Source organism: Leptodactylus fuscus, chromosome 5 (assembly GCF_031893055.1).
Source record: "Leptodactylus fuscus isolate aLepFus1 chromosome 5, aLepFus1.hap2, whole genome shotgun sequence".
Taxonomy (NCBI): Eukaryota; Metazoa; Chordata; class Amphibia; order Anura; family Leptodactylidae; genus Leptodactylus; species Leptodactylus fuscus.
Window position 1 is genome coordinate 175199100 of NC_134269.1, and position 144179 is coordinate 175343278.

General features: G+C 40.2%; 1 protein-coding gene across 1 annotated transcript; it reads right to left on the bottom strand.

The window, feature by feature from the left end:
• Positions 1 to 1896: 1896 nt before the first annotated feature.
• WWC1 (WW and C2 domain containing 1) lies at positions 1897 to 99740 on the bottom strand. Its single transcript, XM_075274740.1, has 23 exons — positions 98984 to 99740; positions 54757 to 54866; positions 50657 to 50860; positions 50273 to 50349; positions 49966 to 50045; positions 46576 to 46705; positions 41261 to 41407; positions 40427 to 40500; positions 38688 to 38930; positions 33400 to 33489; positions 32371 to 32888; positions 29020 to 29128; positions 27393 to 27470; positions 26262 to 26348; positions 24597 to 24789; positions 20566 to 20718; positions 17051 to 17148; positions 15840 to 15975; positions 13139 to 13303; positions 12771 to 12863; positions 5794 to 6024; positions 3556 to 3677; positions 1897 to 2683 (listed from the first exon to the last, which is right to left on the bottom strand). The coding sequence occupies exons 1-23, from the start codon at positions 99100 to 99102 to the stop codon at positions 2617 to 2619; spliced, it is 3324 nt and encodes a 1107-aa protein (XP_075130841.1). The 5' UTR covers positions 99103 to 99740; the 3' UTR covers positions 1897 to 2616.
• Between the last annotated feature and the right edge of the window lie 44439 nt (positions 99741 to 144179).

Genomic DNA, 144179 nt, shown 5'->3' on the forward strand with positions numbered 1-144179 from the left:
TTTTTTTTACCTTTTTCGTCAAAATAAAGTAGAATATTTGCCAAAATATCAAAACTCCAATAAAAAATAGCCTACAAATCAATATAATTGAACAAAATGCAGCCAATGTGATCAGTTCATACTAGGGTAAGGTTTTATGTGCTTGTTTTAGTCCTGGTTACAGACTTAGTATTGCTGGCTGTGCAGTGTTACTTTTCATACGAATAGTTTGGTCACATTGTGCCCGTGTTTGCACCTATAATAACCTCATCTTATTGATGATATGATTTGGACAATATAATTATCTTTAATATAGCTGCATGTTGTACTTTCACATATTTATCCCATGGTATCAGGCCATACGGGGATTCTTATGTACTGATGGTATGGTGTAAAATCCTACAGCGATGGGACAAATATGCTTCTTTTTTTTTTTAATTCTTCTTGCTATCGTATTTATATTATGAGATTTACATAGCGCTATTTGTAATCATGTTATAACTGATAATTCCTTATACCTATTGTATTTGGATACATGTACATATATTTATATAGTCATACATGTATTGCCTGTATGAATTGGATTTATCTGTATGCTATATTTATTGGTTAATCCTTCCCTGGTATTTTGTGTGACTTCCACACCATTTGTTGTTCCTACCGCTATTGTGTTTTTAGGTTGTTTTTGTCTTTTTGACCCAATAAATTATGAATTGATTACATTTGCTGTATTTTGATCAATTACATTGATTTGTAGGCTATTTTTGTGATTTGTGTTTTGATACTCTGGTAAATATCCTTCTTTATTTTGATGAAACAAGGTAAAAATAGGTTTACAGTTGCAGCATCTACGAAAAAAAGTCCTGCATACATGTTTTTTTTTTCTCCGCTGCTATCCGTTTACAGACAACGGACACCCAACAGTCCCCATTATAGTCAGTGGGGTCATCAGGCTGCTTATGTGTGCGCTACTTTAGTGGTCCGCTTGTCTGTTGTTCTGGTCCTCTGATAAACCAGGAAAACGGAGAGCCAACACTGGTGTGAGCCCAGCATAAGGTAGGTACTTATCCAAGATTAGCCTGTGTAACTTGTGCATTTTACTGAATATGGCGATGACTTATTGCCCTGCGTGATGTTGCATTGTCACTCTAATTGTATTCTGCTGCTGTCATTGGGTCTACCTTGGTTTGGCGTTTCTGCAAAGAGGGCAGCAAAATGACTCTTCAAATTGGCAGAATCCAGTTGCCCCACTGACTGTGCAATGAACTGTATCCCTTTAGAGATGATAGGCGTATAGTCTTTGTGTGCTACGACCACAGACCTCGTAATCATGTCTGGATGCATTACTCCCATATAAAATGGTGGTTTTCCTCTGCCTTTGGGTCTTTCATCTAGACATCCGTTGTTAATGGTCTGGCGTTCCTTTTGTGCGGTGCAATTCAAGAGCTGAGCTTGTTGTTGTTTCTGAAGATTAGTGTAGCAAATCTGTTCTGTACCTGTGACCTTATTACTCTCATTGTTGAGTGCAAACCCCTGGGCAGTCACTATGTGAGTCACAGGACCGTCATTCTCATGAGAAAAGTGTTTTCCGCTATTTTTGGACAAACCTATAGTCAGACATGCAGGACTTTGTGTCCATCCAAAAAAAGCAGATTCACAGTGCAGAGGCTGCAAAAGGACACCTACGGATTGCTTTAAAAACCCATTGAAGTGAATGGGTTTTTAAACAGACCGTTTGCAAACCATTCCCAATCTGTTTTTCTGCAATTTTGGCGGACTCTCGACAGAAGGACAGCAGGCACAAGTGTGAACGAGGCCTAACCCAGTAACATTTGGTGTAGTGCAAGAAGATTGCAGGCCGCTGATCTCTACAACACTTACTGTAACTTACTGACACAAGACAAACAATAAGAGAGATGAAGCTTCAGGAAGGATTTTATTATAAAACATAATTTTGACCTTGTGCATGAACTTTCAATGTGCATTTTGTTAGACTATAGTAAGAACAAAATAAGGTACAACCTGCTGTTTGAGCTGCATTTTATTTAACCATTGGCCCTCTCAATGTACTAGGGACGCCTAGAAATAAACTGATAAAACCTATGTATGTAAAGTTCTAAATAGTTCCTGAATCTGAGATATCTGGTACAAAATACTTTAATGGGATAAATCTGATTCCGGTATTCACATTATCTACTTACTAAAGGCTCATCTGTATACATATACATATATATATATAGCTTTAAACAAGGTTTTATTAATTTAATTTTATTGCAGTAAAACCTCTAGTATGCACCTGTACAAAAGTCACATATTCTGAACAGAACAAATGATATTCAAACATCTTCCTCCAAAATATCATTCTTATTTTACAAGCTATACAAATAGGGAACATTAATGCTGGTTTTATAGCAATGCTTTTAAAAAAATATGTATATACTGCCTAAACTTCTTACACCCGTCAGTGTACGGAGAATATTTCGGCTTCTCAACACTAAAGGTTAAACCGATAACAGTGACAAAGAATTCTGTACCTTCATAACACCACATAACATTCAATGTCATCCACACCAGACTGCTTTGTCTTCTATTGCAACGGCGCTCAGAACAGAATAGCAAATACTTTTATGGTGATTGTTAAACATCATCTGCAGCAAGAGTTGGGATGTTTATTCTTGGCCGGGTAAAAAAAGCCATTTTCTCTCTAGAAAGAAAAAATAAATCACAGAATATATTATACACAAAAGTCAATAACAATTACCATTTAACACAGGTCCAAGCTTTCCATTATAGACATGTTCTCATGATGGGCTATATCGTAAATGAACCTTCAAGGTTCTGTGATGAGGTTTATAACTAATATACTGCTGACAGACTCCCTTTCAGATCTCTAGTGAATTGACCCATTCCCTTCATTACATGGAAAGCTCTGGAGCGTTTCTATGCCGTCTGAAATGCAAAATTATGGAATTTGGTAACAGCTCAAGGTGGGATGAGCGTTAAAAAAAGGTTTAATGTCCTCCATATAAAATGCAATATACCGGGCTACTGGTATTCATGCAGAATATTGATATATTCAATGGCATTTTTTCCTGTTGACGGCGAATTGAGGCTCAGCCGACAATGCGAGTTTTGTTTTCTTTTGAATCTACTCTGGTATATACATAGAAAATGGTTGAAGTTGCTGGACTTATGTCTTTTGTCAACACACTACGGCTACAAGAACACGACCATGAGAATGTGGCCGGGCCATCAATGAATAGGACTTCTCCTGAGTTTTACCCTGGGCTTACGGCCCCATACATGGAGTAAGATCCCTTTTGCTATAATAAAACCCACTTGTGTCTCACCTCTTTGAAGCTGGCCATGCCACACGAGGCATAAAGAAAAAGAATATGCTTTATGGCATGCTTTACTATCTACTATGGAGGGCATACTAAACCTATATGGAGAAGTTTAATTTGCACAATTTTGTTCTCTTAGGACAATTTGCAGATTTATAAGACATTAGAATGTATGTAGTATAGTATGTATGTTCACACAAGCATGAAATATCCATATTTATATAACAGTCACCTGAAAGACTGGACTTCCAGTGGTTCTTTGCAGCTCTGCCCACGTAGCCGATGCACATCTTTTGCTGCCGCTTTCATCATCCTATCGGCCTGCATCTCATACTTATGTTCTATCTTTTTAACCTGTTAAGTTACAAAGTTTAAGAGAAATACAAATAAATATCAGAATAACATATACAGGAACATAACAGTGAATGTGTGCCTTGGTCGTGATTCAATGTAGAAGTAACAGATGATTCTGCTTTGGTTAATAAAAATGAGGGGCTTAGAAATCAAAAAAGAACTGATCAAGCAATATTACATTTTTTAACCATTTCGGTACCGGGAAAATTTTACATGTTCAGGACAAGACACATTTTCAGGTTTTTTTGTATGTGCGGTTTTGAGGGCTATAACATTTTTGTCATTTGAGTTATTTAATTAGTTTTAGCCTTTTTTTTGGTGACACATGGGGGTTTACTTTTATGTTATTTTTACTTTTGTATGTTTGATTATTTATTTTTATATCCAGACAAATATAAACAAACGTGTCTTTTCACTTTTTTTTTTTTTTTTTTTAATGGCACAAAGTGCTACTAAAAAATGTTCTCTGTTGCGGTAATTTTTATTTTGTATTGTGTTGGGGAGGGGGTGGAGCTAGAACCTGTGATATGGGCATTGTATTGGCATATTTATTATTATTTTTTAATAATTTTACTTTTACTTTTCTATTTATGTATGTATTTATTTTTCATTTCATAATAGGCCTTTGGGGCATCTGAAAACTTTTTTTGATGGTGGTGGGGCTGATTTCTCCTGTAACTGGGGCTGTTACCTTAGCCGCGGTTAAAGGAGGAATACAGCCTCCTGCACACAGCGATTGGGAAGGCAGGGATGGTAATATATCATCCCTGCCTTCTTTAGAGGAGCTCTGGCAGTAATAACAGCCGGCTTCCTGCAGCTGCTGAAAACTGCAAGGACACACAGGTACGTCCTTGCAGAACAAGAGAACCACCATCTACATGTATATACCCAATGAGTAGTCCAGAAGTGGTTAATATAGCTTTAGTTTAAGATCATTCTGAGATATCCTTAAATGACACTATATATAGTTATCCAGTTATTCATGAGATTACTCAATCTCTATATATAGGAGAGCCATAATCACTAGTGTTAGTGACTGGAGTCTCTTACAACTAGAACTGATTTTTTTTTTTTGCTTAGGGTCTTCTAGGTACTGGGTATATTGTAACAATACACCCATAGTGATATTGGCAAACCCTTTTGTTTAAATGTCCATCCCTCACTATCACAAAGCCTTACCCTAATGTGTGTTTGAGGCAAATCTCAAATTAAAACCTGATAAAGTTTGAAGATTCATTTTGAGAGAGCCTACATCCCACTAGCCTATATGGAAAGGTGGCCAATGGGAAGCCATTGCTAATGGGCGGCTACATCAAAGCACACCTGCAGCTTTTCAGAAAGACAACACAAAATTAGAGCTTGTTGGCAAAAATTTAAAGCACTTTGTTAACACCCTTCCAACAGTGTCGGTATGAGAGCTGGTAGCATGTTGTGGGCTGTTTATCATCACCAGAAACAGGGTGATAAATTGCAGGATGGATTTATAGATGGTGCAGATTACAAATGTTTTATACAATCGACCCGGAGTAACTCTGTATTTATACAGTGTAGACAGCTGGCAGAAACAGACCCAAAGTTCCTTATCTGATGGGGTTGCAAACAAAATGTTTTCAATTTTCCATTTTCTGAACATTTGCGTCTCAGGGTATGTATTGTAGGCAAATGCTTTTTAGTTGGTTAATACTTTTGCAAGGCACTGTACTGGGTATTGAAAGCCTTTTCTTGTATCGTAGGGTTATTTTAATCTGTTTTAAATATTTTCTAGATACAAGCATTTGCCTCAGGATTGTTTAATTTGCTCTACTATTGAATGGCGCTCCATGCCAGTCAATATACGATAACCCATATGAGCCGGTGTCTGTGGTTCTTTATACAGGATGACAACCACTGACATACTGAATATAGCAGCTATTACAGATAACAACTTCATGCCTTCTGAGGTTACACTGAAACACTGGACTCCCAGAAGTAAAATCGATGTAGTCAGACATTTACAGAGGCCTCAGTACAGATAAGTGAAACAAAGGAAAGTTCAGAGCAGTACCAACTGCTGCTGTAAGTGTCTGATTGTCAGAATCTCGGAGGGAAGGGAATCAGAAGAGCCTCTATTACTTACCTGTTTCTCCACTTGTCTGAGCAGGAGCTTAAACCTGTCATCATCCTTCACCCGCTGAGGCAGCTCATTTTCACCTTGACGTTTGGCTTGCTCTAGCTGTTCTTTCAGCTCTCTTAGTACAGCAATCTCTTGAGTTAGCTGATTATGCCACGTCCTTGAAGCCTGCAGATCTAATTCCAGGTCCAGAGATGTGCGAATTACACGCTCTCTGCCAGAGGACTTCATGGACGGCTGAAACAATAGAGTTTATTGTGAATCTCTGCTCAATGCTAACACCCAGAAGATTCTGATTTGCTAATGCTGTCACTGGAAAGCTCTAGGGAGCTGCATGGCCTTTGTCTACACTTTTTAAGTTGCAAATGTCAGATTAACAGGGTAAAGTGTAAAAATAGAAAGTGAGAGTGCAAAGAAAATGAAAAGTTAAACACATTAAACGGCATAGTATAAGGTTTATGTATGCGAAGAAAAAAATAGATACTCTGCAATCGAGCAGCCTGAATTTGCCATATTCTTTATGCAGGTAAGGTTCTGTTCACAATTGCGTTGGGAGACTCCATGAGGGGTTTCATCTGGGTATAGATGTTTTTTGATAGTGCATTTTGATTGTATGGCTGACAGAGCTCTGATGGAGACTCCCATACAAGTGTGGACAGAGCATTACTTCTGTACAGAGGATGACAGATATAGTTAGGTTAGTTGCAGCGAAGCTCTCTTTAATGCCAAAGCATTAGTGGACAGGTAAGAGTGCCCTCCATTTGAAAATGAGCTTTTGTGTGGAGTAATGTTATTGCATAACTTAGTGTCAGTATTTTTGTGAAGTTATGTACACCCCTCAGAAGCAACCACCTCCTGTCTGCTATTCCGATGTACACATTTTAAGTTATAAGCTTTTAAAACATAAGGGTTGGATCACATCTGCTTTTGTATTCTGTCTGGGGAGAGTCCGCATGGAGACCCCCAAACGAAATACAAATGCAATTGCCGTGCTGTAAAAGCACACGGACCCCATAGACTATAATGGGTTCCGTGTTCTTGCCGCACACTGCCCGCATGAATCATGTCTGCATGATGGTTTCCCTGGAATGAGAGCTCTACATATAATGCGTTCACAAGTAACTGATCTCCAGGTTAGTTAAGAATTCCAGTTAGTCTTGCATCCAATTCAGCACAATATCTCCACATGCAAACAAAAGTCTTGAAAAGCTGCAGTTCATCACTGTGTGCCACGGAGAAGCAGAGAGGAGGCCTGTGCTCTAGAATGGAGCACATAACTTCACAATAAGATACAATACACAGGACACTGGAGTGTTTCTTTTAAATCATTGTCTTATGATGGCATTACTTTATTAACTGGAAGCTACAAGGTTAATCACTGAATCTCCAAGCCAAATGGGCTTCGCCATTTACTAGAGTTCAATTAGTTATCTTGCAGGGTCACCCCAGACATATCCCCTGTCAAGGGAATGTCTTAAATAGATGCCCAATTTAAGCAATTAAAGGGGTATTCCCATGTACATAATCATATCTATATTTGTATATAATTAAAAGTTAAACATTTTTGCAAATATAAGTAATTAAAAATTCTGCAAAGTTTTAAAGATTTTCTCTGACTTTCTTAGTGGTGACAGTCTGTTGTCTTGATTGGTTGCCAATGGTTACGACCACTAATGCAGAAACTTTCTATGATCTGGGACTTGTCAGGAACCCAGCCATGATTTTCTTATTGTAGCCGGGATATCAGGCAGGGACACTACATGTATGAGAAGATATCCCGGCCACAATAAAGAAATCATGGCTGATTGTCTGACATTAGAAAGTTCCTGCATTCATGGTCGTATCCACTGGCAACCGATCAAGACCACAGACTGTGACCACAAGATATTTAGAGAAAATCTTTAAAACTCTGCAAAATGTTTAATTACTTATATGTGCAAAAATGTTTAACTTTTAATTATCTACAAAATTTAAAAAAAACTGTACATGGGAATACCCCTTTAAGTTCTAAAACCTAAAAGGGTTAGTTATCTTTCTGTGATATTAGGATTCATGCCAACAATCAGTGTAAGTTATAGCTCAGATCTAAGATACCAAGGATATGAGTTTCTGGCAAGTGGAAGGCAAAACATGCACCTAATTCATTTAAGGGATTTGCCCAAAATGTTATCTTCTATCCACAGGACAGGGAATAACATGCTGATCATTGGGGTTTGACCTCTGGAATTGGTGGTCCAATCCACTGAGTCTCACTTCATAAATTGTCTACGGAGTTGCTGTAGACACTTGAGTATAGCGCTCGGCTGTCTCCAGCGGCGGTGCTTCCAAGAATGAATCGAAAGTAGAATTGAAAATGGAATCCCTGTTCTCATGATCAATGGGGGTCCCAGCAGCCTGACTCTATCCACTGGATAGGGGATAACATTAAAACTTGAGCCAACCACTTGAATGAATTAGGTATATCCTGCCCTTCATGCATCAGAGACTTCAATCCTACATAGTGTAGATTTGAGCTATAAATGATGCCGACTGCTGGCATAAATGATAATAATAAGCTCATAGTGTTATATCAATTTATACATGATAGAGGATGTAAATCTTACTGATCTGACAGCTATACTGACAGCTGTCCATATCCAAAGGACCTTTTTTTAGAATTCTAACTGTGCAGTAACTACAGGCTAAGCTGTAATACAGATATACTAAAACCGGTTCTTTCCCCTTGGGTATTGTTGTTATTCTTTCTTATTGGACTGTAGATTCTCTCTAAATATTGAATTAAAAGCGACACTCTCTTGGAATGCAAAGTTATTATTTGAAGTAGAAAGTCCCAAGGCAGCAGAAAAAAACCTTTTTATTCTATTCCGCTTTTTAACTTTTGCTACAACATAAATTAATAATGGGTCCACCTGTAATTTACCAGGCCCTGCAAGCTTTATAGTCACTGATCAAAAAGGTGAACTGTCTCCGTCTGGAGTCTGATTCCTAGCAGATACTTTGTAAGATGAAAAGACGTACAAGTGACAAGATCTTAGCCCTTCTGAAATGTCACAAAAAGTTCATATAAGTAATATCCCGCTAGATGAGACATAACTTCTATTGACATAATGTAATGTAACGCTGGACGCTCTCTATGTAATGGGTTATAGGCATTAATTGTAAATCCGATCCTTAAATAACCTAATGCGTTTTAGGTTTCCGTACGGGGAGGTCCTCGAACGGAAACCGAACGCAGATGTGATCCGGGCCTGACATGTTGGAAGTCCAACACTTATTAAGTAGCCTGGATATTTTATAACCTTCTGATGCTTGAAATATTTTTAAACACAGTCAAGAAAAACTGTTTCACTTTAAATAAACACAAAAGGTGGCAACTACAGTAATATGGCTGCACTGGATATGTAAGAAAAAAAAAACTTTGTAAATTTTTTAGATTTTGATTTACTAATATGAGGACAATTTTGGACAATACTGTACAATAAGTTTTGATCGAATTCTTGGTAGATATGGCATATGTCCTGCCATAGTAAAATAATAAATCAGGTGCTGTTCAATGAATACACTATCAGTTATAGATTGTAATACCACAGTGATCACATATACTGTATGTACTGTACTGTCACATTGCGCTAAAAACAACATAACAAATGACACTCAAAACACCATCCACTGGTGCAATCCTTATGCCCTTTACTTAGACCAGACACGCTTCAGTGTTTCTGGATAAACATAAGAAAACAGTGACAGCAAATCTAATATGGGTAGATGACTATAGCACTGGGACCAATGCCAAGTGGATGCCCTTGTCCTAAACGCATCACAGTTTCTGTCTAGTATTTGTTTTTCTCCATTGTTCTAAAGAAAAAAAAAGTATTGTGTTAACCTCCTTGAACATTAATAAATATGCAGCTGTGAGCCTGCTCCCATTTTCTATTTTATCATAAAGTTTTAAGACAAGGCGTGATGAATTATTTATGACATACTCCTAGGGGGCTGATATGCTTGAGGAATCACTGTACTAATACAGAGCCAAAAGCCTTCCAAAATTCCCACTGCTGTCTGAGTCTAACAAAATAATATACCAAGAATTAACCTTTAAGAAGCTGGAGAGAAACTGTCTCCATTTTACCATTCTTGACAGTTTCCTACAACTATACTAAACATCTAAATACTCTACTAAAGAAAAAAGATGCCTAATGAAAAATGTTAGATATAATAGAAACGGTCAATAACAATAATCTATCAGGCTCTGTCAGTCCCTCTTGGCAGTTTGTAGACTCCTCTACTTGTAGTTCTTCTGGATGTTCTCCATATATAAAATACTGCTGAAGATTTCATTCCTGTCCATCTAAGAGACCAGGAGCACAACACTAAAGAGAAGGTGAGTCCCTACCTGACTCACAGTGGACATCTCTGCTATCTATGAGTTCTGTCATGTGCAGAATTTCATGTGTATCCTATAAAATGCTGAATTACACTGCTCTCGCTGCTGGATTAACATGGACTCTACATGCAATGCTAAGAAATAGCAGAGAAATGTATTATCCCTGTCAGCTCTTACAAGCAGGAGGCATGGAGGAGCAGAGTAAAGCTGCATAAAGAGATTCTGCAGTGCTAATAAAAAAGGAGAGAAGTTCTACGCCATGGATCTATTGCCTACTACCCTTAAAGGGGTTGTCCCATGAAAAGCATCTTATCTATACCGCTAGTTTATGTGGATTTAAGACCTTTCCTAAATACATTGTTTTATCAAAACTGCTTTGTTTGGCTGCTATCTTAATTTATTAATTTATATGTTTCTGTGGCCACTGGGCTTATCTGCTCATTTCCCAAGTGGCGTAGCTGCTTGCTCTGGGGGTGGGTTTTTTTTTGGGAGAGGATGGGGCTGACAAGCAATGGAGCTCCTCAGATAGGGGAGGGGGGAGGTGAGAACTCCAGGATTACTGTGCTGTCTATTTTCGGGTTTTTGCACTTATCAGCCGGTTTAATTGAATTTGGCTGATAAGGGCTGAGATAAGGAGTCCGTTACCGCTGTATGTAATGCAAGCTGACTCAAATCCAGCTCTGCTACATCAGTTTCCACATCAGATTTATACTGTGGTAATGCATTTACAACCAATCCCTCATTACTGACTGCAAACATAGCAGATAGCAGAGCAAGTGAAACCCCACCCACCAATGTGCCGAGAAATCCAGGAAGTGAAGAGAGCACAGAGCCTGAAGGCTGCAGAACAAGAGTTATGGGAATGCCTCTTTAAATAGGACTTAAGCAGAGCAAATGTAATATGTTCCTCTGTTTTGGAAAACACATACATATAAGAATGGGTAATGTAGGCTGCATATTATTTAAAGCGTAACTAAACAAATTTTGAATCCTTTTTCTGAAATCCTGCGTTTTTGGTTATTACACTATACTACCAGTACTCTGCTGCTATCTACATAGTATACATACTGTACTGCTAAATACCTGCAATACATTTACTGTTGTCTGCTGAAACTACATGTATTGCACCGATCTCTAGCTGTACTACATAAACGACTGCTATGGGTGCAACTTCCAGGGTAGTAGACATAGCAGCTGCTGTGAGCTCAAAACTAAGGGGGCCATTTTCCCTGAGACCAAGGGTGCTATTAGTGATAACTGTGAATGACAGAAGGGGATATGGAAAAGTGAGTGCACCTCCATTTCTTTCTTCATATTACTTTCTGACGCCACAGTATACACATGGATCTTTTTGGATGTGCATTATCTTTCTGTTATGATGTCATAGTGGGCATTTTTCCTGTACTGTAACATTACTGTGTATATTATCTCTATACTGTGATATCACTGAGTGTATTGTCCTAATACTGTGACATCACTGTGTGCTAGGGCTGGGAGAAAACGACCTAAATCAAAATCATGATTAATTATTTTACTTTACCTTATGATTAATGGATGATTATTTGAGGACACTTCCCTTTTTATATGTCATGCCCATTATTTATATACCACTAACTTTGGTTAGTCACATATCAGCAATCTTGACTGAATAGTGTACAGTTAGTGACATGATATAGTCAATGGCAGGTGAAGCAGGATAGCACAGATGCAAAATATGTGAAATAATTTATACCAGCAAGTTCACAACCATTATCTGAGCTGACTTTAAATTTTTGGATATATTATGCTTCATTGCTAAGCCCTACTGTGTGCATTATTTATGCACTGTGATATCACTATGCTTATTATCCCTGTACAGTGACATCACTGTGTGCATTATCCTGATACTGTGACATCACTGTGTGAATTATCTGTACTGTAAAATGACTCTGCTATTCTTATGAGTAAATGAGTCCAAAATAATCATGCACTATTCAAGTTCATAATGTGCTGCTTCAGGTCATGGTAGAGCAGGGTCCCATATAAGTTTTGCCATGGAGCCCCAGTTATATCCCTGCCCGTACTATCTGCAATGTGCTGATCTACCAATGCTATGTGTACTGACTACTGCAACTTACCTGTGCCATGAAAAGCTCTTTCCTCTTACCTTACATTAGGGTAAAGTATTCTGTCTTCCTGTTCAATGTACAGTATGTGATTTACTGGACTGTGTGGAAACTTAGAGATTTGCTTTAACTGTATTACGCTAGGGTCACATCTGCGTTCGGGTTTCTGTTCGGGGGATCTGTTTGGGGACTCCATAGACTGTAATGGGGTCCACCCATTTTCCGCCCTCTCTCCTTGCAGGAATATTCTCTTTGCATTTTTAAAGAGAAATGAGGAACAGAGTCCCCCAGCAGAGACCAGGCGCAGGTGTGAACCGAGCCTTAGCTGTTTGCTGGTTTATTCTTTACGTTTTACTATTTACAATACTTGGTAGCTTCATGAGTTTTCCGCAGAGTTATGGTCTCCAGTCCACTATATATATCAAATACAAAGGTCGCCCCCACTGCAAACTGAGGTAGTATTGTATTTTGTACATAAAAGATAATAAACCTACCCGTTTCACACGCATGCTGCGTCTCTCCATAGCATTTCTTACAAAAGGCGGCTTTTTGGAGAGTGTTGAGCTATCACTGTCGCTGCGGTTCAACTAAACAAGTCACAAAGAAGCAAATAAATATGGTTATTAACAAAACAGATTTGAGCCCCCTACAAGATATTCAGACAAATCCCTGTAGATAGGACCTCATCATCATGAATAATTTTGTGTAACATTAAATGGCCCCCTGAGATGCAAACCATGGGTGGAAAATATTGTGCCACAAATGCTAATGAACATATGTTACAGATTTCCACCAACTGTTTGTGCTTTAGAAATACAGCAGTCTGACATCAGTACAGCTCTTATATTCCTCTCTTCCTTACACGGCAAATGTATTGACTCTGGGGCCCGGGAGAGAAGGTCTTGGAGCGGATTATGGTGCTGCCTCTTAGGAATTGTGCTTGCATCTGATTGGCTGCTCTCTTGTCTTTTGGGCGGACGACAGTGGCGGACTGAGGAACCCCTTCTGTGTTCGTCTCTTTGTCAACCTGCAATAAAAAAAAAAAGGCTTACAAAATGGTGTAGTGGCAGAATTGTTCCATTACACCCCACAAATTGAAACCCATAACCAAAAAGCAAACAAAAAAATGTCACTGTAGTTACAAAAAAAAAGATAAAGAACACATTATACAGATCTCTGCTCCATATCACTGCTTGTCATAGGTGACCTGCATTTTTAGATTGACACTGACCTATATAGTGACCAAATGCTAAAGTTGGTTCCCTTATAGAGGCGGCCGTATACTTTCTCGCCATCAAGCTTATACTTAGAAAAAACTGTATGTTTATTATGCCAATAAGAGCCTCTTATACGTGGTGGTAGGGTGGTAGGGAAGCTGTCATCATGATTTAATCATCCCAAAGTAGTGACCCCATCCCCTGAAAATATTTTTTTTATTCCATATTCAGAATAGTTGCTTCAAGTGAAAGGGGACCAGAAGTAATGGAGCAAGCCAAGCTCTCTGCACCCCAATACAGCCCCCTATGCTGAGACGTGGAGCGCCTGTGTTGGGGTGGGAAGAGTTTATCTTGTTTGTTAGCTTTCTACCCCCATGACTTAAAACACCTAATTTACAAGTCAATGTTCAGCAGACGGAGCCAGAGCTGAGACATTTTATGGACAGCATTGTGAGGGACTAATATATATATATATACACTAGATGGTACCCGTGACTTCGTCTGCAGTGATTGTAGAAGTGGGTAAATACAGGCACGGGTAAGGCTTTCGTACTGTGTATAAGGTATGGGATATGAAATGTAACTTTGTATCTTGTTGTTGCTCTAATTCTGAGAATACGTGAGACTTTTGTGTTGAGGTTAATTTGTATTTCAGCTGCTATACGGTGTTGTGAGAAACTGTACATAGTGTCTTTGGGACAGAGGTATTACAAGTGAATATACTTGGATATACGACATTGTATGATGTGTTATTTTCCGCCAGTACATGTAAGTTTTGGGCACAGGATACTCTCGAGCAAGCAACATAAAGTCTGGCCCTGTGCATGACAGTTTGGTAACTCCATGCGCCTCTTATTAATAGCACTTAACCCCATCATGTCCCTCACATTAACCCCTGTGTAAGAGTGACTGATATGTGAGAGACTTGGAGGTAATAATTAAGTATCTTCATTATTGAGGTCTTTTATTAGTACCTCCATGTCTCACATATTAGTAACCTTTATATGAGGCACACAGGGGTTAATATGAGGGACATGATGGGGTTTATTCCTATTAATGTGAGGCACACGGGTTAATATGAGGGACATGATGGGGTTTATTCCTATTAATGTGAGGCACATGGAGTTACTAAGACTAAACTAATAACCCCAAATGCCTGACATTAATGAGAATAGTAATCCTATGTACCTGTGTGTTTTTCAGTTTCACTTTGCTAGCAGCTTCCTGTCCTCCTCGGGGAATCTTTGCAGGATTCAGACGGCAGGAGCAATCACTATAGCAGGCACAGACCTGAGCGATTAAGCTCCACCCCCTGGGTTTCCTGCGCCCCTCTCAAAGAGGAGTGTCCTTATGCCTCAGCTCTAGCAGAGCAATGAAGGGACGCTTGGACTTCATTTAACTCTTGCAGGTCCTGTGCTGCTGGTGTGCCAGTGAGTGCCACTCTTGGCACGTGTGGCAGGGGTTGCTGACCTCTGCTGTAGAGGGTAATATGAATTTTGTGGCTTGCTATGGTCCAAAGTGTGTGAGATTGCAGAGATAGTGATGTGAGATTGCAGAGATAGTGATGTGAGTTTGGGTTTTGTGGGGGTCCTGGGAAAAACGTATGTGCGCTATTGTGACGAAAAGTAGCCTATTGCGCAATCGAGTGTAGTGACTATGTTTGTGGAAAATTTCAACCAAATCTGTGGAGCGGGTTTTGTGTGATTGAGGAACAAACATCCAAACCCACAAACATCCAAACTCACAAACTTTCACCTTTATCATATTAATAGGATATATATATATATATATATATATATATATATATATATATATGTGTGTGTGTGTATATATAGATACATATACACACATATATATATATATATATATATATATATATATATATATATATAGATATATATAGATAGATAGATACATATACACATATATATATATATATATATATATATATATTATAATTATATTATATATGTGTATGTATAACATTTTGTCTATAGTAACCAGTCACAGCCTTCCTCAATTTTAAAAACTGTTTTAAGAAAACCGCGATTTTTATTTCATTTTTTGCTATGGGTGATAACTCTGGCCATGTATTCTCGTCGCTAGTCTCTTTGCATGAAAAATGTCGTCTGGATGTTATAATATACATTATCATTTTATATATTATTTTTGGATAGGATTATAATATACATTATGATCTTAATTGGTGATAACAGGAAATGACACTGCTAAAAAAAAAGCCATAATGGGCAGATTTAGTAACGGCAGTTAACATGACTGGAGTCCTACACAACTCGCACTATATCACGTGCATGCTAATGGCTTAGTTCACTATATTCTCCTCACCTTGATGGGGTCTGTCTCTGTTGCAGATTGTAAATCGGAGTCTTCATGTTCACTCTGTACATTGTCATCACAGTCATCATCATCCTCATTGTCTGTACCAGCTTCTTCATCCTGCATTGTGTCAGAACCTTCATGCCTTAAAATGATAGAATGAATAGTATTATGTCTGCTGCAACGCCACAAGTAGAAGGGATGAATATATGTAACACTATACTGTGTACTATAAAATATACAGTAAATACAATAGCATTAATGTATAACAAATATATATTAGCAAACTGTATTTTATTGCATTCACCAGCAGGTGGAGCAGTTTCTCAATCTTAGATTACCTGAAACATTTGGTCCAACAATAAAAAAATTTAAAAAAAAGCTCTTGTTGTGCATTGCTCTTCCTTTGGGTTTAACATGTTTTATATTTTCATTCCAAGTCAGTTCTAGGCACGTATTACACCAGAATACACATTAAATATAACAGAAACATGACAATGTATTGATCAGGGAAGATACGCAATTGTTTTGCTGTCTTTTACACACTTTTTTTTTTTAAACTTATCAAAAATTTAAGTTGTAAACCGGATCTAACAATGTTCTGGGTTTTGCCAGCTTAAGATGCAAAGCAAAACACAGGGAGACAGAGTATTACTTTAAAGTAAATAAAAAGCCATTAAAAATATTCCAGACTTGCATTTTTCATTTTTGTTAGTTCCTGCAACAAATTTAGAAGAACACGAGAAAAATGTCGAAAATAAAAGTTTTAAATAAAGTAAAATTAAAGAAGTTGTCCTAAGTTTAAAACTCACTCGGAGAGAGTCCGAATGCTGGTACTCCCAGTGACAAACACAAATGTTGTGAGTTTAATGCCTCCCCATTTAAATGAAATTGTATTTAAAGTCTATGGGACTGGCAGAGAGAACCAGAGCCCTGTGCTCAGCAATTCTTGGCAGTTCTATATAGCATTTCAATGGAGCACTCGTGGGCATGCTCGACTGCCACTCCATTCATTATCATGATCGCTGAGGATGTGCTTGTACTTTGGCTGTTGCGCCACCAGTCATGCCTATATTCGGCCTGACTGTGGTTAGATTGAATGTTCAGTTGAGGAAAAGGACTCTTTGTTTCTCAGGATTGGCGGGGATCTCGGTGGTTAGATCCCCATCCATCCATGGCATAACCCCTTTAAATAACTTGGCAAGAACAATCAGACTTACCAGATGATATCTTTATCCTCATATGGTCCAGTGTCTTCACATTTTTCCACATCCTCAAGTTCAGCAACTGTTTGTACCAAAAGAGCAGCCAATGAGTCCTGAAAAAACAAAGACAGTAATAATTATGTGGTTAATATGAAATATTGTGTATATAAATAAATAAGGGCATAATGAAGGACAACTATATTCTCATGCAGGTCTGAGGAGTCAGAGACAAGGAGTTACAGTTGGAGTCAGTTTGGGTGGAGTTAAAGTTGGAGCAAAAAGACTCCAACTCTGCCTTTAAAAATACAAGGATTATTAAAAGTTATATTACACAACTTTTAATCTTGAATAATAAATTAGATCCATAAGTTGTTGCTTATTTTATAGTAATTTAGAAATGTTAATGTTCTCTCAGACTAAGGCCCTATATACAATCGATAAAGATGACCATGTCTTCTTAAATTTTCTTCTATTCTTTACAAGATTCTGATAAGAATTTTCTACCTCTTCTGCACATCTGTGTTTCAATTTAGTCACCTTGTTTATTTCAGTGTCATTGGATCCTTTTTGTTTCCCATTCCTCTGTTATGGTATCATTAATATTGGGTTTTTAAAGAGGACCTCTGCCGAGTCTGTATGAGTCTGTTTTCCAAGCTTCCATACTGACGTGGAATAGGCTAAAATCTCTTTCTCAAGCCTGGTGTTTTCTTGCAATGGTTTCAGCACTGGACTCATCCTTACCGCAGTGCTGAAGAAGCGACAGATGTTCTTTTAGCCACGGTTCTGCTTCATTAGCATCAGTCCTGTGTAAAGTATGCTGCCAGCTCTAGCTGATATGTATTTCTTCTGACACTGTTTCTAGACATTGTCAATCATTTTCTGGGCAGTCTAAGTCTTGTCTGTCTAAAGGAATTGGCACAGTTAGGTCCTATTTGTCACTTTGGGCAGAGGAGATTGATGGGAAAGTATCTGCTTCTGAGGCTTCTTGCTTTGCTACACACAAGTTGCTTTGCCATAGATAAGAATTTATCAGAAACAGTCACAGTGTTGAAAAATAGAGAAGCTGGAAGTTTGGCTTGCCAACTCCACAGCCCTGCTTTTTCGGCTAATATGAACTCTTCCACGGGGCTATGTTGTTTTACCTAGTCTTCGCTATTACATTTAAGCTGCAAGACAGTGCTGCTTCAATGCTCTCCCCCACTCAAGCAAAGGCCGCTCCTATTTTGTAGACTCTGAGCTTTCTCCTGAAAGACTACACAGTATACTCCATGAAATTCTGTGCCCAATCATAGCAAGAACTATGTGATTCCTCAGTTACATATGCACAGTCCTCTCTGTTTCATCCTCCAGGATACACTGAAATGTGGAGAGTTGACTAACCCCCCTGGACACCAAATCTGAAACCATAACATAGCCACTAGACCACTAGGTATGTTGACAAAATACTTTCTCTAGACCACCATGGATACTGGAAGTAAATCTTACTCTAAATCTTACTCTGTACAGCTTCTATGCCATTGGGCTTTCAGATTTGGTGACAGGTCCTCTATAAGTAAAATACTAGTATCTACAAAACTTTTTCATGGTCCTATATAGAGTAATGTACTGAAATTTAGTGTAGAGCCAGCCTAATCTGGTATCTACAGGTTCAGCTCACCCTGGCAAAGTACCGCCTAGTACTGTAGAGAGGCTCTAATAGACAGGCAACCGGTACATATATTTTAGTGGTCACTGACTTTTCAGACAACTTAGTCTCATTTCATAGAACATTTGATTCTAGATCTAAATGTAATGCACTTTAAAAAAAAAATGTGGGTGCTTTCTGTCAGAGCAAGCTTTCTAACGTTCTTATCACTAGGTGTCTCCCTTCAAGCTAATTTGCAGTTCGTTCCCTGTTGCTTGCCAAGAGCCGCAAATGTAGGTCCATCCATATGTACATTAGATACACAAGACGGGATCATAATGAGTTAATGGGGAGGTTCTGTTCTGTCTTCACACAGTGAATGTAGATGGGAGGGGCTGATTCTCCTCACAAATTCCACACATTTCTGGAAACTGTTGCTCTGTGCAAAGACTGAACATTTTGCAAATCTCACATGTAAGTCTTTTATATACTTATAAAACATAATGCAATGCATTTGCAGTCACTTGAACTGTTTCAGCTATTTGCTGTTGCACAGTTACTCCTGGCAGAATGTTGGAACAGTATCAGTAATGGATAAAGAAGAGGGGCAGACTGTTTCTTATTGTACATGCCCACAGCCTCAGACAAGTGTAAAATGTGCTGAAGCCATAATGTGATTATTAGAAACAGAAAAACCAATAGGACATCATGTGTAAAGGCTTATACAGTCATAAAACAGACTTCCCAGCAAGCCCCTGCACATGTTTAACATTTCCTGAACACCCCTGTACCCTTTCAGTAATAAAGGTGGTAACAGAAGATAACAGAATAGCTGTTTGCTTTCTTCAGGGTAGTTAGTAGCCATATTGTGTTTTATTCAATAAGGGTTCATTCTAAATTTTTACTAGCAGAAAAATTCAGCATCAGGTGTTTGAAGCTGATTTTTCGACTTAACCACATTACACTACGGAATCTTCTGCAGAATCCACTTGGAATTTGTCAGTTCCGCACAGGCCAGGCAGCATTATTCCATCCCCCATTCATTTCAATGACAATTCTTCCTGCCATTAATGTTAATGTTGCAGACCATTAGTGTCTGTGACATTGTGTGTATAACCTGAGGGACTACCATGGGCGTAGCTATAGGGACTGCAGAGGTAGTGATTGCTACTGGGCCCAGAACACTGAGGCTGCCGAAATACCTCTCTACAACATAGGAATACACTAGTATTATGGATAGCACATGGACCCCATCACAGATTTTGGCCCGGGAGCTGCATGCTACACCTCTGGGGACTACTATATACTTAGCACACATGAAAAGTGAATTCATTTGTTGTGTACATTATTATTAGTGTCAGTATCAGGGCAGAATATTATCATGTACTTTTGGACACTTTCTTTTATGTTTTATATATTTTTGGTATCCATGACCATTACATATGTATGGGGCTTCTTGACTGTCACCGACCACAGTTGCTGGATGGATTGGGGCATAAGAGATTTCAATATCTCCAATCCCTTGTTCTAGTAGGAGACAAGATATGTCGGAGGTGTCACCATACTGACAATACAGTAAAAGAAGAGGAAGAGCCCCAATGTGTGAATAAGAGAAACTGGATTAACATCTAAGAAAAATCTATAGCAGCGTCCCCAAAGCCCAGGAGCTATTCAACAGCCCCAGTGTGAGGTGTATGAAATATAGTGATGAAAAGATAGGGAAGTTACATTTCTTTGAAGTATCCTACCAAGACATCTTATAATAAGGAGGAGCAGACTTGGCTCTTCTATTGTACAAGTACCATAACAGTACGTGCCTCAAAAGATCAAGTTCAACGCAATTGTAATATGGTTGTGAAAAGTAATAATAATATAATAAAATCTATACTATGCTAGTTTTTCTTACAGGGTTTTCTTCAGTCTTTTCTTCTGTGCAGCTCAAGCTTTGCTTTGTATTAGTTTTTTGCTTCTTTAAGTATCGATAGCTTAAGAGGTTGTACCATCGAACTTCTTTCTCTCCAGACCTACAGACATCAGCCAAACTGATCTGAGCTCCGGCCTGTAAAATAAAGGCAAAAACATCAGTAAGGTGAAGAAATATACTGTATGTCATAACCTAAGAAATGCCAATGAAAGTGGCACTGAGACTATGATATGTGGGTAAAGACTTCAGATGAATCTGGAAATCTTCTTCATTTTCTTTTTCATCAAGAAAATCCACGTGACCACACTTCCAGACTCTGCCCCAGCGTCATTGCAGGAGAAAGTCCTGCAAGTTAAGCCATGCATTCTGGCTGCTGTGTACAAAATGTGACAAAGCATGAAAAGACATCAAGCCGTAGCCATGGCAACCACAGAGCCAATCTGTGCTTTTCAACACCAAAGATAAAAGACACCCAATTAAAAGGACATGTATTATGCATCGCACTATAAATATCAAAGTCGTTGTTTGAACTTCCTATCTGAGGGCCGACACGGCCCCCACAGAATATGTCTGCTTATCACAATGGTCCTTAAGAACTCACTTTGCTATTTTATGTGACAAAGTGACAACGCTTTGAAATTAAGACAGTTTACAGATATTGTCTCATTGTATCACAATGCCATCGAAAATGTCTTTTTGTAAGAGTAATAAGTTAAGAAAGAAGTACAAAACCTACGTGTGTATGCTCAGGTGCATGAATGTACTGCATGTGTGTGTGTGTTTCTATGTGTATATAGAAGGAAAGTGTGTGTGTGTGTGTGTGTGTATAAATGTGTGTGTGTGTGTGTATACACACACAGACACACACAGACAAAATTGTTGGTCCCCCTCGTTTAATGAAAGAAAAACCTACAATGGTCACAGAAATAACTTGAATCTGACACAAATAATAATAAATAAAAATTCTATGAAAATGAACATATGAAAGTCAGACATTGCTTTTAATTTTTTTTTTAATTTTTTTTTTAAATTTTTAAAAATATTAAACTCATGACAAAGGCCTGGACAGAAATGATGGTTCAGTCACTCAATATTTTGTTGCACAACCTTTTGTTGCAATCGCTGCAATCACACAATTCCTGTAACTGTCAATGAGACTTCTGCCCCTCTCAGCAGGTATTTTGGCCCCTCCTCATGAGCAAACTGCTCCAGTTGTCTCGGGTATGAAGGCTGCCTTTTCCAGACATTTCAGCTCCTTCCAAAGATGCTCAATAGGACTTAGGTCAGGGCTCATAGAAGGCCACTTCAGAATAGTCCAATGTTTTCCTCTTAGCCATTCTTGGGTGTTTTTAGCTGCGTGTTTTGGGTCATTATCCTGTTGCAAGACCTGTGACTGAGACCAAGCTTTCTGACACTGGGCAGCACATTTCTCTCTAGACTCCCTTGATAGTCTTGAGATTTCATTGTACCCTGCACAGATTCAAGACACCCTGTGCCAGATGGAGCAAAGCAGCCCCAGAACATAACAGCGCCTCCTGCATGTTTCACAGTAGGGACAGTGTTCTTTTCAAGATATGCTTCATTTTTCCATCTGTGAACATAGAGCTGATGTGCCTTGCCAAAAAGTTCGATATATATATATATATATATATATATATATATATATATATATATATATATATATATATATATATATATTTTTTAAATCTCATCTGTCTATAGGACATTCTCCCAGAAACTTTATGGGTTGTCAAAATGTAGTTTGGTTATTATTACTTTTGTCAGATTCAAGCTATTTCTGTGACCATTGAGGGTTTTTCTTTAATTAAAGGAGGGGGACCAACAATTTAGTCCACGTGTGTGTGTATAATATATATATTTTACCTGTACGTAGAAATCTGTATAGTGTTATTTCGTAACTTACTTCTTGGTTGGTCATGTGTGTCAAGAAGACCAGATTTTCCAGACAATATTATATCATGGAGCAATATGAGTCGCCATCCAGTGGCTGTATTATGAGTTGGGGGCCTTTCAAAGTTTTTGTTAGCATGCCACAATATTGTATTGAGTGGGATTAATAAGAAATTAAAGAGAACCTGGCGCCAAGTATAAAAGACTAAATGCCATGCATTATCTGACTCCTGCTAGGTCCCTAAGTAATTTGGTGTGTGTTTTTTTAAATTTTGCTCATTCAAAAGATATAACCTCTAAAATGTTCTATGTAAGTTTGCTCTTGTTCTCCAAGGTAGCAGGAACTTTTTATTTTTTCTCAGAGAACAGGAGCTACTTTATATAAAACTTACTGGGTGTTATATCTTTTAACAGATTAAAAGACAAATGGCAAATATATTGTGGACATGGTAGTTATAATGTGAGTATGTCATTTAGCATTTTGTACTTGGTGACAGATCCTCTTTAAGTCCCTAACAAAATTTGGACTAGATTATAAGTGGATACACCGGTTTGTATATGTGTGTATACGCTTGTGTGACATTTAGTGACTGATACAGATGGAGCCCACCCGATCAGATCATGGATTTTTATTTTACACAGAAACAAGATATAAGAGACTAAATCTGACTGGTTGCCATGAGTAATTCCCCAATCTTCCTTTGCTCTAGCCTTGATAAATGCACTACCCATGTGAGCACCATGAAGAGTCCCAGCTGACCTTACTGACTCTGTGGTTTTATGTATTTTATGTATGTAAAATGAAATGAAAAAGATTGTATATTAGATCATTAACATTCATTTGATGATGAAGTCTGAGCAATATTCATAGCCTGAACTAACCCTTGGCAGTATTCATGTTCACAGCTGTTTGATCCAGTTACTTTGTATCTTAGTTATATGAATGTACAATGCCATATGTTGCCTTAAGGAACTCAGAATGTTTAAAAGGAGCAAAAAACACCACAAAAAAGCACAACCCTTCAAAATCTTCAGGAAAGAGCTCAAAGAGCTGGTTTTTGAGGAGGCAAAATATGACCTAAATACAAACTTATTTTAAGATAAACCATGTACTTGATCCCGTTCATATTCCCCACTAAAAATGGAGTGCATTCATCTTCAAAGAATATTATTTTTTTTATCATGCAGCTTGTATAAAAAAAAAAAAAATACTAGTCTGCCTTTTTCTTGATATTGTACTGGAGTATGGCAGCCATCAGCCACCCCAAGACATCATTAGCTTTTTGGTCATTCAGGAGAGCCTTATAGCAAAAAAGAACTGAATGACTACAAATTCTAGCATCCTACTTTCTTTCTTTCTCCAGCTCTGCTTTCTTCCTCTTCCGTCTCCTGAGCATGTGACTACTGCCACTATTATTCTAAGCCATTCATGTATAAGTAATCTGTCCCTGAAGGGCTGGGAATCTTACTGTGTTCACACGACACAATTGGTAGGAGGATGCCACACTCATATGGTGATGTGTTGATATGTTACAGCACTGGGAGGACCTTTTTGTGCCATATACAAAAAAGCGGAAGTGACACCGAGCATCATATTGTGTAGTAGGCTTAAACAAGTGGAAATATTTGGGTAAGAGTGCCTGACTGGCTCCTTACATTGTCACAACAGCCAAATAGACATGATTATAAAATCCGAAATTGAGGTAGCAGTGACTTTGTCCTTACGTCAACGATGTGTTACGAAAAATGTAAACAGGACCATCAGGGTTGGCGGTGCACGAAATGGGAGGGGTTAGAACAATGCGCACGCTTCAACATATAATGCGTCAGAATCCGTAGGTCGTGAAAACAGGACAAAATTTACTAAAACAACAAGCACTAAGCGTTTCAGGTATTACCCTTTTTCAAGTGAATAAAAGTAGCTGGCCGCTGTTTGCTAATAGCGTGAGCTATCTAACCCATAATTAGATTTATTCCTTTTCATTTTTAATGCTAAGACCATCTGTTGTGGCTTGTGACCTACTGCACTGAAACTGTAATGTGATTTTTTTTTTTTGCTTTACTGTAATATCTGATTTATGTTATAATAAGATAAAAATTACCAGACATTCTTCTCGACATTTGCTTTGTAATAGGCAGACATCGATTCTCAAAGTTTTTTGACGTAAAGTTGCATGGGATACTGGCACCAAAAACATTTCGTTGTACATCAGAATGTCTGATACATCCACAGTTCTTGTCCGAAATAAACAGCTTGTGCTTTCAGAGCAGGGAAGAACAGCAATGCGGATGTATCTGTGGATAACAAAATAAAATAGTTATTGAAGGAAGGTATAAAGACATGTAATACTCTAACTTTGTAACACGCCACATTAAAATCTAATTCTTTAGGACTTGTCTTAGAGTCTACAGGTCTGAAATGAGAATCTCCAGCAATCCCATAAAAGTGAATGCAGTACACGTGCTTCATTCACATTGGGCATTCGAAGACTTCTTAACAATCTGTACACACATATCTTTCCATTTTCCAAAAGCCCAACAAGACACATCTCTCAAGGGGTTCCAGCAATGCTGTTACTGTATTACACCTGGTGTATGTCTGAGGAGAGTGCATGACTAGGATTTTCTCTCTGCTATGAATCCTTGTATCCTGCACGTCCCTCTTAGATCCTGCACATAACACAGTAGATCAGTTTTCTCAGAGTTCACCTTTAAAAGCTATTCCTGTTTGATATTTGTATGGCATATCCGCAGGTTAAGCCATTTGATGGGCGAGAGTTTCATTTCTGTGATACATCTATGTATTGAGAGAATGGAGGTCCACTGACTGTCTGTTGGGCCAGATAATGTCTCCTTACATGCATGCAGAAGTCTACACTGTACTTATAGAAAGTGTTCACTCCCATAAACTAAAGAAAAATCAGGAAAATACCCTCATATATACAGTATTCCTCAATTAAAGCAGGTGGGAGACCCTATCAGACATCTGTGATATATATTCTGTCCATATGGATTTAAAGTCTTGAATAGGAATAGTCCTTTACTGTTTTGCAAAAGTGGTGAAAGTTGTAAGGAGAACGTTACGGCCTGTTTTATAATTATTAGGAAGTTAGATCGGGTAATAAAGTATATTACAGTCACCATACAACCCTCAACACAACAGGAAAAACTAAAGTTACAAGGTAATCCTTCTATAGTTTGTAGTTTCTGTACATCTCTGCTCTAAGAAGTTCATAGTGTTTCTGCTATTACAAAGGCAGGTGGAAGAAACGCAGCTTTATCCTACACATAACCTTGAAGAAAGTATATGCTTACATACAGTATATGCTGCATGCCCTTTAAAAATGTGATCTAGTATCTCTTTATTGTAAAGCAGAGTTGCATAAGGGGCCTTGCTGTATATTCAATAAACAGATCAAAGAGAATAATGAAAGATTTCATGAGATGTAGAAGTCTGATGTACCGCACAGTGTTATAGCCATCAAGGTGCTTGTTATCTCCATTCCACATCTACACTGTAAACATCTATGTCGGGGCACGTCCCTCTGTGTGATGTGTACAGCGACTTATAATTATTATATAACATTTCACTAGAAATAGAACAGGATTCTGATCAGCCCGGTGCTATGTGTGGCTCACAGAGTACTGGGAGACTACATCTAGGAGGGGCCTGGTCCATTATAGTACACACCTTCCTCATGTACCTGCCTGACAACTAGCAATGTTAGCCTAAAAATGTCTGAATTATAAGAATTTGTTGCACTTACACTTTCTGGTCCTGTTGAAGCAACAAAGCAGCTGAGTTATCAAGCTGCACAATAAATATGGCAAACTGCCTGTTCTTTTCATCGTACCTGGATGAGACAAAAAAAACATTAAATGAAAATTTATACAATCCAAAGATAAAACCTGGCACTCAAATATCCAACTATAATACTGTAATGGATGGATTAGAAAACCCATTTACTTTTACTATTAGGAAATTCCAATATAATAGAGGAGGGTCTCCTGTGTAGTATTATCACTTGTTATGGAGTACCTCTTGCATTTTCAAAAGGTGAAAGCCATGGGGGAAGCCCTGCAGCATAAACTAGCAGGTTAGTATACAGTGCAGGTTGTGGTAGCCGCACGTGGATAAGAATTGGCATATCACATCCACTGTCCTTATCCTGTACATTGCAACCAATTGGCCACTGGTGAGATCATGACTTACTAGGCTGACTTCAATGGGCACGTTCTTGTATTTTCTTATGGTGGTGACATGCCATACATCCATGAGTCTGCTAAAGTCATTGGTTTTGTGCCATATACGCTGGCATCATTGCTAAAGCCAATGACTGACCGCAGCATTCACATGGTTGTACTGAACACCACAACTGTAGGAAAATGAAGAGAGACTGGTGACTGCTGAAGCAGGCCTGGAGGAGTATTTATAGAGTAGCAAATAGTTTTGTTTTCTCCTTTATGTCAAGTGTATCATGAGAATAGTGGTTGGTAAAAGTCAATAATTATACCGCTTGAAAGTCAAGATCACTCTCAGCTCTCCATGTACAATGTGACTAACAGACCCAGAAAGTGGGGAAAATGAGGAAGGTCGGAAGTAGGAAAGTGACTGGAAGTACATAGGTTGGAAAATGAGTGAACAAGAATTCATAGTCTTCAATGTCTGACATTCTTCCTATGCCCAGTACCAGTAGGAAGAGCGATTCTGAAGCAACAATTGGCTTTGCAAGACAAGTACTGTATACATATAAGGCAGAAGAAAATATGAATATACAGAACCACAAGTAAGCTTTGGGAAGAGATAGGCTTTAAGGTTGTCATGGTCTTTTTCATGCTTTAGTATACCATTAGAAAAAAAAATATTCCAGACATCTCCGCTACGTGTTTATCCTTACTTCATCCCAATCTTGATCCTGGCTGTACCCAGGCTCTCTGGATCATCACCATCACAATCTGTATTTTCCAGTATCTGCCTAAAACAGCAAGAAAAATGCAAATAAGGTTAAAGGACATTTCCAGAAAATAACTCTAATAATCCCTCCTTAGAATAGCCCATAAATGTGCGACCCCCAGCGATCAGCAAGGCAAAGCAAATAATATCAGGGGCTGCATTAAGAGATATAGTATTGTCTCTATAAAAAAAATCTTTGGCCGGAACACATGTGGAAGACTAAGCACAATTTTGGGCACTTCTTTATAGGAAGAAAATAGTTGAATTGGTGATGAAGGTGAAAGTAATAAAGGGATGGGCGGATTATAAAGACAGTTATATCTCTCTATACCAAGGCCTGTAACTGTGACAAGGAGCATCCTCTGTGTCTGGAGTATTAAAGGTTTTACCATAGTCATAGATGGGACTTCAGTAAGAGGGGCCTGGATGTCTTTCTTCAAAGCACATATATCACAAGTTATGGGAACTACAAGTTTTTTTTGTGTTAGGATGTTGATCCAGGGATTATTCCAATTGCCATACATGGAAATGGGAAGGGATTGTACCTTTATCCAGTCTGTTTACTACATTTCTGTGTAACGTGTTTTATTTAGATGTTTTTTTTTTTTGTCTATTTTTTAACAAAAAAAAAGAAACTACTTCATTAGTTTTAATATGGTTGAACTGCATTAGCAGCTGCACATATATAGGCCATTCTGTGTACTGCAAATCTGCAATTCATTGCATTGAAAATCCCTTTAGGCTGAGACCACACTTTTAGCCAGAAATGAGAGAAAGTGAGAAAAGTCCTGCATCGAGGTTTCAGTATAAAACCAGCAGACACCCAGCAGACCCCATTACAGTCTATAGACTCCTCCAGTGTCCGCGGGTAACCGCTGTTATAGCAGTCGGGCTCTCCATTGTTTGGGTCCCGTGGTGGACCTAAATGACTGATATCCCAGTGCAGATGTGAACCTAGCCTTAGCAGAAGAGAGACATAGGAGCTTCCTATATATTCCCCCATTCTATTTGAAGCTTTGCTAAAAAACAAACCTACAGCAAAAACAGTATTTCTGCAACGTGTGGCCATATCCATATTTCTCGTCCATGCAAAGCAGATTGACATTTTATTTTTTTATTAATTATTATTATTCTTCAGTATAGATTTCTATGTCTCTGGGTCCATGAAAATGGACAGCACTTGCACCGCATCTATGTACTGTCTGTGATTTTCTTGGATCTAAAGACTTTAATGTTTGTGGAAAAAGAATGAATATGCATGAACCCATTAGAATTATTCCAGGAGGGACACCACACTTCGGAATAAAATGGTTGTGTGAATGAAGCCTTATCATTTTTTTTTTTTTTTAATGTTATAATATCTGGAGGTTGAGCAGTTTTTATTCATCTGACACAGTTCACATCAGAATCTTGTGCCCGTTGGATAAAACTTCTACAAGTTTTCAGCCTTTGAAAATATATATGCACAGCAAGCAGTGTTCTGAAAACTAAAGAAAGTCGCAGACCCTGATCCTGCAGATGTGAAGGATAACAAGTACTTTAGTTTTATGCCTCAGTACAGACTGCAGTACCTCTGTGTGGCTGCCTCATAGACTCCACTGTCTCCAGCGACCGACTCATCTGACACGGCTGCCGACACCCCGGAAACTTTCAAACCAGAAACTGGAATACAACTTAGACCTGTTCAAAGTCATTGACAAAGAAACATGAAATATGCAATATACTGGAGTGGTCATACAGTACTTCTACATGCTTCTGTGCTTTCCATCTATTCCGGTTTTCTGGCCCACTTTGTTCCTTCTGTGCACCACTCGCCTCTTTTTATGAAAGTGGGAGGAGATGAAGGCTAAGCGGATATGTCTCAGCCTGACAAATTTATTATACTCACTCCAAAATTCTTAGGGAAGCCATATCTGAATCTACACCGGTTCCTGGCTGGCGTATATATCTAAATTCTGGCACAGTGCACCGGAGTGTCAGGCTCTTAATTCATGCGCATTTCACACCAGCTAGGGAATTTATTAAGACTGGCATACAGAACCCAAGTCTTAATAAATTCCCTCCACTTTGTTCCAACTCACAATGTAGTATACTGTTTTAAATTTAAGGCTAAAGCCCCATATAGCATTCTGCAGCAAAAAAGCACTGCGAGAAACCCACGACGACAATGCATCACGGTTTTCCCGCATGGCTTTTCACAGAAAGTCTGCAATATGGAGCCCTGGCCTCAGGAACAGTTTTGCTTTTGTTTTTTTCATTGTTGCATATTACAACCTAGAACTTCCTTATTTTTCCATCAATGTAACTGTGTAAGGGCTTGATTATTGACTACATTTTATTAACTCTTTCTGGGGAGATAGAAAAAAAATCTGCACTAACTCTGGCATTGTGTGTTTAACCGTAAATTTTGCACCGTTCACCGTATGGCATAAATAACACTTAAATTCTGCGGGTCAGTATGATTACAGAGATAACTAATCTATTTATGTCTTTTACGTGTAGTTAATTTTATGCAATAAAAACACTTTTTGAGAAGAATCTTTTGCTTTTTTTGTCACCATCTTCTAAGTGCTAAAACTTTTTATTTTTTATTTTTCCATCAATGGATTTAGATAGCCCCTTCTGTCTGTGTCCGTTCCCATTGATTGTAATGTAAACAATATGGTAGAAGTTTTCCTCCATCGTGTTTTACTTTGGTTATGGAAGAAAATGTCCGGGGTGTATTTGCATTAATTTTTAAACATTTTATCTATTTATTTCTACGACTTTTTTTTTAACTCCCCCAGGAGACTAGATTGTACTATCTTCTGATCGTTCATGTAATACATTACAGTACTACGGACAATGTAAGGACCACCATCTTACCTAACTATGTAACTTTGTAATGATGCCAGCTCAGCTGCTGAACCAGCACCATCTTGCACTGTATGTGTATTGGAAAAGGACAGAACTGTTTCCCTGGGTGTGCATACGCGTTTGTCAGGATGGGGTTAAATGAAGATTTTATAGATCTGCATTGTTAACAAACTACACATTATGACAATATCAACATCACTGAAACACTCCCATGATATTATGAGTCTAAGGCAAATTTCTCATGCAAATCTTCTGGTCAGTATTTTGCATCAGTATTTGTAAATAAAACCCAGTGTGTAATTTACAAAGTAAAAACTATCATGGACATTTTTTTTATTTTTTTTTTACCTCTCTCTTGTTTAGGAACCAGTCTTGGTTTTGTTTCACAAATACTGATGTAAAAATACTGCCATGTGAAAGTGCCCTGACAGCCAATGCGCGCGGTGTCCGCCCTGTGCCATTCCGCTGGGTTTCTATCCTCAGCCTCAAGAAACTGGACAGGGGATAGAAACACAGCATTCAGCTTTAAATCCCATTCAAATGAGGACGGGAACCCGGCGGAATGGCACAGGGCGGACATCGGGGGCAAGTGTGAACGCCCCCTAAAAAGAAATCCTAACAAATTTTTCCTTTGCACCTTGAGTTTTATTATCTTTTATTAAACCACTGGCTAAATAGATCAGTTCTAATAATATTTTGATAAAATTATTTTCTTAAGTTTTCTAAAAGCTGTTTCAAGCTTCTTCAAAATTATATATTCTTCTAATCAATTAATTTACAGTATATAAAGAAAATGGAAAGGCTAAAAAGAGAACGGGCTAAAGAAAGTGAACACCAAATCCAATATTCTACTGTTGCAACATGTGCATTTGTACTTTAAAGCTGAAAGTACACAGCTTGGAGGCTTGGTTTCATGATAAGTCTAGCGCATCTTGGGTGAGCTTGTGTACCATAATAGATTTCAGCTGTAACTCGCACCTTTTTCCGCCCCCTCCTCGGCCTTTTTAAAAAGTGGCAAGTGGGGCATTTTCTGAGGTAGCTCCTTTAGTAAATTCACCCTATTGAGTTTTTATTGACTTTTTGGTTCAGATTTTGCTGAGATGGGAGTGGATTTAAGAGGAATGGGAAATATGAGGAAAAGACTTATATTTCTCCTAACCTGAGCTATAAGAGTGTGATGGAGCATGCCACATATAGAAGAAAAGTAAAGGGCTCATGTACCTTTTAGGAATCCCTGTTACAGCTTTGAATACAAAGAAGCTAAAAATAACAAATATAATGTGGCTGGAATTTGTTTGGAGAAATTCATATGGTGAAAATGGAAGAGGAATTTAAGGCCCGATTGACATCTGCATTCAGGCCATTCCGTTCCCATTTCCGCATTTTTCGTGTGGAAGCCACACGGACCCATTATAATCTATGAGGTCCATGGGTTTCCTAAAGTAATCACTTTATTATGCAGATTAGGTTTCTGTTTGGTGGGGGAAATCCCCAAGCGGACTTCCCGAACATAAACCCATGCGAAGATGTCAACTGGGCCTGAGACGGATTTCTGCCTAAAATTCCTCTTCCATTTCTGCCCCTCTTTTCACCTGCTCATGAGGCTCGTTCATCAAGTCTCAAGATGCAGGTTCAGCAGCTGATTTATCTGAGCAATCTACAGCAAGATAGAGCAAGATTTGAGTCGTGATGCGACATGTAAATGTACCCTTAAGGAGTTGAATTGCTTGTACATGGCATAGCTCTTATTGATGTTAGTAAATACATTACGCTCAAAACCTAGATCCTATTTTATAACACAAGTTTAAATAATGATGGAAAGTTGTACAAGGGCTTCATATATACGTTTATCTTCTAGACTCTCTACCTTTTACTGCAATAACACACACACAAAAAAATTGTCATTAATTTTACCATAACTGAGGTAAAACCTGATGTATTTGCCCTAGTTCAGCTGTATTTTCAGGCACTTTCACATAATACGGGCATTTTCACCACCTTAAAGAAAAGGTGCTAGTGTATCATGAGAATCTTTTCTATTCTTATTTTAGATATTCTTATTTTACCTTGTCCAACAGCTTTGACTTCTGGTTCATGTAGATAGTTATCTGCAGAAAGACTAAGTTCTGAAAAATGGTTGCTTAGATCAAAATCATCGAAGTCCATATTGTTTAAGAAAGTATCTCCGGTTAAAAGAGGGTCTGCTACGAGAGGTGAACAAGGTGGAGATGGCGAAGAAAGTGAGGACCTGGGTGATAATGAGGTCATAGATTTCGGTGTACCAGTCAAGGACCTTAGGGCCTGGACACGACCTGTTGGATCAGTCTTCTGAGATTTGACCACTTCATTTTCATGAATGGTCGTGATACAACCGGAAGGTCGAAACCCAGATGTTCCTTCCTGAAGCAGAAAGTCCATGCTGTTCTGGTATTCCACGTCTAATTGATCTAACTGTTCATAGTACAAATCTGTACAACTTGCAGATGTAGAAGAGTCCTGACTTGAGGTCACTAGAGATCCCATGCTAGATGCTAAGGATCCAGGGCTGCTGCCCGATGAAAGTGACTGAGTGCTAGTTGAGAGACTAAAAACAAATAATAATATAGTATAAGTTTATATAGACATACAAAATACAAGAGTATGTTTCAAATCCAAACAAAACTCCAGGAATTTACTTTAGAAAATCTGCTTTTGCTGGCTGTTATTTGTGGTAGTCGGCCAAACAAAAGGTTAGCATCAAAGAAGATAAAGAATAAGATCCTCTGTTGGCAAGGGGTAAGTGTATGGGACATTTGTGGCTAGAATTTATATGCACTCTGTGTTACACTTTTTGAGGATAGACTACAGCATGGAGCACACGTGTGACTGGAATTATTTGCCAGCACTCTGTAGTTAGGAATGCAGTGTCCATGGTATGAGGCCATTAATGATTATACATATACTGTATATTCCACGAGAACTGATCAATGTTAAACATTTTAGCCAAGAATATTGTAAGGAAGTGAATACAGTTGAGGCATACCAGCATTACACCCTATTAATAGTGATCATTACTATATACTATAATATTATCTTCCTTCTTATTTAATACATACCTTTTCAGTTGTGTGTGCAGAGATGCAATTAACCTTGTTGTCTCTTCTAACTCCCTGACCAACTGGTTTCTTCTGCTGTTCAGCTTCAATCTAAAAAAAAATATAAAAGAACACTAGTAAGCCACATGGTGCTCTCATTGTAATGAAATGGAATGGAGTCAGTCTACAAGTACAGAAGGTCAAGTTTCCATCGTTATTCAATTCTTACCATTTAGGTTTTTTTTTATGTTACAAGTTGTAAGCATACAGGTCTTAGAGTAGTAGCATACTTAAGGAAATTACAGCCTTGACCTTAATGCGTGTCTCCAATTATAAAATCATGTTTTATTAATGAATAGTACAGGTCAATATAAGAAACTATGTAATATGTTTCCTTCTCCACAGATTAGTCTCTTCCTCCTTATCTTCACTCCTTCTGTTTGTTTACATAGAGTCCATATCCCATATCCATAGCCAGCTTACAAACAGAACTATACTGGGAGATAAGGCTGTTACTTGATTTATTGCCTTATTCTGTGTAATGGTAGAGTCTTATCTTGAAGGTACGGCAGTGTCAGCAGTGTTTTTCTTTTTGTATTTTAATCATCGCCTTCCTAGAGCTAATCATAGCTGATTGAGGGCCTGGTTTTTTTTGTGGGATGAGTTGTATTTTATAGGTTACATTTTTATTAACTTTTTACGAAGATCGGGAAAAAAAATGCAATTCCACATTGACACATTCATATGATCAGCAGTCCAATAGGAGCAGTTGCCCTGGCACATCCTGTGTCCAAAACGTGGTGGAGATCTATTATTAATTTATGCCATATATCTGCAAACTTTGGATCTGCAACTTTTTAAATGTATATGCTACTTTTATGAAATCATGCGGGAAATGACTACTGCTGTCTAAAGATGTGGCCTGGAGGATGAGCCACTACATTTATGAAGAGGTGTGCCAGGGATATATATAAACGGTCATTCAGCACGCCAGTCTTGAGAAATGTGCTCCATTGAGTGCTATGTAGTGTGAAGAGTAGAAGACAGAAGCTTCTTCTCCAGGTCCCGTCTGTATTGGACCCCACCTTTGCCTTTTCCACCACCCCTTCCCTTTCCATAGATTATGTTATAAAAAGTAACTCCGCTTGAAGGAATATTTCTTTAATAAAATACACTACCATGTTTCTTATATTCTTTTATATTCCTGAAATTTTTATTTCCTAAGTTTTTCTATCTGATAGTTCTAGCGCTGATTAGTCGCTGTGAACTACTTCTCTTTTCTCCTCCTGACCAAAGAGCTGATCATTGTTTGTCCTACTCCTTGGTTTCCCTGTTTTCAGCAGTCATCTGCAAAAAGAGAACCCGCCAGCAATTGTCCCTGCTGCGCACTATAAGAAAAAAATAAGCATTATACAGCACCCATTAGTCAGTAGCCTGTCTGTGTAATCTGATAAGAATGTCTCAATATTTTATATTTCATAATCGTAATTAATACAAAATGGAACTAATTGTATTAAATCCATAAACTGCAGGTAAAATTACAAAGAAAGGAGGCTAAATAAGGTGCCCGATAAACAAGATGAGAACAACAAAGCTACCATATCTATTGTTCCCTATAAATACACACACATGAGCTGAAAAGATAATGTCTAACATGAAATGTTGCGGATTAAAAAACAAAGGGAATAATACCTAATTTGAAGGAAACAAACGTCTTAGAAACTAAATCATGGCATATAAATGTTGGTGAATGCATTCTCAATGTGTGTTCCCATAGATAAGTGTTATCTATTGTTCGCCTAAGTGCCCATTTTTCTCATAGTGCCATTGCTAAAAAGAATTAACATATCATAATTACAAAGCAAATGATAACACCCACACCAGAGGTAACTAATATAAAAGAGCATTAGGTTATTGCTGTGTTAAATGCTACATAATACCTAAGAGTGTCCTGCAATTAAGCTAAAAAAACCATGGTGACTTATGTTTTAGTTTACTTTTCTTTTTACAATTAGCATTCCAACCCATCCATTTTATAAAGACAGTCTGTGACAAAAGAGGTCATTAGGAGACTGTCCATAATGTTCATGTAAACTAATGAGGTCATTAGGGCCAGTCCGAGCCCTAATGGTTGGACTACAGTTTACAAGGACATGCCAGATACTTGAAGATTTTTTATTTTTTTTTTTAACAGAACAAGATTGTGTACCCGGTTTATTTTAGCGCTACACCCAGATTTATAAACTTTTGTATTTTACACATTTATTTGTTAAAGGGGACCTTTCACCATCTGGGGAACATGCGGTTTTATATACCACTAGAAAGCTATCGGCTTTATCGTTATGTGCCCCCGGTTAAGAGCTATCGGTGCCGATACCAAAGCTCTTCACTGTCAGAAGGGCGTTTCTGACAGTCAGTGAGGAACTGCCTTCTTCACAGCAGTGTCTATAGCGCTGTACTATGAGAGGGGTCTTTGCTTATCGCCCAGTGATGACGCTGAGTGGTGAAGAATGCCCCCCAGTACTTGTCTATGGACAAGTACTATAAAGAAGGAGGGGACGTTCCTCACCACTCTCACAGTACAGTGCTATAGACGCTGCTGTGAGGAAGGGCGTTCCTAACTGACTGTCAGAAAGGCCTTTCTGACGGTGAAGAGCTACGGTACCGGCACCGATAGCTCTTCACCGGGGGCACTGAACGGGAAAGCGCACTGTCGGCTTTCTAGCGGTGTATTAAACCACATGTGCCCCAGATGGTGAAAGGTCCTCTTTAAAGGGATTCTATCATTAAAAAAACACATTTTAAACTAAAAGCATACAGGAATGGCCTTTAGAAAGGCTATTCATCTCTTACATTTATCTTGCTTACCACCTCTTCCACTGTCACTTTTTCCTTTGGGAGTGTGATGCAAAGAACATGAAGTGATAATCATACAACGGACTGCATGCTTGATGAGGCGTATTGGTCACATGTTGTAGCTGCAGCTTAATCCCATTGAAGTGAATGAAGCTAAACTACAATATCAGGCACAGCCCTACATAATGTATGGCACTGTGCTTGGTATTCAACTAACTGATCAGTGTAGGTGCTGGGTGTCAGACCCCACTGATCACATATTGATGACTTATCCTGAGGACAGGACATCAGTTTGTATTTCCCAGAAAACCTTATGTACAAAATTGTAGCATTAAAAAGGAACCACAATTTTATCACCAAAAGAATGTATATAAAGCTTTGTTTGCGTCATGTTTTATGCTGAATCTTCAGTGTGTGTTTACTGGGAAAAAGCAAAAAAAGGCTTTTGTAAGTCTCCATATGCCTGTGAAGGTGATCTCTCCTTAAGGAGTGATAATATCCCCAGAACTTGGTCTAGAAGTCTCTCATCTCTGCCAAATCAGTTTTCCCTACGCTGTGCTGAAGAGATCCAAGCAGATCGAAACAGCGCTGTCCACATCTGGGATATTGACTAAATCCCTCATCATAACATTAAGGCTTGTTGAAAAAGTTGGGCATGATGTTTAAGGGAGCTGCCCCTAGAGGGCAGCAAACAAAGGCACTGTTCTCCTATTTACATCTTGGGAAACAGATTTGCATATTTTTCCCATAATTCCCCTAGTGGAGCGAAAAAAGGGTTTTGTAAGTCTCCATATGCCTGTGAAGGTGATCCACTGTGAAGGTGTGCCATTTGTAAATAATATGTAGAAATAAAAGCTAGTAAGTTATGTTGGCTCATTCATTTGAGCTGACAGTGGAGGGGAAAGCCGCGACCGCGATGGTCGCGGCAGGAGGGTTTTGACCAGAGAGAGATGCGGCACTCTTGGTGTCAAAACCCGCGCGGGAAGTTCACGTGTGAACTAGCCCTAATTCTTATTTCAAGAGAAAAGAAAGGACACGTTATATTTTACATAGGATTTGGGAAAATAAAGCCAACTAATGGGGAATTGACTGCAACTATGTGATGGTAACAATGCTCATTTGCACATAGAAATGTGTCAAAACAATTCTGGCAAATGGAGTATAGGACGACAGTAATAGTGGCTGTCAGGTCAGTCAGTGTAAGGCATGACGATTATATTTTCTGACTAGCTTTCCAGATATGTTTTAGCCATTCAGTATATAGTCATGCAAAGAAACAATGAGCCAAATGCAAATCCTACAATATTTTCATTGACATCTAAAGCAGAAATGAAAGGTCACAATCCTGGGTTTTGGGATTTACACCATGTGCTTGACCTAACCTGTCAGACACTTGCACAGACATTCAGATAGACTGGTACCACCGTGTGCGATGCCATTTCTAATCTATGTGTCTCTCCCACTAGGTCTGGTAGACTTCAAGACTAAATAGTTAGCCAGGTATTTACAGAACTGCTTCCTGACGTCTGGCAGGCGAAATGATAAAAAAAAATAATAACATATGAGCAATTTATGTACCTGACATGAATTCCATAGATTCTATAGTATAAGTACCTACTTCCTTTCATTGTGGACTCTATCGGGTACAAACAGATCTATATACATAGACATTCTTGTCATTTCCAGACCCATCTTTGTCATGTCTTTCAAACTACTAAGGGAAATAATGTGATACATTGTTCGAGAAGATGGAAAACAGAACAGAAGACGTCTTCAGATTGTCTCTTTTACCAGTCAGATTATTAATTGGTCAATGAGAAGGTTTTTTTAAGATTACGGAGTTTCTCAGAAGCGAGATGACAATCTTGGGAAATGTCTGGTGCTTGCAGTGAAGATGTATAGCATAAATGTATTAGGATTTGATGAACAATATCACAATTATACAATACATACTACACTTGGTGCTTAGATTTGGGGGACTGTGTACACGAGCCCACCAACACTATAGATTAGAGTGTTACTATGCCTACAGGCTTGAAGGAGACTGTTATCTGGATAAAATAAAGAAACAAATGTTTCATCCTGTATATGTTCTTGAATACAGTTGCATTTGACTACTATTTTCACATCTTTTGATATATGTTTGAAGGACTATATTTTCAACAAAGAACCACAGAATATCTTTATACTACATTAAATAGCAATAATACCCGAAGATTTCTAGGCCACCAAAAAAACCACAGACATGTAGTTAGTACAATGGAAATGCCAAAATTGCTGTAAATTTTACAGACTTCATGTATTAAAAATCATTTTTGTAAGCCACTCAAGTCCAATTACAATTTCTCCCTACATTTTATAACCTGAAAGCTGAACTGTAATTGCTTGCTATAGTCCGACAAGTACACATTTGTAGGAAGCTCGCAGGATACATGAAGGTGCTGGTCTCTTACCTCTCAGTAAGTGCTTTGCTTTGTGTGTCTCTTGCAGCCTGTAAATCTTCTTCAAGTCGCTTCTTCTCTGACTCTAGTCTTTCCACGTCTGTCTGGCTCCATTTTCTTGGACTAATAAATCGCATTTCCTTTAAAAGCTCCTCTTTCTCATTTATTAAGATAAGACGGTCACGTTCAGAGTCAAGGACTCCGGGCCAGGCTTCGCTGTCCAGTTTTGCCAACTGTATCTTAATGTTAGATATCCTATAATGAGACATATATTATTTTACTCCCAGTACATTAATAAAGGATATATGGCACCTATTTAAAAAAAAGTTTTAGGTAAACTAGCAGTGCTGCTCAACAGTAGCACGTGCCTTACTTTCTCCAGAGTTGTTAGTTCTAATGATTAATGATTCTAATGTAAAAATAAGGTACTATATCCCACAGCAGCGCAGTCCCATTCAACAGTCACTATGCTATATTTTTTTTTAAATATAATTGTGTTTCTTACATCCTGTGCAGCTTTAATATGCACATCCACAACCATATATACAAGTCTGTGCCTGGACAAACAATGAAGGGAGCACTACACTAGCTGGGACGCCTTGGCCCCTTTATGCAACTGTGCCTAGGGTTGGATCAACCCAGATCAAATAATGACGTCCCATTTTAAGACTAGGATATCAATCTTACAGTCTAATTCATTTTAAGCTATGTCAGCATGTTTATTATTCATATGCTGTAACATCATCAGGCAGATTCATGAAAACTAGTGTTTTTAATCCCAGTCATAACCCCCAAGCCAGCAGATGATGTGTATCATTTATGAGGGGACATACTCCATACTGCACCGTTCAGGGAAATATTATTATTGTTTATTTATATAGCACCATTAATTCCATGGTGCTTTACATTTGAGGGTTTACATACAATACACAAAATATACTGGTAGATGCGATACTAACAATGACCGACTGGCGCAGTGGGATAGAGGGCCCTGCCTGTGAGGACTTACAACATACTTGTACGTTTGCTACATCATTTTGACAGATTTCGGGTGTATGCGACAGTGAGTCTGGAAAGGCCAATAGCAAAAAAAACTAATTTGTTCAAAAAATTGCTATTCTTTTATACATTGTATGCCAGAAAACTAGTTTACAAGGCATAAATCTGGCCCACTGTATTTCTTTTCCTTGTTCTATGACATCAGTGAGTTCATTTCCTCTCTTCTATGACATGAATGTGGATGTTATAGCGCTGTCTCCTCACTTTGGTCAGTACTCATGTGTTATGACATACCTGTTTGTTTCTGAGCAGTTATGAATCAGTTATGAATCTGTTAAAGGGATTTCCCAGCATTAGAATTTCCTTTTACCCTCAATAATGATAAGAAAGAACAGGTCCCAGCACTAAGATCACCTGTAGGTTACCATAACTTCTTCGCTAAATTCAGTGCCAGATTCTGTTCATTTTTCACATCTCACTTATGTCTGGATGTCATAATATATGACGACTCTTTTGATGCACAAATGTGAATATTTAATTCAGAGATTTTTTTTAACCTCCAATAATGTTTTCTTGTACAGTCAGATTAAAATAAATAAGGAGCGCAATCTACCTGCGCTCATAACTGCGTGATTCAAGTCCAACAAATTCCAAAGCGATATTACAACGGCACTTTGGCAACCTGTGTATCTTTTAGCAGAAAACTATATGTAGCAACTAAAAACATAAACAGCTGGAAAAACAGCAATTACCTTCTCTTTGCTTCTTCGTATCGAAGCCGTAATCTGACCTTCTCCGCCAACTGGTTATTACTGATCACGGCGAGCTAGGGAACAATAATATCATACAAGTGTATCATGTTCTTTCTGTTGTGTCTATCACAAAATCTGTGTTCTCTCCTCCCATAATTTTATGTAAAAACTAGATAGACAATTTTATAACATGTTGCTCAGTAACACTGAAAATAATAATATCTGTAAAGTGCTGAGAAATATCTTGATGCGACATGAGTAATGGACCTAGTGCAAACCTTAGGGATATAATATAAAATATTACTGCTCATACACTGTACAGTAGGGCTAACCCACTGAATTTAGAAAGCCAGGTAAAGGCACCAGTAACGTTGGGAATACACAAGGGATATCTGTCAGATATATACCAGTTTGGTTTGGCTAGGCAGACATGTTTATTTTGATATGAATAAGGTGAATAGGCAACTGATAGTGAAGTATTATTTCTTACAGAAGCAAAAGATCAAGCATGTTGAAATCTGACATGTCTGATCCTGCTTTGACATGACAGCTGGCCTCAATACGCAGCTCATCAACAAAATCATCTTTCACGCTTATAGCAGCATAACCCAGGGTGACTGAGACATGTCATGGAGTTGTGTAAAGATGTCCACATAGCAGGATAGCAACAGCATACAAGCCTATCAGGAGATGAGAATATTGGTAAGATACTTTGCTCTAACATTGATTTCTATGAAACAAGGAAATTTGACATTTGGCCCCGTGCCTGGTGATGAAAAATGGCTTAGGTGTATTACTACAAAGTGATGAAAAAATGTGAAAAATTGTACTTACGTTTCCTGATAGGTCAGTCTGGGAACTCACATTCTGATACTGTCTAGACAGGGAAAGACTTGAGCTATTCAAAGATGTCTCACTTGACCAAAGGTCTGACTGAGAGCCTTTATCAATGAGGAAGCCATTTTTCAACCTGGCAAGGCTCTGGAAAAATAAAACACAATAGCTTTAAGTGAATATATAGTTTGCTAGAGTACAACATACAGTATATGATGCAGTGTAAACAAAATTATGTTAGATATTACCCGCCACAGTACTCAATACTACTCGCATAAGCAAGGGGACTATTAAAACAACCCAGTCTACACTATGGTAAGACCTTGAGTATATACCATTTTGGACACATGAGCTCACCAGTATATACTTCCTAGGATAGGAAAATTATAGATCAGTGCAGTGTGAAGAAATATCAGTGGATCCAGTGTAGGTTTCAAATAAATTTATCTGATGTCCATAGAGTCTAAATGATGTAGCACCATGAGGAAGAAACCAATACAATCTAGTAATGCACAGAGACCCCACCCTAGGCACACCGCCGAAAGCGGGCTGAGACCTACTTTGGATCCACTGGAATCTCTCTCTTTCTTAATTCTTGAAACTGTATGTGAATGGAAGCAGCAGCCAACTTCTTCTACATGCATAACAAGGTCCCTTGCATTGAGTATAACCTAACTACATGCCTACGGCACACCACAATGGATGTTCCCTTCCAACTGTTTGAGCATCCCTATAAAGGTGAACACCCAAAATTAATTTCTCAGCATATCACTCAAACAAAAAATTGCAGGTGTGAATCAAAGACATGACACTCTAAACAAAATACCTAGAAATATAAATTCTGCTCTGTTCACAATCTTACATTTCCAGTGAATTACATTTTTTAGAGGTTCTGGAGACCTGCAATGGTCATGGACCCCACTAATGTGAAGCCCCCACACCGATAGGTCAGGGGCCTCTCCCTATTCCTTAACCTCAGCTTTTCCCTGTCTATTAGAATAAAGGTAAATTCCCTTATTATAAGGTACATTATAAGGTTGATAAATGTCATGGCTTATTATTACAGATTGATTATTAGAGAGAAATAGGGTAGGAAAGTTCTCTGTGCTGAGATATTGGAAAACAAAGCCCCCATCTCCCCCCAGCTGTCTGCTCCTGACTACATGAATGGGGCAGATCAGAACAAGGACAAGCAGGGTGTGATAAATGAACAGATCTATAGAAAGCATCACACCCACAATATTTCTGTTTGCCCTGTTTACACCATACACATTAATACGGCTGCGCTTTATTATTATAAACATGATGAAATCTATTCTATTAATACGGTTTTGGAGGCAGAAATGATTCTCTTCAGGCTTAAAACTGATGAACAGATTGTTTGCAAACTAACATTTGGCATAAACATTGCACAATATGACTTCTTGGATAGATTTGTCATGTCCATCAAATATCTCTTTATTCCTCAGTTTGTGACCACTATTCAGCTCTTGGCTATAATGCAATGAAATGTACATGAAAGTATTGTCAGGCATTTATGAAATCTACTGTGAAGGAAATATGAGTAGGGTTGAGCCGATCTTGAAATTTCAGGATCATTTTTAAAATCCGATTTCTGATAATTTTCCATTCAAACCTGATCCCAATTCCAATGCCAATGCAAGTCAATGGGATTTTTTTAATAATCGAAGATCGGATTTTAAAAACGATCCTATTCACTACATGGCATGGAATCAAAACATTGTTTAAATTTTTGGACTCCACGCTGTGTAGTGATTAAAAAAAAAAAAATCCCCCGGCTACTTAGCCCCCCTCATGCCTGCTTATCTACACAGATCACCGCTGCCGCTCCCCATTCTTCTCGCTCCTCTTCTCTCGCATTGACATGCCTTCAGAGCGTCCTGTGCGCCCCCACCTCCCTAGGCTAGTGTTAGAGATTATGGGAGTAGGCGGGGCTTGTTGTGGCTTAGGAGAGTGTGGGCGGGGAGATGTGAGTGCATCATTCACGTCTCCCCTCCCAGTACCCGCCCACACTCTCCTAAGCCACAAGTCCCGCCTTCTCCCAGCATCTCTAACACTAGTCTAGGGAGGCGGGGTGCGCAGGGTGCTCTGAATGAGAGCATGAGTGCATGTTAATGAGAGAGAAGAGGAGCGAGAAGAATGGGCAGCGGCAGCACTTCTATGCAGGTAAGTTGAGCGAAGTTCGCAAGTAGATAGATACTATCTACTGTTCTGTTTCCTCCCTGCTGTGATATATATTGGACTCTGCTACATCTCAGACGTAGCAGAGCTGAGTATACGGTAAAACAGGGATGAAGAAGAAGAGTGGCAGGCTGCGGTAAATCCATAGGAATGAATGGACGCAGCCGTCCGCTTCCATTTAATCCTATGGATGCGTGCAATAGCTTTTCCCACAATGATTGGCCAGTAACCAAGCATTGTGGGAAATAACCTCCGACCTCGATCCCGCCGGAAAAGATTGGGATCGGAATTCCAATCGTGATCGTGAAATTTACTAGATCGCCGATCGGAATACGAACATTTCCGATCGCTCAACCCTAAATATGAGGCATTTCCTACAACAGCTGTCCAAGTCGATACTTTTATTTTTTAAAGGCTCTGAAAAATAAGAGCTTAATTCAATATTATTCAAAAATATTTATTCCGAATTTACTTTTATTCACGTATACTATTCATTTATGAAAAGTTGGTTTATGCCATGCTTTCATCTCTTCTGACAATGCCTCTCATATTTTATGCAGTATACTAGTATTTACCGGTACTAAGAAAAAAAAAAAGGCTTCTATATTACAGCATATCACAATCTGCTGTGCATGTTCTGGGCATGACTCTTGTGCCCACTGTATCCCCCTACCATACATTTATGGCACTTGGCGTTAACAGCTTCATCCTCATGCCATAAATGTATGGCCTTGGAATTAACTACATGTAAATGTACAGCAGATGGCGCTAAGCGGTTAAAGGGTTATTCCCATATTATCGCAATAATAAGTCATCACTTTATGAAAAGAATGACCCTTTATTTCCAAAGCTAGAAGGTTAAAAAGCAGGAATCCAACACCCTCCAATTAGATCTAATCCCCCAAGTTAATATCAGATCTGCGATTAGTCCAAACCTGTCCCCGCAGACTAATTATCGCCTCTCACTACCTGCCCGCTGACCTGAAATTCTCTGTGGGTGTGGAGAGGATGTCTAGGGTGTGGAGACAGCTACTATGGCATGGCCCTGAGTAAGTCAAGCGTGCTCTCTGAATTGGCCACTAGGACAAATCTCTATCTGCTGAATCTTACAAAACGGAAATGACACCGTGATCTAATATACAGTATAAGAACACTGCAGAACTACCAGGCAGCTGCCAGTGTAACCGATAACCACATAATTCGCAGTGTAACATCTAATGATTTTGCAAATTGATCATATTAGACTATGGGTTGGGGTGACACATGAAATGACTTGTCATCACAGACTCCCATGGTACGCAGCTAAGGGCGCCAATACATGGTTGGTAAAAGTGCAGATTATTGATAAACTCTAAATCCTCTGCTGTGTGAATCCAGACTGTGTGTTCTCTATTTCCCATAACACATTTGTGAAAAGCATTTATTGTTCACAACTAGGGAAGTAGGCTAGTTGTCATCACATGTACAATACTAAGTCAATATCACGTGCTGAAGACTAACAGCAAAATCTACCACCCCTTTAACATGTTCCTGTTTGTTAAACTACTTGTCTCTCATGAATCTTTCCATCCCATGACATTGTTTATATAGCTAACGGCTTGCCAACAGTATTAGAAGACCTCTTCAATATTACGTATAATATATAACCTGCATATAAACCACAAGCACACGGCAGCACCTTGTACAGGATGCCATAGAGCGTCACAAGTAACCTAGCTGCTCTACAGAGAGTGCAAGTGCTGCCATATGGTGCTAAATGCTGCACTGAATTACAAGGTAGAAACCCTGATAATACACCATGCCACCATGGAGAAGCTTCTGTACGAATTTATATAAAATCTGATTAAGGGGATATTGTCACTCCTTAGGAAGAGACCACCATATAGGTGTGTGGAGACTTATTAAGCCATTTGTCTCCACACACCTATATGGTGGTCTCTCCCAAAGGAGTGACAATATCCCCTTAAGCTGGTCTAGAAGACTCTCACCTCTGCCAAGACAGTCTTCTCTGCGCCCGGCTGAAGAGATCCAAACAGATCGAAACAGCTGTCCTCGGCTGAGACTGACTTGGTAAAATCCCACATCATTGCAGCAAAGGCCTCTGGGAAGGTCAGTCATGATGTTAAAGGGAGCTCCCCCTAGTGGGCTGCATGACTGAGGCACTGTCTCCCTATATTAACATCATGGGAGACAGATTTGCATATTCTTCCCATAGAATTTTCTAAAGAACCTTTGTATGTAAAATGAATCACGTGATGTTTTTTTTTTTTTTTTTGGGGGGGGGGGTTTATTAGTAGGTTCTCTTTACCAACAAAACAAGGAGACAAAGAATTGAAACGTAACTAAACTTTGGGAAAACATTTGATTTTCTGGCAAAATTTGTGTCATTAATACATTTTGTAACATACTTTATTAACAACTTTTGGCTCCTTTCTGTGAAATCCTGCATTTCTTTAGTCTTTCCCGTTTCTCTATTGAGTGCTGTATCCTGCTTCTCACTGTGTATGGGCTTGTGTGTGTAAAGTAGGGAAAATAAGGGTATAACTGTGGGTTTATAAAATGTAGATTTTGCTTCTGGTGTCACATGAAAGAGGAAATTCTCATTTTTCATATGACTTGAAGGTGAAGTTCTACCTGAAATTTTTCCAGAGAAAACACAGTCATCGTTGAAAGCTGCGACATATACAAATCCCATTTCTGACTGTGTTATCAACCTGTGACTTCTCTATAAATCATACAGGCAGAACTGCAGCCTTAGTTTCATTTTAAAAAGAAATCTCTTTCATAGGACACCAGAAGCAAGATTCTACATTGTATAATGCCCCAGATATAGCAGTTTCGACGTGATCTCCTATCCTTATGTTCTCCTCAATGCACACAAGCCTGTATACCGTGCACAGTGAGAAGCAAGGGAAAGAATAAAGAATACAGGATTTCACAGAAAAGAGCCAAAATACGTTAATAAAAGTATATTCCACAATTTACTAATGACACAAATACTACCATAAACTCAGTGTTGTTAGAACGTTTAGTTACACAGTAAAAAGCTGGCACACTAGCATGTGTGAAGATATTACAAAGTATATATAAGTAGTATATAAGTAGTGAGTTACCTGGATAAGATCCTGCTTCTCTCTTTCTCCAGAACTGATGGCTTTTTTGATCGCTTTCATTTCATTTACTATAGCTTGGGCTTCATCGAGTTTGTAGCCGACGTGGTTTCCAGACATTTTCATATCAATCCTAGTGAAGGCAGATTTAGTCATATGAGATGAATCGTATTACTATACAGAATCTGATACAGAAGCATTTTCTGTCAAGTTCAGACTATTTCTTATGTATATGAAATGAAATAATAATAAGTTAGGTCTCATGGATGTATAACAGTGGGGTGAATGGGACCTTACTGGACCTCATTATACCTATGAGTTTATATGGAGCCATATTTTTGGTCAGGTTTCATACAAAATCAGAGAAAAAAAAAATCTGTGAGATGTAATTGTACGAAGCCTACGGATGGAGCACCTACAGCAGCACATGGAGTCCTGCCTATAGTAGTAACCTGCTACACAGTCTTACAGAGGACATGTGAGTTCTCTGGACATGTCTGTTGTAGTAACTTCTTACATTCCCCATGGTATAACAATTGTGGCCTATTTCTGATAACTGTGTGTTGTATCATCCCTCTATTGTGGAATGCAGTGTGTACATTGACAACTAAGTGTTACCAGCTGGGGTTGTATCAGATTGTGTAAGGACACACCCCTTTGACAAGATGAATTGTAACACCTTGTTGTAAATCATACCAGAATTTCTCGGAGGAATAATAGAGAAATAGAGAAATGGCACAACAAAGGGTTATAAGAAATAATGCTCCAGAATTGTTGTTTTTATGGGGAATACATATATACACTAAGACATGTCCGAGCAGTGAGAGCTTCTCTTTAACCAGTCACGGTATAGGTCATTTTTCTATTCCTTGTCTGGGGGTCCTTTCATTTCTGGAACTGCCCTGAATTGGCTCAATTCCTTTCTGTAGTGCTAATTCCTCACACCCACTGCAACACAACACCAACTAAAATGTCTTGGACCCTATAACTAGCCTTATCATTAAAGAGTCTGTGCAGGACTCCAAAAACATGGCTGCTTTCTTCTTCTCAGGAACTGACCTGACATCTGTTTCCCTCATCTCCATCCCATTAATATGAATGAGACTGAGTTGCGGCATGGCCATGGGGCCAACAGACATGATATCACTTCTTGAGAAGAAGAAAGCACAGACACTTTAAAACACAAGTAAATTAAAATCTACAAAACAGTTCAAGCAAAGAATCTGAAAAATGTTGATCTGACCATTTGATTAAAATGTCGACAACCAATCTATATAGACAGCAAACATGGCTTTGGGAACTGTATACTACTTTTTTATAAACTGCAAACTAAAAAATGTTATAAAAAGTTGTTAACCATCATCTCGGACTGAATGGGGATCTGTGTTCTCAGGATTTTCATCCTGTTCACTTGCTGGCAGTTCAGATCATCCAAACATTGACAACCTTTGTTATATAAGCATATTGGTTTAAGATTAGGACTGGTGGTATTACTATTACACCATTTCATCATGGATTCTTAGAGCCAAGCTTCAGGCGGAGTTGCCGTGGGAGCCGAGTAGTGCGGTAAAACAGGTTTAGCAAGGGTACAAGAACAGTAGAGAACATTCTTCTTGTCTCCACTCTGAAATACTATATGACAAGGTATTCACAAAGTATTTATACAGGAACTACTCCAGAGTTTTTATGAGGCAGGGACGGAAGACTCGTTTGAGCAATAAAGACTTTCTGAGCCTAAAGCGTCAATCACGCCAAGATCAAAAAGCGCTTCCTTAATCCTTTTTTCAGTTTGATCTCTGCTGATATGTCAGATTCTAGCCTGAATATCCATGTCGTAGATTAATTTACTTTTATTTAAAAGGCTTGTGTCAGAAGGAAAAGATGTCGGGGCTCCCGGCACACAAGAGGCTCTACACCACGGAGGAGGTAAAATATATCCAAGTTATAGTGGTGTGCACGCCGTACTTCTCTGATCACACGTTACCCTAAGGCCTGTTCCTATATAACTATTATCATATTAATAGGCCAAGCTGATTAATGATAAAAATAATATGTATCATTGATGAAAAGTGGTTAAATTAAAATGACAAAGAAAGCTTGTGGATGAAAGAGGTGGCATAGGCAATGGCACAGTTGGCACAGAAATGCAAGACAAAGGTAGATACATTACACCTATATACACATTATATTTCTAGTGACATCCCCTCTGTACCATACCTCTGACTTAAATAATACACACAAACGCCGGGGTCTCACATAGCGAAAACTCAACGGCAAGAAATGCTATATTTGACAGTACCTGCAAAGTTAATCCCATCCACACGATGCAGAAAACAATCCGCAGCAGAAAATCATAAACGACTGTGTTTTTATAAATCACAGCATGTCAATTATACCTACGGAAACGATGCTGTCTCCATATAGGTATAATAGAGACAGAAAGTGTGCAAAGGAAAACTGCGCAATGCGTTTTCTCGGCGCAGTCTTTTTTCCCACAGTGTTTTTTTTTTACTGAGGCTTACTATGTGGGTCCTTAGCCAAATGGAGGAATTTATTAAGATTGGTCTTATGTATATTAAGTCTTACCAATGGCCATGACTGGATTGGCATTATCTGTGCCTGAATTATCAAGAGGTTCTGGCCCCTTAAATTCAGGGGCACAGTGCACCAAAATGGAAATCTACTGCAGTCAGGAGCTAGTGTAGATTCCATATATAACTTAAAGGGGCTCTATCAGCAAAATTATGCTGTATGAGCCCCACATATGTGTGAATAGCCTTTAAAAAGGCTGTCCAGGCACCGCTAATGTTATTTTAAACCCTCCCCCCGTTTTAAAATAAAACCATAAAAACATATATGCAAATTATATTTATCGTGCACGGAGGGCGGTCATGCACGGTCCGACGTCATCTTCTGGCACACCTTCTCCTTCTTTCTTCGACGACCTCCGGTCCTGGCTCTTCCCTGGCTTCATCGTTCTCTTCTTTCGGCGGTATTGGTTCAAATCCGGCTCGTGCGCAGTATCGTTTGCCTCAAGGACGCGAGCGTACTGCCATTGAGAAAAATGGCGCCGGAGCGTGCGCAGTAGCGCTCCGAGGGGAGCGCTACTGTGCACGCGCCAGATTTGAACCAATCCCGCTAGAAGAAGAGGACGATGAAAGACATACGGATAGGGAAAAATGTACATTGTGAGCTCTATGTGGGGCTCACAATCTACATAAAAAAAAAAAAAAAAAAAAGAATGGCCTGTGGGTTCACAGGGACCAGGAAGCAGAGACTAGCAGTGACAGGCAACAGCATCAAAATGGGTGAGGATTGGTGAGGTATGTTTTTATTCCTTAAAAAACCTTTTTACATAACAAGTTAAAAGGTAAACATTGAATAGAGACTTACTGCCGGAGAGTTTGGTAACCATTCTCCTTGTACTGTAGCTCCTGCTGCATGTACACCACCTCTCGCTTCAGTTTGTTAACCTGTAGGATCGATGTTTTAGACTGATTATATTCATATGTGTAAATAATACAAAACACTCAATAATAACAACAATAACACTATTATTATTATTCTATTACACAGGGTTCACATAATGTTAAGTTAAACATTTACCATTTGGCTCAGAAAAGCTTATTTCATCTAAAAAACACATCTAAAAAAATAACTATAGAATAAATGATCAGAAAGGTTATTAGGTACATCATACCCTGGACTTTGTTGTAGCAATTTCAGCTTTCAGAATCTCTGGATCATATTTGGAACTGGATGAGGAGCCAGAAACCACTGTAAGGAGAATCAAAAAGCCAAATGAGTAGACCAAGCTCATACACATATAAGTATGTAAGCCTATAAGAACTGGATAACGGATCATAGAAAAGCACAGAGGAAGGAAACTGCGCCCAGGACTATAGCTTTATACACATCTGATGATCCTGCTCTATCTATGTTATGGATGTCTGGCTCCTGTCTTGGATGAGTGGGTTAATATATAAAATAAAAAAGTGTTTTGAATAAAAAAAAATTAAAAAAATCCCCCGTACACTTCAGATCTGGCATCTGTCAGAGTCTTTGATGTTGGTCTAATACTTACAACTTGTCTGAGATCCAAGTTTATGCTTCCAGACATCATGTAGCTGCCTATATTCCTTCTGGGCTAATTCAAGTCTCTGCTGCTTGACTTGGTAAATCTCCTTCTGAGCCACCAGAGCTTCCTGAGCCAGGACTAGGTAGTCCTTTAACATGCGCTCCTGTTCTCTTCTCCATTGCACTCTGGGATCTTCTATTTGTGTGGTTTCTGAAAAATAACAATACATTTTCAGAAGACAGTAGATAAGGCAGGGTCAACCTTTTGGGCAATGGTATCTCCTTAAGGCGCACAATGGTGTTGAGCGAATGGTTCATTGTCTGAACATATATAGTGGGAATATCATGTTGGGTATACAAAGCCTTAAAAGTCAGCCCTGTGGATAAGGGTTGAAGTCCAATGTGTTTAATAGAGACAGATGAGAAATAAATTGTTCTAAAGGCTATGCCACAGTACATGTGATGATAGGTCAATATTTTGATGATGACCCCTGAGCAAAATTCTTGCAGGACCTTTTTTTCCTCTGCCAATTTTCGGCGGTCCCTTCTGAAGATGTGAACCCAGCCTTATACTATGTAAATCCAGAGCTCCACGTGGCGTAAACGCAGTGTTTTACAGTCAGGGCAAAGTGGTTGGGATTCTAGTAAATCCCATGTCCACTTTGCATTTTAATACTGCCCTGCAGACATGCCACGTTTTCCAAAACTGGTGTGGTTTTGGAAATCGCAGCATATCAAATATACCTACGGAAACACCAGTATAATTGAACCAGACAGTCCACAGAGAAAACCTCTGCGAACTTTCTGTCTAAAGTGCTGTGGGAAGAACCTCTTTGCGTTGTTTTTTTTTGCAGATTCTGCATTTTTTGAGCCTAAGCCAAGAATGGCTACTAAGGGAATGGCAAATATATAGGAAGTGTCTTATACTTCTCCCTTCTGCTCAATCTACCCCTCGCTTTGGCTCAAAAAAACGCAGTAAAATCTGCAACAAAAAAAGCTGCTTTTCTACAGCCTAAGGCCCGTTCACACAGAGTAAACGCGCATGTATTTTGGCAAAATACACGTGTAAAGAATACACGTGTAAAAATAAGACTCCCATTGACTTCAATGACATTTTACACAAGTATTTTGACGTGTTTTTTTTTTACATGTGTAAAAAAATGTCATTGAAGTCAATAGGAGTCTTATTTTTACACGTGTATTTTGCCAAATTACATGCGCACTTACTCCGTTTGACCGGGCCCAAACAGTTAGACAGTGCAAATTTATATTATTTTATTAAAATTATATTATTATTATTTGATAAATTTTCTGCATTATTAGACTGTGTAGTCTAACTTTACACCTCCATGACCACAAGTGGTAAAATGTTATAAATCACTTCATAAATGTGACAGTAGTATGTGAGGCTAAGGCCCTACTTAATGAGCTGCAGGAAAAACGTTGCTGAAAAGACAGTGGTAGGGCCCCTTCGCACGGTGTAAGCGCGCCGCTCATTTAGACACGTATACACATGTCCAAGCGTGGCGCTTCAAAACAGAGCTCATTGATTTCAATGGGAAGCGCGTGTATATCGGTGCGTATAGGGCCCTTAGAAACTAGTGTTGAGCGAATAGTAGATACGAATACCTCGCTCCCATAGGAATGCGTGTTAGCGGCCGGCAAATCTTCACAGAAAAGGGCTTTCCCATGTACATAATCATATCTCTATTTGTAGATAATTAAAAGTTAAACATTTTTGCAAATATAATGTTTTAAAGATTTTCTCTAACTTTCTTAGTGGTGACATCTGTTGTCTTGATCGGCTGCCAATGGTTACAACCACTAATGTAGAAACTTTCTGTGGTCTGGGACTTGTCAGGAACCCAGCTATGACATTCTTATTGTAGCCGGGATATCAGACAGGGACACTACATGTATCAGAAGATATCCCGGCCACAATAAGGACATGATGGCTGATTTTCTGACCTTAGAAAGTTCTTGCATTCATGGTCGTAAACACTGGCAACCGATCAAGACAACAGACTGTGACCACAAGATATTTAGAGAAAATCTTTAAAACTCTGCAAAATGTTTAATTACTTATATGTGCAAAAATGTTTAACTTTTAAATATCTACCAATTTTTTTTTTTTTTTAAAAACTATGTACATGGGAATACTCCTTTAACCCCTTGGTCCTCGGCCACTTCCAGGTATTCCTATGGGAGCGAGGTATTCGATGAATAGTTTCGAATACTAGTCACTCAACACTAGTAGAAACGCATCTCTCTTTTTTTTTTTTTTTTTTACAGTGTTTTTCACTGAAAGTCCACAGACTTTTCCTCTGCACTCTTGCTGCCTATATTATACATACCGTGTTTCCCCGAAAATCAGACAGTGTGTTATAATTAAATAGTCATCCTAAATGTAGGACCTGTCTTATTTTTGGGGGACATCTTATGACAACTGGCAGTCATGCCAGCACTTCCTTAGCAGAGCGCTGGCATGACTGCCGCTTGTAGGTAGTGGAGGGGAGGGGGGGGGAAAGGTATCCTACTTACCTTTCCCATCTTCGTAGCAGCGCTGGTGCTGCTGTTCGTCCCGGCAGCGGAAGTAGTGGGCGGGGCTTAGCTAGGTTTCCGGCGGTTGCGCTGGAGAGGCTCACTTCACTGGCATTGCAGCCGGCTGGATGGTGTGCACTGTGCTCCATGTGCACAGGAAAGCCGGCTGCTGCCTCTACTGTATGCTGGCTGCTGCCTCTGAGATGAGCTGGGAGAGCCGACTCCCCGCAACATATGCACAGCGGGCATCTCCCAGCTCATCCTACAGCAGCAGGGACAGTGGATACAACAGCAGAGGCAGCATGGTTTTTGATCATGCCTTAATTTTCGGGTGGGGGTGCCTTATATTAGGCAATTCTACAAAAAACAAAACAAAACATGCCTTACTTTTCGGGGCTGTCCTACTATCGGGGAAACACGGTATATGGAAAGTGCCAACGTTTCCGTAGGTATAATTGACATGCTGCAGTTTACAAGAACATGAGTGTTTCTGAAATTACAGCATTTCCGTAGATGGGATTATCTCACTGTAATATGCATCGTTTTTTGCTGCTGTGGAAACGCCAAAAAACCTTTGCAAAATGGGTCCCCGGCCTAAAGAAGGCTTCCCAGAGCAGAATCATCTTTTTGCATGTGGTAGCTCAGGGACAGGCATCCTTCGGCAGTCCAGCTGTTGTAAAACTACAACTCTCAGCATGCACACTTGCTCTGCTGTTCTTGGAACAGCCATGGAAGTCAATGGAGCATATTGGGAGTTGTAGTTTCACAGAAGCTGGAGAGCCAAAGATTGCTGATCCCTGGTGTAGGTGTTGGGCAGAGTCCAGAGCTGGATGTTTAGCAGTCAGCTATTGACTCTTTTAATATACTAGATCTGCTCCTGTATTGATTTTTATCACGGTTGCTATTATAATTTCTATGTATTGTAATTTTTTTATTTTTTTTATTTTGCATATGTAATATAAAATATAAAATTAGTCTAAGAACTATGCCTATATATTGTATAAACACACATACAGATATAGTAGACCTCGTCCTATTACAGCGCATTGTTTCTGTACATTTAGAGGCAAAACCACTGAAATACATTTGCAAAGAGAGTTTACAAAAGAAGCCGTTACATGACAAATTCCTCTCTGCTACGTCTTTATTATTATTCATTTATGTATTACCTTGCAAATCATCCTACTGACTATATAATACAGAGTTCAGACGCTCCACCTCATCACACTGACAGTCCACATACAATAAATATTTCATTATGACAACATAAACCAGTATGCTGATACCCAATCTGCATATCTTTTCACTTCCCATAAATATTTAGTAAAGACTGTCATGGATGAAATCAGACTCAGTGGTTGGTCGTTCTGCTTTACAACACTGGGGCCGTAGTAATACATTTATAGACTTTAAAGGGTTTGCATGGGTTTCCCCAGCATAAGGGACACTTTGGTTTTAAAGGGAGACTCCAAAATAAGTACAGGAACGTGTCAGTAACACCAGGACGTGTCCACTTTTGGATCTCCTTTTTTTTTTTAAAACTTCTCCACAGATCGCATTACTTACGAGAGTTATGGTCAATGTAGTAAACACCAACTTGAGCGTCGTAGGCCTCTTCCCATCCCAGTGGCAATTCATCACCAATACAGTCAGCAAATGTTAATGGTTTAGTATATCTGAAAAAAAAAAAAAAATTGCATAAGATCTAAATGGTCTTTCAGTTTTCGTGTTATCTTCTGACACATACACTGTAGCTCTCACTTCCAGAAAATAAGAATAATGGCTATAGTGCAAAGTGTCTATGTCCTGTTTTGTATCATTAGGCATAGACTCAGTAAAGTGAGAGACAAGGGCTTTGAAATGGTGGTGTGTTTCACTAGTGCACACATACGTCAACCAGTATGCTTTGTATATCTACAGGGTTCCTCTGGTGGACTCAACGCTCTCCATATTTACACAATTCGAGTAAGAAGTCGTAACCTAGTCTTGCTTCACATCTGTGTGTTAGGAGCCTCCGTCACTGATTCTATCAAAAATGTTGGATAATAGAGTCCAGCACTCCATTTAGCCGGTCTCTGAACTTTGTGTTAGAAACCCAGTGGATCCAGAAGTGAACGTAGCCTAAACTGTTACCTATTATTTCTAACGTAACATTTAGTGACCACCCGATGAGTGTTATTACTCATAAAAGTAACACATAGACAAACTATACAAGAGATTTCTAAACATTATGCATTCTCTATGCAGGTGTCCTAGAACAATTATCAAACGCATCGCACAAAATACGATTGTTTGTAACATTAGTAATATACAAAGAATGTGGACAGACAACTCTGCTCTGCCAGTTTACTTAGCCTAAACTCTGTGTAAACTTACAATTTGGCATTGTCTGTGTATTGATTTGTCACCTGGTGCAAGTACTCCTGCAATATACAATATATCCTGTAAGGTCCTCATCGCCTTGTGTAAAGAGGTAAGCGCTGCTGATACACAATTACACTGTATGGACAGCGAGTGATTAATTTATTATATCGGAAAAAAAAAAAAATCTAAAACAATATGACAACACACCAGCACCAAACTAGCAGAATTCTACTGGACACCTGTTTTACAATGCTCCAAACATAACACATAATGGTAAAATACCATACCAGTACTATACCTACTGAAAATAGATCAATAATTCAAGAATAATGCAGGAATAAATAGAACTATATATATATATATATATATATATATATATATATATATATATATATATATATATATATATATATATACCCACCACATAGTTTGTGGCCATCTAAATGGCTTGAATACATATGCCAAGCATGCCTGCTATTAAAACTACTTGCATACAGACCATAAGTAGTTATCAGCATGATGTCACAACCAAAAGACATCAGAAAACAAAGGAGACCAGGACAGAATTGCATAGGAGCTGTGTTTTTTGGCCACCCTCAGTCATGATGTCATACTCGTACATATCCGACAGCATAAACAAAACACTTGCTGGAAGGGTTTAATGAACTTTACCTAAGGGGAGTCTATCACCAGAGCCCAACATATCCACCCTACCCTGCAGATATGTTAGAGGCGCTGATTTACAAAGGTCAAGAAACACTGTTTGATTCAGGGACCCTAACCTATCTGGGTTCTGGTGACAGACTTTCTTTAATAGGGAAAGGAGCTATATATAAGCCAGGGAGATATTATATTGTGTTATATCATGAGAAGGCAGAAAAGTGAAAAATAAGATTCAGCCTGAGGCCCTATGTTGCAGGAAATCAGTTTTGTTGCAGATTTTGCTGCAGTATTTTGAGCCAAACACAAAAGGAATGGGAACTAGAAAAGAAGCCCTTGGGCTGAAGTGCCATGTTGTGAAAGTGCAGCATTTGACAGTTCTTGCAATGTGAATGAGATTTTGGTTAACTCTCTCCAGGGGCATGGCGGCACCTGCCGCTTCCCCGCAGCGGTTCTCCTCGGAGGCTTCAAGTTCCACCAACAGAGGGCATCTCCACTGTATCTCTAAGAGTTACAGCGTAGGTGCCGCTTGCCATGGCGACCGCTCTGGAGCAGAGTGGTGCCATTATAGCTACAGATCCGGCATACAGACACTGGGCCAGGTGCCGGGCCCGCAGCATCGCCATGTTCCTGACAGGAGCATGGTGATGATGTACATTTCAAACTGCAGAAGTACTTACGGTACTTCTGCTAGCAAGCCCGGAACGTAGACACGCGCCGGGTGTGGGCCTGAGGTTACGTGGCCACGTCACCCCGCGTGTGATAGAGCATTGTGGGGGGCGGAGTCTGCGTTCCGGGCCTGCTAGCAGAAGAACCGTAAGTACTTCTGCAGTTTGAAATGAACAGCATCGCCACGCTCCTGCAGGCCCGGCACCCGCCCCGGTGTCTGTATGCTGCATCCGGATGCCGGGTCTGTAACTATAATATTGCCGTAATGACTCAAGTATAAGCCGAGGTGGAGTTTTTCAGCGCAAAAACTGTGCTAAAAAACTCGGCTTATACTCAAGTATATACGGTACCCCTTAACTTTGGCTTGTGCTCAAGAAACCTCATCAAAATTTGCAAGCAAAAAAGCAGCTTTTCCACAATTTGAGGCCCCAAGCAGTGAGCTGTAGTCAAAAAATGTTGCAGAAAAACATTGCGCTTTTTCTACAGCATTTTTTTATGGAATGTCCACAGAGTTTTTTTGCAGTGTGTAGTTGGCATTAGCCAGTCTCATCGGCTCTGCAGGTAGTCTTGCAATGGTGTTTCCACTGTGTCTAAATTGCAGCGTTTTTGCCAAGAGGGGCCCTGGCTTTACGTAGCAAAATAATTCTTTTCTTTTGCCAAATGTGTTGGTTTAGACTTTGATGAAAAAGAATTAAACTTGCTGAGCTGAATTTTCTGTGGATTGAGACACAATAAATTGAATCTAATATGCGAAGCGTATGGCAGAGCGGCAGAGAATTTACTCATCACTCATACTTATGCAGGAATTGAACTCTGCAGGTGATCAATACACAATCGGCACAATGTTTTCTGGGCTAAATCTGAGCTTGTATTCTTGTATTCTACATTCTTGTAGTCTGCTGTCATTAGAAAAGACACACACACAGTATATATTCTCTTTCCTATCAGTCAGTATATAGAAGAAATCTCCACACCTGGCCACATGCCATCTGCATTTACGTTTTTTCAGTCTGTTCAGCTATAACTGATGTAAACTAGGGCCCCATGTTGCGGAAATGCAGAATTTTTTGTTTCAGATTTTGCTGCATTTTTTCGAGTTAAAGTCAGGAGTGGAATTAACAGAAGGGAAACGTCTAAGAGCCTCCTATATAGTTTCAGTACCTTTTGTAGCCACTTCTGACTTTGGCTAAAAAAAAAAAAAAAAAAAAAAAAAAGGAGCAAAATCTGCAATAAAAATGCTGCGTTTCCACAATGTGGGGCCTCAGCCTTGGGCTACTTACACCCAAATAACGTTTGGAGGGTTATAAAAAACAAAACAAAACAAAAAAACAGATAGTACATCCTACTGTATTTTATTTTTAATCTGTTTGCCATAGTAGAGTTAAAGGGCATAGTGAAACTGGAGAACACATTGCAGCACTGTCTCATGCTGGCACATGACAGCAGAGGTTGGGTCCTAATATTAATAGGTTAAGAGCAGATAATTAAAGGATTTGCCACTTTCAGACCGATATTGAGAAAGAAATGTTATTGTTTATATAATAAAAAGTTGAACAATTTTCCAATATATTTTCTGTATCATTTCCTCAGTTTTCAAGATCTCTGCTTGCTGTCATTCGTTTTCTTTCTATAAAAAACAGTCCGTGGTCATGTGATGGACCCACAGGTGCACAGCTCGTTACTAGGCAGGTGTCTGATTACGGAGCTGTGACTATAACGAGCTGTACACCTGTGTGTACATCACATGACCACAGACTGTATATCACATGACCATGGATCGTATATCACATGACCATGGACTGTATATTATCTACTGGAAGTAAGCAAAATGAATGACGACAAGCAGAGATCTAGAAAACTGTGAGGAATTGACACAAAGTATATTGGATAATTGTACAACTTTTTGTTCTACAAACAATAACATATATCTCTTAACCCCTTAAGGACCGGGCCATTTTTCAATTTTACATTTTTCTTTTTCCCTCCTCACATTACTAGAGCCATAACTTTTTCATTTTTCAGTTCACAGAGTCACATGATGGCTTATTTTTTGCGGGACAAATTGTACTTTGTAATGGCACCATTCAATATGCTGTGCCATGTACTGGGAAGCGGGAAAAAAATTCAGAATAAGGTGTAATTGGAGCAAAAATGCATTTGTGCCAATTTCATATGGGTTTAATTTTTACGGTGTTCACTGTGTGGTGAAAATGACGATACCTGTATTCTGCGGGTTAGTACAAAGACGGCGATACCAAATGTATATAGTATTTTAATGTTTTGATACCTTTTAAAAGAAATTAAAAACTTTTTGTGTCGCCATGTATGGAGCGTGGTAAGATGTGTTTTTATGCGGGACAAAATCACATTTTTATTGATACCATTTGGGGAAAGATCTGATGATGATTTCATCACTTTTTATTAAAAAATTTTTTTTATAGGAGGCAAGGTGTTGAAAATAACTTGAAAATATTTGACTATTTCGATTTTTTTCACTGCTTTGCTGTTCACCATATGGAATAAACAATAGGTTCCTGGCTGTCATGGCAAACAACTGCTGCCTTCTGTTGACGGCCTGGGGGGCGTCCATCGGTGAAAAATGGCGGCACCCGTGGCGCCTGTGCAATTTAGACGCTACAGTCCCATTTGACCGTGGTGTCTAAAGAGTTAACACGTGCAATTGGTGCACAGATGTGAACCCTAGCTTTAATTGAGCGGACTATTGATTATTTTACTATTAATTGCCCTAATTCATTATTTCATTTTTTTCTTTTTAACTATAGTTATTGTAGGTTTGATAATGGAGTATTGTAAATGGCAGATCAAAATGCGTAACCACAACGAAATGTAACCACCACATTTCATGGAGCACGACGACTCCCGTCCAGGTTGTTCTGTTCCACCATGTGATGAAAATGAAGTGGTTTGATGTATCCTCTATAGCAGATGGAGGAATGTTCAAGCAATGTAAATAGCAGAACATCTTTTGTGGAGAGGAGACCTAGACCCAGTATTGTAGATTTGAGGGATTTCAATAACATAGTGCTCCTTTGTTACCTCTCTTTCTTACTTCTGTATTATTGAAGAATACCGCAACTATGAGTCATTAGTTTAGTGACTTTGATCAAAAGATTATTTGCCACATAGCTAACATATTGAATCATTTAGTTTATTTTAATGCATACCAGACATACAGTCATAAATCTCCTGATATATATCTATTTCTACAAATTTATTTAAAATTCACTTTAATTTCAGAATATATATATATATATATATATATATATATATTTATTTTTAAATGGTGCTACCACTTTTTGAAATATTAGAATAATGTAAAAAAAAAAAAAAAAAAAAAAAAGTATCATGTCAAATCACATAGGTATTTATTGCTGAGTATGCAGAGAATGAAAACCTTGGTCTGGTTTTCATCATGGCTTAGGTGGAAAATTGGGGAAAACAATGTACATTAACAAAAGTGTTATTTCCAGCATAATGTTATCAATAAGAGTCCAATAACCCAAAAGATATACAATGAGATGATACAGCCACAAAACAGTTTGCATTCCTATAGTATATTTATTGCCACGGTATTGACTGACTAGTCAGAGATATCAGCGTTGTAGCTTCTTCAGCACAAGGCTGCAGAGCTCTGCTTGGGTACTTTGGATCTGATGAAGAGTACGCTCCAAGTGATGTGTTATAAAGCCCCAAAACGCGTTATCCATACCAATAAGTTCTACATTTTATCAAGTACCACGAGCGTATCATGTCTTGTAAGTGAGGGAGCGCATTCTAATATTTTGGGGCTTTTTTCCCCACTACTCACCCTTACTTTTACCATCCGGTTAGTTAATGACCATCTATCAGTCTTTGCCTTTTCATATACTCCATTTGTCATAAACAATTGGCAAATTTTAAGATTTTTTTTTTTTCATATCCTAAGACAATAATGATGCTGATCTTATGTAGATTACATTGGAGTTAGCCATACCCAATGATTTCATTGCTTCACACAGCAGTAGTACAAAGAACGAGGCTCTCATAACCCAAATAAGCCCAGGCTCCAATGTAGCACCTCTCCTATTGTAGCCACCAGCGTTAGGACCATGTATACAGTATATGGGTTTGTTTTAGGCCACTATATAGATGCCCATTGCATCCACATCAATACCAGGTCAGGTCGGAGTGGCCATCAGTTTACATGCAGATAGTTTTAGTGGTTGTGTTGAAGAACTGATACGATACAACACTGATGTTGATCTAGAAAAAAACAAGTGCATTTCATCAGTCATAAGCAGTTTCCTTCTGTCTCCTCCTGGGGCAAAGAGAAATTCCAAGAATTCAGCTTATTCACTTGTTTACATTTTCATCCTCTACGTTTCTAGGAAACCAGTGCAACCTGTTGGATTTCTCTGAGCCAATAAACCAATGCCATGTTATTATGTACACTGGCTGCCTAAGCTACAAGCACTTTCCCTATGTCAAGATAAGGGAAGCAATGATTGCCTAGTTAACACAGCACATTAAGCATTGGAAAAGAGCCCGAATATTGTGCCAGTCAATTGGAAAAGTCGATTTATTACATCCAAAGTACACTCTTCAACGTGTTTTCCTTTCTTTCAGAAATCTACTGTACCAGTATGTGATTATACTGCTCCGATATATTGTAGACGCTGTTTACTGAATGTCTACAGTATGTGGATTGTATTTAGATCTGCTGCTGATCGGCCCTAAAGCAATACACTGATACATAGTAACTTGGCATCAATGCAAGCAAACATGGACGTCAGCCCAAATTTAGGGCCAGACCAATTATTTTTTCTTGTTAATTTAGATTGTGAGCCCCATATAGGGATCACAATGTACTTTTTTTTTTCTGCTGTCAGTATGTCTTTGTAGAATGGGAGGAAACCCACGCAAACACAGGGAGAACATTGCTGATGTTGTTCCTGGCAAGATTTGAACCCGGTACTCCAACGCTGCAAGGCTACAGTGCTAACCACTGAGCCACCGTGTTGCCTCAGTTCTCTAATTTCTGATACCATCTTGACATACACAGAATACCGCTAAACCAATCCCTGGCCAAAAAGGATCATCGATGCAGTCACTTAATGGCATTTCCTGTGTGTCTATACCGGACCACAAAGTAGAGACCACTAAGGAGCTAATAAGCATCAGAAAAGTATTTACATTAGATTCCATTTTTATGTTTCTGAGACCATGAGCCTCTTTTAAAATCATAACCCCCTTTGGACAACCCCTTTAATTCTAACATAAATTCTGCTGTAATCTCTTATATTTGTCAACTATTGTAAGTCATTTCTAATTCTAAAAATTACATTTCAGACATACAGTAAATATCCATATCCCTCCCGTATCCCCCAATAAGTCAGTAGTTAGAACTAACTTTCTTTAGTGAATACTTGAAATATTCGACACGCAACAATGGTATCTGCAGTCTCAATGTATCAGAAGTCGGTAACTGAGTTCCCTATAAGGCTTTAAAAGTACAGCTAGCTCGAAGATACAGCGTAGGGGTAAACTGGTCTAACTTGTTCTCTATAATGACACGGACATTACAGAATTAATCATATATAACCACTAACCAATAATTAACTCACCAAACCTTTGCTCACCAGTCCTTACATTAGAAAACATTCCCTCATACTCCGCATTCCTCAGAGTTAGATAATAAGAGCTACGAATCTCTTCAACAGAATTCATAAATAATCATTTATAGCTTTAGAATAAAAGATGGCAGAGAGATGACCTCAGAAATACCAAAAGTCAATCTTGGGATCTTTCATAACCTATTTATAGAAGGGGTATCCTTTACAGCAAAAAGACATTTTCTTCATGAACAAGGAATGGATTCTTTACTGTAAGAGCAGTGAGACGATGGAACTCTTTTAATAAAGACTTATTTTTGTATTAAATAAATAAATAAAAACTTTTAGCACTGGCCACAGAATATTCAGGAGACTAGTTCACCTGTCAGGAGATATGTCACAAATTTATTTGGGGAAACCTTTCATGAGGTAGTGGCATAGATGGCACATGGATGGTATGTATATGCTGCCCATTCCTTTTATATATTTTAATAAATGAGACTGGACTATAAAACTAACAGGAATAAGACTACCTGTCCTACAGAAAACTAATGACTATGATCATGAAGTCTTCCTTCTTTCTTCTTCTGTTCCTTAGCTGCTATGGACTCCTAGTATATCTTCTCTTCTCAGCATATGTGTGCCTACATCTGTAATATATTACTGTGTATTATCCTGTATCTGTATTACTATGCTGCTGTAACATACTGAAATTTCCCCACTGTGGGACTATTAAAGGATTATCTTATCTTAAATTTTGCCCATAGGCTGATGGGCCCCTTACATGAACCCATGATAATACACAGTCATGTGTATGGGGCCCAGAGAATATAATGGGTCAGTGTGGTATCTGCTAAAAAATACAGATGGCACACTGACAAAGCACTTTGTCGTGTGTATGGAGCCTAAATGAAAGGCTTTATAACATATTCAGTTATGCTTTTAAGTATCCATAACTGGGATGTCTGGATATGAAAACAGACCTGTCAGTTTCATTCTAAGTCTCCATTCGTACCTTTTGTACTTTACTGTACTCTGTCACACATTGTGAGTAATACAAAGGTTTGGTGACACTCATCTCAGAATATCTTGAACTAAGTGAGTAAGGATTCATCTGTAAGTCAATGGGAGCCATTAGGTTCTGTTCTTATTATGGAATGGATGTGTCATACCCATAGTGAGTCTTTTTTTTTTTTTTTTTTTATACAAAAAAAAAAAAAGGTGAATAAAGACGAATTTGTCAACATGTATATTATCAGGAAAATAAATTCCTTGTACCTCTAAAAACATTACCAATGGGGAGGTGAAGTTCTTAGATCATACACCTTCACATATCACTGCTGTCTCCGCTATATTCCCTAAGGCCCGGTTCACATCTGCGTTCAGGTTTCCATTTGGGGAGTCCGTTTGGGGACCCCCCCAACTGAAATCTACATCCATAAACAAAGTGATTGCCTGGGAAACCCGGGGACCCCATAGACTGTAATGGGGTTCGTATGGTTTCTACATGAAACATGTGAAGAGAAAAGTCCCGCAAGCAGCACATTTTTCTCCGCATGTTTTGTGTAGAAACCCAATGGACTCCATTATATCCTAAGGGGTCCGCAAGTTTCTTTAGGTAACCGCTCTTTTTACCGTTCAGGGGAAGGGGTCCCCTAGAGGACTCCCAGAATGGAAACCCGAATGCAGATGTGAAGCGGGCCTTAGTCAGGATATATTAAAAGCATTACGACCGCCACATTTGTCGTCACTGTCAGACTTATACTAGTTAGGCGACTTTGGGTGCCACCCATGTTGTGCTGCTTATCATTTAATGAAACTGAATGCGATGTCGTGTTTTTGTCCATGTCAAATGTAAGATACAAGAGTATATTTCTTTTCCATAAGAATATGTTAGCACTAGGAAACATACAGTGCGTACCATTATTCTCATTTCCTGGCACAGGACATCTAATCCTGTGTATACAGTAAACATTATAAATGAGTCCTCCTTTATGACTTATGTAATACTCTAATATTACCCCAGTAGTGTAATAGTAGATAAGTTTTCTCTGCCCTGATCGCATGAAGAAAAATGCAGCGTCTCGGAGTTGCTTTTTTGTTACTTTGCAGAGCGGCCGAGCAGTGTGAGGCCCAGGGTAGTATTGTTTTCTCTCCTTACGTTCAACAATGCTTTCCATTGATGTGACATGAATACTGCATTCTCATTTTATTGAGGCTTCAAAATGCAAGAATCTAGGCAGAAGCGCCCCTATAAGAGGATTTCAGAGACCTGGTAGAACGTGTGAAACGCTGATACTTTTCTCTTACACACATTATCAGAGTCACTATCGTCACCATCAGTCACTGAGTCATTGTCAAGCCGTACACAGGCCGGGAAGCCTGCATGAGCTCATAGTAACGGCTGTAAGAGGTCTCCCAGCAACCTCTCTGGCAGGTCCTGACACACTCTCTGGAATGAAATGCCTGAGCCCTAATGAAGCATGAATAGGCGCAGAATTAAATGGCAGCGACAAGCCATTCATTCAACGCAACAAGACCTATGCAGACCTCACTCTTCCAACCATGGTTATTAGAGTTATGTTTGCTCATAGCTTATTTCCTCCTCCACATTGTAAAAGTTATTGATTCTTAGAAATAGTTGAAATAACATATCATAAATGTTATCAGAGTTGATGTAAAGTTTGCAGAAGCTTCCAGCTGATAGAGCTTCATGGCACTTATTATATTAATGCACAGTAAGCAAAATAAAAAACAGTATTTCAATAATATATAGTTTAGGACATTCTTAGGACCCTGAACTTCACACATGTGCCAGCAAAGATAGCAGTCCACTTGTGTATGTGGCTACACATTGTGTTCTTCAATGTATTCACAACAGGCCTATGGTATTCTTGCCGAAGTCTACAAATAACAATTTCTCCTATATAATAACAATGCTTCAGGGATAGTTACTCTACACACCTGTGGGTGACAGATACAACTTATTCCCCATTTCTGAAGTTCTAGAATTTGGAAAGAACTGCAGGTTCTTATGCTAAATGGATCCAAAACCTAAAACCTGTCTCATGAGCATTTGCTGCACAACTGAATGTAGTCAGATGGTCCCCAAAACCCACATTTCAGAATGAGAATTATGCGACTGTAACGCTCTTCAGTACGGACAGAAAGTCCATAAACATGTCTGCCCGAGAGATCTCCGAAATATGTCCAGCTGTGACCTTCCAGAAACCTTTACATATAATTGTGTGAATGATAACAGCAGCTAGTATGATCAGCTGTACTTGTATTATAGCCATACATGAGACGTGTGCTCTGAGCGATCATCAGCTGTTTTTCCTAACTTTATTGTACACATGGAGACCAGGCTCGAGCAAGCATGGCGGTTTATTTTAATGTGGGGCAGGGGAATAAGCGGGCATGTTGAAATCCGACATGTCCGATCACTCCTTCCTCCAACATCTGCCTATGAAGACAGATCATCATCCGATTTGTCAGATCCCATCTGTTTATCTTAAGTGTATGGCCAGCTTAGCATTAATATATTACAATTCTTATCTTTATGGATGACTATTTTAGTAGACCATTCTACAAGCTGCACAGAGGCATACCCCTTGTGTTTTTAACACGATGGCTAGCTGTACATTAGCAAAAATAACGTGTGACATATATTTGACATCTTGATGTCTGAAAACTGATCACAATGGAAATATACACTCACCGGCCACTTTATTAGGTACACCTGTCCAACTGCTCGTTAACACTTAATTTCTAATCAGCCAATCACATGGCGGCAACTCAGTGCATTTAGGCATGTAGACATGGTCAAGACAATCTCCTGCAGTTCAAACCGAGCATCAGTATGGGGAAGAAAGGTGATTTGAGTGCCTTTGAACATGGCATGGTTGTTGGTGCCAGAAGGGCTGGTCTGAGTATTTCAGAAACTGCTGATCTACTGGGATTTTCACGCACAACCATCTCTAGGGTTTACAGAGAATGGTCCGAAAAAGAAAAAACATCCAGTGAGCGGCAGTTCTGTGGGCGGAAATGCGTTGTTGATGCCAGAGGTCAGAGGAGAATGGCCAGACTGGTTCGAGCTGATAGAAAGGCAACAGTGACTCAAATAGCCACCCGTTACAACCAAGGTAGCCAGAAGAGCATCTCTGAACGCACAGTACGTCGAACTTTGAGGCAGATGGGCTACAGCAGCAGAAGACCACACCGGGTGCCACTCCTTTCAGCTAAGAACAGGAAACTGAAGCTGCAATTTGCACAAGCTCATCGAAATTGGACAATTGAAGATTGGAAAAACGTTGCCTGGTCTGATGAGTCTCGATTTCTGCTGCGACATTCAGATGGTAGGGTCAGAATTTGGTGTCAACAACATGAAAGCATGGATCCATCCTGCCTTGTATCAACGGTTCAGGCTGGTGGTGTCATGGCGTGGGGAATATTTTCTTGGCACTCTTTGGGCCCCTTGGTACCAATTGAGCATCGTTGCAACGCCAAAGCCTACCTGAGTATTGTTGCTGACCATGTCCATCCCTTTATGACCACAATGTACCCAACATCTGATGGCTACTTTCAGCAGGATAATGCAATGCCATGTCATAAAGCTGGAATCATCTCAGACTGGTTTCTTGAACATGACAATGAGTTCACTGTACTCCAATGGCCTCCACAGTCACCAGATCTCAATCCAATAGAGCATCTTTGGGATGTGGTGGAACGGGAGATTCGCATCATGGATGTGCAGCCGACAAATCTGCGGCAACTGTGTGATGCCATCATGTCAATATGGACCAAAATCTCTGAGGAATGCTTCCAGCACCTTGTTGAATCTATGCCACGAAGAATTGAGGCAGTTCTGAAGGCAAAAGGGGGTCCAACCCGTTACTAGCATGGTGTACCTAATAAAGTGGCCGGTGAGTGTATATAATACATTACATGACTAGGCCTAAACATAACATTTCATTTGATGAGTGACAATTTCATTAATAACTTATTGGCATCTTGGAATTCACTCTTATATCACTTCTGAGCTACATTTGATTGTTTTTGTTGTTAAATATTTTGTATACAGTATTTAGCATTTATGTGAACAATTTCTTAAAACATAGTATAAGAAAATTTGGAATATAACATGTATAAAAAAACATCTGTGTCATAAAAGTTGCACGTGTCACTCAGTCTATTTCTTTGGCACTGTATAAAGGCAGTGTATGGTCCCAATGCCAATATGCTAAATTTAAAGCCGCTATAAAATGGAAGGTTTTAATGTTATGTAAATTAGGCTACAGCTACTTGGCTATACATGACACACAGTAAGGACCGCACTGCTGAGCTGACTGTATCACAGCTAATAAAAGAGAATGTGGTTTCATTGTACCCTGTAAGTTGCTGCAAATTTTCACATTCTGTCCTTAATATTCAAAATAGGTTACAAACTCAGCTGGTCGACGGTGCTGCAGGTCCAGCTTCAGAACCCCCTGGTGATAAACTGTTGTTAATAGGGGAAGCCCAGTTGGCTATATGTTTCTTCTGCAGATGGCAGACTACTCTATATAAATAACACATCAGACACACAATGCTATATGTGCAGTTCACCACGGTAATAGTAACTGTATTAGAAAATGCTTCAAGCAAATGACTTAATACAACATGGCGAAATGCTAAAATAAATTAGCGTGCCATCTATACAGATGGGGCTTGCTACGTGATGGCTAATGTTTGTAGAGGTCATTTCTGTCTAGCAGAGGGAGGAAAAGAGCAGGGACCAGCCATTATGATAGGTCCATAAGAGACTCTGCCACAGAAAAATCGACGGACACCTGACAGACACTCAGCAGACCCCATTATAGTCTATAGTAACCACTCTTTAGTGGATAAGTTTTCCATCTTTCAGATCCCCATGCAGACTCAAAAGACGGAGAGCCAAACACTAGAGAGAACCTAGCATTACAGGGCACATGAACAGGGATTGCCATGAAGAACATAATGAGACAACACCTAGTTGCTTCTTAGTCAGTACGTGCAGTGGCGGATCCAGGGTTTGCGGGGCCCTGGGCAATTGACTTTGGCGGGGCCCTACTTACTGGGGGTCTTGCACTTCTAACCTGTACTTCCCAACTGTTGAAGACTAGAAAGAGGGAACAAAACGTGCGGCGCGCTGCGCGCGCCGCAACAAATTAGGCCCCGCCCACTTTTATGTTGACTCCACCCATTCTCATTCAATTTTCATGTGATTCCACACAGTATAATCCTCCTACAGTCACGCGTAAATTATATCTCCCCCCCATATACACCCTTCATCTACCTCTAGTTTCATGTCCCCCCTCTATCTCTGTCCCCAGTTTTATGCCATTCTCCCCCTTTATCTGCCCACAGTTTCATTTCCCCCCGTCTCTGCCCTAGTGTCATGCCATCCCCCCCTTCATCTGCCCCAGTGTCATGCCGTTCTCCCCCCTTCATTTGCCCCAGTGTCATGCCGTTCTCCCCCCTTCATCTCCCCCAGTGTCATGCCATTCTCCCCCCTTCATCTGCCCCAGTGTCATGCTGTTCTCTCCCCCTTCATTTGCCCCAGTGTCATGCTGTTCTCCCCCTCTTCATCTGCCCCAGTGTCATGCCGTTCTCCCCCCTCCATCTGCCCCAGTGTCATGCCGTTCTCCCCCTCCTTCATCTTCACCAGTGTCATGCTGTTCTCCCCCCCTTCATCTGCCCCAGTGTCATGCCGTTCTCCCCCTCCATCTGCCCCAGTGTCATGCCGTTCTCCCACCTCCATCTGCCCCAGTGTCATGCCGTTCTCCCCCTCCTTCATCTTCACCAGTGTCATGCTGTTCTCCCCCCCTTCATCTGCCCCAGTGTCATGCCGTTCTCCCCCTCCATCTGCCCCAGTGTCATGCCGTTCTCCCCCCTCCATCTGCCCCAGTGTCATGCCGTTCTCCCCCCTCCATCTGCCCCAGTGTCATGCCGTTCTCCCCCTCCTTCATCTGCCCCAGTGTCATGCTGTTCTCCCCCCCTTCATCTGCCCCAGTGTCATGCCGTTCTCCCCCTCCATCTGCCCCAGTGTCATGCCGTTCTCCCCCCTCCATCTGCCCCAGTGTCATGCCGTTCTCAAACACACACACACACACACACACACACACACACTCACCATTCCTCGTTCCCTCGCAGCTCTCTCCTCTCTCATACACATATTGTAGCCGCAATGTGATGACGCCATCACATCGCGGCTACAAATGCCGGAGGCCCGGAGCTCAGCGTTAAAGCAGGAACTGAGCTGTGACAGCTCCGGTTTTAAACGCCTATGCATTCAGCTCATCGGCATCCTACCGCCGATGAGCCGAATACATAGGCGTTTAAAGCAGGAGCTGTCAGCTTCTGCTTTAACGCTGAGCTCAGTTGGAATCGGGACATGCCGACCGGGACCATTTTGTTAGGTCCCGGGCGGTTGCCCGGCTCGCCCGGCCCTGGATCCGCCCCTGAGTACGTGCACTATGGAGTGTCTGAACTACCCTGACCGTACCTTGAAGTGTATACAAAGGAGCTGGTGTGACAATATTGTTATGACATACCAAGAATACAAACTGTTTATTTCACAGTCCATTAAACATCCGTAAAGTGTTACTAAATTTTCCTTAAGATTCTAGAGAACTTACTGATAAAATAATATCTATATAATAATAAATTATTTAAAGGGACTCTATCACTGGATTTTTGCTATTTTAGATAAATATATGCCTGAATAGCCTTCAAAAAGTTCTGCTAATCGTTTGTTAAAAGAATATGACGTGAGGGGTGCACGGGAACGCCCACGGTGCACGGAGGGCTCATTTACATGTACGTTTAAAAGGTAAGTCATTAAAACGAGGGGGGGGGCGGGGCTTTTAACAAACAATTAGCAGGACTTGAATTAGCCTTTTAGCTATTCAGGTATATGTTTATCTAAAATAGTGAAAATCCAGTGATAGAGCCCCTTTAAACTCCTTGTCCAGGCCACATTTATAGTGATGGATTTTCAGTTTTCCATACTAGCACCTTTCTAGAGGACAGGTTTTTCATGTGATTTCAGGAGAGGAGTGTCAGGGCATCAGCAAGGAGAGGATTTTTTTTCTATTTATTACTCTATAACATTCTTAGCTGTTTTCTAATTTTTCAGGGCTGGAATTTTGTCCCTTTTTTCTTTTAAGTCCACACTCACTTTGGGTCAAGTCCCCTTTTGTGATGGGGGCACACATTACACTAACCACATCCCCCTTGTGATGTACCTGATACATATTGTGCCTATGTCACATATAAAATGACAGACAGTCCACTGTGCCAAAGAGATCTGCCAGCCCTTCTAGAACTACAAGTAGTCACCCCTTTTTTTTAGGAGACTCTCAGACATTCCAGGAGAACTCAGTATATCTCAGTAACATCTGAAGTGAGACTAGAGGATCAAACATGCTGAAATCGAACATGTTCAATCTTTGTTTCTCCTGCCATCTGATATTAGAGTAAAGTAGAAGGCCACCAACAATTCCGAATTATTTAGTCAGTCAATCGACCCCACTGAAATCCAGTGACTTTCTCCAGATCAAGCGTTTAGACCACTTCAGGAGCTAAATTGCTCCCTCTTTTGTTACCATGCAATAACAATCCATAGACAGGAATATAAGACCAGCAGCTCATTCTTAGGCACATACACAACACGAGCATGTTATAGAGGGAAAAAAAAATACTAAAATAATGATAAAGGTTTTCAATTATTCTTTATATGACATATACTTTATATAAATAATTCAACATCTTAGTGAATACCAAAATGGAGAAAGAGATAAGAAACGTGTCTCCTCCCCAAGAACACCAGGTAAGGAATAAAGGACAGAGTAAAGTCAGAAATAAGATAAGACTGTCTTTCAGGAACAACAATCACTTATGTGTTCTCTGCACAGACTGCAACAGGAGACTTTTACAGAAGTCTATAAGCCTTAGCAAATCACCCAATTGATGCCTCATAAAGTTGAAGGATCACTGGTAGAAAGGTCACATTGCAATGTACAATCAGCTGCCAAGTAAATCCACCCTAAAACTTTTACCTAAAGAAAGTGTCAAAGTCAGCTACCGAGAGCAAGGCTTCATTTATGAGCCGTCATGTTGCCATTTATTTTATTGACTGATCAGATGTTAAACTATTTTCATACCAGAGTTGTCAAAAATACCAGACTAAATAGCGCAGCATGCAGCATTATTTTTTCTGCTAAAATGACACCACAATGGAAATTTGATGCATTCCATCATAGTCAATGGGGCCCGTTGGGAGTAAATGGTGTTATGTGATGAATCCGGCAGAACAGAATTGAAACATACAGATGTGAATATAGCCTTAAACATGAAAATAAAATGTAAAAGCAGAGACAATAAGAGCTTTATAACAACAATAGTGGTAGATGTGTAGGTATCTTCCCTGACCAGTGTCAGCAGATTGTTCCTTTTTGTAATAGTGAAATACCATAATGTGAGACAATAACACCACAAGAGTTATTTAATGTTGCATATATTGTACATAAAAGTAAATTCAGAGATATACAGATTTTCGTATATTGATGTTATTGTTAATCCAACAATAGACCAATATCTGTCGAAGTTTGTATTTTCAGTATATTGGGTACAACTCGGGCTGACATCTGATAATTGTGATAGCCAGTGCATCAATAATGGTTCTCTAGCTCCAGGTTTCTTCATCCATGACAATTTGTACAGCTTTTGTATAAAACACTTGTATTGCATGCGCTTCTGATTATATGTAAAATTATGGGGGTTTGGGTTTTTTTTTTCTATACAAAACTGTATAAAGTCATAAATGCACTCCCTGTTGTTTAGTGTCAGAGGGGGCTGGATGAGTGAGGAAAGGTGTCTGATCAGCAACCTGGGCCTGCCTGGCACAAGAACACTACTGAATGCAACAAAAGCGATGCCATCATATTCTGACAGCTGGTGAAGATGACAGAGAGAAATCTTCCTTGCCAAGTGCTTCAATTATAACTGAAATAACCCTTCTTAATTCCATCTCTATCTAGATATATGTTTACTGTATATATAGTTTGTGTGTATATACTGTGTGTGTGTGTATATATATATATATATATATATATATATATATATATATATATTACACACACACAGTGTATATACTGAATACACAACTTAAAGGGGTTGTCCAGGATAACTGGAAATCCCTACACTATCTAAACACTCTACCCCTCCTACTTTGTAAATAACATAATTAATCAAAAATATATATTTACCCATATGACCACCCCAAGGACATTTTCTGATTTATCCGGTGAAAATCAGTTTCCGGAAACGGATCGTCATTACTATCACACGCATGCGCAGTAATGGTGGATCGTCACACAGAGCAGTGCTGGGAGAAGAGCACGTGCCTGTAGAATCAGTAAGATTCTGAGATGTGAGAGTTTTCGACACCTAAAATCAGGCCCGGAGATGACCATTTATTCAGTGAGATACTGTATAGAGACTGAGAATATAAACACTTTTGAACCAAAAAATGTTTATATTCTAAATCTACCCCACTCCCTTACACACGTGTTTTTAGACTAGGACTACACGTTGATCTTGGCTGTAACATGCATTGCACAACTGTAGATCACCGCATCATAAAAGTGAATGAGGATGCTTTTCAACCTCACAACACGACCATAACACCACAGTGGCATGAAATCCAACCATACTGGATTTCTTGATACTCCAGTGCAGAAATTTCCAACTGGGTTGTCGTAACACTCTGATGGGAAAATGATGGCATGTCCCTGCATCAGAAAAGAGGTATGCAGTTTTAATGTGGTTTTTATTGAGGTTTTCTAATTTTACAAGCAAAACTAATTTATTTACAATGTTTCGGCTGTAAATTAAAAGAAAACTATGCTGAAAAACCACATCAAAACTGCAGTTTTTGTCTTTTGATAAAAATGATTTGGTAGGGGTGCTCTGAGGACAATGTTTCACCCAGGGTTGACCTGATACTGAAAAGGTTGGGAAGCATTGCCCTAGTGTCACAGCGACCTGTGAGTAGTATTGCTATCATATTCACTTTCATTATGCTGCAATATAGCATAACAATTCTTCCGTGGGGCAACAAGTGTCATGGCCAAGATTGTCTTGTAGCCATAGCCCTAATGGAGACAGGGGAAGAAGCCAATGCCAGACCTCTCTGGCAGTCTTATCTCCTCTGAGAAAAAAAGGATTCTTGAATCCCACACGCTTGATCCTTCTTTCACCAACCTTGGGTTGGAATACCCCCATACCCTCTTAAAGAAGTTGTCCAAGCAAAAAAATTATTTTTAAGTAGGTTGGAGAAGGTGGAAAAAAAAATCACACTCAAGGACACAAGTACACGGACACAAGGACACGTTGATCCAGGGTTTTATACTGACTGCCAGATTGGAGTCGGTAAGGAATTTTTTTTCCCTGAAATGGGGCAATTGGCATGAGCCTCATGGGGTTTTTTACTTCCCTTGGATCAACACTGTAGGGGATTGTAGGGTTATAGGTTGGACTTGATGGACTGATGTCTTCATTCAACCTCATCTACTATGTAACTATGTAACCTGTGCTCCGGTGTCTTCCCAGTGCGCTCTGGTCCTGCTGCTTCGGTGTCTTCTTGAAGTGAAATTCCTTGCTGGCTGCAACCACCACGATCCCTTCTGCCGAAGCCACCAATTGGCCATGTCCTTCTCTGAGGCAGCTGATTGGCCTCAGCAGTCACGTGTGGTAGAGACTTCCAATGGAAGACAACAACGGGCTGGCAGGTCCTGACCATGTTGGAAGGCACAGGAGCTTCGGGGAAAGGTAAGTATATATAAATATATTTTTTTAACCTCCCCCAGCCTATTTAAAAAATATTTTTTTTTTGCCTGGACAACCCCTTTAACACTTTTTACTTGATGGAGTAAAACAGATACGCAGACAAGCCAGAAGTACTGTACTGATCAATTGGGACTGCTCATTAAGTTCCTGAGAATAATAACAAGGATCTGAGTGGCCAAAACAAACACAGCAGTTCTTAGGAGGTATGCTGAGATAAGATGCTGGTACACAGAACTGTCACATGGGCTGGAGCATAGCCAGAGCATCCAGTTATAGTGGGACAGAAAAAGCACAGTATATGGCCAAAAGTATCTGGGTCCCCTCCTAATTAGTAAGGAGTTTCAGCCACACCCATTGCAAATTGGTGCATAAAATAAAGCACGTCGCCATGCAAGCTCCACAGATGGACATTGGTAGTAGTATGGATCAAGCTATAGAGCTTGATTGTAAGCCCTAGATTGTAAGCCCTTCATAGATTGTAAGCTGTCACGGGCAGGGCCCTCTACCCCACTGTGCCAGTCGGTCATTGTTAGTATTATAGCTACCTGTATATTTTGTGTATTGTATGTAACCCCCAAATGTAAAGCACCATGGAATTAATGGTGCTATATAAATAAATAATAATAATAATAATAATAATAATAATAAAGTAGAGCTAAGTGATTTGGCACCATCACAGAATGCAACAGAGATGCCACAAGTTAGCCTTTGAAATATCTGATCTGCTATTATTGTGAAATGGAAGCATCCAAAGGTAATACTATTTTAGCCACAGGGTTTAGTACCTCTGGAAGCGACATAAGCACAAGAACTGTGCATTGAGTGTCTCATGAAATTGGTTTCCTCATGTGACCAGCAGCATAGAAGCTTATGATGACAATGAGCAATGCCACCAAGACTGGTGTACAACATGCCACCATTGGGCTCTGGACGGCCATGAAGACTGGTGTACAACATGCCACCACCGGGCTCTGGACAGATGAATCACCTTTCACCATTTGGCAGCCTGATGAATACTGTAAATCTTGGCTTGGTGGGAGAAGACTACCACATGCAATGCATAGTTCCTACTGTAAATTTGGCAGAAACAGAATAATGGTTTGGAGCTCACTTTGAGGGCTTGGTTTAAGTCCCTTATTTGTAGTGAAGGGTACAGTGAAGGCTACAGCAAAAAACAATATTGTAGACAGTTGTATGCCTCCAGCTTTGTGTCAAGAGTTTGGAGAAAGCCCTCTTCTCTTAAAGCATGACTGTGCAGAAAGAAATGATATGAAGAGATTGGTGTGGAGGAACTTAAATGACCTCCACACAGCCCTGACCTCACCAAACACCTTTGGGATAAACTGGAGAATTATGTACAGATCTTCCCATCCAACATCACTGTCTGACCTCAAGAAACCTCTTTTTTTACTGAGTGGGCACAAATTAATATGACTCTTATAGCTCCGAAACTGTCGAAGGTCCAACAAACTTGTATAAGTATGATACAAGTATGATATATGATAGTCTGGCGTCCACATACCAAAAGGCAATAGTCACGGACAAGCTTTAGATTCCTTGGGTGAACTGTGTTCTAGGCGTGACCACTAATTCTGAATATGGGCTTTCTTTCTTCTGCACTTCCAGTTGTTCAAATTTATCTTTTTTTTTTTTTGTTTTGTTTTGCTCCACTGAAATTTTTTGTTTTTGTTTCTCACTGAAGCATCCCTCCTGTACATATGAATTCTGCTTTATAGTGTACATACTTCACATCACCATTGTTACAGCTCTTATTGTTCCTGATAAAGGTGGGTTCACACTAGTGTTATTATAGTCCATTGCCTTCATCCGTTATACAATGGGAACAGAAGGCATAAACAGCAATAAAGTGACTGGTGCAGACAAAGCCCCCTCTCTCTGTGTCTGTTTACAGTCACTATTATGTAAAAAACATAAGAAAAGCTTTATTCTATCATATGTGTTTATATTTCTAGTGGAAGGAAAAATAGATATCGCTTAAAGGAAATAACTTGTAAGTTATTTATTGACATCACTGCTGACTCTAAGCTTAGGATAGCTGATACATAAGCTTATCGTAACACATATGAGTGATCGCATCATATATATCACACATATCAGTGATTGTATCATATATAAAACATACGAGTGAATGTATCATATACAGGATTACACATATGAATGATTGTATCATATATTACACATATGAATGATTGTATCATATCATAATACATATGAGTGATTGTATCATATATAACAGTGGCGTAACTAGGAATGGCGGGGACCCGTGGCGAACTTTTGACATGGCCCCCCCCCCCCCCCCCCCGACCGACATGAATGCCGAAGACCTTGACCGACCCCCTCCTACGCATTCCTGCGTGCTCTATTATGCCCCATAGTGGCCCTTCCACACAGTATTATCCCCCATAGTGGCCCCTGCACACAGTATTATGTCCCACTGTGGACACCCATAAACAATTATTATACTCTGGGGTCTTTTCAGTCTCCAGAGTATAATAATCGAAGACCCAGGGGGAGAGAAACACAAAAAAAACTCTCTTACTCACCTATCTCCCGGGTCCTACGCTGTCGGCCTCCGAAGTAGTCCATCTTCAATGACGTCAGACGTCACATGACCCGGGATGCAGGCTGGGGTCATGACACGTCATACGACTAGGCCAAAGCCTGCCCGGATCGTGGAGAGGTAAGTAACAGTGTTTTTTATGTTTCTTACCTCTCCCGGGCCGCCGATCATCATAATCGAAAAGACCCTCGAGTATAATGATAGCAGCGGTAGTGGCTGTCACCGGGCCCCTAATGTCCCGGGCCCTGTGACAGCTGCCTATACTGCTACGGTGGTAGTTATGCCACTGATATATAACACATATAAGTGATTGTATTATATATAAAACATATCAGGGAATGCATCATATCATATAACACATATCAGTGATATGTGCCCCTGGTATGAGCCAGCTACCAGTCACAGATTTTGTATATTTTTTCAATAATTGAGTAGAGCATCTCTCATAAATCTAAGCAATTTCCTCTTCTGTATATTCGGTAGAATTTTAGCATACATGAGATGAACCCCAATTTTCTTGATTATTAAAAGTGTTACCCACTAGATCGACAATTTGTGAACTGCCAGTCAATGACTAGGACTCCTAAGCCCAGAATGTTATATTATAAGTTTATATTACCGGTAAATATTTTTCCACAAACTATATATTAATCTTCTCAGCTCTTCCTGCTCTATAACATGATGCTGGTGGATCAGACTTGCTACTCACTTTATTTCCAATCTGGATATACAAGAAATTGTATCTGCAACTACAGTAAAAACATTTAGAGGGGAAGGTCATTGCCGTTAAAGTGGGATCTACAGGTTAATAAAGTGTAGGGTTCACTTTTTTTTTTTTTTTTTATCCCTGCACTGTGAACATTTACTTAGTGTGTTTACTTAGCGCATTACCAGTTTAGTTACATTGGGGTAAATAACCCCATCACTGCTGGAGGCTGCGCCTCATTTATGACCATGCACATGCCTCCTCATACATGACGTACACCCCTCACCAGGCATTGCAAGAGGAGGGGAAATGTACGCCAGCTCATTCCTACTTCACTTGTGGCATAAAAGTTGATATATCTGGCGGGCTGCCTACCCGTGCCATGCTCCCTCTATCACTATATAGAGGGAGCATGGCATAAATATATATATATATATATATATATATATATATATATGTACTGTATATTAGCATATATACAGATTTCTAATAAGGACAGATTAGCAGAGCAAAGTTAATTCCATTGCTTTTACTCACAGGGTAAATATCTTTATCAGAGACTTGGAGTTTGGACATGGAAGCAATTGATGGTGGCTTGCACATAGTACACGCACAGTGACTGTTACATATGCTGGTTTCATAGCAGGTATGTTATCTCTTTAGTATAGATATTAAGAACTATTACTTGAAGTCCGTATTACGAGAACATTTCTATATTACTGGAAGAAAGCGCTTCATTTCCAATTCACAACACGGAAACAAGACTAATTCCCTGGTTAATGAGCTGTAGACAGAATGGAAAGATCATGGAATCCCCTGATAAAAGATGAACACAAGCCAACGTGGTATTTCTGCTCCTTCTAAACTTGTCTCGCACACAAAATGAAATTGCTCAGTCAGTAAGAAGGCTTCAGCCAAAGCTCTACATCAATTTAGCAATGTCTAAACCATCAATATATACGTCTCTAAATTAATAGAATTCCCAGTCCAGGCATGCTGAGGATTAGTGGTTTCTTCTGTTTGATTTACTGCAATAATTGGTCCAATCTGACCAAAAATTAGCTGATCCCTTCATTTTACATGGATAGTTATGACATTTATTTCTACAACTTGTTTGCACACTGCTAAACCATATACAACATTATGAGCCTAGCTATAGGCTGTACAGAGGTGGTAATCCTACTGGGCCCTGGAGCCTCAGGGGGCCCAAAGGCATCTCTACAACACCAGTATTATAGATAACACATGGTAAGCATGGGCCCTATTACATATTATACATTGGAGACCAGGATCCTCATTTACTCCAAACACCATTGTTCTGGTCCATCAGAGAACCAGCACAATGGACACACTAAACATATCACTAAAATAGCAGACACCAATGGTGCCTGACAGATCCCGTTTACTATAATGGGATCCGTGCGGCGTCTGTTCTTTTAAATTAAAACCACAAGACGATAAAGTCGGACTTACACTTTTTCGTTTGCCAATTTTGGACGCATACCATGATGCAATTCCACACATAACCAGTGGATAAGTGTGGTGTTGTTTCTGTACTATTTCTCTGCTATTATCCCCAACAATCTGCTGCAGAAGTAGAGGTATATCAGGAAATGTTAAGATAATCCTTTAATAGTCCCACCATGGGGGAATTCAGTGTGTTACGGCAGCATGGATAATACAGTAATATATTACAAGACAGAACACAAACAAGCTCAGAATAGCAGATAGAAAAGATACTAGGAGTCATAGCAACTAAGAAGAAAAGACTTCAGGATCATTTAGTTCTCTGTGCAGAGTGATCTTCGCTTAGCCTGATGTAGATTATTTAGCCTGATCGCGGTTGGGGGGAAGGATCTTCGATAGCTCCTCCTCACACTTAGGGTGAAGCAGTCGGTCACTGACAATACTGCCCAGTGCTATCATGGTCTCATACATGGGATGGGAGTTATTCTCCAGCATGGAGCTCACCACGGACAGTGTCCTTCTGTCACCCACCACCTGTACTGGGTCGAGGGGGCTCCCCAGCACAGAACTAGCCCTTCTTAGAAACCTCTTATGGCAGTAGTCTGGCATCTGCATTGTGTCAGTCCAAGGTTTATGTCTAAATTCTCTCCAGATGGTCATAGCGAAAAGAAATGTGTCCCATACACTTTGATTAAACCTTAAAGTGGGTCACCAAGACAAGTCAGACACATTAATCCCACACAAAGCTGCTAAACAACAAATCATAGCTCAAAGAAACATCTTGGGGATTTGCTCCTATAATGGTATGACTTCTCAATCACTTTTATTTATCATATGTAATATTTCTTATATCCTATTATACTTAGAACTATTATTGGTTTCTTAATTACTATATATTACATGGCATTAGTAGTATAATTCATTGTGTAGTTATTGCCCTTAGTTTCCTCAGAAATGTAGTCTAGAAGACATGATAGGGAACGTTCACATTGTATTCAGCCTTCATTGTTACATAAGACACTATTAGCATAATTGCATTAATGAGATTAATAGAACATCTTTGTTTCAAGCGTCACCATCATCTTACATAGAAAAAATCTGCCATTGTGAGCTGATATACCATGTTAAATGAGGTCTCCAGGATGTCTAAAAAATGTGATAATGATAAGCGTCTGTATTTATTAGCGATATAACTGCAATACATTTATTACAATGTAACCTAGACCTTATGTATCATAAATGAATCAGAGAAAAGCTGTCCTTGCTCCACAGCAACCAGAGATCAGCTTTCATTTCTAAATGGCAATAGATAAACTAAATGCGGCCTGCGACTGGTTTCTACGGGCAGCGAGGCGGTTTTGATCATGATCTGCCTTATGAAACCAGTCAGCGGCAAATCATCTAAGATGAAAGGAAACCAATTACATATGTCCTCGCAATAGCAACAAGAAACAAAAAAGCTGCAATAAAAAATAAAAGGCACCAATACCAAAGACATGGCTACAATACTGTTCTGGTTGTTTAATACTTTGTTGTATTGTAGTATAGGCTAGGAATAAGAATTCTATTTGGCGATACAATTCAGACAGATAGATTAGGAAATGTTACTATCTATAAAGCCGCAATGGGTCATGTACGTTACTGTCAGGGTCCTTACAAAATATAAAAGAAATATTTTGATGATTTCCTTCTGTTAAATCCACTCCTGACTTTGTCTCAAAAGTTGCCCCCCAAAATGATGCGTTTCTGCAATGTGAGCCTTAGTAACAGGCTAAGGCCCCATGTGGCATCCTACAACAAAAAAGCGCTGTGGGAAAAACTGTGGCGGCAACATATCACTGTTCTTACCGCAGCGCTTTAAACAGAAAGTTCGCAGAGGTTTCCTTTGCGGACTTTCTGTTTCAGTTACACTTATGGGGATACCACCGGCGTTTCCGTATATATAATTGATATACTGCGATTTTCAAAACTGCGCCGGTCTTGGAAATAGTGACGTGTCCGAAGTATGGTCTTTACTGCACTTTAACCTGAGTATAAAGCGCTGTGACTTTTCCCATGGTGTTTCTGCTGTGGAGAAATTACGGCATTTACGCCATGCGGGGCACATGAATATGCCATCAATATCATATAGGTGAGGGCAAAATGATGTTGATATCTAGGATAAACCAGCAGTATCGTAAACCAAGAAACCCCTTTAAACATAGGCATGTAATTTTTTTTTTTTTTTTTTTTTTAAGTAGAGGGAGGAATACAGCTCAATTTTTTTTTTGTCTATTTTTTGTACATGATTATGGGGCTGCCATCTTGCCTGAGCTTCTCCATTGCTCTGTGAAATGGGCTATCCACTTTCTAATAATAATAATGATCTATCATTTGGACAGCCCATGAATATTAGATCTATGAGGGTACATAGTTGGGACCCCTACAGATCCAGGTGTTCTGGGACAGCATGGCTCCTGGTAGTTTATAGGCTTGGAGCTGCATACAATGTACAGAGACTCATTTTGGTATAGCAGCTTTGTCCCATAGACATCGGGAGCCACGTTGTCCTGGAACAGCTGATCTGTGGGGGTCCTGGCTGTTGGACCCTCACAGATCTAAGTATATGTCATCAATATGAGGAAGTAGACTATTTCCAACAATTTAGTGATACGCAGTCTCATAGCCATAGGACACAATAGACTGGAACTGATTTGAGATCTATGGGATAGTTTTCTAGACATGCTCTTGGCAGCCAGGGGAAGTAGATAAGCTGTGACATTATCTATTATCAGTAGTTGATGCAATGATTGGTCAGTGATTGTGTTATCTATAGAGGTGTTATCTTCTATTACAGTACTGTCTGTTAGTAATTTAGGAGTTAGGTTTAAAGAAAACCCTTGCAGAACTGGCAAGTGAACATTGAAGGATTTACTCTAGGTTCACACTAGTGCCCAGACTCCGTTCTCAGCAGAAGACGGAAACCTGTCTGAACGGGTCCGGCTGTGTGCGCCGGTGAGCGTTTTATGCTCTTCGCCGCGAAACCGTTTTTTAAAAATCGGACACAGAGTACTGCATGTCCGACTGCGATTTAAAAAAAAACACTCACAGCCAGACACCTTTCAAACCCATTCAAATGAATGGTATGAAAGAGTACTGCAGGTTTCCGTCTCCTGCCTCTGTTTTGTGCAGGAAACGGAAACCTGCAGAATGGAGACCAGGCACAGATGTGAACGAGCCCTTAGTTCTTTTATTTAGTACAACTAGTGACATGGGTTGTTTTTTTTAAATCATCAAAAATTCTTAAAAAATGTAGTTAACATAAAAAGTGCCATATTTTTCCAATTACAATGATGAAATGGCAGCAGTTCTAATGTGCAAACTTTATTATACTGAAGCCTTCCATCGCTTCTAAAGACCATTTCTGTAAAATGTATGGATATGACATAAATTGTGAATGAATAATCCTATTTAGAGCACTTTATTAGATAATCGTATTCTAGAGTCCACAGGACTGTGCAGGAAATTGTGCTCTTGTGTATTACTGCTTTATATAAACAGCGAGTAATAAAATACTCCTCCGGAGTATAATAAATTATTAAAGGGCTTTGTATTGGAGATTAACGTCAATAGCCTTCATATAACCCGTAACCTGGGTCGGAGGTTTTCTATTTACTGCTAATTGTAGACTTCCCTACGGTCAAGTGAATTCGGCTTTTCAGCCATACTTGTGGCACCAGCAAAGTGCACTTCATATAAAGCTCAGGTAATAATTCTGACACAGCCGCTGATAACGTTATACAAGAAAGAAGGAGAGATACAAGACTGGGTAATATAGTAAGGAAAGGCAAGAGAAAAATGTAGAAATAGACTGTAAGCTCCGTGAGACACAGATGGCTACCTTGTAGGAAGTTAGCAAGCACACTATATCGATTACCAGCTAAGTGTCTGGTGGCATCTAATACTGAGGATTCCTATTCACTGACATCACTGGATAGTTATTTTCCCTGCTTCCATATTGAATAGTACTTGAACACTTTTTTTTTTTTTTTACTTTATTCTCTGGCGCAGATCTCAAAATCTCCCACATAGATATAAAGCGAAAGGTATTTTCCATGTCAAACAGAAGACAAACATTAATGGCCATTCCTTAGGAAGTGAATGAGTCTATTTTGGGTGCTTTTATAGGCAATGAAGGGGCAACAACACTCTTTTATTCCTTCTTTCTTCCAGGAGTTCAGGCATTAAATGCTTATTTAAGGATAGAAATTTTAACTAGTTACACAAGTCATATAGTTGCTGTGCATTGCCTGTTCCACTGTCTAAAGACCCATCTTGTCCATTAGCTTACATGCTACGCTCAATGGGATGTGCATGATATTTTATTGGACCTGTGAAAGGTTTGTAGTTTCCAGAAAATTCTAGCTTCCTTTATCTATGAGAAGAAACAATGCACCAGACAGGACTCTTTGCCAGACCTCATAAACTTTAGACTGGTCCTGCCTAGCTTTTCTGCAATGTGGGCCTTAAGGGAAAGTTCACACAGGGTTTTTTGGTCAGGATTTTGAGGCCATATCTGCCTCAAAATCCTGCCCAAAAAGACGGCTCCCATTGAAACCAATGTGATCCGGTCAGTTTTTTTTTCTGTGAGTGGTTTGTTCCAGCTCCCGGAAAAAGAAGCGACATGCTCATTCTTTCAGGCAGATTCGCCTTGCGACATCCGCCTGAAGACACTCCCTCCCGACCAGAGCCATTCATTGGGCCTAATCCGGAGCAGAGTGAGCGACTGGATGTCAGTGCACTACACCAGCATCCAGTTGCAGCTACCGTATTTTGGTCCAGAACCTGAGGCGGCCTCCGTGTCAGGTTCCAGACCTCAAAAACCACGTGTGAACTTACCCTAAAGGAGTTTACGACATGAGGGTGGAACAGGAGAGTGTGACTGGTGTTGGTGGACAGTGTACCCATACAATATAGTAGATATTTGACGTCTTACTTTAAGACTCCCAAAATCCCTATCGATCATCTGCCCAGTGTACAGAGCCAGAAACTATGGCTACTTCTGTGGCCAGGCCCTGCGGATGCAGCTAAACTTCCATTCAAGTAAAAGCCCAATTGTTTGGTTAAAACCAGAACTCTCGGTAAAGACTGACCTTATTTGTTTTGTGAATAAAGTCATGCTTCCATGCAAGGTGTACCACGTGAATTATTCCTGCCCCAGAAAAGCACGTAATGTCCTTATGTAGTGAGGAGTCACCACCCCAATGCTATTCTGTTCACTGTTATTATATAAATATATGGCTTTTTTTGTAATTCTGTTATGGGGTTACAGCCTATGAAATATGATTCCACTGTATTTTTATGAAGCAAGATCCAGAACAGGAAAGTTCTCTTAATACGAGACCCGGCATGTCTAAATAATACAGAAGATACAACTCATTACTATGTGACTACATAGGCGGGAACGTTTCCTTAGGCAACTTGCTAGACTAAAAAAATTACATATTAGAGCAAATCATGAGTCGGCTTCTGAACTGGTTCTCCTGTACATCATTGCTGCCTCCAGAATACTATCTAGAATTTGTCCCATTAACAAGCATTAAGAGGTATGCACTTTCCCCAATTCCTTAGAAAACATCAGTCTTCCTAAATGTGGACCACTGTGACTGTCCATATATCCATATGGTAGACCCAAAATAATGACTGATGCATTGCATTTCCTCATTCACGCATCTGTACCTGCAGATGTGTGAGGTCCGTCACGGACAGCACTCACCCTGCACATTTGCTGTGGCTGATCTGAATTTTACTAAAAATACACACTAAGGCCTTGTTCACATATGCATTCAGTATTCCATTTGGGGAGTCCGCTTGAGGTCCCCCGAACGTAATACCGAACGCATTAAAAAAAAAAACACACATATCCCAAAGACTATAATGGGGTCCATGTGTTTTCCGCACGTAGTCCTCACGAATCACACAGAGAGAAAAGTGCTACTTGCAGTACTTTTCTCTCCGCATGATTCGTGCGGAAAACACACAGACCCCATTATAGTCTATGGAGTCCGTGTGGTTTCTTAGCAAGGCGTTTTTTAATGTGTTCAGTATTCTGTTCGGAGGGTCCCCAAGCGAACTCCCCGAACGGAATACAGAACGCAGATGTGAATCAGGCCTTACGTCTGAATAAACATATTGAAATTAACTAGCCTTACCAATATACACAAGACAATGGGGGGGGGGGGCTTATCAACTCAGAAAACTGGTGTGGATAGGTGATAATACAGCGCAACATTGGCGCACGGCCCTTTTGAACACCAAACATCATTGGTATTTATTATCATTAGAATTGCTATTTATTATAGGAGACCCGACGAGGGTTATATAGGAAATCTACGCCGGGATTTCTAAAATCTGTATATCTTTTCTTCCAAATTGCTTTTTTTTTTTTAATGTGAAACAGAATACAGAATTCCCTTTGAGAAGTTATTCTTTGGGCTTACAGCCTAGAGGGCTAATGGGGTATATAAATTAGTATCTTTTTATCCAAATTTTTTTTCAATAGTACAACAAATTTGTAAAAAAAACCCCAACTTATTATTAAATATTAAATACACCCTACATCATATAACCAGCAATACAATTACACCATGTTTCTACAAAAAAAATGTATTCTACACAATATGACTGTATCCCAGCACAAGCACACTCTCTAGGCAGTGTATAGAGCCAGTACTCAGTGCTATAGTGAGGAGTTTACTAGTTTATACTGACAATACTAGTGCTTTGGAAAGATGTCAATTCTACCATCAAAAGCTCAGCCGGTGCTCATCACACAGCATGGCCTCGGTATAATGAGCCTTGCACAAAGGACTCTTCTAAAATGTAAAGCAGACGTGAAATGGACGAGCCTACAATTAACAAGCATCCAGCTGTTTCTATACATGTAACCTTATACGAGTGCTGATATTTACAAAGTAAGGCCAGACTCTTATCACTCCATCACAGGATCAGACCAACGGACTGAAAAACTAATATGCGGCGATTCAAAAAGAAGTGACATTCATAACAGCATTAAGTTCTTTATCAGAGTAATGTGCAGTATAAAAAAGTGGTAGAAGTTTATTACGCTTGGGGGAGGTGATAGACTCCCTTCAAAGACTTCACTGTCTCACTGGTGTGTCATGTCAGGTTGCTCAGATCCTGTGGTTGGCAGTGAATATTGAGATGAACATGCTGTGCACTCAGTCATGAAAAAAATAACAGAGGGTAAATTGTAATAGTTGTTTCCAGTGCAGCCAATCCAACATTTTAGTAGAATTGGCGAACATCCTATTGGAAATTCGAAGGTGCACTATTCTGCCGATAGAGGAAGATTTGCCATATCTATCTGTGCCATAAGCCGTTCCTTTCCCGTGGCCAGTGACATTATTCTCTGCAAAAAAAGAAGGGACTTTGTGCCTGCTCACTGCACAGAATGGGTTTACTTTTGGGGAATCCCTCATGTGCTCAATACATTTTTGTGCAAGAAAACTGGCATAATAAATAATATTTATTTGAGGCTGGGTTCACGCCAGTGCTTGAAGTCCGTTCGGGGATGCTGTTCCCCTTTCTGCTAGAAAAATGCAGCACTTTTCTCTCTGAATTTTCCGCCCTTTTCGGGCAGAAACCAAGTGGAAACCTGGGACTCCATTATAGTCTAGGGGGTCTGCAGGTAGGGTAAGTTCACACAGAGTTTTTTGGTCAGGGGTTTGAGGCCGTATCCACCTCAAAACCCTGACCAAAAAGACTCAGATCTTTTTTTCCGGGGGCCATTTCTTCTACCTCCCAGAAAAAAGAAGCGAGATGCTCATTCATCAGGCCGTGTCGTCCCGCGATTTAGCCTGAAGACGCTCCCCTCTCTCTGGACATTCATTGGGCCTAATCCGGAGCAGAGTGCTCGGCTGGATGCCGGCGCAGTGCACCGACTTTCAGTCACGGCTACCAGGTTTTTGGATCGGCTGCCTCAGGTTCCTATCCAAAAACCCTGTGTGAACTTACCGTAACACCCCCCGTTACAGAAGAACTGTTTTGTTTTTTTTTGTTGCAGACTTTTCTGCATTTTTGAGCCAAAATCAGGAGTGGATCCATTACAGATAAGAACGTAGTATAAATTTCCCATTCCTATTGTAGCCACTCCTAGGTTTGGCTCAAGGAACCACAGCAAAATCTGCTACAAAGCCCCCCCCCCCAGCTTTTAGGCAGTGTGGGAAATGAGACTTAAACACGTGAAATGTTACGGTATCTTGTCTTCTAAAATGCATTTGGGGGAGTTCACACGGAGTAACGTGCCGCGTGATGTGGCACGTATAGGCCATGTGAGATTTTGCGGGCCGTATATGCTCCCATTGATTTCAATGGGAGTGTGGATCGTAAACGCCGCGTTATTTTGCGGCGTACACGTGCAACATCACGCGGCACGTTACTCCGTGTGAACTGCCCCTAAGCTGTAGAGACAAAGCACACCAAAATGTTCAAAAGCAGATGCATTTTTAAGCATGGTGAAAGATAAGTCAATGACTCTAGGTTGGGAAAGGGTTAAGCACTGCAGCCTCAGAGTAATTTGGGAGATTTGGCCTGGTGCACCTGTATCTGGGCTGTATCCTGACAAGCAGTCTTGCCTGGTTTCTTTGTCCTCATTGCTGCTGCACAGGACATAAGGTATTTGTATATTATGACTTATGTATCTATTATAATAGTGCTGATAAGGCTCTGTTCACATCTGCGCTGGATGTTCTCTTAGAAGCCTCTGTTTCAGATTTGGACTGTGCAATGGTTGGTAACGTCGGCTGACACACGTTGTGTGAAATAGCCCTTAGTGTGCAGTTTACGTTGTGCTTAGAATACGTAGTTGTGCTGAAGTATTAGGCTCTGTTCACACCTGCAACCTCACTACTGTCATCTGGGCAATTTTTGCACTTTTTTTTTTTTTTTTTTTTAGCATGTTTGTTTTTTTTAATGTCTCAATATTCACCTCATTTACTAGAACATTATTGCATCATAAAAGTTGCCCAAAATTCACGTCAGAAGATCCTCTGATTCCCTTTACAACAGACCCAACAGGGACAAATGTATCGCACAGACCTGCAATGGGTTTCATTACGGCGTCAATGTGTTATTAGACAGAAAAGTTAGTTCACACGTAAATAACATGTGGCTTATTTTGGCACCGAAAAAATAAAGCTTCCTAATTAGGATGGCTTTTTTGGACCTTGCCAAGCTTTTTTTGGAGCTTTTTTTTTCTTGTAAAAACAGCTTTAAAAAAAAGCCAGGCTGTTTTCCCCTCCTGTAAAGTGAATGGGCTGAAAAAAACCACGTCGTGTTTTTTTCCGCGTGTTTTTTTTTTTGCAAAAAAGAGAGAGAGAAGGAAGGTCATGTTGCTTCTTTTTCTCTGCTAGCAGAAAAAGTAAAGCTAGCAGTCTACATAGACTAACATTGTATGGAGGAGGATTATGACGTGGATTCCGCTGTCAAAACCCTCCTCCATGTCCCCGTGTGAACTAGCCCTAATAGAATTTGCTATGAAAGTAAAAAAAAAAAAAAGCCATTCATGTCTGTGCGTTATTCGCACAAAAATCCAACCTTATCAGACTTCGCCACGCCAATGTCGGATGCGACTCTGCTCCCATATGCAGCTATTAGGCCGCATGCTTTCTTGCTTACTGTCCATAATATATGGACATGATTTAGGATGAAATGTGTGGGCCTTATTTGCCAGTCTGACCATGTGGTAGATTTGGATGCGATATGATTTCTGTAATATCATTCTCATGGCAGCCTGGCTCTTCTTACTTGCTAAGGGCAAGGGTCGCAGCCATAAGAAGTATGAAAATTCACTATAGATTGTTTTATATACTTCATCCTTGATCCTATACTGAATTGATGTGCCCCATAAGGAATGCCAGAACGCAGCTTGTTATTTGCTATAACGCCTTTCCACAAAGGTACATGATATTTTGTAAATAGCATTTTTCTGTGTTATATGGCAAGCTTATGGTCCAGATACATTCGCATACATCACCCATAGATTACCATACTGAGCGCTGGCCATAGTTTTGCAGGATGCCTTTGTACTGAATTGCATAGCTGACTACTCTTTTCAATGGATGAGAAAATGGTATACTGGGCATTATTGTAATCGGAGCAGCGGGGACGGCCTCACGGCAGCATGAATAGGGCAGACAGGACCCTTTGGATTGTTGTCAAGCATTGATATTTTTAGAAAGAGGAACAAGATACATTTCTTTTGTAAAAAGTGAATCACTATTTCCTGTGAATCAGCATCGGGTGGAAAGAAGCTGACATGACTTATTACTTTTGCCTGATTTCAGCCATATTGCCAGCATTAAGGCACAGAATTTAATCCCATACCCCCAGCAGACTGAACCTGTGGTCACCAAGTACACATACCACTGTCGACTATGCCAAGAATGCACAAATCCTGTAGCAGAGCTGGACTAATCATTCATCCAGACCATAAAAAAGAAAACTACTTGGTTAACCATTTATCAGCCCTACACATTCCTCGGGCAGTGTGCCACCAAGGAATAAAGAAAGAAAGAAAGAAACTTTGCCTCTACCGCTAGGTTTTATTGAAGACGCACCCTTACAATTTCACCATTTCAGAGGTGTCTGTTTTAGGAAATAACTCCATTAACCATAAAGTAATAATTCAGGAGTGTTTTTTGTTATAACTCCTTTCTTGTACTGCCCCTCTGTTATTCCTCCTGGAAACTAATGAATAAATGAGGGCGGATTCACATCTGCGCCCTGGTCTCCGCTTTCAGTTACCATCTTCTGCCCAAGAAACTGGACAGGAGATGGAAAGCGGCAGTCATTTTTCAAATCTATTCATTTGAATGGGTTTGCAAAGTGTCCGCCTGTGAGCGTTTAATGGAAACCGTTTGTGTTTGGTTAAAAAAAAAAAAAAAAAAGTTTTTTTCTGTCAGCAGAAGACTAAAACTGAAAGCGGAGACTGGGGCGCAGGTGTGAACCCGCCCTCAACAATAATTCCGCCATGCATCTGCTTTTTTTGGATGGACACAAAGTCCTACATGTCCAACTTTGGTCTCCATCCAAAAGAGTGGATTCACCGCGGAGAAGCTACAAACGGACACCTGCGAATTGTTTTAAAAACCCATTCAAGTGAATGGGTTTTTTAATGGACCGTTCCCAATCTGTTTTTATGATATTAAGGCAGATTCACGATAGACTGACACCAGGCGCAAGTGTGAACAAAGCACTAGCAAGACACTATCCAGTTACTGGTGACCGTGTAAGACACTGGCAGGGACATGCCTCTCACTAGTAACACCCAGTTGTCAATGTGTTCATAAGTGTCTAGGAGGAAAAACAGGGAAATAGCACAAAATAAAGGCTATGTGTTGGAAATGAAATTACTTAATAAAACAGACATGTCAGAAGTGGTGACAGCTCCACAAAAGAAATATTTGTTATAGCAAGAAATAAGCACAACAATTCTATGTTCACGAGATAGTGCCGTGCACTTGACTGAATGAAGACTGGTCTATTGCGGGATTGTGAAATCGGGCTGTGACTTCCCAAATTCTTGGATCCTTCACATGTATGGTCGTGGGAATAGATCCATTGAAGTCTGTGGGGCTGTGTGCTGGAGGGTAATGCAATGTCTAGCACACGGCCACTGAATCCTGTCATGTGAGTGAACCCTTAGGGCAGGGGTAGGGAACCTTTAGCACTCCAGCTGCTATGAAACTACAACTCCCATCATGCTTCATTCACTTCCATGGGAGTTCCAAGAACAGAGGAGCAAGTGTGCATGCTGGGAGTTGTAGTTTTGCACCAGCTGGAGAGCCGAGGTGCCCTTACCTCAGCCTTAGGGTGTGCTCTTTGTTTGGAGTGGGGGGAGTTACTGCTAAATTTCTTACACAATTGCAACCTTTTAGTGGGTGCAAATGCTGAGGCATAAATAAGCACGTCCCTAAACAGCACAAAAATTTGGAATATGATAAATCACCCCAATATGCCAAAGACTCTCTAAAAGGGATCAGCAGGGAAATTCACGGCAATGACATGTGGCACAGGCACAATAATAATAGTAATAATGTTACATTACAGTTCTACTCCATTGTATTCCATATCAGTTTACAACTCACATAGAATATGAGCAATCCTATGGAAAACTCCTACGCCGGCCTCTTTCCTTTCCCTTTGATACATAGTCTGATTTTACCCATGTTACTTGTTAGCTCAGTTCATAAGGTTCCATTCAGGGCTGTAGGCTTTAAAATAAAATGTATTTTTAACATTATACAATTATTAATATTGTATAATTAGCTTTATACTTTGTTGCATATTTACCTTCAAAAGAATTCAATTGCTGTTTTTTTTTTCAATGAATTAGAGGATCTTTAGTGTCACTGACTGACTATGGCGGTTGGCCATTTATAAAGGAGTTGGAGTCAGTCTGAGTTGGTGGATTGGCCTACCGAATCCACTGCTCTGCTTCACACCCGCATTATTCTATTTTGTTTCACAGAGAGGTTTCTTCTTATGTCCCCACTACATGCAGTTGGTTCCATTTAGCCTCAGATACACTTTTGCTCTCCATTGCTGGTAGATGTGTACTGCAAATTTTGTATGTTGCTTCTTTTGTAATACCCTGGAAAACTCAATAGATATTTGGCTATGGCTAGAGGCGTGTGACATGTAACTCCATGCACCATAGTACCGTATATACTCGAGTATAAGCCGACTCGAATATAAGCCGAGGACCCTAATTTTACCACAAAAAACTGTGAAAACTTATTGACTCGAGTATAAGCCTAGGGGAGAAATGCAGCAGCTACTGGAAAATTTTAAAAATTAAAATGGTCGGAGTTTTTGGGTGCAGTAGTTGCTGGGAAAGAGGAAGGGGTGTTTTGGTTGTCTGTCTGCCCCTTCCCTGACCTTGAGGACCTCCCCCCCCCCCCCCACTTGGAATTCAGCCTGGCTGAATATAGGGGATCTGCAGTGCGCCTATTAACCCCTTCCCGACGGAACAGGAGCACTGCAGATCCCCTATATTCAGTAGACCGGGCACTTTCAGACACAGGGATACCTAATGTGTTTGTGTTTCACAGTCATTTTCTACTTTTATATGTATTCTAGGGAAAGGAGGGATTTAGAACTATTATTTACTTATTTATTTATTTTTTAAGCTTTCTTCTTATTTTATGGGAGATTCTATACATTACTATTGCGACTGGTAATAGACCACCCTCCCAAAAAAAAATTAAAAAAATATATTTATTTTTTTTTTGCTTGACTCGAGTATAATCCGAGGGGTTTTTTTTCAGCACAAAAACTGTGCTGAGAAGTTTGGCTTATACTCGAGTATATACGGTGAGTTATGATGAAATGAGCTTACAAGTGGAGAAGACCACTACTTTACTGAACGGCCATAAAGCTGGCAGCGAGCTCACACACCAGTGGTCAATAAATAATGTGTCCATGCGGGTAAATATAGTCCCACATGGACACATCACATGGTTATGTGAATAAGTCCTAATGTTTCATGGTGGCTCAGTGGTTAGCAACGAAAACATCTGCAAGGAGTTTCTATGTTCTCCCCGTGTTTGGGTGGGTTTCCTCCAGGTACTCCAGTTTCCTGCCACCCTTCACTGATAGGGAATTTAGATTGTGAGCCCTATAATGGACCGTGACTGACACTCTCTATAAAGTGCTGTGGAATATGATGGTGCCAAATAAGTAAGCAAAACAAAATAATACAACTGACTCCTAACTATGTCTGCTGTATTAGCCAAAGGGCACAATACAGTGTTTATTCAGGGCTGTCTCGACTAAGAATACTTAAAATATGTTGTCCTTAAATATAGCAGTGTACTCGGGTAACAGATATTCATTGGAATGAGATTTTTTTTTCTATTTAGATAAATACTTTGCAATATATTTTGATCACCATTAGCATGTTATTCGATACTACAAGGCGTACTGTGCGACTATGTGATGTAGCCCTATGAACTCTGTTTAGTCACTCTAATTCCTTGCACATAACAGAGTGAAAGAAGCGAGATCCTGCCACATGAATACTGATAAGGTCTATTGTCAGGCCTATAGGAAAACACTCCTAATACGCAGGTACACAGCCCTTATTTTCTACCACCTGGGATTACTATATTTCCCTGTACATCAATGCACAAAGATGGTCCTGTTGATAATTTTTTAGCAACCACATTTAACAGCTCAGCTAATGGATGTACTTACATAATGTGCGCTGTACGGTCCATTCAGCCATTCACAGGTTAAAACTACAATATGTAAGGAGATCCCAATAAGTGGCAGTACGTTCCTAGACTGCTAGGACTCCTGCCAAGCATAAAAACCTGCTGCAGCCTTTGTGTGTTCTCTGTAAATTACTTTTTTTTTTTTTTTTTTTTTTGCAAATGTGTAAAATTTGAGTTGTGCAGTGTGAACAGAAAACAGAAACATGTTTCTTCTGGGAAGAGCATTCCACCTATCCACAGGTTGTGTGTGCCCGTTGACTATATACTGTATGTCTGGGCAGTCCCCTCTTAGCACTGCAAGGACTAAAGACTAAAACTGGACTCCCCATAGAGAAGTTTTCACCTAGTAAGTAAGTGTCCTAATTTGAATGTCCAAAAATTTGAAAGGTGCGAAGAAGAGGAGGCAGCCCAAACATTGTTTTTTTTATTTAGTGGATTGGGGGAGAAAAAAAAAAGACATCCTAATATATGTTGTTTCCCATTATGACCCCACCTGGGTTTGACTTTATTAAAAAAAACTACATTAACAACCCTGAATGTTCTGGTACAAATGGGTTTTGCTGAAGTCCTTAATGTAAATGAACAATAAGGAATGAAACAAAAAGGTAACAATACTCAACATCCCAAAAATGACTCCCTTGTTCTGCAGCTGCCCGGCCGATGCACCAGGATTGTTCCTCCTGGTCACACAGGATGTGATGTTACTTCCCACTGATGGTTACCGTACTTCTGTCTCCTTTCTGTGACCGCTATGATAGCTGCCTTGCTTATGGGTTGAGGGGATATCGTCACTCCATAGGGAGAGAACCACAATTTAGGTGTGTGGAGTCTTATTAAGCCATGAGCGCTCCACTGTGCAAAGGAACATGGGAAGAATATGCAAATCTGACTTCCATGATGTAATTAGGAAGCTAGTGCCTCAAGAATGCACACCAATAGAAGGGATCATCAAGAATGCACACCAATAGAGGGCGCTCATCAAGAATGCGCACCAATGCATTCTTGAGGCACTGGCTTCCTAATTACATCATGGAAGTCAGATTTGCATATTCTTCCCATGTTGTGTAGTATGGGCATACTCTGTCCCTCCCCTTGGCTATCTCAGACTTTGTCCGCTATGTTTTTGACTGAGACCGTATGGTAAGGTGACTTTTTTGAGATCTGTTCACATTATGGTGCTGCGTGGTCGTTGCCATTGCCGTGTTGTACCTGTGGGCTTGAGGCTGTAGCCTGCGGGCTGGGGTACTATTGCACTGTTGGCGATGTATTGAGTAGGTGGCTGTGCAATGTCGCAAACGTTGGCATAAGAACTCAATACACACAGGTTGTTCTGTATTGGGTAATGGGTTTATACACCTTGATCAAAATGTATACCAAGAATCTTGTGTTCATTTCTGTAGATTTTGCCAAGATAATACTGGGATGTCTTTCTTTTTTTCTTAAATGTGGCTAATTCAGACTAGATTTGTTTGGATGTTGTTGAAAGATTTACTGAATGTGGCTAAAGCCGCACCCAATAGCCAGGACGCCACTGCTTTCTTAGTGAATGAACTGCTTATCAATTTCAGATCAATCGCACAACTAATAATAATATACTGCTGAAAATATTCGTTATTTCACTTCCTAAGAACTGAAACCACCAGTGGCACAAGGACTGGATGTGGCTATAGGCATCCAGTATATCATGTGGTGCCACGCTTCGTTAAATAGTATTTTTCTGTATATATATATATATATATATCTCACAATGTACATTTTTCCCTGCCAGTATGTCTTTTGAGTATGGGAGGAAACCCACGCAAACACGGGGAGAACATACAAACTCCTTGCAGATGTATTGTCCTTGGGAGGATTCGAACCCAGGACTCCAGTGCTGCAAGGCTGCAGTGCTAACACTGAGCCACCATGTTGCTCCCGTTAAATAGTATTGTACACCATCACCATGTAAGGCGGAGAAGTGGCCATGCACATAAAATAACTCCAGTAAAGGGAGCCTGTCAGTAGTAAATTGGTTATACACCTAATCCCATTACCATGTACAGCTTTATCCATGTATTCATATGCAAGCTAGGGTACAGAAATCTAGACTTGAGACTAAAGCCTAGGCCAGATAAAGCACAACCCCCAAAGCACTTGTCTCCTCATCTGCATATGAATAAGTTAGTGATTTACATGAAAATTGGGCTCTGAATAACAGAGAGATATTTACAAGAGATATATCAATAAGATACTGTTATTAGGTTTATAATCCATTTACTACTGACACACTCCGTCTAAAGCGAGTATATCTCAAGACAAACCTCTTAAAGAAAATTTATTCATTAGATTAGTAAATCCCATCAGTCGGTCAGTGATCAACCACTTGGTTCTGGTCACAAATCCTTTGGCCACTAAAGTACTTTGGCCACGACTCCTTTGTATCTATAGATAGTTAGCTCAGGTTATATCGCATATACTTAGCCATCGAGGAGAAAGAGACGCCATTGAGGAATTTACAGCAAGTGAAACCTTTAACTTTCTTCGTTAACCAAATGGAAGCAATGCCTGAGCTGCTGGTATTGCTGAGCTAGGAGACAACAAGTGTCAGTGTGACAGGAGACACGTAAATGACTGTCATTGTCATTCTGACAGCTATCATGCTGAACTTCAAGGACCGAGAGCAAAAGCCACATAGTGAAGCCATGCCTTGGGCACCATGAAAGCTTCTACTAAACAACCTGATATTCAACATTTTCCACTGCTGAAGTCCTACAGCTACTTACAAGCAATCTGGCTGCAGGCTATACATGTGCCTGTGGGAGTACGGCCGGTGGGGAAACTGGGAAATAATTGATGTAATAAAATTATATTAGAGGTTTCAGTCTATGGCTGGATCAGAGAAAGCAGGCAAAAATAGGACAACCCATTAAAATAGACTGTTCAAAAAAACCTCATATGCCCAATTGTAATGAATTCAGTTCATTGCAGCCATGACATAGACATTAATATTGTTATTGTGAACAGAGTCTAATAGTTGGGTCACATAGGTAATAACCGGGTCACTTTGTGAAGTACTCCAAACATTGCAAGTTTATCGAGTCGTCCCTCACTAGCCACTGTGTTGCCAAACTTGTATCCAGCATGCCTTACAATAATGAGTATCACATGGAAAAAGCACAAGCTAATACAAGAAGACAATAATCAACCAATATATATAAAAAATATCAAATATTTTATTACACATTAAATAGCATATTATTAAAAACAATAATGTACAGCAGGGCAGATTGAATTAAAGCCAAAGACATACACAAATAGACACATAGAATAAAGAACGTGGGTTCTTATGCTAGACCATGTAAGATGAATAAAGGTAAGTATAGTAGCAAAAATAACACTAGTATGAATATAGCAGAACTACATTAGTGCCAACCAAAAAATACTGTTGGAAAAAAGCACCCATCCAAAAATATGTCCCTATAAATGTAGACTAGTATTTTGTAATTATAGCATAAATATCTGAGGGCATATAGGAGGAAACAGCTACTGTATATAAAGTGTGAGGTAAACTACATAAATATAAGTCCCATCAATAGGGAATATATGTGATCACACTACAATGCAGCCAAAGCTATATACATATGAAATACAAATAGCTCCTATAAGGCAATTAGCCAAATACCTGAAGTCATGTCTCCAAATAAAGGTCAGCTAGCAGCCACGATAGAATACTAACAGATAGGTAGACGGACCACCCCAATAATGAGACCACCAAAACTATTTTTGAAGCCAATTATTTCCTACAAAAACACACTCACTATCCTCTCTTTCTCTCAATTCATCTAATACCTGTGCACATTGCCAGACAAAAGCGACAGGCTGCCATCTGTCCAGGTACTGTAGAAGGTGGGACAGATGGGTTTCGGTTAGAAGAGGGGTGCTTGTTTATGCCTGTCTGGAGTCTCTCATTGACAGATGTAGTTTTTTTACATATACACTCAACTTTTTTTTCACTGACTAGGGTCAGATTTCTTTCTTTCACTCGTAACAAACGAGAGTAAATCCATAGGGATCTACTAAGTTTGCAAACTGACAGGTCATAAAAGGGGGATTGTCCGGGGACAATATGTCTACCTTCCATGAGCATGTGCAGCATTCTCTCCAGTCATGGTCAATACCCAGGACAGGCAATTCTTGGGCTTGGTGGGGGTCTCGGGTCCCAGTAATAATAAGTTTATGAACTGTCTGGTATGTCATTGTGCTCTCGTCACCCTAATGATCATCATTTCGGGTTATGTACAACTACTGCATTTACTGAATGTTTGTCCAGACATGAACATAATGCGCATGGATAGAACACAACTTTTACTTTTCATCTACGCCAATCCATGTCCCATCAACCATACAGGTCATCACATGGGTTCGTTCACTACATCCACCCATATACTTATAATAACATACAATGTATCATTAATGGTAAAGCAGAATATAATAACATCTGGATCTGCTAAGTGTATTGTTGAGAATGATACATTGTTTCAACACTGACCTGTAAATTACTGAACATGGATAACTCTACACTGCCTCAAAAATGTATATTATTGTGATTTATAATCCAGCAAAATGTGACACAACATCTCCAAAATATTCTCCATTCTATTATACTGGTTCTCACATGTGATATAAGCGGGACAAATCCCCTCTCCTACAAATATAGAGATATTTACCAGCCAGCTCTATGTATTGGGGGTCACTGTAAGACACATGGAGTAAAGGAGTGACACCGCCAAGTAATGCCAGCCACTACTGAAATAAAATAGTCTTTTATTTATAACCAAAATCGTGTGAAATAGACTTAAAACACTGCCACTGTCTGTAAGGTTACAGCTACTGCCAATAACCTGCAGAAATGTACAGAATATTGGAGACCAGGTATACGGCAGCCGAACATACCTGAGCTGTAATATGAGCAGGGGTACAGGTGTCTACACATACAGAATAGGGGGGCATCATGAGGACAGGTGTCTACGGTTATAGGCCTGGGAAATGTCAAGTGTCATCTACATACATAGGTCAGATGTATAGGGGACTACATGGATACAGGTGTCTCCACACATCTGATCATAGGCCCAACTGTCTACACACACAGAATGGGAAGGGGACAGGTGCCTACATGCATGCGATTAGGAGAAAGGGTATAGGATTGGGGGGGGGGGGGGTCAGGTGTCTACATACATAGATAAGATGAGCTAGAGTCTACATATATTGGGGGAAAGGGTCTGCATACATGGGATCAGGAAGACACTGGTCTACATACATAAGAGCGTAGAGGAATCTACCTGCATAGGATCAGAGGAAAGGTGTCTACCTGCATAGCATGGAGGGCAGGTGTTTGCCTACATAGGAACAGGAGTAGTGGGCAGGGGTCTGCCTACATAGGATCAGAGGTAGCAGATGTGTCTAATCTAACATAGAATCAAGTAGAGTGGACGGGGTCTACATACATAGGATCAGAAGTCCAGATGGGTCTCTACCTTCATAGGATCATGGATGGTGGACAGGTATGTTCTCCACATAGAGACCTTCTAGACAATCTTCCTCTTACCTGTCCCTAGGATCTATCCAGCTGGTGGTCTTGTTGGTGTGGTCAATGTAATAGATTTTTCCATCCACATCCCTGGCTTCTTCCCAGCCCTCTGGTAGAGGTAGTTCCTTCCTTAACATCTCCAATAGAGCTGATCTCCCCCATAAACTTCATCCAAATGTCCTGGGTAATAGGGGAGGGGACCCGTGTAATAAGACAGAAGAGTCTGGGGTCTCTCAGGATCATGCACACGCACACTGGGGTATCTCTGTGCTCAGGACATTCACACACCATGTAACTTCCAATGGGCGATCAACAAGTTTGCAGCTGTGCTTCGGGCTGGGGCTTCTTGTGCTGGTCTGAGCTGTCCATTGCTGACTCCAGAGATCCGAGTGCCTGCCCCAGCCTGTGCAGTACACCCCTCCTAATGCCCCCCTGTGCCCCTTCTCTTCCCGGTCAGTGCCATAAGAAAGTGCAGGATATTGTTACTGTCCCTCCATCCCTGTGCTATCCCCGGTTATCTCCTTCAGCGGCTTCAGATGCTACAAGGTGATCTCTCCAGGGGGAGGCGAACCCGCGGCCGCAGTGTTGTCTCCGGGCTGTCTCCGGGTCTCCCGGCAGCTCCCTCGCTCTGCTGCTTGTCGGCTTCCGATGTGTGATGCTGCTGAAACTCCAGCACTACGTCATCCAGGTGATTACTGTAATACATGTAGTAGACGAGCACAAGAGAGCTTCTACTGTAAAGGCAGGAATAGTGGGGCACAGCACACAGATGGTGATCAGCTCTCCTCCTCCTCCCTCTCAGCAGCAAAGCAGCCGGGGCTCACACTGTGTCATGTCATTGTGCTATTGTCAACCATAGAGCTGGGAGATTTAGGGCAACAGCTGCTGTGCAAACATACATGATAAGAGATAAGGGGCCATAAAACTGGGCCACTATCTGGAGTTTGGACACTAGAACTGCATTGCAGGGTTTCTTCCTCTGGAGCAGAATATGCAGGGGTTTTTTGGTGTACTTTTATTTATTGAAGGTCACTTGCTGTGTGTAGGGACACTTTTTTTTATTGTCTTTGCTTGTTTCTTGCACTATGTAGCAACCTGACTCTCAACGCATTAAATGAACAGTTGCAGCAAATTTTAACTTGACATTTCCTTGGCTTCTGTTATGAACTTAAAATGGTTCATTAGCCATTAATTTAATCTGTGCACGTGTGCAGATTCTCCTATCCAAGTACACTGCACTGTCCCAAACCACTACTATGCAATGGACGGGGCTCCTGCACATTCTCCTGTTTACGTGAATAGGAGATCCTGCACACGTTTCCTGTCCACTGCTGTAACTTCCAGAACCTGATAGCCTCCGCATCAGCTGACCTGTGCCAGGTCTGGGTGTTGAACCCTCACAGATTACAAGATTACATATTGGTGACCTATTCGGTGAAGAGATAGTCAGTCAGTCTGAAAAATCCTTTTGAGTGTGAAAGTCTGCTACATCTGTCTAGGAGTAAAATCACAAAATGAGTTAAGTCAATTTTTCAAGTTTCGATTCAGTTTGACCAGTATGGACTAAAAGTTCTTGTTCCGTTCCTGAACTGCCTTGTTAAAAACCAAGTGCAAGTTGCCTTAAAATCTGTACTATGAGGAATCCTGGGACTCTCTCTAACACAGTCTTAGTAATGTCAATGTGACAGCGACATGTATGGCTATATGGGTAAACAGATGGTAGCGAGTGGTAACAAATAGCCTGTTTAATAACACAGTACGCTGAAGGAATTTTCACTCTTTCTAATTTCTAATAACCAAACATTGCAAAAAACACTCGATTATTACATAGAGAAACATAGACCGTACTATTTCTAGTGTATAACTTCACAAGTAACTTCAATGTAACATTTATTAATTAAAACTTTAAAGCTTTTTTTTGCCTCTATGAGGCTAGGGACACATCTGCGTTCAGGTTTCTGCTTGGGTACCCCCCAAATGGAAACCTAATCAACTTAAAAAAAGCGGAGACCCGTCACCCCATAGACTTTAATGGGGTCTGTCTGGTTTCCACTCGTTTCCGGCCAAAGGCGAAAGATGCGAAGAGAAAAGCACTGCTTACAGCGTTTTCTCTCCACATTTTCCAAGTGAAGAGGGGAATGGATTCCCCATTGGGAGAGCCAACTTTGGTGTGAACCCAGCCTGACTCTTACAGGAAAAAAGGTAATGTTCAATTTTGTTCATATATTTGGCTTATGGCAAGGAAATCAATAGCCAAATTACTCCAGACATGTACAGAGAAACTGTATTTGGCATAAATTCTGTTCTTGGTTACTGTCATACAGACAATGCAGATTGAGTTTGACTCATTGATTCATGCAGCTGCTGTACAGCATAGAAACTCACACTGTACTGATTGGGTTTGAATTAGACGCTGAGAATTTGTGAATGTGGGTTTGTTGTTTTTTTGTATGTAACTGCTGCATACATCACTGACTACACACACACACACACACACACACACACACACACACACACAACCACGCAGATCACATGACTGATATATGAGGGGTCATAAATGAAGGAAACCCTCCACTGGCAGAGGCGATTTGAAAATTGGTGTTGCAAACTTTCCCTGCAGTCTATGTTTGCCGGCTGCCGGCTGCTATAACAGTGTTGTGATGAGACAAACGCCTCTCAAAAATAATTCTTCTGCAGTGCTAAGCAGGGCTAAGTACTAAGCTAAACCGCGGCCTTTGGCAAAATTAAAGACGGAGCACCAAATTTTGATATACCAAAAACGCCATCATATTTCCAGTGGCAGCCCCTTAATTAACGCCCCCTTTCTGCCCCCAAAACAGTAACATCCACCCCCCTTATGCCCACACACAATTCAAATAACCACCTTTGTACTGCCTAAAAGATTTTTGCACCCCCTTAGCAGTTGTTATAGCACCACATTATAAATAATAGTCCTTGCTTATAAACAGTGCGCCATATCATATCATGGAGGTTTCTAATCAAGTCCAGTTGCTAATATCTGCTCTGCAAAGAATATAAAAGCATGTAAGGCCAATACAAACATGGGCATATACAGTATAACAATATAACCCTATTTATTAATAAAGAAATCACATGTCCGATTAAGACTGTGGATTAAAGAGGACCTTTCACCACTTTTGGGCACATGCAGTGTTATATACTGCTGGAAAGCTGAATTCAGCGCACTGTCAGCTTTCCCGATCTGTGCCCGCTGTAAAGAGCTTACGGTGCCGGTACCGTAGTGCTCTATGGTCAGAAAGGCGTTTCTGACCATTAGCCAGAGACGTCCTTCTGCCTCGCAGCGCCTATCGCGCTGTGCTGTGGAGCCGGGAGGAACACCCCCTCCCTTTCCTGATAATACTCGTCTATGGACGAGCGCTGTGAGCAGAGGGAGGGGGCGTTCCTCCCGGCTCCACAGCACAGCGCGATAGGCGCCGCGAGGCAGAAGGACGTCTCTGGCTAATGGTCAGAAACGCCCTTCTGACCATAGAGCACTACGGTACCGGCACCGTAAGCTCTTTACAGCGGGCACAGATCGGGAAAGCCGACAGTGCGCTGAATTCAGCGCACTGTCAGCTTTCCAGCAGTATAAAACACTGCCTGTGCCCAAAAGTGGTGAAAGGTCCTCTTTAAGTTTGTGTATTCAATAAGATTCATACTGTTAAAATATTCAAATTCAATTGCAGCCGCATCTTGGTGGAGGTACATATTCAAGAGCCTGGTAGCATGGTTGAGCAAATCTATCTATCTTCTGAATAAAATGGTAAGGGACTGGTAAAATTACATTATGGCATCAAATATTAGACTTAAATGTAGACATGCAGTAATTTCTCCAACACATGCCAGACTGCAGTAACACTGTAGCAAATAAACAACAACATTGTGAAGGCAAAAGTGAAACAGAAGGAAAAAAAAAGTTAGATCCCATTGCGGTCACTCTTTGCTGAATATAAAAACTATCCCCAAATAGAAAAGAGCATTCTCGTCATTTTTGTATCATGTGCAATTTGTAATCCTTTGTATTGCATAGACATTTCTGTTGCTTATTATACCCTTTATTCTTTGTAAAATCCTGGTGTGTCTTTAGTTATATGCTCTTTGGTGGCGGTCCACCTCTTTACAGAAGATGCTGATTTCTAATACCCTCTAATTTCTTCAATGGATTAATGAAGTTTAGCCTTTTAACATAAAATCTAAATGAAGTATATATTTTACAATGATTATTTGATAAGTAATATTTATTAGATTGCTGTTACTTGTAGTGTGTTTTGATTTGCAAATCTTTTGTTCTACAAATATACTCATAAACATGACCTACTTATCCAGGCCATTGTCTCCATATGTTCCTATTGTTCAAGTTCTTCTAATCCTAGGCTAGAAGATTAAAAAAAACGCAGATGGTTTCATTAATTTGCTATTAAGAAAATCCATGTCTGAAAAGATTCAAAATAAGAATGGTCACCTTATGTTCCTCCTATAAATTGTTAATTTCAGCCCAAGATTGTGGTCACGTGTACGGTATATAAAGAGCTGTAAATTGAAGCTCCTGGGTCCCAAGGGAATATCTCTGATGGGACCCCTACCTGCCTTTCACCATATACTGTATTTTTTGGATTATAAGACTTCCCCAAAAAATTATGGAGGAAAATGGTGGGTGCGTCTTATAATCCGAATGCATCACCCCCACACCTGCCATAGCCACCGTTCCAGCAGCTGGGCTTCCTACAGTGGCAAGAGTGGGGCAATACTGCGGGTCCTGGTTTGTGTCGCTGTCATGAACTCTCCCCGGCATCCACCGAGCCAATAAAATAGTTTAAAAAAAAAAAAAAAACTTAAAAAAAAATTATAAAAAGAGATAAACAAACAATTCTTAATCACCCCCTTTCCCTAGAATACATATAAAAGTAGAAAATTAATGTGAAACACACAATAGGTATCCCTGTGTCCGAAAATGTCCTGTCTACAAAGTTATAAAATATTTTACCCTTTAGGGTGAACGTTTCAGCAGGAAAAAGAATCAAAAGTGCAGAACTGATGTTATTTTTTCTGTTTCTGATTTGAATAAAAAGTGATCAAAGTAATAGAAATTCCCCAAAATGGATTAACTAAAAAGTACATCAGGCCCTGCAAAAAAAGATGCCCTATGCACCCTGTACAGCAGCAGGGACACCTGTCAATGTGGCTCTGCAGCTGTTGCAAGAACTACAACTCCCACATATTAAATATTTTAACACATTTTTTATTCAATTTTTTTTTCTTTATTTTCCTCCTGTAAAACCCAGGTACGTCTTATGGTCTGGTGCATCTTATAGTCCGAAAAATACAGTAGAATAGTGATATATTTTATGTGACAGCGGTGACAGCCTGTGCCTTATACCATATTTGTAATCGTGATAGCGGGACCTTCAGAGTCCAGAGCCCGGTAGCAACCGAAACACCCTCTATAGCCCCGCCCCTTTGTATGTCTGTCTTAGGCTTCATTAACATTTGAATTCAGGGAGTCTGCTTGGGGACCCCCCGAACGGAAACCTATATGCATTAAAATGTGGTTACCTTAGGAAACCACACGGACCCCATACAGTCCATGGGGTCCGTGTGGTTTCTGCTTGCTTTCTGCACGAATCATGCGGAGAGAAAAGTGCTGCTTGCAGGACTTTTTTCTCTGTATATTTCACGTGGAAACCACACGGACCCCATTATAGTCTATGGGATCCACAGGTTTCCCAGGTAACTGCTTTTTAATGCGGATAGGTTTCTGTTCAGGAGGTCCCCAAGCACACTCCTTGAACGGAAACCTGAATGCAAGGCTTAATGTTTTTCTGGCAAACTGTGCTTCATAATGGTACTATTTGTTATTCTGTACAATGTCCTGGGAAGCTGGAAAAACTTCAGAATGGGTTGCAATTGGAGAAAAGTGTTTTTGCCACCAAAATGACATGTCACCTGTATTCTGTGTAGTCGGTGTGATTTCAGGAATACCCAATTTATATAGTTTTATTTACCCCTTAAAAAAATCTAAAACTTTGCAAAAAAAAAAAAAAAAAATTTTTGTAAAAGTCGCCATATTCTGACATCTGTAACTTTTTTATATTTCTGTGTACGGGAATGCATGGGGCGTTTTTATGCGGGGTCAGGTTTACATTTTAGTCATTTTGGGGAATGCCTATTGCTTTGATCACTTTTTATTAAAATTTTTATTAGAGGCAAAGCAGTGAAGAAAAGCAACAGATTGGTACTTTTTTTTTTTTTTTTACTTTTTTTCCCCATTTCCCCATTTTTGTTTTTTTTCCCCTAAAATTTACTCAGATCACTAACCACCAAATATAATAATGCCGCCCTGTGTGTATTGTAACCACCAAGCTTCCTGTGCCTTATAATATATTTGTAATCATGAAGAATCTGACACTGTCATGTGAAAATATAAGTAAATTAAGAGGCGGGTTCACACCTGCGCCCGGTCTCCACTTTGTGGGTTTCCGTCTTCTGCTTGAGAAATTGGACAGGAGATGCAAACCCGGCAGTCAGTGTCCGCCCGTGAGCGTCTTCTGGTCTCTGCAGCGAAACCATTTCTTTTAAACTGGACACAAAGTCCTGCATGTCTGACTTTGGGTCCGGTTAAAAAAAAAAAAAGGTTTCTCCGCAGAGACCAGAACACGATCACGAGTGGACACTTTGCAAACCGATTCAAGTGAATGGGTTTGAAAACTATCTGCCGATTTCTGTCTTTGGTTCAGTTTCTCGGGCAGAAGAAGGAAACCTGCATAGCGGAGACTGGGGTGCAGGTGTGAACCGACCCTAATCTGTGTAATTATTACGGTGTGTTATTCTAATGTGGAACCTATGACTAGCCACCACTGTGCATATGGGATCTCTAACCTGATCAGTAGTCAGTTTCTGGACTACAATAGAAAAATTTAGGCACCCTGTAGTAAAGACAACAAGGACTCTGTTGAATAATATATCTTTGACAACAAAGGTCCTTTTTTAAGCAGAGTAAAAAGAACAAGATGCTGCACAGGTTATGGATCAACAAAGGTTAACCCTCCTTCCTACTACATGTGATAATACTGTAATCTCTTGGCAGCTGAGAAACATTGCATAGTTTTGAGTCAGACCTGGAAAACAAATACTTCTGCCTTTTGTCAGTCACATGATCTCTAGAAGAATAAGCGATGTTTGTTTGCTCTTTCATTTCATTATCTTTATAAATTTTGTAACAGCAATGACTAAACTGCAACATAACACATCCAAATGACTTTCACCTGCTTTTTGCTTTTTACATTTTAAAGGAGTTTTGCCATTAAACACATCAAAATAAGGTGTGGGGGGAAAGACCATTTAAATTTCAGCATGAAATTATAAAAAAAATAAATACTGACACATTAGATTAGAGAACCAAATATGTAATTGTACTAAAGGAACATACTGTATATAACTAAAAGAAGTTAAAGTAACAAACATCAATGTGTAGAATAAATAAGAGAAGAATATGCAAATCTGTCTCCCATGATGTTAATATAGGGAGACAGTGCCTCAGTCATGCAGCCCACTAGGGGGCGCTCCCTTTAACATCATGCCCGACATTCCCAGAGGCCTTTGCTGCAATGATGTGGGATTTTACCAAGTCAGTCTCTTAGCCGAGGACAGCTGTTTCGATCTGTTTGGATCTCTTCAGCCCGGCGTAGAGAAGACTGACTTGGCAGAGGTGAGAGGCTTCTAGACCAGGTTAAGAGGATATTGTCACTTCTTACGGAGAGACCACCATACAGATGTGTGGAGACTTATTAAGCCATTTGCGCCCCATTGTGAGGGATCATGGGAATAAATGGAAATTCGGGCCTCATGACTGAGGCACTGTCTCCATATGTTAACATCATGGGAGAAAGATTTGCATATTCTTCCCATGATCCCTCACAGTGGAGCGTAAATGGCTTAATAAGTCTCCACATATCTATATGGTGGTTTCTCCCTAAGGAGTGACAATATCCCCTTAACTTGGTCTAGAAGCCTCTCACCTCTGCCAAGTCAGTCTTCTCTATGCTGGGCTGAAGAGATCCAAACAGATCGAAACAGCGGCTGAGAGACTGACTTGGTAAAATCCCACATCATTGCAGCAAAGGCCTCTGGGAAGATCGGGCATGATGTTAAAGGGACCGCCCCCTAGTGGTCTGCATGACTGAGGCCAGGGGTGAACCTGCCTTTTTCACCGCCAGAAAGACAGAAAGCTGCCCCCCCCCCCCGGAGGAGGGGGCGGGGCGGAGGTGCGTTAGCAGGCAGAGAGCAGGCACGGAGAGGTCCTGCTCTCTGCCTGAGTGTGAGGGGAGGCCGCTGGAGCAGCGCTGCTCCAGCGGCCTCCCCAATCCACCGCTCGGTGACGCTAAGCCAGTCCAGGACAGCTTGTCCTGGACTGGCTTAGGTAAGCAAAAATGCTGCCCTCCCCGGGGCCCTGGCATAGCACCGCCTGAAACGGTCACTTAAGGTCGCCTCATGGGAGGTGCGGCGCTGACTGAGGCACTGTCTCTCTATATTAACATCATGGGAGACAGATTTGCATATTCTCCACACACCTATATGGTGGTCTCTCCCTAAGGAGTGACAATATCCCCTTAACATAGAATAAATAAGTTATGTACAGTATTCAGATTGAGAAAAACTTAGAGAATGTTATCAACATAATCTCAGAACAAAATGTGTGCATCTGGAAATGTGGGACTCCTGGTCCTGTTGGATTACCCAGTACCAAGGAGGCAGCACCCGTCTTAAACAACAGGTACCCAGTTGCTGTGACTACTGGTGATACATGGTAGTCATCCTGTCCTGCACACAACTATGTAAGGTGACCAAGGTACTAACCGCCTTTTGTCTTTCATCAATGAACCACAACATACAACCATATGAAATGTTTTGCCTTCTTTTTTTTCTTTTTTCCATTTCATATTCTGCTATTGAAAATTACAGCCTCTCTCTAACAAATCTCTCTTTGAGGAAGTGTATAACCACCAAAAGCAATGCCAGTCCTATGGACATCCGTTTGCCTTCCTTACATTGTCCATACTCGGGGAACACTCCTTGGTGTAGGAGTGTAATAATCAGAGTAGAGGGAGCAGACTTTACTGGACCCAGAGGGGGACCATGAAGGTTCTTCTACCACTATTCTACATTGCAAAAGGTAGAAAGGGGCCCCATTAAAGATTTTTCGTTGGGGTCCATGAGCTTCAAGTTACACCTGTTTTGGAGCTACTGTGGTGTTACATTAGACTGCAGGTAACGCCTTCTACGTTATCTGCACTCGGGGAGCTATCAGTGTGATATTTGTAGTGTCACATAGGAATGCAGGTATTCTATCACTGCATTGTGAGTCATCAGCATGTGTTTTCTGTATTGCCACAGAGAACTGCAGATGAAACACAGTTCTGCATTATCTGTACTCAGAGAGTAAATATTGCAGTTGTGGTGCTTCATAGAACTACAGGTATCCTCTACTATATTATCTGTATTTAGACAGTTGTTATTACCGTTGTGGTATTATATAGGACTGCAGGAAATGCCCACTCCATTATATGCAGTTGAAGTATTCTCCAAAGGGATAATAACGATGATGAGAATAACTTTATTTATATAGCACCAACATATTCCACAACACTGTACAAATCAGAGCGTTGGTGAACAGACAATATTTGACTTTACAATGTGACACTGAATTAACGTAATGTAAACAGAAGAAGCAAGGGCCCTGCTCACAAGAGCTTACAATCTATGAGAAGATAGGGAGATTTCCCTTGACCCGTCCTGTGCTGCTAACTATCAACCTGTTTCTAACCTCCCCTTCATCTCTAAAATCTTGGAATGCTTAGTCCAGGGGTAGGCAACCTTCGGCACTCCAACTGTTGTAAAACTACAACTCCCAGCATGCATACTTGCTCTGCTGTTGTTATAACTCCCATGGAAGTGAATGGAGCATGTTAGGAGTTGTAGTTTCACAACACCTGGAGTGCCGAAGGTTGCTGACCCCTAGCTTAGTCTATTCTCGTCTGATCAGCTATCTCTGTGCTAACTCTCTTCTTGAACCCTTACAATCTGGCTTCTGTGATCTGCACTCTACTGAAACGGCCCTCATAAAAGTCTCCAATGATCTCTTAACGGCTAAATCTAATGGTGACTTCTCTCTCTTAGGGGGCGTTCACATTACCGTCGGTGTATGACAGCTAGTGTCCGCTGCTAATGTCCATTCAAAGTCTTGTGCGTACATTAGCAGCGGACACTAGCTGTGCCGCTGTCATTTTGCATTGATTTAAATGGACATCGGGTGCGTTCTTTTACAGTCCGTGGGTGTCCTTAACTGTCCGTTCCCAAAGATGTCTGACTTTTCAAGCAGACAGCAAAACCCGACATGTAGGTTTTTGCTGTCCATTTGAAAAGTCGGACATCTTTGGGAACGGACACTTAAGGACAGGCACAGGCAGTAAAAGAACGCACCCGATCTCCATTTAAATCAATGCAAAATGTCACGGACACAGCTAGTGTCTGATTTTGAACGGACATTAGCAGCGGACACTAGCTGTCAGACACCGACGGTAGTGTGAACGCTCCCTTATTCTTCTGGATCTCTCAGCAACAGTTGACACTGTTGACCATAAACTTCTCCTCACTATGCTCCACTCAATCGGCCTCAAGGACAACACGCTCTCCTGGTTCTCCTCTTATCTCTCAGACCGCAGTTTCAGTTTATCATTTGCAGACTCTGTTTCTTCCCCTCTTTCCCTTGCTGTTGGGGTCCCTCAGGGCTTGGTCTTAGGTCCCCTGCTCTTCTCTCTCTACAAAGCCCCCATTGGACAAACCATCGCCAGATTTGGCTTCAGGTACCATCTTTATGCTGATGACTCCCAATTATACTCATCTTCCCGTGATATCACCCCTGCACTAATACAGAGCACCAGTGACTGTCTCTCTGCTGTCTCTAATATCATTTCTTTGCTCCATCTGAAACTAAATGTCTCTAAGACTGAACTACTACTGTTTCCACCATTTAATAGATCTGTCCCTGATATATCCATTGCAGTCTTAGGCCTTACTATAACTCCTAGGCATCATGCCCACTATCTTGGTGTTGTGTTTGACTCAGAACTTTCCTTCGCTACCCATATCCAATCACTCGTACACTCATCTCCACCTCAAAAACATCTCCAGAATACACCCTTTCCTTACCAGAGATACATTAAAGACACTTATTGTCTCTCTGATTCATTCTCGCCTTGACTACTGTAACTCCTTACTAATCGGTCTTCTCCTCACTAAACGCTCCCCTCTACAATCTATTCTGAATGCAGCGGCCAGGCTCATCTATCAGTCTAGACGCTACAGCGATGCCTCTGGTCTGTGTCAGTCACTACATTGGCTGCCTATTCATTATAGAATAAAATATAAAGTTATCCCCCTCATCCACAAGGCTCTCCATAATGCTGCACCTCCATACATTTCCTCCCTCATCTCTGTCTATTGCCCAACCCGTGCTCTCCACTCACTCAATGACCTAACACTTACATCCTCTATTATCAGAACCTCCCACACACGTATACAAGACTTCTCCCGAAAGGATAACTTAGGATAAGAAATGTTAGCTGAGGGTTCATTCACATCTGCGCCAAGTCTCTGTTTGTCGGGTTTCTGTATTCTGCCGACAGAAGACGGAAAACTGACAATGTCCGGACGTGAGTGCTGGGGAGCATTTTGTGCTCTCCGTGGCGAAACCGTGTTTTTGTTTTTTTTTAACCGGACACAAAGTACTGCATGTCCGACTTTGTGTCTGGTTAAAAAAAAAAAAACGGTTTCGCCGCAGAGAGCACAAAACACTCACCGGCACTCATGGCCAGACACTTTCCAAACCCATTCAAATTAATGGGTTTGAAAAATGAACGCAGGTTTCCATCTCCTGTCCAGTTTCGGGCAGGAAACGGAAACCTGCATAACGGAGGCCGGGGCGCAGATGTGAACCCGGCCTTAGTGTGATGAGGTGTAGAACAATATGATCAAGTCATGTGATAAACCTGCCTAAACATATTTGGGTATACGGCATGTTTGAAGCTGCTGTGGTTTGGTATAACCCTGTCCATGGTAAAGGATTCCACAGCACCGGTGAAGCTCGAAAAAAGTCTTGGAGATGGGATTGTAATGTTCAGATGAGAGGATACAAATTTAAGATCTTTGGCAGAACAGAGAGGACAGTTAGGCAGTGACTAGAGAGGACATGTAGTGAAGAGCTGCACTATGGATGGATTTGTGGCTTATGGAGTGTCTTATATTTATTTTGTATTCTGTGGAGGATGGGCAACCAGTGCAGCACCTGGCAGAAGGTAGATGCATCTGTATACCAGCTTCACAGAAAGATGAGTCTGGCGACTACATTCAGGACAGATCATAGAGGGGAATGGTTAGTAAGAGGAAGCCCAATTAGTAGAGAATTTCAATAAACAAGAGGGACGAGAGAATCAGAGCGGCAGTGAGGGTTTTTGATGTTTCCACCATGAAAAAAGGGTGGCTTCTGGTGATGTTTTTGATGTACTGGTGAGTGAGCAAGTGTCTGAATATGTGGGGTGAAGGTGAGATCTGAGTCAAATACAACTCCAAGATAGCAGGCATACTTCATCAGTGTAACAGTAAGACCACAGAAAGAAATAGCGGCAGGTTTTAGCGGTTTTTGGATAGAGGGAAGGCAAAAAATTAAGTTTTTGAAACTATTGCAGATAAGGAGAAGACATGACGCTATAGACAGCAGAAAGACAGTCATTGGTGTTCTGTAGTAATACTGCAGTCATGTCACAGAATGAGCTATATAAATGGGTGTCCTCAGCCTAAAGATAATTGCTTGTCCAATAGTGGCCACATAGAGAGAGAAGAGGAGGGGCCTTAGGACTGAGCCCTGGGCAGAGGTGTCCTTCAAGTCAATAGAGTAGAGCATAGTGAAGGGGAGTTAGTGATCTCCAGTGTCAAATGCTGCATTGGGATAAAATTCTATAGAAAATAGGCCTCACTAGATCCTTACCAGGTACCCACTGTTCTTTACATAAATCATACTCTTGACACACAGGAGATGCCCATTTATGAAACCTTTTCACTTGGACACACCAAAGTGTTAAAACAGCTTTGCCCTCAGCATTGCACTGACTCAGGAGATGTTGATTGAGTGTTAATTGGCCACCACTTACCTCAACTGCTACTTACCACATTTATGGGATGAAAGAAGAATGGTGTACCTATCTGTTCTCCTTCTGTTCCAGCCCTGTCCTCTAACTTCCCATACTGGTCTTTGGTTACTTGTTTGCAGCTGTTATGTTGCCGTATACCTTGGACAACTGTGTCTATATACCACTGTGGCTGGTTACTGGCTGCAATGGTAACATTGATATAGTAGCAAAACAATAAACACAAGCCGGCAACTACTCCGAAGGTATACGATAAAATTAACCTTTATTTCAAGAGTACATACAAAAATAAACAAAAACAGAAAACCCCATAAAAAAACGCCAACGCGTTTCGGAACAGGACGTTCCTTTTTCAAGGCATTGAAACATTGATATACATTTTTTGGCTAAATTTTAACATACCATTTAAGAGATTGAATGTGATGAAGTTCACTTACATACAGGCTAGAAATTTTCTTTTTTGGGAACTCTAAATGATTAATATGAATAAAAAAGATGTTTTAAAGAATTATTTTGGTTTAGACAAATTATAACTTTTCATGACACCAAAAATAACTTTATTTTTTAAACTTATTTGAGACTAAGCTATTGAGCATGTGTAACCACCAGGATTATGCTTCATATGTAACGCAAAAAATCTACGCTCACAAACATTTAAGAAAATTAAATTCCAGACCAAAATTTATAATTTTTTGCTAAAGCGGAGAATCCAATCTAACAGACAGAGTGGGAATTGCTGTGGTGTCTTCTTCTCTTGAATAGTTTGAGTCTGTGATCAGCATACAACGTGTTTGTGGTCTTTTCTTCTGCATTTCCATGAGTTGCTGGCGAGATAGACTCTAGGCTTTGAAAGATGCATCCTTACAGACTGATACAAGCTTCTGTGCCAGAGAACATCAAAACTGATACTGAGGAGCGGATCAAACAGAGTCACATGTTCTGCAGAGCTGCAGTCAGTTACTAGAGAAACTGGATAAGCAAGGTCACGCTGACAACAGAATTTCAGCAAGTTCCAAAGATTCTTTGGAAAGTTTTTCTTCTCCATTGTTTTATGAATGTTTACAACCTGCAAACTTCTCTGGTTCACGCAGTTGTTAGAGGGATGTGTACGTCTTATATAAAACAGACGTTACACACGATCAGAGAGACTCTGAGTTAGAAGAGATCTTGGGTTAGCACGGTATTTCATTCAGTATTTATTCATATTTACATGGTTGTATGCACTGAATTTACCCACCTCCAAGATGTTGGCTCATAATTGAGTTATCATTTCTAATAAAAAGTTCTGGCATATAGATAGCAGAAGACTGCCATGATACCCCCGCCATATCTTTTTTTTTTGTGAGCCTTTAAAAGGGTTGTCCAGGTAAAAAAAATTGCATTTATTTATTTTTAAATATGCCAGGGGAGGTGAAAAAAAATCCTACTCACCTCTCCCTGGTACTCCAGTGCTTCCCAGCACAGCTCTGTCCTTGTTTTCTTTCGGCAGAAGTCCCTGCCACATGTGACTGTTGCGGCCAATCAGCGGCTTCAACGGAAGGGACCCGGGACATCACAGCCGGCAAGGAACTTCACTAAAGGAAGACAGCTGAGCAGCAGGACGATAGCACAGTGAGAGGACATCGGAGCATTGGGAACAGGTGAGTATGAGGTTATGAGATTGTGGAAACCATTGTCTTGTTGCTATGACAGCTTGGAGCCTCCTGAAATCTCCCAGACCTGCCCTGGCAATACTATTATACTCTGGCCTGTCTATAAGGGGGCGTTCACACTACTGTCATTGTCCGACAGGTGATGTCCGCTGCTAATGTCCGTTCAAAATCTTGCATGGACATTAGCAGTGGACATTAGCTGTGTCCGTGACATTTTTCATTCATGTTGATCGGGTGTGTTGTTTTACACTCCGTGCCTGTCCTTAAGTGTCCGTTCCTAAAGATGTCCGACTTTTCAAGCGGACGGCAAAACCCGAAGTAGGTTTTTTAACAGTAGTAACACAGTTTATAGTCTAAGCGATTGTGTGATCACAAGTTGAATTCACCTAGGGGCTCTTTAAAAAAAAAGGTTTACATTTTTAAACTAATTCAAAATTAAATTTTAAACCACCCCCCTCATTCTGCAGAATACACCTTAAGATAAATAAAGAAACATGAGCATAAGCACATTAGATATCCCTTTGTCACATAATTCTTGACTACAAAAATCTGAAATATTTAATCCCATATGTTTAATGTCATAGCAAGAAAAAAAATCCAAATACCCGAACTGCCATTTGTTCACTGTTTTACCTCTCAAAAAAATAGAAATATAAAGTAATGTTAAAAATTCCCCAAAATGGTGTCAATAAAAAATATATTGTACTCCAAAAATGACACAGCATAAACTCTTTTAGGGCTAGTTCACACGGGGCAAGAGGGGACAGATTTTGAGGCGGAATCCGCCTCAAAATCCTCCCTCTCACAATAGAGGTCTATGCAGACTGCTAGCGTTCTTTTTTCCTCCCTCTAGTGAGAATAAAGAAGCGAGCTGCCCTTTCTTCAGGCGGATTCCGCGGCTGATTCAGTCGCGACGTCCGCGATGCGACAGCACGCTCCGGACTAGGCCCATTCATTTGGGCCTAATTCGGAGCGGCAGCCACAATGGAATGTGTTCACGCAGAACCTAGTGTGAACTAGCCCTTATACACAAATATAAATAAGTTACAATACCACAATACAAACACGTTTGTTGTTCTTTTGTTTCAATTTTTTTTTTTAATGTATAAAAACAAAAAAATATCTAAACACGTTTATTATCTCCATGATTGTAATGACCTGCAGAATATATGAAATATAGCAGAGTCATCTCTCATCAATCGGACACTTATCTCCTACCTTGCGGATAAGTGTCCATGATGGTACAACTGTTTAACTTCTTACTTTATAAAACATGTTTCCCTTGCCTGGGGAGCTATCTGAAGAGGAAGGGGCATGGGGGCATGTAAGTCAGCATGTCAGTAAACTTCCTACAGGTCACTTAAAGGGGAATGGCCAATCCGTTAGTGAAGGTTAGGGTGCTTAGAGCCCTTAATCATTACAACTAAAGACAGAGGGGTTATATTTTTATGCTTCGCTTGGAATTTTTCATTCTAGTGATATAGCGGTAAAATGACGATAATGATGGCTTATGCCTATGTATGTATATTCTGAGAAATTTAATGTCGAAAGGATTGTATGTGATTGAATTCTCAATCTCTGTGTGTATGCAGATATAAATATTAGTTATATAGTATTTTTATAGAAACTGAATAATGGAATAGAATCTGGAGCTTTGGAAACAAAGTAAGTTATGGTGTAAATTACGATGGCCAAACTATACAGAAATCTATACTGTTAAAATGCACGTATCTACATTGCATTGCACAAAATCCTATCAAAATGTGTATATTAATGCATAACTGAGGTGTAGGAAGATCATAAAGGTAATGAAATTAGGAGAGAGGGAATGGCTGGCGGATAGAAGGCATGTAGACCTCTATGGTACAAACTTATCGAACTGAAGAGTGTACACATTAAATATATAGAACTATAGTATTTAAAGTTCAATATCTGTGACACTAATATTTAAGGACTTTTTAGAAAATTACAATTTTCTTTCTATTTAACATTTACAATATTACCCCTAGGTTGGGAAGGATTGATGGTAAACATCAGGTGACAATATAAAGGCAAAGGTGAAATCAAAGTTCTTGACATCCACTTTGCCTATGACTTTATTGGTAGCAATATCCAGTCCCTCCACATTTTTATTATGTAACTTATATGAAGCAATAGATGATGACAAATGTTTTTTCTTGGTGTGATGTTTCTTTATTACAAGTTTCCAGGCCAGTGGATAGAAAAAAATCCTTTCATTGGTATTTCAGGAGTTGTGTGCTGTCACACAGGTATGACTTAATGGGTTTATAATGCAATGACGTAAGCTTACACTTTCCCTTTGTAAATATGTTCACCTAGACACAAGACCTAATGACAGAACTAGAGATAAAGGTTTTATTTTTCTTTAATTCATTGTAAAGCGTTCGTATTGCTGCACAGATGGCAGTTTTATAAAGAGAAGCTGTGTGCCAGTGTGCTGCTTCCTGCCTGAATTTACAGGGGTCGTGGGATGTGGAGCACTTACTTAGTTTAGATCCACTAACTGATATATATACATTTTCTTTTTCTTTTTTTTTCATTTTGTTTTTAAATCTTCACATTCTAAGAGTTTTTTTTTTTTTTTTACCAATTTGCAATCTTGAAAATGTGAAATGCTCTTGTTTTTTGGACATAAAGTTATACCAGAGAAATTAGTTTAAGAATATTATTTAGCATAACTGTTCACATTAGAAGGCTTACAGCAATATTCCAAAGAGAATTTCCCAAAGCCATTTTTAGGGACCACTTCAGGGAATTTTAAAGACCTACATACAGGGTGCGCCAACATAACTTTCTTTAAAAAAAAAAAAAAAACCCACAATAAAAACCCATTTTATAAATAGAATTTTTTTTTTTATATACAGTAGGTACATATCTAAAGTTTTTTGTTTTACACAGTTCTGAAAATCATATCCCATTTAACAATTGATTTCCAGTCTGGGAAAGTGTCCAACGGGGCTACACTGAAGCAATTTTGGAAGGCACCCTGGTCTGAAATCGCAGGAAATCGGTTTGAAAAGAAGGCCTTGACGCAACTAGCCTATTCCAACGTATGATAGCCGGGTAGAGAGAAAACTTTAGAACCGCACCTCACGAATGAGACTACTCCCGCCCCGCTACGACCTCTAGCGCCAGAATGGTGCGCATTTCAAAAAAGGAAGTTATATTGCCGGACCCTGAATTATAAATCCTCCATATATTGGCACATTTTCAAAACCGCATTTCTCGAATAATTCAAACTAGCATTTGGGAAGTTTAACTCTTTAAGCTGTTCACATAAATTAAGACAAAATGAAGGTGAAATTTAGTCATTTCAATTTTATTCAATGATATGTTCATTTAGCTCTACATTCACAAGGGGTTAATCAAAATCAGCCTCCATAACTAGAGATGAGCGAGTACTGTTCGGATCAGCCAATCCGAACAGCACGCACGCATTGAAATGAATGGACGTGGCCAGCACACGGGGGGTTAAGCGGCCGGCGTCAAAGCGAAAGTACCAGGTGCTTCCATTCATTTCAATGCATGCGTGCTGTTCGGATCAAACAGTACTCGCTCTTCTCTATCCATAACCCCATGTGAACTAGCCCTAAATACTCTACATTTTGATATAAACTGCTGTTTAGGCATATGGCAGGACACAGAGGAGCGCCATTAGGCTTTTGGAGGTTATAACGCTTTTGCAACGCCCCTAAGGTGCCAATGCAGTAGACAGTACCAAGAATGGACAGGAAATCTAGAGCTGCAGAATCCTGAGTATGATGCTTATTTTTTTTCATCATCCTACTGAGATCTCTGCCACACATTGAAAACAATGGCAGGCATATTCCAGGCAGACTTTAGGGATGGAATATGTGTGAATGTACCCTCAGTGCTTCCTCCCCTCCATATGTGTTTGCATGGTCTATGAGAGAGAAGGATTAACTGGAGCAGCAGTGGTTTATACATTAGAGAGAGCCTGGTGCTGAATAAATATGACTGTAGTGCCGACCTCGGCAAGAGTGCTGCAGTTTGGTTGCTGACCCCTGATCTAGATGGACAACTGAAATGCTTCCACTTGCCAGTATAGATCCCAAATGCACTAGTCCAGCAGTCAGAAGCGTAACCATTCGCTTCTGGACCCAGTGCAAAATCTATAATGGGGATTCTTCCTACCTTGAGCCTTTGAAAGTAGTGGAATAATTCATGCACAGAAGGACCTTTGAGGCCCCTTCAGGGTCCAGGACCCAGTAGCAACTGTTATCGCTGCAACCCCTACAGCCATGCCCTGGCAAGCCGCTAATTGAATATCTACTTCCAGGTGACCAATCCTCCTCTGAGGAAAGGGTGCAGCACATTCTGGGAAAGTCCAAAACCCTCTTTTGCCACCTGCAGATAAGGATAGCTGGTAGTTAAGATGCTGCTCACTCTTTCTGGAAGCCCTCATGATGCCAGAATCTGCATCGCTTCCATAGACTCCAATATACATTATCACACTTGCTGTCAGCCAAGATCAAAAATTTTCTGTCCAGTGATTCTATTCAGTTAAAGAGGACCTTTCATGGGTTTGGGCACAGGCAGTTCTATATACTGCTGGAAAGCCGACAGTGCGCTGTATTCAGCGCATTGTCGGCTTTCCCGATCTGTGCCCCAGGTAAAGAGCTATCCGTATCGGTACCGTAGCTCTTTAAAGTCAGAAGGGCGTTCCTGACAGTCTGTCAGGAACGTCCTTCTCCACAGCAGCGCCTATCACACTGTACAGGCTGCTGTGAAAAAGGACATTCCTGACAGACTGTCAGGAATGCCCTTCTGACTGTAAAGAGCCCTTTACCCAGGGCACAGATTGGGAAAGCCGACAGTGCACTGAATTCAGCACACTGTCTGCTTTCCAGCAGTATATAGAACTGCCTGTGCCCAAACCCATGAAAGGTCCACTGTAAGAAACTGCACTGCATTCTGAAATCTATCAGCCATCCACAGCCAAGCTTCTGCTGAGGTTGTAGGCATCACATCCTTGAATATTGTCCAGATGAGCTGGCAGGTTGACTGTACAGTTACCGAGATGATAGATACCCCTAGGAGGAAGTCCAAAAATGCACTGAAGCAAAAGAGCTATTTCACATTGCCAGAATTTTGTAAAAAATAAAAAAGACTTTGTAGCAGAGTATATTTTATTTGGGTTTCTCTGTATACAGTCAAAGAACAATGGTAGTAGACATGTAGAGGACTTGGCAATAATGTGAATATGGCACAGTATTTGCAGATTTACCTACAGGTGAGAATGAGCCATCCTTCAGCATATACATATTGGGGAAGATTTCTGAAGACTGATGTTACTATTGTCAGTCTTCAAAGCACTATCCACGGCTGAGTGTGCCCTATGCTGGGCTCATAGCTGGCATACATTCCCCACATCCTGTACACCAGATTGCTAGCGTAAATGATAATAAATCTTGGTAAGCCGTTCGCAGCACAGTGCAGAAAGTTAAAAAAAACAAAACCGTTTTTTATACATGCAAATCTGTTGAGGCTCGCCAAATTGCTGATAAAGTAGCCAAAACAGAGGTACATAGCACATAGATCAAGGAATGTTAGCAATTCCAAAGTATCCAAAAATACAGATAAAATGCAAAAGAGCACAGGAAAATAAAAATAAACAATGGCCCAGATTTAAATTTATATGCCAGATTTATCACAGTGACTGATGCGGGATGATAAATTTGCCATATCTTTAGACTGACTGACTTTGTGGCAGAATTTTTTCGATGTTTTTTTGTGCATTATGGCACCTTTAAGCGACACCCCATGTTTTATGAGATTGCACATTCATATGTCAAGCCCTGTTAGTGTCGTAAAATTCTAGCCCAACTTAGATGCACCGTGATGCACCACTTTGAGCCAGAGATGCGCCAAAGATGCTCCGTTATTACGTCAGTTTCTAGTCTAAACCACAATACTAAATAAGAGTCAATGTTATTAAAGCCTAAGAACATGGCACACGTGAGGTGGGTTTTTCATGCCCAATAAAAGTTTTTTTTTTTTTTTTTTTTTATGGACAGATAACGGACGATAAATGACCATTATGTAATGGTCAGACTGGAAAATGCAAAATATATCCGCTCTATATCACCGAGTTTCAAGGGTAGCATACATGTCACGTGTTACTAACAGGCATCTGTCCTTACAAAGTGTACAAACTTGATTACCGCTAGACTACAGTACCTTACATCAGCACCCTGATACAAAGTGTCGCTGTCATCATTATTGGGTGCAAAGTATGATATATGGATGAAAAACTACTGTTAAAAACGGTTGTGTACATGTAACCTTAGAAAAGTGTCTGTGTTGTGTTCATGTATTACAGTAATTTGCACCTTTGTATGAGATAGTACCAAGATCTTCCACAAAGCTAGAATTGTTATGGGAGACCCATGGATTGCAAAATTAACCATTTGCAATATAATGTATATGACACCATGCCAATTAATGACATCCATACATCCAATTATCTGGGGTAACTACTGATTTAGCTTTTAGTTTTGTTGGCTTCAGCTATATTTCCGACAGTCTTTGTGCTCGCCCATACGGTGTTAAGGAAGTTCTGCCAATAGGAAGCATTTTATTTCCTCTTGCCACATGCCTCTGATATTCTGAGTAATTTAATAAAATATTCTGACTTCTTTAACAGTAAAACCCATTTCTTGTAATAACGTTGCAGGGTACATACACAGTTTTTTCACATCAATTGTGTGAACTCTGGGTCAGATTTACTAATATATAATACTAAATAAGAAATAATAAGAAATAAATCTGAGACAAGAGTGGCTTGTAAAGGAATGGGAAATACAGGGTTAGGCAGGGAGGTATGGATGATTTGAAACAACAGTTACACACTCATGTAAAACGTTTCAACGAAACTCAAATTTTATTTTTTCAATGTGTAGCTTGGATGTTGCCATTACAAAAATCAATGTAAAACAAAAGAAAAAAGAAATTAAAACATTGATTACGTACAAAAAATTACATTTGTTAAATAGCGTCCGTTTTTGTCCATACACTTCTGTAGACGTTGTGAGAAGTTGTCTATACTCCTTTGAATCAGTCCGACATGCGAAGAGCCCGAGCATGTTGTACAGCCAAACGTTGAGGGCTGGCTTCAACTGTTTGATGCACCCTTCCGATCCGTTCAGGGGTCTGTACCGTTCAGTCACCTCCTCGTGCAGTTCCAGGTCTCAAAGAACCTGTTCGTTGAAAGTTTTTCACCCACTTCATTATTGTGTCAAACTTCGGAACACGATCATGACGGTCAACGTTGAAATGATTCCGGAAACGTCTCTGTGTTTGAATGACAGAACGGCCCATTTCAATAAAGGTGTTGTACGTGAACACTCGATGCTCTATCGACCACATCTCCGTTGTTACTAAAATGGCGGCTCCTGACAAGCAGACACCCCCACTCTTTATCCACCAAGGTTATCCCCACCTTGTGTGGTGCCCCGTTCAAATCATCCATACCTCCCTGCCTAACCCTGTACAAAGGAAGCTCTTCTACTTCTCCATTCTGCCAAATATACTCTCTTCTTTTTGACACTACAAAATCTTCACTAAAAAAAAAAGCTTTTCCTCACCTTGTGGACTTAATCTTAGGTTGGTATAGTCTGAGCCTAAATTTGTCACATTTGGCTCATATTGTTGCCTTCTTAATTACTCTTCTTTTACCAGGGTCAGACTGGCCCACCAGTACACTACAGGATCCTTTGGTGGGCCAAGTCCCTAAGACAATACTGGTCCTCTATAGTCTGAGAATGGGCCCTCTAAAATCATCATCCCCAGTGAGCCTGGGGTCTCCAGCCCGAAACTGACCTTTCCTGCTGAACCATACTGACTTTTCTATACAAGATTATAGATTGTTGCCGTAACGAGCCCAGGCCACTTTCACCTAAAGGGTCTTTCACATGGTTTTAGGGATTGACTAGGACACATTTCCCAGATTGATCAGAGCTGTGTAAATGATATTTATGCATTATAGTGAGTTACAATGCAGTGCGCTCCTGAACACCCGGATTGCTACTACACTCGTATCTCTCTAGTGGTGATATGGCTGATATACCTCATTGTGATGCAGTAAGATGCATTGATATTGTCTTGTCAGTCTGTTAGATGTCCTTTACTTGCACTGCATGTGGTTTGTCGTTTATTTTTTTATTTTTTTTCATAGTGTTTCAAGCTAGAATTTGCTAGCTTATCCTATTATTGTGTAGCCTATGTGGAAAATAGAACCCAGCCTATCTCCACAATTTATAGTTAGAATTTTTCAGCCTTATTTCTGTTCACCAGGACGTGCATAAACTAGATAACTAGAGGTTTTATATTTGATGTGAATCATTCATGAGTCACTTGAAAATGTTTATTAGCTTTACTTTTAAGCAAGTAAAAGCAGAAAATCTACCTCTCTGAAATGTCTTTTTTTTCTTCATATTGTTACTGAAAGAGATGTTGCAGATATAGCCATGAACTCTGCTATACTTACTGAGAAAATAGCAGAGTTGTATAGGGAATATCCACCTATGTATCATATATAGTATATTATTGAAATCTGAATTTCTGTACTGTTACAGGCTTGGTTTAACCCATGCTGTTTTATATAATTGCGCACACGTGTCAGTAGTAGGAGGGTCACACTCAAGGCCAATTTAATAGATTAGGGTACCCTGTTCAAACTTATTTTTGTGGTTCCCCTTCCCCCTCAACCACCACTGTTGTGCGCACACAAAAAAAAAAAAAAAAAAAAAACTTGCCTAACCCTGTTCCCATGGACCTGCAGGCTACGGCTGTAATGTTGTCTGTGGCTCGGCGCTCATTGCACTTCCCTGCCACAGACTTCAATAGCTGAAGGCTGAATAATGCAGCACAGAGGAGATGGCTCCATGCTCCACTATTGTATTCAACCTCTATCCCTGTCTTAAGGAATCACTGCCTGCCACCCAGAACAACAGGGGCAGCACCTGTGGGACTGTCCCCTTAAGGATGGCTGATGGAGCCCCTGATACCATAGGGCTTGTTGCGACTACACCATTGACTCTATGGTTAAAGTGACCCTAGTCACACTGGTAATGCAGGGGTATAATATCCAGAGCTGTAGGTTTGGCTATAAGGCTGTGGACACACAGAGTAAATGCTGATGTCAAAAGTGCAACATTTTACAGTCCTGTAATGAGGATAAGATATTTCCAAATCCTCCTCTAGATGCTGCAAAAAAAAAAAAAAAATCTGCAGCAGCAGAAACGTGTGGTGCTGATTTTATATCTGCATCATCTCAGTTTAATGCTGTGTAATATCACTGCAGGTTTTCACTCCTTAGAAGGCAAAGATGGAAATGTACAGAAAGTCTGTAGCATTAACTCACTTAAAATCCATGTTCTTTTTTTGTTTTAAGTTTGGGTTTTTTTCACATTTTTTTTCTTCAGCAGATGCGTTTAACCCCTTGGTGTTCGGCCGCTTACAAGCATACCTATGGCGGGGAGGTATTTGATCGAATACTCCTCACTCATCTCTAGTGAGGACTTGTTCTTGGAAATATTGGTCAACATAATTAGATAACACTGCCTTGGATCCTGATATTTAGGCCACACAATGTTTAGTGTTAATTGTATGATTAGTGTTAAATGTATGATTTTGCTAATTCTCATAATGATGTTGATTGAATGATCTGTTGGCTGATTGCCAGAAATTTGGCTTAAAAGCCCTATTTTTGGGATCTTTTACTAGGTTTACTAGGCGCTTCTATGGCCATGTTTCCGGTTTTCAAAATCTGTGTTTCTTCATCTGCTTCAATTTACCTGACAGACTGTTTTCTATAAAAGTTTCTGTAATGCCAGTCAAGATTAAAGTTTAAAGGGGCTCTATCAGCAAAATCATGCTGCTAGCCCCACATATGCATGAATAGCCTTTAAAAAGGCTATTCAGGCACCGTAAATGTTAAACTACCCCCCAGTTTTAAAATAATACCCTAAAAAAGAATGTGATCTACTTACGCATCGTGCACGCTGGGCAGGCATTCAGGGTGCGCCGTCTTCTTCATCCACGCCTCTTCTTCCTCCGATGTCCTCCGGTCCCGTCTTCCGGCGCTCGCGAACTGACACTGATAAAAAAAAAAAAATGGCCTGAGCGCCTGCGCAGTAGCATGCGGCTTCTACTACGGCTACTGCGCATGCACCCAGGCCATTTTTTTTTTTATCAGTGTCAGTTTGCAAGCGCCGGAGGACGGGACCGGAGGACATCGGAGGAAGAGGAGGCGTGGATGAAGAAGACGGCGCACCCTGAATGCCTGCCCAGCGTGCACGATGCGTAAGTAGATCACATTCTTTTTTAGGGTATTATTTTAAAACTGGGGGGTAGTTTAACATTTACGGTGCCTGAATAGCCTTTTTAAAGGCTATTCATGCATATGTGGGGCTCTAGCAGCATGATTTTGCTGATAGAGCCCCTTTAAACTTTAATCTTGACTGGCATTACAGAAACTTTTATAGAAAACAGTCTGTCAGGTAAATTGAAGCAGAGGCGTGGATGAAGAAGACGGCGCACCCTGAATGCCTGCCCAGCGTGCACGATGCGTAAGTAGATTACATTCTTTTTTAGGATATTATTTTAAAACTGGGGTATAGTTTAATATAACATTTACGGTGCCTGAATAGCATTTTTAAAGGCTATTCACGCATATGTGGGGCTCTAGCAGCATGATTTTGCTGATAGAGCCCCTTTAAGAAAACTGTGGGCAACCTGTAGGTTTTAATAAAAATAGGTATTAAAAGTAGTAGTTTGTAACTACTAGTAGCAATAAGTAAAGCGCATATATGGAAATGCCATGGAAATTTACACGAAGAAGAAAGTGTTATAATTTCAAAGGCGTAACTTGAAGCTCCATGCCCTCAGTTTAAAATCTGCTCCAGACCCCTCTGTATAATGTATTGTTTACAGTTACGGCCAAATCAAATTGAGACGTTATGAGACCTGGATGCAAGTACATCCTTTGCAACACCTTAACACTAGAGATGAGCGAACACTGTTCGGATCAGCCGTTCCGAACAGCACGCTCCCATAGAAATGAATGGAAGCACCTGTGACGCTGACTTTGCCGGCGGCCGGCCGGCGTCACAGGTGCTTCCATTCATTTCTATGGGAGCGTGCTGTTCGGATTGGCTGATCCGAACAGTGTTCGCTCATCTCTACTTAACACCCCTTAGAATTAGGTCTATGACTTTTGACTATGTGTTCCTATGAATTTAAATGATTTTATTAACTAATATGTTAGTAACTAAAAGTTCTGCATAGTCTTTAAAAGGAATTTATTGACTATTTTTAGTTTATTAAAATACTAGCTGGAGGACCCAGCTTTGCATTTATATTTTCATTTTTTCATTTGTGTAGTGGCCCCATAAGTTTTGCACTGGTGTATTTTGCATGTTTGTGTGTGTGTCCATAAGCGTCATGTGATCGTGTCTATCTCAGTTTGAATGTTAGTGAAAAACCTGTAATCAGTTGTTACGGATACCTGGAGTAAAGCTGTGTGAATGTGAACTTGTGTAACAGTGTCATCAACACCTCCCTACCCCTTTAAAGCTGACCTACAGCAGTGAAGAAAAATTGCTGGGTTGTTATGGAAACCTGGAGTAAAACTATCATGTGTGATGTTGTGTGCTGAGCTGTGTTTCTAATCATCTGGTGAGTGAAACTGTGCTGAGTTATGTACCTAATCCTCTGATGTGTGATAGTATGGCTGAGCTGTGTACTTAATCTCCTGATGTGTGATGGTTTGTGCTGAGCTTTGTATCTAATCCTTTGATATGTGATACTGTGTGCTGAGCTATTTATCTAATACTCTGTGTGCTGAGATGTGTATCTAATACCCTGATGTGTGATACTGCATGCTGAGCTATGTATCTAATCCCCTGATGTGTGATGGTGTATACTGAGCGGTGTATCCAATCCTCTGTGTGATACTGTGTGCTGAGCTGTTTATCTAATACTCTGTGTGCTGAGATGTGTATCTAATCCCGATATGTGATACTGTGTTCTAAGCTGTGTAGCTAATCCTCTGATGTGTGTTGATGTGTGCTGAGCTATGTATCTAATCTCCTGATGTGTGTTGGTGTATGCTGAGCTGTGTATCCAATCCTCTGTGTGATACTGTGTGCTGAGCTTTGTATCCAATCCGCTGATGTGTGTTGGTGTTTGCTGAGCTGTGTATCTAATCTTCTGATGCTCTGTTTCTCAGTTTGGATATCAGTTATAGAAACCTGGAGTAATGCAGTGTGCATGTGGAGTGACCGTGTTTATGGCAGTTGGAGTGAAAGACTTGCAGGTTTGTATTGGCTAATGGGGTCATTGTTTTGGGAAAGCTGTATCTCCGAAATGGTTTTTCAGTGGTGTATTTTGTATGTCGCTTGTATGTGTCCATAAGTGTCATGTGATCATGTGTATCTCAGATTGGATATCAGTGAAAAACCTGCGATCGGTTGTTATGGATACCTGAAGTAAATCTATCTGAATGTGACCTTGTGTAACAGTGTCATCAACAGCACCCTGCCCCTTTAAAGCTGACATACAGCAGTGAAGAAAAATGGCTGGGTTGCTACCTGTAGTACAGCTCTAATGTATGGCACTCTGTGCAGAGGCACATATCTAATCCTCCAGCATGTGGAACTGTGTGAAGAGATGTGTATCTAATCCTCTGGCGTGTGGTACTGTGTGCAGAGACATGTATCTAATCCTCTGGCATGTGGTACTGTGTGCAGAGGCATGTATCTAATCCTCTGGCATGTGGTACTGTGTGCAGAGGCATGTATCTAATCCTCTGGCATGTGGTACTGTGTGCAGAGGCACGTATCTAATCCTCCAGTGTGTGGTACTGTGTGCAGACATGCGTATCTAATCCTCCGGCATGTGAAACTGTGTGAAGATGCGCATAACTAATCCTCTGATGTGTAGAACTGTGTGCTGACACGCGTATCTAATCCTCCGGCGTGTGGTACTGTGTGCAGAGGTGCATATCTAATTCACCAATGTGTAGAACTGTTTGCAGGGTCAGTGTTTTGGGAAAGCTGTATCTCAGCAACGGTACATCTGAGCAAGTCGAGGTCTCTTCTTAAACCTTACCAGACACTTGAAGTATCTGTGTGCCAAATTTGGTGAAGATCGGTCCAGTCGTTTGGTCGCACATAAAGAACAGACAGACAGACAGAAATTAATTTTTATAATATAGAGAGATAGAGAGATTATATATTTTCGAATCTGTTTTTATAGTCTGGTTGTAGATTTGTTTAGCTCTATTTTCTGTACATGATTTTAGGGACTGCCATCTTGCCCAAACTACTTCTCTGCTTTTAAAAGCATTTACAGATATGCTTTTTTTACAGTAGTGCAATTCTTAAAAATATGGTTAGCATAAAAACTTCAAAAAGTAAGTTCAAAAAGTAAACCATTTTATGGTGATACATTCCCTTCAAATCAGTAATGAAATTTGGTAAGTTTCAGTTCAGGAGACTTTAGAATTTTGTATACAGATCTGGAGGATAATCCAACCTACATACAGTTAGGGCCAGAAATATTTGGACAGTGACACAATTTTCGCGAGTTGGGCTCTGCATGCCACCACATTGGTTTTGAAATGAAACCTCTACAACAGAATTCAAGTGCAGATTGTAACGTTTAATTTGAAGGGTTGAACAAAAATATCTGATAGAAAATGTAGGAATTGTACACATTTCTTTACAAACACTCCACATTTTAGGAGCTCAAAAGTAATTGGACAAATAAACATAACCCAAACAAAATATTTTTATTTTCAATATTTTGTTGCGAATCCTATGGAGGCAATCACTGCCTTAAGTCTGGAACCCATGGACATCACCAAACGCTGGGTTTCCTCCTTCTTAATGCTTTGCCAGGCCTTTACAGCCGCAGCCTTCAGGTCTTGCTTGTTTGTGGGTCTTTCCACCTTAAGTCTGGATTTGAGCAAGTGAAATGAATGCTCAATTGGGTTAAGATCTGGTGATTGACTTGGCCATTGCAGAATGTTCCACTTTTTTGCACTCATGAACTCCTGGGTAGCTTTGGCTGTATGCTTGGGGTCATTGTCCATCTGTACTATGAAGCGCCGTCCGATCAACTTGGCAGCATTTGGCTGAATCTGGGCTGAAAGTATATCCCAATCCACTTCAGAATTCATCCGGCTACTCTTGTCTGCTGTTATGTCATCAATAAACACAAGTGACCCAGTGCCATTGAAAGCCATGCATGCCCATGCCATCACGTTGCCTCCACCATGTTTTACAGAGGATGTGGTGTGCCTTGGATCATGTGCCGTTCCCTTTCTTCTCCAAACTTTTTTCTTCCCATCATTCTGGTACAGGTTGATCTTTGTCTCATCTGTCCATAGAATACTTTTCAAGAACTGAACTGGCTTCTTGAGGTGTTTTTCAGCAAATTTAACTCTGGCCTGTCTATTTTTGGAATTGATGAATGGTTTGCATCTAGATGTGAACCCTTTGTATTTACTTTCATGGAGTCTTCTCTTTACTGTTGACTTAGAGACAGATACACCTACTTCACTGAGAGTGTTCTGGACTTCAGTTGATGTTGTGAACGGGTTCTTCTTGACTAAAGAAAGTATGCGGCGATCATCCACCACTGTTGTCATCCGTGGACGCCCAGGCCTTTTTGAGTTCCCAAGCTCACCAGTCAATTCCTTTTTTCTTAGAATGTACCCGACTGTTGATTTTGCTACTTCAAGCATGTCTGCTATCTCTCTGATGGATTTTTTCTTTTTTTTCAGCCTCAAGATGTTCTGCTTCACCTCAATTGAGAGTTCCTTTGACCGCATGTTGTCTGGTCACAGCAACAGCTTCCAAATGCAAAACCACACACCTGGAATCAACCCCAGACCTTTTAATTACTTCATTGATTACAGGTTTACGAGGGAGACGCATTCAGAGTTAATTACAGCCCTTAGAGTCCATTGTCCAATTACTTTTGGTCCCTTGAAAAAGAGGAGGCTATGCATTACAGAGCTATGATTCCTAAACCCTTTCTCCGATTTGGATGTGGAAACTCTCATATTGCAGCTGGGAGTGTGCACTTTCAGCCCATATTATATATATAATTGTATTTCTGAACATGTTTTAGTAAACAGCTAAAATAACAAAACTTGTGTCACTGTCCAAATATTTCTGGCCCTAACTGTATACAGTCCTATGAAAAAGTTTGGGCACCCCTATTAATCTTAATCATTTTTAGTTCTAAATATTTTGGTGTTTTCAACAGCCATTTCAGTTTGATATATCTAGTAACTGATGGACACAGTAATATTTCAGGATTGAAATGAGGTTTATTGTACGAACAGAAAATGCGCAATATGCATTAAACCAAAATTTGACCGGTGCAAAAATATGGGCACCTCAACAGAAAAGTGACATTAATATTTAGTACATCCTCCTTTTGCAAAGATAACAGCCTCTAGTCGCTTCCTGTAGCTTTTAATCAGTTCCTGGATCCTGGATGAAGGTATTTTGGACCATTTCTTTCTACAAAACAATTCAAGTTCAGTTAAGTTTGATGGTCGCCGAACATGGACAGCCCGCTCTCAAATGATCTGAAAACAAAGATTGTTCAACATAGTTGTTCAGGGGAAGGATACAAAACGTTGTCTCAGAGATTTAACCTGTCAGTTTCCACTGTGAGGAACATAGTAAGGAAATGGAAGACCACAGGGACAGTTCTTGTTAAGCCCAGAAGTGGCAGGCCAAGAAAAATATCAGAAAGGCAGAGAAGAAGAATGGTGAGAACAGTCAAGGACAATCCACAGACCACCTCCAAAGAGCTGCAGCATCATCTTGCTGCAGATGGTGTCACTGTGCATCGATCAACTATACAGCGCACTTTGCACAAATAGAAGCTGTATGGGAGAGTGATGAGAAAGAAGCCGTTTCTGCACGTACGCCACAAATAGAGTTGCCTGAGGTATGAAAAAGCACATTTGGACAAGGCAGCTTCATTTTGGAAACAAAAATTGAGTTGTTTGGTTATAAAAAAGGCGTTATGCATGGCGTCCAAAAAGAAACAGCATTCCAAGAAAAACACATGCTACCCACTGTAAAATTTGGTGGAGGTTCCATCATGCCTTGGGGCTGTGTGGCCAATGCCGGCATCGGGAATCTTGTTAAAGTTGAGAGTCGCATGGATTCCACTCAGTATCAGCAGATTCTTGAGAATAATGTTCAAGAATCAGTGACGAAGTTGAAGTTACGCCGGGGATGGATATTTCAGCAAGACAATGATTCAAAACACCGCTCCAAATCCTCAGGCATTCATGCAGAGGAACAATGACAATGTTCTGGAATGGCCATCCCAGTTCCCAGACCTGAATATCATTGAACATCTGTGGGATGATTTGAAGCGGGCTGTCCATGCTCGGCGACCATCTAACTTAACTGAACTTGAATTGTTTGTCCAAAATACCTTTATCCAGGATCCAGGAACTGATTAAAAGCTACAGGAAGCGACTAGAGGCTGTTATCTTTGCAAAAGGAGGATCTACTAAATATTAATGTCACTTTTCTGTTGAGGTGCCCATACTTTTGCACCGGTCAAATTTTGGTTTAATGCATATTGCACATTTTCTGTTAGTACAATAAACCTCATTTCAATCCTGAAATATTACTGTGTCCATCAGTTATTAGATATATCAAACTGAAATGGCTGTTGCAAATACCAAAATATTTAGAACTAAAAATGATTAAGATTAATAGGGGTGCCCAAACTTTTTCATAGGACTGTATATATATATATATATATATATATATATATATATATATATATATATATATATATATATATATATATACACACATCCTATCCTTTCCTATCCTACTAATATTATAAATGTGAAAGTTTGGATGTTTGTGTGTTTGTTCCTCAATCATGCAAAAACGGCTGAACATATTTGAATGAAATTCGGTACACAGATAGATTATAACCTCGATTAAAATATAGGCTACTTTTTATCCTGGTAAATGACATGGCTTCATGACAGTTATGAATTTAGGTTCACATACTATATTAAACAGCTCTTAGCTGTAGACTTATCTCAGCCAGGGCTGTTATCTCTCTGTGTAAACACACGCTAACTCTCAGTGTGTATCTGATCTGCTCCAGTGCTGACAAACATGGGCAAACACCTTTAATCAAAATTGGCAGTTAGCCAATTTTTAACATGACTGGAAAAAGAGAATCTAATTTGTCCCAAACAACGACAGCTATGAAGGTGGCCAGTAGTCACAGAGTTCTTCTCAAGCACAGCTGAGAGGGATCATCGACGTCCACAATACACTCTTTATATGGCATCTCAGCGAGGTGCTGAGATGCCTAAACCATCCCAGGCACAGTGCAAGAACTAAGTTCAGCAGCAGGCCAGCTTGAGAGCTGCCGAAATGCTAGAGCATGCGGATTATCAATACCAACAACATGCTCGATATATGGTATCCCAGTGAGCTGCTGAGATGCCAGAACAATCACAGGCACAGCACCAGGAACGAGTTCAGCGGCAGGCCAGCGTGAGAGGTGACGAAACGCCGGAGCACGTCAAGCATGTCAAGAACACGCTCATTAACATGGTGTCCCAGTGAGCTTCTGAGATGCCGGAACAATCACAGGCACAGTGTGAGGAACAAGTTCAGCAACAGGACAGCTTAACAGCTGCCGAAATGCCGGAGAAGGCAAACCATCGACTGCAGCAATTTGCTAAATATAGGCGGATCATCGACGCCAACAACCTGCAGACGAAGTTGCGGGCAGAGGCTAATATATATATATATATATATATATATATATATATATATATATATATATATATATATATTTTAAGTTGTGTTAAAATTAAGGTTGAGTGTGTAGGATATACTAAGCAATCCAACAGCAGCGGGTGGCAAACTACTTTCACTTGGTGATAGACCATTCATATCAGTGATCCCCTGCCCAGAATGTCTTTCCTTTGTATTCACTTGTTATTGTTCTTCCTGTATTGGCATTCACAATTTTCAATTACACACCAGGTTCAACTTCCATGCCAAGTGCTGAAAACTGGATGGTGATGAAAGATCTTATTTCTTATTGACCTTTTAATAAGTGCAGAGCTAAATCCATTTTTACGCAAAAGGTCATAGTATTATTTTGCTGCTATAACAATCCCATTGTTCTATTGTAAATGGCATTTTTATTGATGCATTATTGAAACCCTGCTAGTCCCCCAGCCAGCATGAAAAGAATTCGGTCTGATGACTGCTATTTCTTTCTTTTATTAAATGGTCTATTTCTGTGTCCAATGTTTCCCAAATTCCTCACAAGTTATATCTGCAGTTTAGGTTGTTGCGTACAAGCCCTCCTAGCATGTGACAGGGGTGCAGCTGTCAAGGGTTGATTCAACTCCGCTCACTGAATCTTACACCCACCCTTCACTCAGGCTGCAAATTGAACGTAAGTCGCACTCCAGCACAGTCCTCGCACCTGAAATACACGCTGCTACCACTGCTGATTCAGGCCCAGCAGAAATCTTGCGCACATATACACTTCAAAAAGATAATGGGTTAATAGAGCATACACAAAGTAACCTTATAGTTAACACTTTAGTATAACAAATGACTCACAATACAAATAGCTAAATAATAAAAAAGGGAAAAAATGAATATTAGTTAAGAGTCTTTGGTTCCAGGAGCTTGGAGATCTTCTGTAGTGGAAAGAGACACATCCAACTTTCTTAGGTGACTCCACAGATGTGACCAAGAATCTAGATATTCTTCTCAGTTAAGGCCAGTGCCCAGCCACACCTCCCTTCCAGGTAGCCCCCACTCCTTTTACTCCCAACTGCAGGATCTTCAGAAAGAAGGATGTTTTCCTGGCTGTTGGAAAGCTGCGTCTGGGTTGAGCTCAGGATCATTAGCCCTCTCTCCCTCCTTTTGACCTCTGTAATAAAACTGTTAGGCTGCACCTAGAAAGGGCAATCTCCCCTTATGTACACATAAAACCACTGAAATAAATTGACCAAACACAACATAGGACTAATAATATTAGGTAATTTGTATAGAAAACAACAAATATACTAAAGAAACATGAATAGCTGCAGCAAGCTTGAAAAAGTGTCCTTGACACGAAACAATCGTTGCTCCTTATGCTATTTCTGGCATACCTCCTCCATGTGTGTTACGTTCTTACCTAAGATGTAATAAAGTGCTATATGAATTTTAAGACGCTTAGATGAGTGCCCTGCGGTTTGTTTGTTTTTTTGTCACTTGTAAAATAACCTCTATCTGCACGAAGTCAATGTCATCATTGCAATTGTCTTATTTAAGATTATTCTGGAGAATATCACTTACGTTTTTACATAGATATCTATAGATACACATTTATAAGTCCTCATTTTAAGAAAATCATGTAAACTGTATAGAATGCAACATGTTATCCAGCTAAGGTTGCCTTTGGATGGCCATGCAGCATGCCTGCCATCTTGTGCCTGCTTTGTTAAGTACATGCATAGTTCATTTGCAGTTCTATTTTAGCTAAAGGAAAAAAGCAACAACCGTGTAGCAAGAGAAGAGGCAGACTATTAAAAAGAAAACCTAAGCTATAGCACAAAGAAAATACATTTCTACACTGTGAAACATACAATGGGAAATAAAGATATTATTTTTACTCACTTATTGATGACTTATGGGTTAATTCGGTCTAGTTATGTTTTTTGTGTTCATTGTTGTAGTAGGAGTGTGGTTCACTGTGAATTCTGTCTGCCTGCGTAGTTTGTACGGTCACGTCAAATCCCTTACCAAAGATCCAGGTGATCGGTTACACAGGATGTGAATTCAGTGCCAACAACCACAAATTATCAAGTCATTGTGTGTGGCTTGTCTCCAGACCTCCCAACCCTGTATATGGGGAACACAATCTAATTTAATCTTGTTTTCTAGTATGCCTGACTTTTGGAATCAGTTGAGACGCATATGGTACCTATATTTGGTACACATCGAGAGTCCTCTCTGTTTGTCAAATGCAAATAGCTGTTCAGTTTCAGACATTTTGGAGATACAGGCAGCCTGTACGTCTGTCCAATATTTCTTGCTGAGGCCATTCAGTTTTATATTTTATATTCTTTGTAAGTATATGTCTTTATAGTTACATCTTTTTCTTTAAGCACTGTACTTTTTGTGTATAGTAAATCTGAAATTGAGTGAGGTTGTCTTTGGTTCTAAATGTCTCCATAATTCCAGGAGGGTAACTATCTATTAGGCTGCTTAAATTTTTGGTTGCCATTTGTTCATGGTATGGGTATATACAGTGGCATAATTACCTCCATTTTCCCCATGCGTCCTAGCAATGTTAGGGTCCGTTTAAACGGCCGAAAGTGGCACTGTTTATGGCACATGTGAACAGACCCTTATATATGGCACACAGGGGCCCCCTGGAGGGCAGAAGGGGAAGCGAAGGCAGCCATGAACTGGGATCAGTAAATAAGGCCGTGGGTCCATGGCAAGTTTTTGTTGGGCGACCCCAGAGTATAATGATTGAAGGCCCAGGGGAGGTGAGCGAACATAAAAATCAATGTTATTCACCTTTCTTCGCTCTGGCGTGATTCCATGCTGTCTTCGGGCCTAGTAGTGAAGTGTAGTGAATTAAGACATCACGTGGTCCAGGCTGGCGTCGCAACGCATAATGAGGCCCGCGAATCCCACGCTTTTGATGTCATATTAAAGGGCCAAATACATCAGGAAGTTGCACTGAAGGCTAGGAGATGTGAGGCCACTATGGGGTACAGTATTGTACCCCATAGTGGCCCCTCCACACAGTATTATCCCCCATAGTAGCCCCTGCACACAATATTATGGCCCATAGTGGCCCCTGCACACAGTATTATCCCCCATAGTGGCTCCTGTACACAATATTATGTCACACTGTGGACACCCATAAACAATTATTATACTCTGGGGTCTTTTCAGAACCCAGAGTATAATAATCGGAGACCCAGGGGGAGAAAAACATTAAAAAAAAATTACCTATCTTCTGGGTCCTACGCTGTAGGCCTCCGAAGTAGTCCATCTTCAATGACGTCAGATGTCACATGACCCAGGACGCAGGCCAGGGTCATGAAATGTCATACGACTAGGCCGAAGCCTGCTCGGATCGTGGAGAGGTAAGTAACAGTGTTTTTTATGTTTCTTACCTCTCCCGGGCCGCCGATCATTATACTCAGGGGTCCGAAAAGATCCCCGAGTATAATGATGCAGAAATGCAACATTAATGAAGCGACCTGGTAGCGGCTGTCACCGGGCCCCTAATGTTCCCGGCCCTGTGGCAGCTGCCTCTGCTGCTACGGCGGTAATTACGCAACTGCTCTGGGGTTTCAAAAGACCCCAGAGTATAATAATAGTTCCTGGGTGGAGTATCCCAAAAATTATGGGCTCTACTGAACTAAAAATATTTGCAATGTTTGCAACAAACACCGTAGGGGCCACTATGGGACATTACACTATGTGCAGGGGCCGCTATGAGGCATTATACTGTGTGGAGGGGATGCCATAGGACAGTGATGGCGAACCTTTTAGAGACCGAGTGCCCAAACTGCAACCCAAAACCCACAAAATTTTCGCGGAGTGCCAACACGACAATATAGACTTAATACTATGCGGATCCACAATTGCGGACAGTTACTGACCAAAAATTACAGTCATGTGGGGCTTTACAGAGCTTTCAATAATACAAACAACGTTGTACTGAAATGTAAAGGTCTCGGCATTTGGTACTTTGAACAATTAATTTTCACTATTTACATCGCACAGGATCTGTTTTATAGTTACCGTGTAATATTCTTACATCCTGTACTAATATCACGTCTGCTATAAAACAGATACTGTGTGATATAAATAGTGAGGGGACCCCAGACAGTATTATATGCTCTGCAGTGGGCCCACCACACAATATTATATTCTCCACAGTACCACAGTAGCCCCCCAGTGTTATATGCTCCGCAGTAGGTGTCCCCCCCCCCCCCCCACAGGATTATATGCTCCACAGTGGCATCCACACACAGTATTGTGTGCTTATAAATAGCCCCCCCCCCAGTATTATATGCTCTTTAGTACACCCCCCAGTATTATAAGCCCCCCCAGTATTATACACTCCCCCCAGTATTATAAGCCCCCTCAGTATTATACACTCCCCCCAGTATTATACACCCCACCCAGTATTATACACCCCACCAAGTATTATAAGCGCTCCCCCCAACATCATATACACAGTGAGCCACTCTCATACTCACCCCTGAAGAGCCGCCGGCATCCACCTTCTTGTCACTGGCGGCGCTGATGACGTCATCGCGCCCGCGTCGGGGCAGAGGTCAAACTCTGCAGCCAGTGTAGGCCGCGGTCGCGCGATCCGCGGCCTACCCTGACAGCTTTCAGCTGTATGTGCATTTGCACATACAACTGAAGGCAGTGATCGCTCATCAACGGGGAATCCTGTACCAGATTCCCTGTTGGTGAGCGATCCGGGCGACCGCACGCGTGCCAGCATGGAGGGCTCTGCGTGCCCTCTCTGGCACGCGTGCCATAGGTTCGCCATCACTGCCATAGGACATTATACTATGAGAAGGGACTGCCATGGGATATTTTTCTGTCTGGGGTCACTGTGGGAAATTATAGAGTGTACAAATGGGGTGTTATGGTGTGTGAGGGCCAGGAAAGAGGGCGCTATGTTATGGGGTTTGGCCAAGTCAAAAGTTTGCTATGGGCCAAGACTTTGCTAGTTACACTCGTGGATATATCTGTGTCTCGCTTACTGTTAAGTGGTGTGTGGTGGCTGCTATTTGTGTGAATGTGTTGCTTCACGCCTATCTAGCCTAGTTTGGAAGTGGAGTCCCCCATTATGGTCGCATTCTGGCTCACATGTGCGTGTGTACGGACTAGGGTTTATGTATCCCTGATAGAACTGATTGGCATTAAGCGAGATATATTTCTTATTACAGCGAATTCAAGACATTGTAAACACCAATGCAATATTTACTTCTCTAGGTGCTGTATCCATGAACAAATAGTCCCCATAAATAAGCCTATCAATGAGGTCATACAAAGGGAAAAACACTGATTGGGAGTGTCCTGCACTCGCTTTTCCAGAGAAATGGAGTAGAGATTTGTTGTATTGTTAATCCATAAATAACTCTTTAGAAATAGCCCTTTTAAGACTGAGACCATATGCAGCAAAAACACAACTAGAAAAGTCCTGTAGCAAAAGCAACAAAAGTGTGGCATTTTTTAATTCCTTATATAAAAGAATTTGGGTTTAAAAAAAATTTTTTGTATGAAAATGAACACAGGCTTTTTGGAAGCACAGTGTTTTCACCAGCATGTTTTTGTTAGAATGAAATCAAATCTCATTCACTTTACTGGGACTGTAACATGCAGAAATTTTTGTGTTTTCACAATAGCAATAAATGTTGTGTGAGACCTCAGCCTAATGAAGTGACCTGGATAAGACTAGTGAAATATCTCTAGTGCAAGACCCAATGAAATTGTGCATGACAAAGGGATTGAAAGAGAGAGCACCAGTCATAGTCTGCACCAGGTATAACACACTAAGAGCGGGTTCACACCTATGTCCGGTCTCCGCTTTGTGGGTTTCTGTCTTCTGCCTGAGAAACTGGACAGGAAACGGAAACCGGCAGTCAGAGTCTGTCTGTCTGAGCGTCTTTTGCCTCTCTGCGGTGAAACAGTTTGTTTTTTTGTTTTTGTTTTTTAACCAGACACAAAGTCCTGCATTCCCAACTTTGTGTCCGGTTAAAAGAAAATGGTTTCACCGCAGAGAGGCACAAGACGCTCACGGGCGGTCACTTTGCAAACCTATTCAAATGAATGGGTTTGAAAACTGACTGCGAGTTTCTGTCTCCTGTCCAGTATCTCAGACAGAAGACAGAAACCTGCAAAGTGGAGATCGGGCGCAGGTATGAACCCGCCCTTAGGCTATGGCCACACTTGAGAAAATGCAGGATTTTGTTTGCTGTGGTAACACAATGGAGAAAAAATGCTGCAATTTACAGTATTAGCAACATGAATATGATTTTGTTTAATCTTATCCACATACTGTGGATAAACTACAGAAAAACATAACATGTTAATTTTAGCTACTGATCTCAAGGGTTTTAGCCATAGATGTGAAAGCAAAAACGCAATGTATTTTCACTGCGGTTTTTTTTGTGCAGCATTTTTAGGTGCGTTTTGCTTCATGGGGCTTTTACCTCATCAGTTTTTGCCTGAATTGCACCTTTGGGAGCCTTCACACGATGTAACGCTGCGCTCATTCTGATCGTAAAAAGACGTTCAGAATGAGCGCCTATAATACGCGCGTAATACATTGAAAGCATAGGGAAAAAAGCCTCCCATTGATTTCAATGGGGAGCGCACGTATGCCGGCTCCCATTCAAGTCAATGGGAGCTGCTTTTCACGCGCTCATTCTGAACGTCTTTTTACAATCAGAATGAGCGCAGCGTTACATCGTGTGAAGGCTCCCTTAGACTCAGAGCAGAAATACTCTCCCGAATTTACTAATAGTAAACATACTAATGTACCCTGAATTTCAGGTGCACTATGGTACATCTCATGTTCTGTACCCTACTATCCACTCTTTGAGATAGTGGGGAGAGCAAGGTGAGCCAAGTTAGAGTTGTCATAGCCCCACTGGTTTACTACAACTCAAACCAGAAAACGAAGTTAAACCAGAAATTTTGTATGAATAGGGACAAGAGACAGATGATGCATGAGGAAAGGGATGTGCCCCTGAAATGTATGATGCTGTAGTGATTTAGTAGGGTATTCTTCACAATGTTGGCAGAATCCTGATAAAAGTAAGATATTCAAAGACAACGGCTAAGCGTGTGTTTTTAACTTATTTTCTAATTTTGCGGGAAGAGTGATGTGGTGAACAGTTTTATAACATACTTTATCTATCAAATTTCGTTTTAATATAAAACGGGCTCTAAAGTTCCCTTTAGCAGTGCTCTAAGTATTTCCAAGGAGGCTGTCCATGTCCCTGTACTCAATACAGCATATACAGCATGCACCGCTGAAGCATTTACTAAAGGAGGATAGTCATTTCAAGTGGCTGTATCTCTGTTTTTATACAATCTAAAAAAAAAAAGAAAAAAAGTTCTTGTATCACAAGAAAGCTGAGATTGAATACTAGCTATAAGAGAATTAGAGATATCACTAGATAAAAACATAAGAAAAAGTTAGTAATGTAATTTTATATGCAGTATGAACTACTGTATATTAAAGAAGTTGTCCCATCTCAAGGATCCTATCTATACTGGTAGCTTATGTAAATTGAAGACATTTCTTAAATATGTTGCTTTAGAAATGCTGCTTTGTTTGCCTGCTATGTGAACTAATCCCTCCTATTGTTTACACAGCTTTGCTATAACCACGGATTTGTGTGATAGGACAAGTGAGGTCATTTACTCAGTGCCGGCAGGACAATCATTCAGCTAATTGCAGTTTGCTGATATAGCTTTGTCTGTTATTGCTCTATGTAAACACACAGATAACACTGAGTCCATTCTCTGCAAGCATCTCCATATTATATGATCAGATTGTAGTGTGTGTGTGTGTGTATACACACACACACACACACACACACACACACTATATTACTTAAATCTTAGCTGTCTTGCAATATCCGAACCATTTTTCTAGGTGGTATAAAACCAAACAGAAAGCCATTTGAAGTGAACAACCCCCCCCCCCTTCGTAAATGCTACAGCTCCGCATATCCACAATACAACTACTACAACACAATAGTGAAATGGGAGTTGCACTTTGAATATCCTTTTGGTTTTCTTTAGAAGCATGAGCAGATTGAAGGACTGCATGGTTGCAAATATACTACCATTGTGTTTAGTGTTGTAGGGGAAATTTCATTCGAACATACATTTATATGAATTCATTTAGTTCACTAATGCAAAGATTCTTTTTTTATCTTTTGTCAGTGAATGATTAATAAAATGATCACAGAAGTCACAATATAATCATGACCCTCGCCTCCATTTATTGAAAATGTGACATGTGAAATGACTCAGAGACCTCTTGGCAGAATACTGTCACTTGGGTTTCTAAGGCTTTAGCTTTCTGAGAGGTTATTTCTGAGTCATACACACAGACAAAGGTATAGTGAATGACATAAAACATAATGTACAACGTGTTACTGATATTCTCAAGAATAACTGATATGCCAGGAAAGTAACTTGTCCTTGATTTCAACAAAAACTTCACCGAAATAAGGAATAAAAGGGTTGACTATCCTAGCGGTGTAATTGGCTGTGGGTTGCTCTGTACCTGCCCACCCTACATCTGGATATGTATCATCTTTCCTCAAATGTATGTTGTATTAAATGAAATAACAATTCTGGATCATCTTTTCTCAGTACTCCGTGCTGTTCCCCCGTTCTTTCTAGAAACATATACATAAATTGACAACGGAGTGTAAAATATATAGATATACATTTTTCACATTCAAATCGGCAGCGTCATAAACTGTGAAGGTTTTCTTTTGTGTGTGTTGGAAAGGATGTTGATTTCACAGAAAAATATTTTTACCCTTTTAGAAAGCACTGACAGCCCACTTTTAAAGTTTATAAAAAAGAAGATCAGCTGGAGAGAGAAGGGCAGCTGAAGTAATAAGGGGTTATGAAGAAAGCTGTCAAAACTATATGTATTTACTGTACCTTAGAAGAAAAAAAAGTGATTGTTTTTCTGTAAATAACCGCTATAAAAACCAGTGCAAAAAGTTGTTATATGGACCTCACTGAGAACATATGTCAATGCTTGTGGATAATGGAAGTGTAATTCAGTGTTGAAAAAGTCAGTTTATGGAATGTAATCTCCTCCATGTAGAGAAGGAGGCTCATAAAAATTAAAATTAGGCTTCTTCATCACAAACACACCCCATAGCCATGAGGGGTAGAAGAACTCCGGTACTTGTTGTTGGTTAAAGGGGTATTCCAACTCATTTTTTTTACACCATGGAGAGTCCTAAAATAACCTCTACATACTTATTTTTCTGTTCAGCCTGGAATCCTGGGGAGAGTGTCAGTTCGAGTGTCTGGTGTTTCTGATCTTTGCCCCACATGTGACTAATACAGCAAATCAAATACTGAGCAGTGATGTTCAAGTGGAGTATCAGCGCTCAGACACTGCTTGGCTGACACTCCAGGGCAGGAAGAAGCTAAAGACCGGGAACCTGAAACTCTCCACTGGCTCCCCAGCCGAATAAAGAGGTAAGTAGATGGCGATTGTAATTTTCCAGGGTGTAAAAAATTGAGTTGGAACACCCCGTAATTTCCCCATGTTTGCTAAAATTGTATGGTCTGTATGAGAAAGGGGACCACTGCACAAATTCTCATCAACCGTGACAATAAGGCAGGAGCAAACCTTTGGCAGGTGAATGGGCTAGCTGTTCCTCCTATCTCCTTCCTTGGTATAATGTACTTTGGCTCCATTTATTTCTAGCTTTCGTTCTTAAAGTATAAGTAGGTGTTAATATGTCTCTATCAACAATCTTTCCATTAGGATCAGATCATGATACACGAGAACATTTGGTAATATGACCACTTAAAAGTTCTAATTCTTAAGAATAAAAGCTTGATCTGCATGAGCTCCAAGCAGTGCACAAAGAGTTGTGTTAATAATATAGGCAAAAATAAAAACATAATGTGGTTAATGGCAGAGTAGAAGAAAATCCAACCACCCACCTAACTAAAAATAGCCTCACAAAACATATTCTTTATTTGGAAGGTGAATGGTCGCAGCTTTATTGAAGTGCTTCTTTATTTTCAAACACAATGTTAGAGAGAAAAAACATAATCTTAAGAGAAAACACAAAAAAATACCGAAGTTTAAACAACTAAGTTCTTAACAACCAAATCTAATATTAACTGTTTATCTGTGAACTCTTATGTACTCTCTATAATACTACTGGTACTAGTAAAGGCAAACTAAGCTAATGTAGCTACAGAGACCACTTATATTAGGCACAACATAACTTGCCTCCTAGGGATTGGCCCTTAGCCAAAAGCAGTTTTGTGCCCTAAATACTGCTGTTAAGCAATTAAGGGAGTCCACCAACAAAATTACTTTATTCCACACGCAAGTGAGCTGTTACGTGCACCCAGGGCATGGTCACATGTGCCAGAGTATCCATGTTAATCTTTCTATTTTGGAGGAAAGTCTGAGGGCAACCACTGGACAAAGTGGCAGATGTGGCCCTACTCGGGACTGTACACCACTAATTTGCATATGGAATAAAAGTTGAATTTTTCAGCAACACCAGGAAGCAACATATTAGGCTAGGTTCACATCTGCGCCAGGCCTTCCGTCATTTGCGTCCACCGGGGGACCTGAACGACAGAGTGCCGCACCGCTAATTCAGCAGTTACCCGAGGACAGCGGTGGACGCCAATAACAGATTATCCTCTGTGCAGGACTTTTCTCTCTGCCAATATCTGGCCTCAGTGGTAATGGTGGCTTTGATGGTGCTAGGCTCCTTGAAACTGCTTTACATTCACTTATCAAGCACTGACAGCAGTTTTGAAGGGTCAAAATTGCCGACAGCAGCAAAACTATATTTGACACAAGGAAGGTTTGTGATGTGTGTCATTAACAACCCCCTACAAGAACATATATGTGGTTTAACCCTTTCTTTACATGTGGCGCTCACTCAGAAGCAGGACCCTATCTACTGGGTATTTCCTGTTTTTACCTAGCGTTGATCTGGCAGACCTCTCAGATTGTGCGCCTTAACGCTTCCATTGGTGGGCAGCTTGAACGCCCCCTTCTTGTAAAGTCAAGCCTCCTTCTCTTCTTAGCTTCAACTTCTGATGTGTGTGCAAAATCTTACGCATGTGCTGTATGGTCAGCTACTTCAGCTTTGCCTTCTCTACACGAGCAAGCTTCCAGCACAGGCGTCATATGCTCGTGTTGTTATATGAGCGTATGAGCATGCACTGAGCGTACTACACATACAGAAGATTTTTGCTCACCCATCAAACGCTGGAGCTTAGAAGAGGAGGAGGAGGTATGACTTTACAAGAAGGGGGCCTTCAAATATGGATGGCTTTATTTACTTAGATTTTTTATGAAAAAATGCTGGGAGGATGAAGAAAGTAAAGCTATATAGTATATCTGAATCTATGCTTATTTAAAACTTGTTTTTGCCAATGGTAGACTTCCTTTAAATGGTACCATTATAAAGTACAATTTGTTTCACAAAAAATAAGCCCCCACATGACTAAACATCTTTGAAGATGGTTAGAGAAAATCTACAAAAGTGTTCAACTTCTAAATGTATACAAAATTAAATATTATGTTCATGGGAAAAACCCTTAAACTCCTGGATAATATACAATTCTTCCGCATTTTGTATTAACCAGACCATGAACCAATCCTCTCTTTTCAAGAGGATTTTGAAACAAAGCAATGCAAAGCAATTTCTGGAAAAGAAAACATCATTGAAGAAAAGCAGAATTCATTACAAAAAAATAACTTTTTATTTCTACTCCCCAAAAGTCACATTTGTGATGCCTAATATAATAATGATTAAATGAAGAGAGTTCTACTAACTGAATGGTCCATTGATACTAATTAAGCTCCACCCCCCAAGACTACCATGTTTGGACCATGTTTTGAACAGGTAAATCTATAGGTAGGCACTTGAGATGGTTTGGCCCCTAAACTACCCTGGAATGGTACAGTACAGTCTTTGTGATTCTTGCAGATGCTGTTAACTGAGCATCTCATCCAGGTTATGTGTTGGTATAATATACTGGGTAGATTATTAAATGGATTCATTTTTTTATATACTGTAGACAAACTGGGTGGCCAAGATGACATCGGTGCAGAGTCAGACCAGCCAGAACCCTTCCTCTTGGGGACATCTTCTCAATCACACTGCAGGGGCCCCAATAAATCAGTAATCCTGCAGCATCTTGCCGCTGCCTGAGGTCTGCTGCTATGCAGGCGCATATCCCTAGCTCACAGAGGACCCTTTTTCAATTCAAGAGCCAAACAGCAGATTTCTGACAGAACCCCAGGGCGGAAACAATCAGAGGTAAGGGCTAGGCAGCAAATTACTTCTGAAAAACACATTTATTTATATTGGTGATGTTTTAGGAGTTTGTGAGCAAATGTGAAGTAATATTTGCATGTAGCAGTATAGTGAGCCTCCCATAAATAACTTTACTGGTGAATACTACACCTGCC

Bases quoted from the DNA above. Each gene is read 5' to 3' on its own strand.
- WWC1 (XM_075274740.1), bottom strand. From the start codon at position 99,102: ATGTTAAGGAAGGAACTACCTCTACCAGAGGGCTGGGAAGAAGCCAGG. The intron at 33,490-38,687 runs GTAAGAGACCAG...ATTTTTTTTTAG, and splicing joins AGCAAAGCACTTACTGAGAG to ATTGAAGCTGAACAGCAGAA. The intron at 3,678-5,793 runs GTAAGTAATAGA...GTAACTTAACAG, and splicing joins TCAGACAAGTGGAGAAACAG to GTTAAAAAGATAGAACATAA.